Source organism: Macrotis lagotis, chromosome 1, assembly GCF_037893015.1.
Source record: "Macrotis lagotis isolate mMagLag1 chromosome 1, bilby.v1.9.chrom.fasta, whole genome shotgun sequence".
Lineage (NCBI taxonomy): Eukaryota > Metazoa > Chordata > Mammalia > Peramelemorphia > Peramelidae > Macrotis > Macrotis lagotis.
In genome coordinates this window covers 156271591-156387047 of record NC_133658.1, presented here as the reverse complement: position 1 = coordinate 156387047, position 115457 = coordinate 156271591, and the positions used below count along the sequence as shown (strand labels likewise).

General features: G+C 40.4%; 1 protein-coding gene and 1 pseudogene across 3 annotated transcripts; one reads left to right on the top strand and one right to left on the bottom strand.

Annotated features, from left to right (window-relative positions):
• Positions 1-15992: 15992 nt before the first annotated feature.
• On the bottom strand, positions 15993-45898 carry LOC141517570 (putative nucleoside diphosphate kinase; annotated as a pseudogene).
• A 5490-nt stretch (positions 45899-51388) lies between these two features.
• On the top strand, positions 51389-74145 carry ARID5A (AT-rich interaction domain 5A). 3 transcript variants are annotated; one of them, XM_074209218.1, is made up of 7 exons: positions 51389-51578; positions 62233-62342; positions 64117-64237; positions 64494-64546; positions 65492-65589; positions 67276-67435; positions 67739-74142. In XM_074209218.1, the coding sequence occupies exons 1-7, from the start codon at positions 51575-51577 to the stop codon at positions 69047-69049; spliced, it is 1857 nt and encodes a 618-aa protein (XP_074065319.1). In that variant the 5' UTR covers positions 51389-51574; the 3' UTR covers positions 69050-74142. The 3 variants fall into 3 exon arrangements, with proteins under 3 accessions (XP_074065319.1, XP_074065320.1, XP_074065318.1); XM_074209217.1 differs by lacking the exon at positions 51389-51578 and having other exon boundaries at positions 57377-62342; XM_074209219.1 differs by lacking the exons at positions 51389-51578; positions 64117-64237; positions 64494-64546 and having other exon boundaries at positions 57376-62342; positions 67739-74145.
• The last annotated feature ends 41312 nt before the right edge of the window (positions 74146-115457 follow it).

Below are 115457 nucleotides of genomic sequence, written 5' to 3'. Positions count from 1 at the left end.
TGCTACTGGTCCTCCCAGGGTTTTAGAAAAGTATATTTTCCAGGACTAAAAAGTTACACTTCCACTGTCATCTGTCCTGAGTAGTTGCCACCATTTAGGAAAGACATTAAAAAGCTGAAGAATGTATAGTCAGTTCAATCAGTCAATATTCATTAAACGAATGCTAAATTCTAAGCACTCTGTCAATGCTAGGGGTACCACAAAAGTTTATGCCAGATTAAGATTAGTTGAAACAATCAGGGATGTTGAGCCTGGAAAAGAATAGGATTATTGGAGACATGTTAGTTGTATTTGAAGGGCTGTCTCATGGAAGAAAAATTGTACTTGTTCTACTAGGCCCCAGATATCAAGAGGTAGAAATTTCAAATAGAGAAATTTAGTCTTGATGTAAAAGAAAACTTCCCTATAATTACAGCTACTCCAAAGTAAAATGGTCTTCAAGCAGAGATGGATTGAGAATTCATTGAATTCTCTGAAAATGGAATGAAAGCACCTTATATCCCCTGCAAACCTGAGACAGGTGAAGAGTAAAGCCTAGAGGTGAAAGTTGACCAGTTGCCTTGTTATTATTGTTATTGTGACAAAATAGACACTGATGTGGCCACTTCCTTCCACCAGTGGCTTCTAAGCAAATTAGATTTGTCTCTGCCTCCACTATCTGGCTAGTGCAGCCTTTGGGTTTCCTGGATTATACTGAAATCTCTCTGAATTAGTCACCCGGATTTTTTAGCAAATGACAATATCCTCCTCCTCTCATCTGCCTAGCCACAAACTCTGAAATGTTCACACCTGCAGGCTCTGTGTGCACTGGCCCACTCAAGTTCTCAGTGTAATGGCTAAAGTTGTAGATATTCAAGTCTCAGTATGCTGAGGAAGGAACCAACTAGTCAAACCCCCTTAATTAACAGATGAGACAACTAAGACCCAGAGAATATGACTAGTAGCAAGTAGCCCCCTCAGGATTCAAACACAGGTCTCCTGACTCGAAATCCAATGTTCATTTCACTATACTATGCCATTCCTATGATTTTAAAAGCCGGATAATGTCTAATAACTATTAATAAATCAAACTGGCCCACGTCAAGCTATCTCCCTGCTCAGTCAACTCGTCTTCATATTTAACTGAAAACCTACTATCCCTCAGTTAAATAATAATAAAGATAACTATTCATAATTGTAAATGTTGTAAAGTTTACAAAACTCTTTCTACACAAAACCCTTTAATATTGGTAGTTCAAGTAATATTAGACCCTTTTACAGATTAAAAAATGAGGTTCAGAGAAGTTACATGATTTGCCTAAGAATACATGATTAGGAGCAGAGATGTGTTTATCCTCCCTAGGGAGGCCATTTAAGCTATGAATTCCATTTCTTTTGAGACAAGAGGGTCAATTGACTCATTTGCTGATTGTTATATATTAGCCAGATGACCTACTTTAACTGGAACATGCAGGTTTCCCAATGTGTACCCTTGCAAACACAAAACTATGGAAATTTCCATAGTCAGACACATGCACACCAACACAAATCATTTGTGAACATCCATAGGAATTAATGTTACAGAAGTTACATAAGCAAATAATGAAAGAGGTTAAAAACAAAAAGAGTAGACCCAAGTCTTTCATTTGCTGGTTATTAAAAGATGTTCCAGAATCCCAGCTGTCCAATCCTTTGATGCTAGAAATGAGGAAATTGGACCACAGAAAGGGATATGACAATCATGCAGTTGGTAAATGAAAAATACATGTATGGAAACCAAGACTTTTTGACTTTAACTTCAATTCTCTTTCCACTATATCATGCTTATTCCATGTACTTTGCATAGTAATGTCTTCATGTGTTGATTCATGGCTCTATGTTATCCTGAAAGGAGTTTTCCAGTAAAGTGCCTTATAGGTTGACTCTTGATTCCCTGTCTTGTTCAATATGCTTATCAGTGCCTAGAAGGAATAGTTAACACAACTGAGAGCAAAAATTAAGATTCCCATGGAACCCCACAAGCTAGACCTCTGGACTGATATCAATAAGAAAAAATAATTTAAAGCAGAGATTTTAAAATCCTAAACTTTCATTTTAAAAATCTACTGAGTAAGTAAAAGGGAAAGGGAAATAAACAAAGGGGTAGTGAGTAGGCCATTGCTTGGAGTAGATGAGTTGATGATAACTGGCAGTGAAGAGAAGACTGAACTGGTCAGCTCTTAAACTGAATCTATTTTTTTCTGCCAATTAAAATGATCTTAGGATTGAAAAAGCTAACAATATTGCAAAAAGGTAGTTGACACCCAAAGTAAGTAGGGATATAGTAAGGATAATCCCTGATGAATTCAGATTATCTGACCCAGGTGAACTACATGCTCAACTACTGAAAAGACCATCAGATTTGATTGCTGAATTGCTGCTAAGATTATGAGAAAGATCAGAAAGAAAAGGAAAGATATCATAGCACTGGGGAAGGGGTAGTATTATTCTAATTTCCAAAAAAAGGAAGAGAACAGTTTGAAAACTATAGGCCAATGAATCCATCTTTGATTCTTGGGAAAATTCTAGGACATAGCACAATGAATAATGTGGGCCTGGAATCAGAAAACTTTGGGGTCTTACTAGCTAGGTAACCCTGGGGAAGTGACTCAAGTCCTATTTACTTCAATTTCCTTATCTATAAGATGAGGATAATAATAACATCTACCTCCTATGCTATAGAAATGGTCATGATGGGTTTAACAGAGTAGTTGCCTTATAAAAGCTATCTATAATTATTTTAATATTGTTATTGTTAAATTGTTAAAATGATATTCACTGAGCAGTTAGAAAAGGAAGTGGTATTCACCAAGAGCCTGCATGGCTTCATTCAGAGCATGTTGACTAACCGCATTTCCTTTTTTTGACAGGGGTTACTAACCGGAGAGACCAAGGGAAGTGCCATAGCTATAGCTTACCTATATTTAAGGAAATAACTTGACAAAACCTCTCATGCTCTTATTGTGAAATAGGTAAAGAAATGTGAGCTGTATGATAATACAGATGGTTGGATTTTGAACTGGTGGAATGACTGTACTTAGAGGTCATTAATGGTGCAAATGTCAACTAGGAAGGAGGTCCCTGGTGGGGATTTGTATTTTTCCTATGCTGTATAACATGTGGCTTTGGATAAAGGCATAGATGGCATGTTTATCAGAGGATACAAAATCAGGGAAAGAGAGCTAATATATTGATAATAGAATCAAGATTCCAAATGAATATTACATACTACCAAACCAAATAAGATAATATTTAATAGGAATAAATATAATGTCTTATACTTGGAGCCAAAAAACCAATTTACAAGTAAAATATGGAGGAGGCCCATGACTAAATAGTGGTTATTATGCAAAAAATCTTTGAGACTTAAGTCAGCTGTAATTAAAGAGTGATCTAACCATGTAAAATGGAAGCCAAATAAATTCATGTAATCTTAGGTTGCCTTGAGAGGTGCATAATATCCAGGATTAGGGAGATAATAGTCTTGTTTACACTTTTCCCTGGTTAGATTCCATCTAGAATTTTCTGTTGGGTTCTAGGCAACCCATTTTAGGAAGAATGGGGCAGTGCAGGGACCTGGAGTCATGAAGCTCTGAGTTCCTCAGACAAAAGCTGTGTAACCCTGGACAAGTTACTGGAACTTTATTTGCTTCAGTTTCTTCATCTGTAAAATAAGGATCAGACTGGCTCTTATTTCCTAGAGTTTTGGGGAAAACATGAGTTCATATTTGTGAAGTATTTTGGAAATCTTAAAGCACTATAGAAATGCTAGCTATTGTTGTTTGTTGTTATGATGATTATTATTTACTGTTAAGAATATTAATAAAATGGAGTTTTCAGAGCAGGGTTATAGAATAGCCAAAATCAATGAATGAGGTTGTGCTATAAGAAGAGCAGTTTGACGATCTGCAGAAGCAAAGCCTGGAGACAGGGAGACTAAGGGGTAAGACATGAAAATTGTCTTGCAGTATTTGAATGATTGCCCCATGGAAAGAGCATTAAACTTGCTCCAGTTGACTCTGGAAGGGAGAAATGGGGGCCTAGAGGTGTTAATCCTTCTGTGCCATGAAAGCTCACACCACATCTGGAATATTATGTTCAGTTCTGGGTGACACATTTTGTGATGGATGTTGACAAGCTGAAGAGTATCTAGAGGAGGATGTTAAAGATGGCCAGGAAAACATCTCACATGAGGAAAATTTTCATAAGCTCTAAGGTTCTGTGCATGTCCACTGATCCCATGAGCTTATGAATTGGGATATTTAGGTCGAAGAAAAGAAGGCTTGGCAGGGGAGGAGGTGTGGGGGGCAGACAGACATGAGAGCTATCTCTAAACATCTGAAGAACAGACATGTGGAAGAGGGATTGAATTTCAATGTGTGCTCTAGAGGGAAGAAATGGGACTAGTTAATCTCCGAAGTTTGTACTTTCTCACTTTGGCAATTTTCTTAAGTCTCTTCTTCCTTTTCCTTCTTTGTTTCCTTTATAAACTATCTTGTACACACACACACACACACACACACACACACACACACACACACACACACAAATATACATTAGCATCCTTTTAGGGATGAACAGAGGATTGGAGTAAATACTTGATACACCTGCCTGCTGGTCAGAACAGAAATCCCCAACATTCTCTAAAACAAGTGACTGAAGGAATTGAGATGTCTTTCCTCTCCTCCTCCTCCTCCTCCTCCTTCTTTCTTCTTTTTCTGTCAAAAATGCTCTGAGTTTCAACCCTTCATGTGACTCTTATTGGTTCTGTAACTAGAGCAAGTTTTATACAACCTCTCATTTTCTTCATTTAGTGAATATAAGGATACCCAAAAGGATCAAATGAAGTAATATATGTAATGTACTTTGCAAATGCCAACTAATAATTTTTTCAACATACATATGCATATATGAATATATAAACACACTCAAGTATATTTAGTAGATTGTGATATTTTCAAATGAAATATCTCATTGGATTCTTACAACTAGCTCATATGGCACTTATCATACAAATGTATAGTATTCTTATCCCCCTTATATTATAAGTTCCTTAGGAATGGGAATTGTGTCCTATTCATTATTGTTTCCCTAGACTTGAATTCAGAGAATCTGGATTCAAATTCTGACTCTTTATATGGGACTGTGAATAAATTCTTTATCCTTGGCATACTCTTCAGTAAAATGATGATTAAACTCTCCCCTACTACATGAACTCCAATGACTCCTCAGTTTGACTTGTTAAAAAAACAGATTTGTGATTTTATTAGTATAGGGGAATTTCAGAGAAGGATTTCCACTATATCTATGCAGATTGGCACATCAACTAAAATTTAGTCTTAGAGAGGACCTGGGCATTGAGAACTTAAGTGACTTGCCAACAGTCATAAAGATAGTAAGTGAAAGAGGTGGGAGGTGAATCCAGTTCTCTGAGGCCAACATTCTAACAACCAAGCCACCCTGTCTCTCATCTGGTTGGCGTTTAAAAGCCCTTTCCTAAAAGACCTGATTCTAATCTATCTTTCCAACCTTGATTTATGTAACTCCCCTTCCTGTACTCTATGGTCTAGTAAACATGGCCTCTGAGCTGTTCTTCTCAATTGTCATGTCATCTCCCACCTCTGGCACTAGGGCAGTAGTGTTGAATTCAAATAGATACTGGGACTATGAAAACCTATGAAACCTATATATTGACTTACAGAGTCACATATTATCTATACTCCATTATATTTTCATTTAATTTGTCAAACATTTCCCAATTACCTTTTAATCTGGTTGAGGAGTACTGCAGACCAATAGGCATTTGACACCTCTGCACCTGGAGAACACTTACTCCTCACTACTACTTTGTTGAATCCCTTATTCTTTTGCTGTGTATTTGACCTTCATTTTTTTTTAGTTTTTTTTTTGCAAGGCAAACAGAGTTAAGTGGCTTGCCCAAGGCCACACAGCTAGGTAATTATTAAGTGTCTCAGACCGAATTTGAACTCAGGTACTCCTGACTCCAAGGCTGGTGCTTTATCCACTATGCCACCTAGCCGCCCCTGACCTTCATTTTTAAAGTGGACCAATGACATCATGATGTGATGGGTGATGGATTTAAGTGAGACAGAACTGCAGAGTTGTCAGCCTCACTCTTTCCAGGGTTATCAAAATCCAGTGGCAAGACAAAAATCAGGGTGATTGATGATGCAGGGATGCAATGGATAATCTTGGGGTCTTTGATGTTGAAAAAAGTTCTAGACAATTCATAGCACCTGCTTTAGCCACTTCATGGACTTTGGAACACATTGTTTTCACCTGCCCATTCTGCTGGGGGAAGTCTCATGTGCTTGGGACCGACACCCCCTAACATTGAGACCCATCAGCTAATCTCAATTTGGTTTTAACCTGTCTGCTAAAACAGATATATTGCTGTTTATGCTATAGGTTCCTTGAGTCACAGGTGAGAATTGAGTTCATGGTGGACACTAAAAGTAACCCTGAGTGACCCTGAAAAGGGTCCAACAAACCTTCAAACTAGAGATGCTAGTCCTCCTTGAATACCCAAACATCCTTTATTTTCTTTAATATTCAACTCAAATACCACTTTCTACATAAAGATTTTCCTAGTTTTCCCAACTTCTGGAGTCCCCTTCCTCACTAAACCACCTTGAATATACATATATGCAAGGGTATATAACTCCTTGGGGTGGCCACAGAGTTGGAGTGAATACTTGAGGATGCCTGCTTCCCATACTCCCATTCTTGAGGAATTTTTTAAGGGAAGATAAAACACATCTACTAATGAGAATGATAAATAAATCAGGGCAAAAATCCCAGTACACTCTGAAACAAGTGACTAAAGGGATTGAAATATTCTGAAAACACAGTTTTCCTCTCTAAAGAAAGGAGAGACATTGCTAAAGGTGAGAAGAGGGTCAATGTACTGAAAGGAAGAAGGTAGCAGCTTTAGCAGCTAAAAATGTTTCAGTGTTGCTAAAAGATATGGTATGAGGACCAGAGGTTTAGACCACTGGTCTCCAGAGCTGAGCAGCTTCCAGTTAGGCTTGATATAGGAGGAAAAACCTGGGTGGTGAGGAAAAGAGGATGCTGTGACTCCAACATCAAGATTGTGTGACTAGGGCTGAGACAGGTCAAACCAATGGAGAGTACTAGAGACATTGGGTTGTAGAGATAGAACTCAGTGATCTTTTTACTCTTCCGTCCTCTACTTCTCTCCTTTTTATTCTCTAGTATGGGCAGCCAAGAGGCAAAGTGGATAGAGCACTAGGCCTAGACCTGAGTTCAAATTCTACCTCAGACATAACTGCATGACCCTCAGCAAGTCATTTAGCCTCTCTTTGAGAGTTTCTTCAACCATAAAATGAGGATAATACTAGGACCTACCTCTTAGGGTTATTCATGAGAATCAAATGATATAATAATAATAATAATGCACTTACACAGTGTTTGGCACATAATATACACTATATAAATGCTAGCTATTATCATTGTTATAAATAGGGCAGAAATGAGTCTGATTTATCAATATGTGTTTTTGTTTTCTTTATTTTTTGCTATTAAAAAAGAGTTTTGGGGGCTGCTAGGTGGTGCAGTGGATAGAGCACCAGCCCTGGAGTCGGGGTACCTGAGTTCAAAACTGGCCTCAGACACTTAATAATTATCTAGCTGTGTGGCCTTGGGCAAACCACTTAACCCCATTTGCCTTGCAAAAACAAACAAAAAAAAAAGATAGTTTCTCTAAGATATTATAATCATTCAGTGTGTGTGTGTGTGTGTGTGTGTGTGTGTGTGTGTGTGTGTGTGTGTGTGTGTGTGTGTTTCCTTGGGGGAAATTTAACACAAAAAGAAGATAACATATATTCAGAGAGAGAAAAAAGTAGAATTAAAAATTGCTGGGAGGCACTTCCTTACAAAATTAGGGACTTGGAGCAACCAGAAAGATTTTATGGATTCACTCTTATACTAGTTTTTCCCAAAGCAGAGAAAACCAAATGAATAGAAACCATTATCTAGATATAAAACAAGATTTTGGAGTCTGGGCTTGGGGGTGGGGAGTAATTGCAAATTTTTGTTTGTTTGTTAGTTTTTGAACTGGTGGCCCCAGACACTTCACATTTTCCTTTGTTACATGTCACCATATCCCCTCTCAGGTTTAAAATAAACATTATCCCCTGAGAAATGGAATGAGGATGGTTACAAAAGATAAAGCCATTCTTGAAGGAGTAAGAGAAGGCCATATCAAATGGAGGAGTCAGCAAGAAGTGGCGCTGCCCACACAGAAGTGGGGGCCAGTCAGAAGGGAATAACTCTTCTTCCTGTTCAACAACTTTTTACCTTCTGTAACATCTACTACTAGAGACACATAAACCCAATATTAGGAAGACTTAGACATATGTATATGTTGTCTCCTTCAATAAAATAGAAGTTTCTTGAAAGCAGGATCATTTCATCTTAGCAATGCCTGATACATAGAAGGAATTTAATAAATAGTTGTTGCTGATTAAATAGATCTATAAGTTCCCTATTCGCTCTAAATCATTATATGGACAAAGAATAAGATCTCATACCTCAAGAGGGAAAAGTCTGTGTGGGGGGGGGGCATTGTGTATCCTGATTTCCATAGCTAAATATTGTAGATAAGGGGCAACATTGGTTTGGTGGATAGATGGACATGAAGTTCAGAAGACCTTAGTTTCAGATTCTGACATTTCCTAGCTGTGTGTCTTGATAAATCATATAATCTCTGAAGTTGGCATTTGCAAATATATGTCAATTCCCTGAATTAATGAGTAAGTTAAGAGATTGCTTAGAATCTGTGTTGAGGGAGGAAGTTCCTTCACAAAGGAAAATCACAGAACATCAGTGGACTGAAGACCAATGTACAAAGCTGGTACTCAGAAAGATTGAATTGGAGCACCCCAATGAATAACTAAAGACAGAATTACCTTAGAGGAAAGCCAGGGTGTATGGGAATTTTGTTAATTTTGATGAGCTCAGTTTATAACTTCTTAGCATCATCCAAGTCCTGCTTGGTACTTTTGGATAATTTTTCCCCCAACACTTCCTGGACTAAGGCCTCATCAGAAGCTTTGTATCTTTCAAATAGAAGGGGCTACCTGGAGGGTAAGGGGAGGTAGCCCCTCCAAGATGCAGTAGTAGCCCAAATTTATTTGAATACTGAACATTTAAGGGCTTGAAATATGTTGAAGGAATTCAATTTTGACCTAACAACATTTATGAATCAACTACTATACCATACTATGTGCTGAACATATAAAAATGAAAAATTATATTTATCCTGCTTTCAAGGAATGTATATTCTGTTGGTATTGGGTAGGGGGATATATGTGCTCAAATAAAAATTTGAGCTACAAGGTGATGGAGTGCAGGGGGTAGCCAAAGGGTGGTGAAAAGTTTGAAGAGAAAAAATTGCTTTCAAGAGGGAAGCGTGAAGGAAGACTTTGTGGAGAAGGATCAACACTGAAGGGAAAAGAAGAATTCAACATACAGAAATATAGAGAAATATAGGGAAGTACAGAAGCATAAAAGAGCAGGATGAAAATAGGGAATGAGTAGTCTGGTTTATTTGAAATATCATGTGTATATTTCTTGAATAACCCCCTGAAAAAATGGGTCTGGAAACATTTCAGAGCAAAATATAGAGAATGTTAAGCCAGTTTCTAATAGAAAAATAACTTCTTCTCTAATAAATAGCGTTGCAAAATGGTTAATTTTATATGTAAGACTCTAGAGGGAGGAATATCAGTAACATTGAATTTGCTCAGGCTATTTTCACTTTTTTTTTGCAAAACTCAAATTCCCAGAAACTTTCTTCCAGGAGGGTGGAGGTGTATGGCCGCTGCGCCACCTTGTGGCCATGATTGGATAATGCACTATTCAAGGCTGATGCTTGTTCTTTCTGGAAGACCATGGCATCAGGGAGGTGATGTCATGACAAGCACATGAATGGGACTGGAGTGAGGGGATGCTGGGCCAAGTCACCTGCCTCACTTTCTCCTCCAGAGCCCTCTGGGTCCAGTGACCAGATATGGATCAGGACAACTGGAGATGGCCTTGGATGCAAGGCAGAGTTGAGACTTTCCCAAGGTCATTCAAGGCTAACTTCCACAAGGACGGTCAGCTACTCTGCACCCTTTCTCCCCTGATTCCTCAAACAGTCCCATCAGTTTTCCTAGGCCAGGGTTGACCATCCCCACCCTTGGAGCCAATAAATTAGGCAGGAAAGGGCACAGTAAAAATTTGTAACTCCCTCTCCCTCTTTTAAAAGGTATAGATCAATATCTTAGCTTATTAGTTCATTGGCTCTCTGGATCCTGATATATAATGTTGATCAGGTTGTGTCTCAGGAAAGAAAGCCCAGTTGGAGGCATCTAGGAGGAGTGAGGAACCAGAAATCCATGCTGATTTCCCATTTTGGCCTACATTCTGGCTGGGGCATAGGATATGTGATATCATGAACAAAGGTATCCCAGCTTCTATACAGAGAGCTGGTCAAAGACTCAGGTTACTCTGATCCTTCTACATATTGGCTATATGGCCTTGGGCAAGTCACTTAACTTCTCACTACTCCAGGAAACTTTCTAAGACTAGAAGTTGTAGAAAGAGTATTGATCAGCTTTGTTAAAAGTTCCTTCCTATGCCAGTGAAAACATCAATCAATCATGGCTCTAAATGCACACATAAACAGGTATACACACATTTAGACATGTACTTTCCTGTATGCATCATCTTTGATGGAGTCCTGTCCCATCTGACCCCCAACCCCAGCACATATACAATCCAGAACTCTTAGTCTGTCAAATTCCTATTGATTCTATTTCCCCTGTTGATTCTATTTCCCAACCCCCTTTCTAATCCCTAATCCTATTCCAAGTCTTTTTAAATTCTTTTCTGGATTATTCATATAGTTTCATAACCCATTTCCTGGCCTCCAGCCCTTACTCATTTGAATTTTTCCTATACAAAATTACAAAATCATTTTAATGCATTTATTTCATCATTCCCCTATTCAAAGAAGCCTTCAATGGTTCCCTTTTAATTATGATTAATGCTTCAAAATCTTAGCCTGGCATTTGAAACCCTCCCTAGTGTGGTCTCAACCTATCTTGTCATCATTTTTCACTACTCTAATTCATGCAACCAAGATAGAAATCAATTTGAATAATTTAACTTCCTAAAACACATACACTTTCCTGACTCTATGCCTTTTTTCAGATTATTACCAAGGCTCAAAAATCTCAAAGTTTAAAATTTTATTCATTATCAGGGTCTAACTCTAATATTACTCTTTCCATGATGTCTTCTCTTATCACTCCAAACAACTGAAATTTATCTTTTCTTTTGAGTGCCAGTCCTTTCTGTTCATCTTTCATGTAACTTGTAATATGCTTTCTTTTATTATCTTTTCATGTTACCTGAGTATATGGCATCTCTCTCTCTACTAGACTGTATATTTCTTGGGAGAAACCAAATCTTCTTCATCTTCATATTCTTATTCTGATGTCCCTCACCCCATTCCCAACTCAAACCTATCACAATTTCTTGTCCAAGAAATGCATATTCATTGGGCGTTTGAGATTATTTGTCTTTATAAAGCACCCACGAACATGTCTCAGTCAAAGTATGATCTGGGACAAACCCAGCTTTAAAAAGCCAACATCTCCTGCTATAACCAGAACCATCTCCAATTGTTGTGATCCATATCTAGCCATTAGATCTGGAAGACTCTGGAGGAGAAAGTGAAGCTGGTGACTTTGTACAACTCTCCCTCATTTAAATCCAACTCACTTACATATCATGGCACAACTTCCCAGATGTCAGGGTCTTATTCATCAATGAAGGATGGGGCAGTTTGTGCAGTGACTAGAGCACTGGTCCTGGGGTCAGGAGGACCTGAATTCAAATTCTGCCTGACATTTAATAATTACCTAGCTGTGTGACCTTAGCAAGTCACTTAACCCCAGTGCCCTGAAAATTTTTTTTAAAAAGAGAATAAACAACAACTACCCCCCAAAGAAGAATACTTCATGGTTAAGGTATTCTATATATTTTCATTCATTAAAACTATGATTCATGATCCTACATTGGTGTGTTCTTGGTTAGCCAGAAAATACAATTAGTTCCAAGCAAAGGCATTTAATGAACAGGCATAAAAAGAAAAGTAAAAATAAAACATTTTGCCCCATAAACCTGGGACACAAGTACAATATACTACCCAGAAGCCAGATATATATATGTAAAGATATATATATGGAGAGGCATATATATATAGGGAACATATATAGACATACTATGCAACTCATACCCCAAGAAAAATGATGATTTGTGAAGATGTATGTAGCATATGGGCTGTTCCCACTGGGCTTTCTCAACTGGATGCACTATCTCAACTGTCCACAACTCTGTTAACAAGTAGTCTTTGCCAGATGCATTGAGGTGTGGCCTCATTGGGGATGCAGGGGCAGAACTTCTCTCTGTTTGCAAGATCCTGACTTCCCCTGAAGTCTTTGGTTATAGTCCTACCTCTTCCTCATAAGAAGAGTTGGCTCTCTGGTTGTGCTTTAATTCCAGAGCCAGAGGCTTTTCTATAGTGCTTTTAGAAAAGGAGCCATGTAATCCATTCATGTGTTTTTGCCTTTCTTTATATTCCCAGAGCCTAGCATAATGTCTGGCACGAATTAAGGACTTAATAAATGCATCTTGTCTGACTGATTGACAGTAGCATAGATACTGTGTCAATAAAGCATCTGTCTTTGTCTCAGCCATAAAACCAGCAAAAAGTTCCAGGAGGGAAAAAAAAACCTCCTTGACTTTTTTTTTTCTTTTCTTCATAAAATGGCATCTCTGTTTCCTTCCTGATTCTTGGCTAGAAGACAGTTCATCTTCAGCGGGAGGTTCTTTGCCATGGGCAGTAAACTCATTAGGACACAGCAGTGTTCTTCCTCAGGCTTAGTCTTTTCTTTGGAGCAAACTTTTTGGTCCAGAAGTTTGAGTCTTTCACACTGAGACCACTCTAGGTGATGGCATTCCTTATGCTTGGGTCTTTCTCCTCTAAAGACCAGACTATACTTGGCTATTATCTATGTGATAGATCCTTGCCTAGTAACTACCTAATAGCTCTGAGGTTTGGTATTCTTCAGATTTTTCAACTTGAGACCCTTTCTGTTTTCTCATGTAGATATCAATAGGGAAAGATGCAGTTGGGGGGGGGCAAGGTTATTATCTCTCCTACAAAGGTAGCCATATTCTTAGAGTTTTATGTGCATATTCAGCCAACCAAGGTATAAAAGAGGATCACCTTTCCCTCTGTATCCCAAGCAACTAGTCTAATGCCATTCTCATAGTATTTATTCAGTGTTTCCTGATGTAGATTGTCTAATAGGTGTTTATTGTCCTGGTTTTGGTTATGTCCAACTCTTCCTTATCTTTATGTGTGGTTTCCTTAGTGAAAATTGGAATGATTTACCATTCCCTTCTCCAAGTCATTTTTACAGATGAGTAAACTGAGGTAAACAGTTTGCTGACTTGCCCAGAGTTATGCAGTTAGTAAGTATCTGAGGTCAAATTTGAACTCAGATTATCTTCTGTGCCACATGACTGCCCCTCTTTAGGTGCTTAATAAGAGCTAAATTGGAAAGGAAGAAAAGTGTTTATGGTTGGGTTAGGGAAGGCATCATGGATTAGATATGGCCTCTTATATATAGACCTATAATTTTTTTTCTAAACTTAGGGGGTGTCTCATGATTCGGGTTGGAATATTCTGATTTTTGAAATAATGAAAACTCTATGCAATTATTCCTTCTATCCTTTTCCTCAATTTATTTTTTAGGGTTTTTTTTGCAAGGCAAATGGGGTTAAGTGACTTGCCCAAGGCCACACAGCTAGTTAATTATTAAGTGCCTGAGCCCGGATTTGAACCCAGGTACTCCTGACTCCAGGGCCAGTGCCTTATCCACTATGTCACCTAGTCAACCCCCTTTCCCTCAATTTAGATAGAAGATGGGAAACAATGAAATCAATGACTGAATAGACAGATAAGGTAATTTATAAGTTCTTACCATGTGCCAGTTGTACCAAGCTATAGAGCTACACATACAAACAAAAAAAGTCCTTCCCCTCAGGGAGCCTATATTCTAATAGGGAAGGCAACATATTAAAGGGAAAAGGAAAGGGGGGAGAAGAACTTTGAAAACTATTTTTAAAAAAACCCAATAGGGCAGGAGCCTGAATTCTAAGAACAAAACTAAGATTTGGAGAGGGAAAGGTACTCCTGGGGTGGGGGGCAGGGAGCAGGGAAGACTGCTAAGGGAGAAGGTAGAAAAGTCAAGAATAGGAATGGAGCCTGTCTTGAAGTGAATTTGAACTGCACACCTAATGAAATCCAAATCCAATAAGCATTTATTAAGAGCCTACATCAAGCTAGGCATTGTACTTTGCACAGGGGAGACAATGAATTTTAAAAAATGTCCCTGCCCTCGGTGAGCTTACAATCTAAAGGGGAAAGTGATAAACAAGAGTAGGAAAGAAAGGATGGGGGAAGGACACCAAAGTGGCATGATCTAAGACTCCAATTTCTGCCCTCTATAAAGGAAGGCATTGAGAGTAGTTTGGTATTCTGTTCTCCAGCTCTCTAATCCGAGGGGAGAAAAGGCTGGGGGAGATGAGTGTAATGAATTGATGGTAAGGGACAGGAACTTGCCAGCCAGATGGGGTACGTATACCCAGTATAAGAAAGTCAATGGGGAGGTAATCAAGTCCAGATTGTGAGGAGTGGAAACTGTATGCGGTTATTCCCTCTATCCTTTCCCTCAGTTTGGATAGAAGATGGGAAATTTAATGAAATAAATGATCTACAGTGCATTATAGCGATACAGGTAAACACTTTGCAAGTCTAACAGGTCATCAGGTAACTTGAAATGGCTAAGAATGAGCCTTAGCTTCTAGATTAGAACACTGAATGAATGGAATGTATGTCAGTCAAATGGATGAATATCCAAATTGTCTTGTAATAATATTCTAGTAAAAAAAAAGACCATGATGATTTGAGGTCATGAGAGTGGCATAACAGAAACCACACATCTCAGATCAGGAAGGAACCTTTGAGGCCACCTATTCTAGGGTGGAATAGGAATAAGAATCCCCTTTAGAATAAATTCAGAAGTAGTCATCCAATCTTTGCTGAAGATCTCTGGGAAAGAGAAAACTACTCATTCCTAAGACAGACCCATTCTACTTTTTAGGTAGCTCTAGATATGAAGAACTTTATCACTCAATAATAAGACTCAGTTGGCTTTTTGCAATTTCTATCCACTGCTTTTATTTCTGCCCTTTGGAGCCAAATAAAATAAGTCTAATCCAAAATGGAATTTACATTCCCACTCACCCAGACCACCCCTCTTTATAAACTCCCTGTTACTCTGAAGGGCAGGAAAAGAGGAAGGACAGGTAATTCTTGCCTCCGTATGCAAATCTCTGACTCCAAGGAATCTAGCCAATTCAAGAACTTACAGAATTCTTGAAGGCTTCTGTAGTTCAAATAATATTCAGTAATCAAGAGTCCATGAAAGGTTTAGTGTTGGTTTAAAAATAGAAAAATTGATTAGTGGAATAAATTAGGTACACAAGACCCAGAAGCAACTATATGTTGTAATACACTGTTCAATAAATCCAAGGACTCTGACTACTGGAGTTAGCACTTACTGACAAAAACTGCTGAGGAAACTGAAAAATAGTTTGTCAGAAATTAGGTTTAGACTAATATCTGACACTATAAATATGTCAGAATAATTTTCAATTGTATGACCTAGATGTAAACGGTCATAACAAAAACAAATTAAAAGAAAGGGAATGAAGTGCCTATCACAACTAGGAATGGGGAAGAATTCTTTTTTCCCCCCCTTATTTCCAAGGCTTTATTGAACATGGTTACAGGGGTAGAAAATGATGGTTCCAATTCCTTTCAATTCCCTGGCATGAAATGTTGTATTCAGGGATGGAGACATACATATACACACTCACACTCAGTGACAACAATATTCACACGCATACCACATCTACTAAAAGGAGTAGGTCCAGTCTACATCCACTTTTAAAATCCTTATTCATAGATCCAGTCATGAGCACAAGACTTATAATCAACCAGCTCCTCAGGCTTAAACCACAAGCTGATCTCCTTCTCAGCACTTTTTACAGAATCACTGCCATGAATGATGCTCCTGACAACTTGAATGCAGAAGTCCCCACGAAGGGTACCTGGTTTGGAATCAGCTGGGTTGGTCTCCCCCAGCATCACTCTGCCTTGTCTTCACCACATTCAAGCCCTCCCAGACCATGGCTACAACAGGCCCTGAGTTCATGTATTTCACAAGCCCAGGGAAAAATGGTCTGTCTTTCAGGTCAATATAGTGCTGTTTCAGATGTTCCTCTGAAGCCCTCAGAAGCTTCATGCCCACGAGACGGAAGCCCTTCTGCTCAAAACGTTTGATGATGTCCCCGACCAGGCCGCGCTGGACACTGTCCAGCTTGATGGCGATCGTTGACCATGGCCCAGGGAAGCTCGGCCTAGAGCCCGAGAGAAGGCTTCAGCGGAGTCCGGAGTCTGCGCCTCGCAGCAGAGCGGGGAAGAGAGATGGGAGAATTCTTAATGAAACAAAGAATGGAAATGACCATAGGAGAACAAAGTATCATGGGCTTCTAGAGGCAGTTGGGTCCAACGTCTTCATTTTATAGATGAAGAGAATGATAAAATGAATAATTTTGATTACATAAAATTGAGATATTTTGCAGAAACAAAATTTAAAAAGTTAGAATTAGAAGAGAAGACAGTTAACTAAGAAAAAATTTCTCTGTTAAAGGTCTACTATTCAAGATATATGAGGAACTGATTTAACTATAATGAAACAAGTCTTCTTTAATAGATATATGATCAAAAAATATAACCTAGCAATTGTCAAAAAAGAGAGAAAATTATCAGCAACCAAATGAAAATACTTCAAATTATTAATAAGAATACTATAAAGAGTTTTGATGTTCTATCTCAAATCAACATGATAATAATTGTACAATTGGGATAACCCAACAAGATGAACATACAAATTCATTATTATCTTCTTTTCACAATGTGGCTTTTTTGATACAGTAGGCTGTTCCTGTAACCAGTAAAAAAATATTTCAGTTGTGTCACAAGTTGAGACAAAAGGATAATACGATTATTGAGGGGGCTATAGGAGAATAGGAACACTCTAAAACATTGTTGATGGATCTATAAATTGATCCAGACATTCTGGAAAGCAATTCAGAACTGTACCCCAGAAGATATTAAACTGTGATTTTGATTCAATGACATATTTACTGTTTTTATAACCTCGAAGAGAGGAGAGAGGAAATGGACTCATATACCCCAAACCATTTTAGGAATACTTTTTGGCGAACCCTAAACTGAAAACAAAATGGGTGACCCATCAACCAGAGAATAATTTAACGGATTGTAGCAATTGAACCATAAGAGACAATGAAAGAGATTCAGGGAAACTTAAGAGGATTTAATGAACTGATGCAAAGTGAGGTTAGAAGAACATATATAATGAATTATATAATGACTATAAATAGCTGTAAAGTAAAGCAACTGTGAAAGACTTGAGAACTGTTAGTACAATAACCAAGCCAAAGTCCAGATAACTGACTAGGAATCATACTTCCTAGCTCTTGGAAGAGAGTTGACAGATTGGATGTGCAGAAAGAGATATACTTTTTAAGACATATGTATGGGTCTTTTTGTCTGAATATATTCTTTTATTATGAGATAGCTTTTTTATTCCTTCAGGGGAGAGTTATAAAAGGGACTGTGTGTGTGTGTGTGTGTAGTGGGTACTTAATAACAATGAAATAAGAAAAATATGCAGAAGAGAGTAGAAGGAAGTTCAGAAGGGGACACAGACAAGTGGGATAACTGGAACTATTGGGTTCATTTAATATATAATTAAAAACAAAAGTTGAATATAATTGGGATACCCAGTGTCATGTGCACTCTTCATTTTATATTCTTCATTATACAAAAAATGTACAAAATTCTTGTTAGTTTTCAAGGTCATATAATATAAATAATTAAAAAAATAAAATGAAGTGGAAAGTAAAAACTATGAGTCTAAAAGAAAGATCCCATAGACCAATTCCAAGCTAAGGAATTTAGGAAACTGAGCCACTAGCAATTAGCATAAATCAAGGCTCAGAGCTGGCTCCTTCATAGTACATCTGTATGTATTATACAAGAGATTTACTATATGTGCATACATAATCACACAGTGATAAGAATTTGAAAAGGAATTGACTGGATGCTTGAATTAAAAGGGGTTCACAACTACTTGTTACTGAGGCCCTTAATTACCAAGCTAAAATAAGTGGCAAATTAATAAAATATTAAAATTATAAATTCATTAAATTATATATAGTTAATAAAGCAGCAACTGGTGGTATAATGGATAATATATGGAATTTAGTCAAAAATATTATTGATGATGTTCTTCAGTTGTTTGAATCATGTCCGACTCTGTGATCCCATTTGGGGCTTTCTTGGAGTGGTTTGTCAGTTCCTTTCTAGCTCATTTTACAGATGAGGAAACTGAGATTAAACAGGATAAAGTGACTTGCCCAAGTACAATTCCTAATCAATTATCTGGACTTTTGCTTGGTTATTGTACTAACTATTCTCAAGTCTTTCACAGTTGCTTTGCTTTTCAGCTACTTATAGTCATTATATAATCCATTATGTTTATTCCCCTAACCTCCCTTTGTATCAGTTCATTGTCCTCTGAATCTCTTTTGTTGTCTCTTATGGCACTTTAAGTATTCCATCACATTCAGATGCTGCAATCTGTTAAACTATTCCCTAGTTGAGAGGCCAGATTTGAATTCAAGAAGATGAGTCTTCCTGACTCCAGACTCAGTGCTCCATCATTGAGCCACCCATTGTCCCAGAGCCAGGAACATCAGAGGTCACAGCCTGCCCCAGACCCTTCCTATTGTATGACCCTAGATAAGTCACTTAACTCATTTGCAAAATGGGGCTATCAACTAATTCTCAGGGTTGTTATGAGAATCCAATGAGTTAATATATGTAAATTCTTTACAAATGATAGCTATTATTATTATTACTTCCTGGGCTGTAAATGACTGTGAGGTTGTTTTCCTGATGCTGGTAAAAAAAAGCAGTGTTGTTGTGGTTAGGAAGTTGGCCTTGAAGGGGTGGAGATCTAAGTGTGAATGGAGAACTCCTGTACTTGGACCTATTAAGTAGAGTAGTGTGAGGGAGAGAGAGGATCAGAGAGGATGTTGTGATTGAGTCATTGGGTGGGGGTGGAGGGTGTTTGATTGAGGATATCATTGAGTGTATTCTAGATGCTAGAATGATCTTTGATTTGGGGGAGCATTGGAAGTGTTAAAGTTAGTACAAAGACCACAGTTTCCCCACTCCTTTACCTACAGACTGAGGAGAGAGAGAGAGAGAGAGAGAGAGAGATGGATGGATAGATGGATAGATAGATAGATAGATAGATAGATAGATAGATAGATAGATAGATAGATGATAGATATAGACTGAGTCCTGGTGCTTAATTCTCTCTAAAGGAGCAATTAATTCCAAAACTCAGAGACAGGAATGGCAGAGATCTGAGAGATGTTGTTACTAAATGATGCAGCTTTAAATCCCTAAGAATCTTTGCATGGGAAGAGAGAGTCTTGGAGTTCAGGATGCAGAAAAGAATACAAGCAGGTCCAGAGCTTGAGTGTCAGTATTAGATTGATGGGGTCCATTTAAATATGTATACTTGTATGTTTGTGTGTGTGTGTGTGTGTGTGTGTGTGTGTGTGTGTGTGTGTGTATGAGGGTAGAACAGTGTTGTGGAGAACAAACTCTGTGGGTAGGGATGGGGCCAGGAAGAGAAATGGACCATGTTTCCAACTGACTTTTTAAAGATTCCCTCGAGGCCTTCTTGGCCTCTCACCAAAAACCAAAAATAGCAGCAGTCTAGTAAGTAAATATCTTCCTTCCGTTATTTTGAATTTAGATTTAGAGTCTCCACTCTAGCTGTGCTGCCCCCTGACTCTGAGCAAAACTACTGCACATGGAGGCAAAGGGAAGGTAAATGGGATGAGGAGGGGGACATGCATGTATATCTTCTGTGGGAGGCAATAGGAGGGTGCAAGAGATAGGAAAGGTGCTGTCTACCTTCAGAGAAACAGGGGATAAGTGGAAATAGGCATATAACAGTCATACATATATGTCTATAAATATCTATAGCTATATCTGCACATGATTATAGACATCTATGACTATGTGTGTGGATATATGTATATGTATGTGAATGTGTATGGGCATATGTCTATATGTGTATATACATGCATTTATATATATCCATGTTTAATTATAATCTTCAAGGAGGTGAGGGGGGAAGTAAACTGCACAAATGAAAACTGACAAAGAAACAAAGAAAAGATGGACGACTTTAAACACAATATGTAGTATTTATAATTTAGGATTTCTTGAAATGGAAATTTATTGTTTTACAGTGTGAATACCCTTTTATGCATTGCTGAGCATGACAATATTTTTTCTTTTCTTTTGTATTTAAGTTTAAAATTTAAAAAAAGAAGAAAAGGAAGGAGTTATTAAGTTCCAACTATATACAAAGCACTATTATTGCCCTAGAGATAGGCAAAAATCAAAATTATCCCAATCCTCAAGGAACTTACATTTTACTGCTTCCATTACATAAACATGATTATAATCATTGTTAACAAGGATTTATTAAAGTGCTTACTCTGTGCCAGACACTGTAATAAGCACTGGGGATGTAAAGGCAAAATATGGCACCTGTGCTCAGGGTACTCTCATTCAAATGTACATTTGAGATGTATACATAAAAATGGGAGTGATCTCAGAGGAAAAAATTAGTAATGGGAGCAAGAGGAAAGGCCTCTTGCAAAAGGTAATAGATGAATTGAATACTGGAAGAGACCAAGGAAACCTCTACTTCCAGGATAGGTGAGAAGACAGATTATTCCAATGAAAAAGGCACATAGGAGATTGAGTGTCACATGCAAGGAACAGAGAGGAGACCTGTATCATTGGATGATAAAATGCCTAATATGAAGAGGGATAAAGTATAAGAAAACTAGAAAAGTAGGGAGGGCTTCAAAAACTAGAGGATTTTAAATTTGATCCTGGAGGTAATGAGGAACTACTAGAGTTGATGGGGATAATGTATAAAACGATGATCACTTTGGCAGCCAAGTGAATGATAGACCTAAGAAGGGAGAGACTTGAGGGAAAGAGACCCATCAGAAGAATATTGAATAGTTCAGGCAACAGAGGATTAGGAATTAGATCAGAGTAGTAGCTATGTGAATGGCTAGAATATGAGAGATGCTGTGAAAGTAGAAAGGAAAACACTTGACAATAGATTGGGTTTCTTGAGTGAGTTCAGGTGATGAACTGAAGATGACATTAAGGGTGAGAGCCTGGGTGTGACTAAGGCCATGGCAGTGCCCTTTACAATAAGAGGGGAGATTTGGGTGGAAAATAATGAGTTTTCTTTTGATTATGCTGAGTTTGAGATGCAGCAAGGGGTATCTCTAGAGGAAGAAGAGGACAAAGCTTTGAGAGACTTCCATGATTTGTAGACTTAACATGGATGAAGAATCACTAAAAGAGACTGAAAAATGGTCAGACAGATAAAAGGAAAATTAGGAGAGAGCAGTTTCACAAAAACCTAGAGAGGAGAAAATATCAAGGATAAGATAGTGATCAACAGAGTAAAAAACTTCAGAGATCAAGAAGGATGAGGATTGAGAAAAGGCCACCAGCTTCAGTAATTAAAATTATCATTGGTAACTAGAGAGAGTAGTTTCAGTTGAATGATGAGATAAGAAGCCTGAGTGCAAAGGGCTTAGAAAGAGTGAGAGAAAAGGAAGTGGTGACATCAGTTGCAGAAAGATTTTTCAAAGAGTTTGACCAAGAGGAGGAGAAATATAGATTGATACCTAGCAGAGATTGTTAGATCGAATGAGTGTTTTTCTTCTTTTTCTTGTCCTTTTCTTTCCTTCCTTTCTTTTTGTTTTGTTTTGTTTTTAGAATGGGGAGACAGGAGCATATTTGAAAGTAGCATGAATAGTTTCAGTAGATAGAGTGAAACATGATGAAAGAGAGAGAGGAGAGAGAGAGAGAGAGAGAGAGAGAGAGAGAATGAGTAGGATAAAAGGGACAATATGCTAGAGAAGATAAGTTGGAATGTGATCAAGGGTATATCTTTTTTTTTTTTAGATTTTGGCAAGGCAAATGGGGTTAAGTGGCTTGCCCAAGGCCACACAACTAGGTAATTATTAAGTGTTTGAGACCAGATTTGAACCCAGGTACCCCTGACTCCAGGGCTGGTGCCTTATCCACTGTGCCACCTAGCCACCCTGATCAAGGGTATATCTAAAGGGACTTTCTTTGGCAAGGTGAAGGGCCACCTCTTCATGTGGGACAGGGGTGAAGGAGGAAAAAGTTGGGAAAAACATCAAGAATGTTGTGAAATGAGGAGGGAAGGAGAGGGAAGTCTTGGTAAACAGCTTCAATTTTTTGATTGTGTGAGGTAAGCTCCTCAGCTAGGAGAAGGGGGAGAAGTCATGGAAAGCTTTAGGAAAGATTAAATATCTAGAATAGCTATTATAGTGAATAGAAGAGAGAATCTAATAGATAAATGTAAAAAGCCTACCTTACTGCAATGAGGATCTAGTTGAGATTATACAAAATAACTTTGTAATTGACCCAAATCAGTAAAGTTTCTGGTTTTCTTCACCTCCATTTGATAACATGTGAATAGGTTCAAAGGCAATAGATAGTAGAGGAATTCAAAGTTGGGGTGTGTTAAGGAATGACTGGGGAAAGAACAAAGGAGCAAGGGACTCAAGTGAAAAGGATAGTGTCAAATTTAACTGGTTTACCAAGTGGTTGAAATAGGGAAGGGAGGAATAAAGCTAGTTCATAGGCTCATAGCCTGGGAAATTCCTGAAAGATGGAGAGGTTTAAGGATGAAGAAAAATATGAGGATAGCATCCTGGACCATATCTTTTTCCTGGAGATAAGGGATTAATGAGTAAATTCAAAGGGCTTTGCTCTCTTCTTTTCCTTAGTTTGTGACATGTATATTGTCACACACAGACACAATATGTATATATTTGTATATATGTATGTATATAGTATATGCATATTAAAAATATATATTCATGTTGTATTGAGAGAATAGATTTATGATGATATAATTATTCACTCTCAGTGAACATAGTTTGATATATATATATGTTTAATTATCCATGTGAATCTATATTGTTCTGTGATCAATACAGCTCTGTTATGTACTTTAATATATTTATAGAATCACAGCATTTCAGAGGTGGAAGGGACCTCACAGGTATTCCAGTTCAATTGGTAATGTTACAGATATAACCTCTATAACATACTTGGTGGGGGGCAGGTGGAGAGAGGAAGGGACCGAATGTTTATTAAGCATCTACAGAGTTCCAGGGCAACGAGATGGGGTGGTGGATAAAGTTCTAGGACTGTAGTCAGTCATCTTCCTTACTTCAAATCTAGTCTCAAACACTTTCTAGCTATATGACCCAAGCAGGTCACTTAACCCTATTTACCTCAGTTTTTTATGTGTAAAATGAGTTGGAAAAGGAAATGATAAATCACTCCAGTGTCTTTGCAAAAAAAAAAAAAAAAAAACAAACTCCAAATTGTGATCACAAAGAGTTGGATGGAACTGAAATGATAAATAATGATAGGTTCCAAGCATAGCACTATTATCTGTACTCCTCAGAAAAACCCTATTATTTTCCACATTTTACTTGAGAAAACTGAGGCAGACAGAAGTTAAATGGCTTGCCCAGAGTCACACAGCTAGTGTCTGAGAATTTGAACTCAAGTCTTCCTGACTCCAGGCCTAGTTCTTCTATCCATTTGGTCTTAACCACTTGATTAGCAGTCATTTAACCTCCTGTAGGAAATATCCAGTGAAGAGGAACTTGCTGTGTCAAGTACTCACTAACCTTAAAGCACTATATGAATAATCATTTTTATTATAATTATAATTACTCTAACTTAGAAAATAATATATAACCTGATTCCAACCTAGCTTTCCCTATTTCTCTATAACTCCATAATCCAGTCACACTGGCCTTCTATCTTCCTCACACATAACACTCCTTAATCTATGTTCATCCATGCCTTTGTACTGTCTATCTCTCATGCCTGGAATGCTCCCCAGTCCAGCCCCTATACTTCATAGGATCCCTCATTTCCTTCAAGTCCCCAAATTTCTAAATTTTATATAGTCTATTCCTGCTCTTAAGGATTTTCCAAACTATATCCATAAAAAGTTCATTATAGACTTATTAACTTTAATGCTAGAAATGACCTTGGGGATGAAAGAGTCAAATTGTAAAATAGGAACTGCATAGAGTGTGCACATATACACATACCTATATAATACACACAAATATATCCATATGTAGACATATCCCACATAGATGTACACAGTAAGAGCAGCTTGGGTAACAGGTGCTATGAGATCAGAAGAGACAAATGGTACAGTGGTTTAGAGTGGCCAGGGAAAGCTTCATGGAAAAGGAGGGAATTGTATATGAAGAAATATCCTTCTCTACTGTGAATAGTCATTCCCTAATTCTGGGCTCCCTCTTTTTGTAAGAAGGGTGATTTTTTTCCACTCTTCTTTCACTTTAGGAAGAAATGGGGTGAGGGAGAGAAGAGGTGAGGGGAAGTAGAAAGAAGACTGACAGCAAAGTCCCTGAGTTGATTGTAGAGGAGAGGGAGAGGAGGAGATGCAGAGTGTGATGGTGGCAACCAGCTTGATGATGTTATCTAATAACTGAGTTCAATCATGATCCACTGATTGCAGAATTCAGGTCTAAATCATGTTGGTTTTTAAAATTATATATATATATATATGTGTGTATGTTTGTATGTAGATTTTTCCTCCAAATTTTGTAAATTGGGTCTATCTGTGTTAGTTGTTCACTTTCTTTAACTGTACTATGTATACTACTGTTTTCCAAGCTCTGGTTGACAGTTTTTCTGTTCTTGTACAAACACACAAATATACACATATATAAAACCCAGGTGGCAAGCTCTCTCAGGTCTTGGTGCCAGGGTGGATCCCCTTAGCTGATTGTGAAACTTGCCTCACCCTCTCTAAGTGAGGAAGACCAAAAGTCTAACAAGAGCTAAGGGCTGCAGAAGGGCTTACAAACAACTTGAAAAACTTCTGACAATACTCATGTTAAACTACAAGAAGGAATAGGATTGAATGAGTTTTTCCTTAATATAATAAGGAGCATCTATTTAAAATCATCAACTTTAATTATCTGCATTGGCAAAATGCAAGAAGCTTTTCTAATAAAATCAGGGGCAAAACAAAGGTATCCATTGTTACCTCCTATTATTTGATAGTAGATCTAGAAATGCTAGCCAAACCAGTGAAATAACAAAAAGAAATTGAAAGATGAAACGTAGGTAAAGGAGAAACAAAATTATCACTATTTGAAGATATAATAATACTTTATTTAGAGAACTCTGTAGATTCAACCAAATATTTTGAAAAAAATCACTGCAAAAAAGTAGCAAAGCAAACCTGCAAAAGTTTTCAGCATTTCTTTATATCACAAGTGAAATCTAGTTGAAGATAGGAAAATTCATTCAAAATAACCACAAAATATATAAAATATCTGGAGGTTAACCTATCAAGACACATTTAGGATTTATAAATATACAATTATAAAATATTCTACAAAAATAAAAGAAGATATATAATTGGAGTCATTAATTCTTCATGCAAAGATAATTTAAAATAATGATACTACGTTAATTAATTTACAGATTTAATTTCATGACAATCAAAACATAAGTAGATTACAGTGAATGAACTAATACTGTTTGAATATTTTTAACTTCCTTGCATTTTTCCTTTTATTTGAGTTTTTTAAGGGGGCCTACTAGTATCAGATCTTCTTATACTTCAAACAAGTTATTATCAACATTATTTGGTACTAGTTAAAAATAGGCTAGTTGATCAATTGAATATAATAGATATACAAAACTTAGAAATAATCAAATGAAGTACTATGAAAAATCCAATCAAACAGACATTCGACAAAACTGGGAAAAATGGAAAGTCATCTGGCAGAAATTAGGTTCATACCACCATCTTATGTCATACACCACAATTCAAATAGAGAAATAATTTGGCCATAAAAGTCACGTAAATGAAAAATGAAAGTATTTATTAAACATCTATTATGTAGATACAAATGTTGGTAATACAAATATAAGCAAATGATAGGCTCTGATCTTAGGAGTTCACATTTTAAAGTGTAAAGATAGCAAATAAAACAATTAGAAATGTAAATGGTTATTGGTAGGAAAGGTATGCATTTAGAATGCTATAGCATAGTTTGAAAATGGTCAAGAAGAATCCATAAACTGTTGCTTTTGTTTATCATTCATATTTGAAGAAAACCAATGCTTACATAGGGTGATGAATTGACTGATGAGTGAACTGGATTTAAGTGAGGCAAAGTTGCACAAAGTCATCAGCTACACTCTCTTCCAGAGTCATCGAAGTCCATCACTAAGATAAAAATCAGGACAAATTGATGATTCCTTAGGAAAGTGGTTGACCTTAGTGTCTTAAGTGCCTGGCCAAGCTCTAAGTGCTCTACAGCAACTGCTTTGAGGGTCTTTGGAGCAAACTGTTCTCATCTGCCCATTCTACAAGAGAAGCCTTCACATGCTTGGGATGGAAACCTCTCTAACTCATGAACAGATTTGTAAACCTCAACCTGGTTTAGCCTATCTGCCCAAATAGTTTACCAGTGTGGCTCATGTTACAGCTTCTTGGAGCCACAGGTGAAAGTTGAGGTCAGGTTGGGTGGCTAGGTGGTGCAGTGGATAGAGCACTGGCCTTGGAGTCAGGAGTACCTGAGTTTAAATCCAACCTCAGACACTTAATAATTACCTAGCCGTGTGGCCTTGAGCAAGCCACTTAACCCCATTGCCTTGAAAAATCTAAAAAAAAAAAGTTGAAGTCAGGTGGACAAAAAAGGTGGATGAACATCCCTGAAAAGGGTTCCCAACAGGGGTTCTTGTTCTCCTAAAATACATATTTACCACATAATTTGTTAGTGAAGAAAGGAAGAAGACTGCCTTCACAACTATGGATTACCCAAAGCCTACAATGCCCCCCCCATTATCTTTAAATCTATGATCTTCTGATTGTTATTGTTAGTAAGAATCTATCACTTTATTCTGACCAGCTCTTTGACTCATCTGTGCTTGTTACTTTTTTAATCTGGGGATCTCCAAACATAGCATGAGTTCAAGGAAATGAGGTTGGTGGCCTTTGAACCTGTTTCTTATGGTCTTCTGGGCTTTGATGTACAGTCAAACTTCGATTAACCAGAATGCTCAGGAAATGGGTGGTGGTGGATTCTGGTGAATTGAGTTTTCTGAGTAATTAAGGATTTTATTGAAAACGTGCCTTGTTGAAATCTCTGTGGCCTAAATTGCATTTGACATGGAAAAAAAATTCTTCTGCAATTTGGTGCTCATTTATCATTAGAGCATTATATCATGTTCCTCTCCATATAATTTTTATTCCAGTCAATCTGTATTACTGTACATAGCCAGAGATTTCCCATCTCCATGTCTTTGCTGCCTATTCCCTTCTGCTTGGAGTGTCCTTCCCCTAGAGTTCTGCCTAACCAGCTCCTATATCTTCTTCAAAGATCAATTCAAATTCCATTTTCTTTATAAAATCTTCCTTGATTTGCACAAACCAGGAATAAGTCCTATCTCTCCTAATATCCTGGAGCATGTTGTTTCTATGGGATTGCTAAATGTTTGCATTCTATTTTGTATTATATTTCTTTTTATAACTTTGCTTATTTCTCTTACTAGAATAGAAGCTCCTTGAATAAAGGGTACAATCCATGTTCATCTTAGTATCTCCCAAAGCATCTAGCACATAGTAAGTATTTAATATATATGTTCTGAATGAATGAATGCATAATAGGAGAGAGAAGAACATCAAATAAAAATGATTTAAATGTAGGATTGAGTTCAACAAATAGAACCAAACTCTCAAATATTTAGTTTTCCCCCCTCTGCTTTATAGAATTATATAGATCATAAGGGTAAAGCATCAGATAGACGATTTTCTTAAATGTTAATTCAGTCAACAAACAATTATTGATTACTGTGTACCAAGCACTGGAAATAAAAATTTAAGCAAAAAAAAAAAAAAGACAAGCTTTGCCTTCAAGGAGTTTATGTACTACTAGGGAAGAGAACATATTAAAGGAAGCTGAAAAGGGGAGGAGAAGAAGGCACTGGGCACAGGGATGTGATGGATAAGTCCAGGGGAATGTACCTGGTGGAAAATGAAGAGCTGGTTGGCCTGAGTGCCCTCTTTAAATGATGGAATCAGAGGGAGGAACCCTAGGAGTAGAGGCTACCTTCAGATTCCAGGGCTCACCTACAGTGATTATAGCATCTATAGTGATAGTAACATAATGATATATTAAGATTCCTTATGATATCCCTATGAGGTATTATTATTCCCATTTTACAGATGAGAAGATAGAGGCTCAAGGAGTTAAGTGGTTTAACTAAAATCGCTAGATACAGAATCTGGTCTTCTGATTAAGCAGCTGGTTGGTGCAGTGGATGGAGAACTGGATTGGAATCAGACATCTGAGTTCAAATCCTGCTTCAGATACTTATTAGCTGTGTGACTGGGGATATGTAATATGTTCACTTAAGTTTTTTTTATCTGTAAACTAGGGATGGCAGCACTTGCCTCGATGGTTGTTTTGAGGATCAAATGAAATGATATTTGTAAAGCACTTATAAAATGCTGCTATTACAGCTACAACTACAACTACTACTCCCACCACCACCACTACTATTACTTTTAAGCCATAGTACTTTCTGCTTCAACCTACTGTTAGCTTTAACACTTCATAAACCCTGAAATGGGATTATTGTGAAAATCAAATGAGATAGTATAAAGCACTTAACTTAGAACAGTAGAGGTGCTTAATAAATAATAATCAATAATAAATTAATCAAGAAATCAGTAATAAATAAATAATAAATAAATCTGCCCTCCTGCCCTCCTCCTTCCCTTTTTCCCTTCCTTGCTTCCTTCCTTCCTTCCTTCCTTCCTTCCTTCCTTCCTTCCTTCCTTCCTTCCTTCCTCCCTCCCTCCCTCCCTTCCTTCTTTCCTTCTTTTCCACACCTACAGGATTGTACAATGAGTATTATCTGCAGACAGATCTGCTTCAGGCTCTGCAAGACCATCAATTATCAGCTCACTCAAGACACAATGATGCCCACTGATCTCTTCTGACTCCAGAGAATAAGAAGTTCAATGCTTCAGAAGGGTTTCTCATCATGATTGAAACAGAGTGAACCCTCAGTTACTCAGAAATTTTAATTCCCTAGACCCCTCTACCATCTCCCTTTCCTAAATATCTTGGCTAACTGAGGTTTGCCTATACATTGAATCATACCAGACCAGAGAAAATAAGTTCAAAACCCACTAACTTCACTTCCTGAATTAGCAATGTGTGGCGATCCCCCATAAAAGGGTCCCAAGATAGCAAACTCAGAAAAAACAAAGCAGCTGGCCAGGATAAGATGACAGACTCCCTTCAACAATAGTAACTATAGATAGCATCATAACTATAGAGCTAGAAGAGATCTTACTGGTCATTTAGGCCAACACTTCTCTTTTTAAGAACAAGGACCCTGGGGTGGCTAGGTGGTGTGGTGGATAACGACCCGGCCCTGGAGTCAGGAGTATCTGGGTTCAAATCCGGTCTCAGACACTTAATAATTACCTAGCTGTGTGGCCTTGGTCAAGCCACTTAACCCCATTTGCCTTGCAAAAACCTAAAAAAACAAAAAACAAAAACAAAACAAAAAAGAACAAGGACCCTGAGACCTGTCTTACAGCTTGTAGAAGAGTTTGCATTAACTTAGCATTATCTCATTTGGTCTTCACAAGGATCCAGTGAAAAGGGGTGGGAGGAGGGTTGGAAGAAGTATTTATTTATTTAAACACCTATTCAATAGTAGGTACTGGGCTAGTACTTTACAAAGATCATCCCATTTGATCCTCACAACCCTGAGAAGTAGGTGCTATTATTATTTCCATTTTGTAGTTGGGGAAATTAAAGCAGAAATAAATTGACTTGCCTAGAGTCACATAACTAGTAAGTGTTTAAGGTCAGATTTGAACTCAGGTCTTCCCAAATGCAAGCCTGGCATTCTAGCTACTATTAGGCAGTAAGATGTCAAATGTGCTTTGTTCTTGTTACTGCTGATGTTTAGTCATGACCTCCTCCTTCATGACCCTATTTGGGATTTTCTTGGCAAAGATACTGAGTGTTTTACTATTTCCATCATCAGCTCATTTTACAGATGAGGAAACTGAAGCATACAGAGTTAAGTGACTTGCCCAGGGTCACACAGCTAGTAAATAATCTGGTATCTGATATCTAAGATCAGATTTAAACTCAAGTCTTCCTAACTTTAGACTAGATGCTTTATCCACTGTGTCACAGAACAACTACCCTTAACCCCTATTTTATAGATGAAGAAATTGAGGGTCAGAGAGATAAAGTGAGTTGCTTGAAGAAAGGGGACCAGGACTCAAACCCTGGTCTCCTGGGAGACAGCAAAGACAAACCCTGACCTGGGAATCAAGCAACCCTGATTCTAATCTCAGTTATATCTCTAATTCACCTTGTGGCTTTGAGCAAGCTATTTGGAGGTATCACAAAGGGGAAAGAGCATTGATTCTTCAAAGAAACAGGGTTCAAATCCCACCTTTGACATTTAGTATCTCTGTGACCTTGGCTGAGCCACTTCAGTTCCTTGGGACTCAGTTTCCTCATTTGTAAAATGAGAGAAATGGACTAGATGGTCTCCAAGTCCATCTTTCCTGCTTCAGATCTATAAGCCTTTAATTCATTTCCCTTCTTGAAGCCTCAGTGTCATCAGCAAAATAATAAGATTACCTCTAAGTTCCCTTCTGGCTCCAACATTCTGTGCTTTCCAATCTCAGAGAAGTTTCATCTCACCACAATATTGAATGAAATCTAAGGCTCAGTCCCAACAAATATACTCCCTTCTTCTGTTTGATGCCAAATATACCAATGCGTATTCGTTCTCCCTGCTTATAAAAGATTGATCCACTCTGGCTGTTTCCATTTCTGGGATGGCTGTCCTTTAAAAAAACTTAGAAGGTGGATGTTTGGTCCCAAGAAAGAGACTCAGAGCCTTGGCCTGCCCCAAGAGGATAGTCCTTGGGAGAATTCCTTGGGGTTCATTGTCAGGGAGAAGCTATTCCTTGGCTATAATATCAGCTGGAGCCCAATACAGCATCTAGTCTTCTCTTTCTGATAAGGCCTATCATTGAGGCTGACACTTGGAAAGTTTCCGGGACTGTGGTCCAACCCTTACTGTAGCTGATGGGATGCACTTGCATTATCAGCCACACCTATTTTTTTTAACCACTTCCCCTTTCATGGGGTTAGAGTTAATCTGAAAGAATGATTTCTAAACAAAAAGGAAGGACACCCAAAAGATGCTCCCACACACTGAGGCAAGAATAGAATAGAGATGTAGCAGTGGTTCTGTGTGTACATACTTACACATAGAAAATGTGCATGTGTGTGCAGAGATGGCCTTGCATGGGTTTGTCCACAAGATTTGTGTTACTTGGTATCCATATATGGGCTGTCCCCAAAGCCCTAGCATCATTATGAGCTTTAATAGCTTTTGGCAAGCTAGTGAAGCTTATTAATAGCTATTAAAGTTTAAAACTGCAATAGGTCTTTTGGGACGCTGTGTGTTTGGATAAGAGTGTGTGAACTCACGCACATGCACATGCTTGTGTACAAAATCCAGCTTTGTATGTGTCAGATCCCAGTCCCCGAGGGCAAGCATCATGGAAAAGGGAAAGAACAATGAACTTGGAGTCAAGGGAGAACTGAGCTCAAATCCTTCCTCTAACACTTAATAACCAGGTGACCATGGGCAAGACTTATCTGTAAAATGAGAACAATAATTACCAGAGTATCTACTTTGAAAGGGGAGAGAGAGAGAGACAGAGAGAGAGACAAAGACAAAGACAGAGACACAGAGATAGAGAGAAATAGAGATAGAGACTGAGAGTCATAGAGAGAGACAGACAAATCAGTGACAGACAGACAGAGACATATAGAAAGACAGATAGAGCATGCCAGTGAGAGCTGATCAGGAAGTCAGGAAGACCTGAATTCAAATTCTGCCTCTACCACATGCAATGTTGTGTGATCCTGGACAAGTTCATTACCTTTAGTAGTTGTTGCATTGTTTGTTCATTCTCCATTTTCAAAGACCATAACATCAGGGAGGTGATTCATACACTTGAGTTGGATTTAAGTGAAGGAGAGTTGTGCTAAGTCACCAGTCTCACTTTCTCCTCCAGAGCCACCTGGGTCCAATGGCCAGACATGGATCAGGACAATAGGAGATGGCCCTCAATTCAAGGCAGTCAGGGTTAAGTGACTTGCCCAAGTTCATACAGCTAGGAAATGTCAAGTGTTTGAGGCCAGATTTGAACTTGGGTCCTTTTGACTCTAGGGTTGCTACTCTATCCACTGCACCACTTACCTTGTCAGAGCCACAATAACTCTCCAAGGTGTTAAATTACAGTTGAGGTAATGATCAGCATGAGTGAAGGGAGTTTCCCCACTGGGACTTCCCCCTTCAGAAAACCACAGATCTGGAACAACAACAGTACCTACCTCACAGGATTGTTATGAGGTTCAAATGAGATAATGTTCATAAAAGTATTTGTAAACAATGAAATGTCTCAAGAATATCGGTTATTATTTCCAGGATTTGATTCTGCTTAAGTGTGCTGAATGAATGAATGAATGTGTTCCTGTGTCATCTGTGGGATTAAGGGCAGTCTTGCTAATGGTGCAGATTTTGTGCTGAGCAGGAGGGCTGGGGTGGAGGCCATTGGACCTGTGGGGGCCAGGTGTGCAATGCCCAGTTGGGGTAGATGAGCCAGCAGCCACTACATTACACACCTGTCCCTGGGTCAGAAATAGCTACTCTCCTTCAAGGTCTCCTTTCCTGGGATAAAACAGAAGTGAGGTAGGTCGCCTCTCCCACAAATGTGATCCATTCATTACCTGTAAGCTGTCCTTCCACACTAAAAAATCCATCAAGGCCAAGGATCGAGGGAGTCTGGGAGGATGGCAGAACATGCCTCAGAACTGACAAATCACACTCCACCTGGACAACACTAAGAGGGGCTACCCTTTCTGACTCCCTCTCCTAGGGTTGGGGCTGTCTTCCCCCTGGATTATGACTTTCTGGCAGGAGCTAGTCATGTATACAATTACAGGTCTCTATTGGCTGATGATATAAAGTCCATGAAAAGTACATCCCAGGACCCCCCGTAAAAGGGTATTTGTGAACATCTAGACCTTGCTAAGCTAAGTGTGATTGAAGCATTTTATTTATTTGGATCAGACCTCTAATTTCATAGGTGTAGAAAGTTATAAAGAAGGAATTTAAATTACCAGAGAGGGCCTGCATCAATGCAGAGAAAGGGTTAAGTCAACCTATGCTAAAATATTGTGTAAATGACATTAGGCTACCTGAGATACCCAGAGATCAGAGGACTAGGGGATCAGGCTCTTTTCAAACTGGTTTCAAATTGGTTAGTGTAATAGGAAATTATGTCTCACTGTCTATTAGAAGTATTTGAAAGGTGTAAAGCAATAACAATAACAACAATAGAATAAAAGGAAACCAGGAGATGTAATCTACTTTTTGAAGACTTGCCAAAAGCCTGCCTACGTACATAAATACATATATATATATATATATATATATATATATATATATATATATATGGAGAGAGAGAGAGAGAGAGAGAGAGAGAGAGAGAGAGAGAGAGAAATACATTTTGATTCATCAGGGAATTGAGAATTGCTTTAAAATCAGGAAACAAAAGGGAGAGGAAAATATGGGCATTTTTCTGGACAAAGAAAGCTTAAGTATTAAGGGAGGAAAGTAGACAAAATACCCTGAGCATACTCATCTTTTAACTTAGGGAGTCACAATATGATCCCATCTCTCCACCCAAAGGTTCTTAGATATTCTGATTTGGAACAAATTAAGTTTCCATCTTTCTACAGTCCAAGGACACAGGGAAGAATAGTTAAACCTTGTCAAAGCATCAAGGCTTCAGAAAGGCACTGAAGAACAAGAAAAGCCTTTCCATCTTCTAATAGACACCTCAGGGAAATGGAGATGCCATACTTCAAGGAGCTTTCTCTAGAGAGAGGGGAAACAAATTCATATTAAAGTCTGGGAAATAGAGACCCCAAAAGAAAACAACTTCTCTAGGATCATCCATAGAAACATTGGTGGAGAAGAGCTGGGAAGAGATCTCTGAATAAAATTCAGAAATGATTGCTACACTGGGATTCTAGAAAACCTGGCTTCAAATTTACCTCTGAAGCTTACTACTTGTGTGACTTTGGACAAGACACTTAGTCCCCCTGGTCCTCAGTTTCCCCATCTGTAAAGTGATATTGAATTGGATGGCTACTGAGGTTCCTTCTAATTCTAGTTTATGACTCTTTGGCTAATCAAACTCAACTCCCAGAAAGACCTTACTGATGTCTGCCAAAGAAGGGAGGGACATGAGACTGAAGATAGGGGCCTTTGGAGAGCACTGGGTGTTTGGGGTAAAGCCCAAGGGGACTGGGTATACTTTAAATGAATATGCTCACTGACTAGTAATAATTTGGGCTCTGGAGAGATATTGGAGGCCCTTAACTAACCGAATTATTCTCTTGCTCTGAGCCAACTTCCCTATTTGAGTCTGCTAAAGCTGGGGGTGGAAAGCTCCTTCCTGTAATGAAAGGGTTAATCTAACCACTGAAACTCCCAGCCAGTCATTCAGAGTCTTTGACACTCAAATTTCAGTGGCTCCCAGGACATTTTAGGGGCCTTTTCCCCCAACTCCATTTACTTTGTTTGTTCCTTCCTCTATCACTCTATATCTTGTTGTCCATTTCCCAGTTCCATCTCTCCTCTCTGTTTCCTCTCTTGATCCTCTCAGTCTGTTTTATTCCTCTTTCTTATTCTCTTTTAAGATCATTTCTCTTTTTTCTTTTACACATCATCTTTTCTTTCTGTCCCATGTGCACCTACCCCTTCCTTGGTTTTCCCTCCATTATTTTCACTCCCCCTTCTTTTTATTTCCTCAGTTTTTGGGTGTTTCTGTCTTGTGAGGTAATGAGGGGCTTTGGAGAAGACTTGGGAGAAACTTTCCAAATTTTCATTCCCTCTTATTTCTGCAGACCCAGATGCTAAAGGATAAACCAACTTTCCCTTCCAGTTGCCCCAGTCTGAGCCTGACCATAGGCTCAAAAGAAGAACTGATGTTGGGCAAAGGTATGCAAGTGAGTTACAGTGGGGTCATCCTTTATGACCCTTTCAAAGCCCAGGTGATGCTAATCTCTACTGGTGTCTAGACAGCCTCACTAAATATAGTCACAGTCCAGAAGCCCCTTAGGGGCTTCCTTCTTTGGCTCGTCCTTCCCACTCCTCAAACAAGCACCATAACCCTCTACAGGTAAGGGCCCTGAGCTGCCCCATGTAATTCCTTCTTACACTATCTTGGGCAGCTTCTGATTTATATACTTCCAATGCAAGGAAGTGGTACAGTGGACAGAATGTCAGACTTAAAAAGTCTGAGAGACCCACATTCATATTCTGCTTCTGACACTTACTAGCTAGATGACCTTGAACAAATTACCTAAATGGTTAAAAAAATGTCAGATTGGTCATCTGTAATATAGGGAGAAAAATAATAGGTATAGCACCCACTTGGGAGGTCATATGAGAAAATGTCCATCAAGCACGTGGTGAACTTTAGAGCACTAAAGTACCAGTTATTATTTCTTTTTGCTAGACAACAAATTCTTGTTCCTGGATCCCTGAAACCAGGCCTTATGGGTCACTTTTTATCATTCTCCAGCCTTCTCTCCAGGGCCTCTCAGTCCTCAATTTCATTCTAAGGCAGGCTAATATTTTCAAACCTTAATTTCAAATCTCTAGGGCCCCTTGCCCAGCCTGTTATTTTGCAGAATTTCTCTTACAACCGCCCACTCTCCAGTTCTGCTTATTACTCTTGCCCCAGAGTGGGAGCTGACTCACAAGGGGGATGGGGGGGAATTTTAAACTATTTCAAAACCTTTACCAGAAAATTAGGGGTTTCATGTAGCCCTTGTTTATAAAAAGAACCTCCCCAAAAAGTCATTAAAATTCACGTGTATGGAAAGAGTTAATAAGTTGACTGGTAGGGACCTTCCAAGACTGGAGAGAAGACGTCTCCCTCCTCATACATCGTAAATCTTGTGTGAATGGAGCAGGTAGTTGCAGAAGCTTGACTAAGATTCATAAAATCCTAGACCTAAAAAAAGGATCTTAGAGGTTATTTAGTCTAACTTCTTCATTTTACAATTGAGAAAGCAGAGGGGCCCAGCAAGAAGAAGCAACTTATTTTAAGGTCCCAGAACTAGCTGGACAAATTAGAACACAGATCTCTTGGCATCCAGCTCAGGGTGCTTTCCCCAAGTACATGTTGCCTCTCTCTGGCTCATTCCTGGGATACCCATGAAGAGAGGACTTCAGGTTTGTTTCTTAAAGAGTTTGATTTTATAGGAGATTGGGAGATGGATTTTTCCCAAGAGAACTATCAGAACACCTCTCCATCTTGTCTACTCAGAACATAACCAGGTCTCTTCTCCCTGAACCCACATGAAGAATAACTGTTAGAATCAGAACCGTACCTTGAGAGAAGAACTGGAGTTTTCCTCCAGAGCTTTGAAATTTAAAGGAAATTGTTTCCCCACCTCCCCCCTATACCCATCAGACGATTTTGTCTTAATGACTTCTGCTATTTTGACAATGTGGATTACAAATTTGATGTGAGGATATCCATTCTTTTTGCTCCAAGGACCAAAATTTCAAGCTATGAGACTAATTAGAGTTAGGAAGAACAATACTACAGATCATTCAGCAGGTCTCAGGGTGAAATCAAAGCCAGGGTAATAAACTTCTGTGCGCTCTTTGAGGGTTGGGCCCATTGCTGTGATTTGTAAATATTCATCACCACAATAAGATGAAATCTGGGAGAGAACCCTGTACCAGAGAACTGAATCAGTAGGCTATAATCAGCTTACTATTATCTAGGATATAGAAAGGCTATTTAACAAAGGCACTGAGGTTTTGACCAGAATTCAAAACTAGAGCTGACAGATTTGGAGACTCAAGCTGGAAGTGTTATTTAAAAAAATCATATATTTCAACTTCCAACCTGATGCAAGAAATTCTTCCCCAACTGCCAGGCTAAATTTCAATATTTCCTTTAATGGGATGTTCACACCTTCCCCAAACATATCATTCCATGATAGGACAACTCTAATTGTTAGAATATCTTTCCTTTTATTGAGCTAGAATCAAACCTTCTCCTTGTACACAGGTTCTTATCCTTCCAATACTAAGCTGAACAAATCCAATCCTTCTATGCAATAGCCTTTCAACTATTTGTGTTGCCTAAGCCTTCTCTTCTCTAGCTAGGTAATCCCCATTGAGGGAGAAACCAGCTAAAAAGTGCAGGAAGGGTCTAATCTATTGGAAAATCAATCAAGTAAAGTCACTTACCCTCCTCTTTCCCTCTTCTCCCCACCCCCAGCCCCCACAATGATACTGTTTTTACCTTACCCAAATTCAGCTCCATCTGTAGTAACCCTGGCTGCATAATTCTGAATGAGGAACCACAAGTAGAGATCCCAAGCAATTTTTGCATAGCCAAGTTCAGTCAGTAAATTTTGATAATTTGCAGAGAGGAGAATGACAATCATCTCTTTACCACCTTCCTCTTTTCCACCCTACTGAATCCTAGCCCCACCTTCTAGTGCATTCAGGGTAAAGGTGGAAGAAGGCTATTGGTTTCACTGAGATTCAGAACATGGTGGGCTTGCAAGGTTCTCAAATAAGAAAGAATAACTTTAAAGTCAGCCTTGGCCAATATTCTACATCCAGAGATTGATAATAAACTCCCCAAAGTGAAAGAAAGACAAATCTGCAGGTTATCTTCCTTGCTAGAAAGGAACTCAGATTTCTAGGAAGTTTTGCTTGAAATATTGATCTGGCAAGTAGAAAACTTGAAGCCACAAGCTTTACCTGGCACCTAGCACCAGGCCCTGTAAATTAACAAGCCAAATAAATAATTGTTGGATCAGACTGAATTATTAGAGGACAAATGGGCTTGGAAGTCTCTGAATTTCCTGGAAGAATGTATCAGCAAAATAGTGGGGGTGGGGGTGGGGAAGAGGGTACAGAAGAGGGCAGCTAGGTAATATGGAGCACTGGACTTGAAAGTAGGATTGTAACTCATCTTCAATAGTTTAAATCCAGCCTCAGACATTTACTAATAGTATGATCCTGGGAAAGTCACTTAATTCAGTTATTCTCAGTTCCTCAATTATTACCAAAAAAAAAGTTGGAGACGGAAATGACAAATTACTCCACTATCTTTGCCAAGAAACCCCAAAAAATGACATTTCAGAAAAGTCTGAAACAACTCAGTGACAATCTCAGAAAAAGAAACTGAACAAATCATAAATGAACCCCTCCAGGCAAGATAGATTTACAAGAAAAATCCAATCTCACATTTGAAGAACAATTCATTTCAATAATACAAAAACTTTGCAAAGGTAAGAAATGAAGAGATAATACAAAATTCCATCTATCACCTTAATACCTAAGCTAAGAAGGATCAGAACAGAGAAAAAATATAGATAAATATCCCTAATGAACTTTGAGATCAAAATTTTAAATAAAATATTAACAAAAAAGGCTACATCAAACATTTAAAAATATTATATACATGAACAGTCTGAATTTATAGCAGTAGTGAGGGTTGGTTCAACACTTGGAAAATTATAAATATGACCTATTGGTCTATGATCTGCAACGAGATCATGTTGACATAATAAGGTCAATAAAAATCATATGATGGTAACATTGCAGAAAACTTTTAACAAAATACAACACCCATTTCTGTTAAAAAGGAAAAAAATGTACTTTTACTTAACAGGTAAGAAGAATCTACCTAAAATGAAAAGCAAGCATTATACCTAATAGGAATAAAGTAGAAACCTTTCTGAAATGATGGGGGCCTGATGGCTTCTGTCTTGTGTTATAGTGGTAGTTGACTGACTTGACCAATCAAATTAATCAACAAATGTTGACAAATACTGTGCTAGACACAGAGGACAAAAGGACAAAAATGAAACAATTCTTGCCTTCAAAGAGTTTAAATTTATTGGAAGGAGACAAATGTGCAAATATTTTTGTTGAGCTGTTTTGCAGTCGTATCTGACCCCATTTGGGTATTGTAAATGGAAGCAATTTGTAACAAATTTGGGAAAGTAGACTGCAGTCAAGAGGTAAAGGGCTTTAAATGTCAAAAAGAGGAATTTTAAAATGTTTTCCTGTAGGTAGGAGGGAACCAGTACAGCCTACTGAGCAGAGATGTGATATAGTTAGGTCAAAAATATTATTTTGACAGCTATGTTGAGGATAGAGAAGCAAGAGACTGAAAGCAGGAAGACCAACAAGGAGACAGCTGCAAAAATCCCAACAAGAGGTGATGAGGGTCTTCACTAGGGTGGTGGCTGTTTGAATAGGAAGAAGGGAATCTCTGAGAAGTTATAGGGCTGACAACTAAATGGAGATGTGGGGTGAAGGAGAACAAGGAGTCGAATATCAATCAATCCATCGTTTAACAAGTATCTCCTTTCTATTGTGTAGTAGTCACAAAGCCAGGTCCTGGAAACACACATACAAATCAGGAGGTCTCTGCTTGGGTGACTGGAGGTGCTGCTGAGCTTGTCAGAATCAGGGCAAATTAAGCAAATTTGGGGTTAAAGATAATCAGTTCTCTCTTGAACTTGAAATGCCTATGGGACAGAAAGGTAGAAATATCCATAGGCAGTTGAACTCCAGAGAGAGGTCAGGGTTGGATATATAGATCTGGAAATCCTTTGTGTAGAGATGACTGTTGAAGCATGGGAACTGATGAGTTGAGAGAAAGACAGAAACAGAAACAGAGAGAGAAAACAGGAGAGAGAGAGAGAGAGAGAGAGAGAGAGAGAGAGAGAGAGAGAGAGAGAGAGAGAGAGAGAGAGAGAGAGAGAACAGAGGAACGGGGCAAGAGGCAGATGATGATCTCAACCAAAAAACCCTGGGGAGTGGTCAAGAAAGGAGGATAAGAATCACGAGAAATTGATGTTACAAAAACTAAGAAAGGAGAAAATGTCCAGAAGGAGAGAGTGGTCATCATTGCCAAATGCTACAGAGAAGTCAAGAGGGATGACCCCAAACTTCCCTAGCCCTCTCCAGCCTCAGTTTCTCTTCTTCATACTCCCTAAGAAACCACAATAAATATGCCCATAGTATTAGAAGACATAGAGTTCAAAGGGACCTGGGAGATCCCAACTCTTTCTACAAAAAGGTGAACCACTGGGCCCAGGACATATAGGTTGAAAGTCTCAGATCCAAGATTCCAACCTAGTTCCTCTGACTTCAAAGCCAGTCTTGCTTCCAGTCACAGCTGGTTCTATGCCCATCTGAAGGTATAGGTTTTCACCTTGTCTCTGACCCTCACCTGCTTCAGGATTGACTCATCCAATCCTGAGAGTTCTTGCTGAGAGATTTGAAGAGGGATGTTTTGACACAATAGGAGTTAGCCCTGTACCATGGAGGGAAAAAAAGTCTTATGACCTGATCTTAGAAAGCTTCAATGGGATGAATGAATCTTCAGTCTTAAATCTATTTTTCTGCAGGGAATACTGAGGCATGCATGAGTAGCTTCTCCAGGGCCTCAGTTACTGGAAGTATAAGAGAGGTCGATTTTGACTCTATAGATTCTATTAACAATTTGTTCATTCAACAAATGTTTAAAGATTTGGTGATATTATGTCCCTACCTTCAGGTTGCTCAAAGTTTTATAATCTAGTTTAGTCCATGATAAACATGTATGTAGCTTAGTACTGCAGATATAAGACAACAATCATTTCCCATGATGGTTCAGAGCTTTGCTGTCTATAAAACAGAGGGGTGGGCTTAGACTCCATGATTTCTGAAGCTCCTTCCAGCTGATAACTCTACAAGCCTGTGAGTTTGTCCAGGTGTTCATATCTGTCTGTGTGTTGATGCATGTGTGAGAACAGAGTGGGGGGGAAGAGCCCAGAACAGCAAGCAGCACATACAAAAAGTAGCTTTATCCCAATCTCTTCCAGATTCTAAACATTTCATCTCTAAATCTATTTATCAGAAAGAGGTAGGAATTGCCAAATCTCTTGGAGTTTATGCTCTATCCCTTAGACTTCAAATATTGCCTCAGCTGGATAGAGTAGAGGTACTGGAAAATAGGGCTTCAAGGGGAATATGTGTTTTTAAACCAAAACATCCATCTCTGAGACTGAAAGCTTCAGTTCTGGTATTAGTAAGGCCTTTAGTGTTCATCTGGGGAGCAGGGTGTAGATCGGTAACAATAGCCCTTCACCACCACCCCAAAAGTCTAATGTTCCAGTAAAGAAAAGGTCAATTATAGGGTCCTGGGATGAGTCATAAACCTTCTCCTCACCCTCTCCCAACCCCAAATAATTCCCAGGGAAATTTTTAAAAAATATATTATTTTTGATATTAAAATCAATTCTTCATATAACCTTCCTGACTCTCAACCCTCCCTTTGAAAAAGAAAAGTAAGTAATATCAAGTGACAAGCAGTCCTAAGTTATGTATCTGTAGATCCCCACTTCTCTTTAGAGAGAGTAGATTTCATCTTCTGTTTCCCAGGACCAAGATGAATATGTATCAGAGACAGCTACATTTTTATGTCTTTATAATTGCTTTAATCATGAGGTACATTATTCTCTTGGTCCCACTTGATTTTTATCAGTTCACTTTATTACAGTTCTTCTCATGTTTCTCTGAATTGCTCATTTCTTACCTACCTTTTGCTCTTGCTGCAGCTCACCTCCTTACTTGGGGAAGCCAAGGTCCTCCCAGATACAGGCCTTTAGATAATCAAAGCATAGTACCAATTTGGGACAAAAGACTCATTAGCAAAATTCTCGTAAGGAAAGGATAGGAATTATCCCCATGGTGCTCCTTGGCTGCCCCAGGCTCAAGAATCCTTAGCCAACAGTGCTAGGTGATGCCATAGTTGATAGAGTGCCAAGTCTGGAGTCAACAAGACTTATTTTCCTGAGTTCAAATCTGGCCTTAGATACTTAGCTGTGTGACCTTGGCCATGTCACTGAACACTGTTTGCCTCAGTTTCCTCATCTGTAAAAATAAGTAGGAGAAGGGAAAGGTAAACCTCCCTAGTATCTTTGCCAAAATAATCCCAAATGGTGTCCCAAAGAGTCAGGTGTGACTGAAATGATACAACTACAACATTTAGGATCCCAACACTTCAACCAAAAGAAACTGGATGAGAGGAGGAAAGAAAGCTACTAGACACAAGAGTCAGTTGACTTGGATTTGAATTTCAGCTCCTCTATTTCTCACCTGTGTGAGAAGTAGAGCTAGTCAGTCTCTCTGGGCCTCAGTTTCTTCCTCTGTATAGGGGAGGATTTGGATTACAGGATCTCTAAAACCCCTTCCAGTTCCATGATCCTATGATAGAAGTCTTGGGGATTGATCATCTTCCCTTCTCCTGCCCTTACTCCTCCCACTTCTCCCCTCTAACCACATCACCATCAAACACCCTGTAGGCCCAAGGAGGTAGAGGATATAAAGGTCAGAATTGGGCAACGATACTGCCAGCCCGAAAGGTTTTAATCCTTCTGAAAAAGACTCTGGCAGTTTGGGGGAGTGGGGAATGTGAATTAAGTCATTTCTCCTGGGGAATGAATTTTCTTGTAAAACAAGGGGAAAAATCAATCTGTTTGGAGCAACCCCTTTGGACTTTTCTTTCCTCCTGAGGAGCTCCACTGAGGAATTCACTCCCGGCCTCCCTCCTCCCCTCCCTTTCCGCAAAGCGATGTTGCATTTCCAGACAAGATGTGCAGCTGCTGCCGAGCTGTGACAACTTACTCCCGATGAAGCCCACAGCTGTTTGGATTTCAACCCTGGAATCTGAGGGAGGTGCTTGGAACACTCAGAGAGCATTCTGTCTTCACCAGGGGGACAAGGCAAGGCTTGGCCAAGAGGGGCTGAGTCTGAGGGAGGCTCAGCCGACCTTTCTTCTCCATCCATTGATACAGTTCAGTTCCATTCAACAAACATGCATTAAGCCCTGGCTCAGAGGATTACATAACCTCTCAGTGTTTTTGGCAATTTTGTAAGTAGGTTTCAGAGAAGGTACACACCTGCACTGCTAGCTAGAGTTTCCTCACCTGGAAGTTCCCTCTACTAATGAAATCACTTATCCAGCCCCTAGTCCTACTCCTATTCCACTCCCATTTCTAAATGGTCCTGTCCTAAGTCGTGGGTCTCTAAATACAAAAATCCAAAGTCTCCAATCTCAGGGAGTTTATATTTTCCCCAGGAATAGAATACATACTCAAAGTGAGAATGCTCACAAGAGGGGTATCAGGAAAAGCCTAGATAGATTAATGGTTTGATTCCAATCTATTCCTATCAGCCTTGTCTGCCAGAGAGATCACCCCAATGGAAAATCAGCTACCATGCCCCCCCACCCCCACCCCTCATCCACCTTCCTGATAAGGTCCCTTTGTCCTTCAGTATGCCCCAATCTTCCCACCCCCATAACTTCACCCCCAAATAAGGGGACCCTAACTGTGACAGTATGGGGGCATGTGGAGATACTTCAAACTATGGTGACAAGAAAGGTTTATTGTTGTTCAGTTGTTTCGGTTGTGTCTGACTCTCTGTGACTCTGGGGTTTTCTTGGCAGAGATACTGGAGTGATCTGCCATTTCCTATTCAAGTTCATTTTACAGAAAAGGAAACTGAGGCAAACAGGGTCACCTAGCTAAGTGGACGTCTGAGGCCAGATTTGAACTCAGGAAGAAGAGTCTTCCTGACTCCACGCTCTCAGCACAGTTGGTTCCACCTCACTGCCAAGGAAGGAAGCTACTGAACTCAGGAGATGGTGAGGTCCAGAGGGTACAATCATTGTCTCTGGTCTCATTCTCTTCAATAAAATTAAAGAATTGGACCTGATGACCTCTTTGGACCCTTCCAGCTTTAAGATCCCATTAGGCAGCCTGCTATATAGGGGAAGAGTACTGGATTTGGAGTCATGGGATCTGTGTTCAAATTGTTACTAACTACTTGTAATTTAGCTAGATCATTTAGAAAATGAAGGAGTGGATTAGAAGACCTCTTTCTGATATGAGGTCCTAACTCTTAAGGGAAGGGGATGGGCACCTCCCTCCATCCCTTGTACCCCATTCTTACTTTTCAAACCTGAATCTGAATCTCTCTTCCCCAGGACAACTTGTCTACCCCCTTTGCCTCAGATCAAGGCTTTACGGACCGGCTGATTAGGGCTGGGGGGAGAAGAGAGGGTGTGTGGGGGGAGTTGGAGGGGGTGTTTATCTCCCTTCCCTTTTGCTCTCTGGAAAGTCTCCCAGCTCCCCCCCCCCAGCCCCTCACAACTGACCCTCTCCCTTTCTGATGTAAGCCGATATTTTAATTCTCTTACAAGGAATGGTGTTTAGAGAAATGACTTAACTGGATTACTCATCTTCTGTAATAACTTGGCCCTGCTCCGATGCTATTCCTAGATGTGACGCTGGCTGCTTTGATTCTTTCTCTCTTTTTTTTTTTAAACCGAGAAATTACAGCCATGTGTATGACTGGCTCAGCCCCACCTCCATTCTCTGCCACACACCCCCAACACCCTGGAGGCATTCTGGGAAACGTAGTCTGGTCTTTGGCTCCTGGCTCCGATGCCTGGAGCCCGGCTGGCCTGGCTTGAGTGTACCCATTGCCTGGAAGGTGGCAAGAAAAGGAAGAAAGAGGGGAAGGAGCAAAATGGGGGGAAACAATGTTGGATTTAGGTTATAAGTCTGTAATTCAAAGCCCAGCTATCTGTACCCATTGCTACCTGGGTGAATTTGGTCAGTTCTTATTCTCATTTTACAGGTAAGGAGACTGTATTGAATAATCTTTATGTTCCCTTCCACCTCTAAATCTATGATTCTATGAAGAGTGGTCAGGGTCAGATAAAAGGGAGAGGGAGGGGTAGAAGTCATTCATTATTTAAAGGTATCACATTGTCAATAAACAATTTATTAAGGACCTACTAAATACAAGGTACTGTTCTAAGCCCTGGAAAGAGAAAGAAAGGCAAAAATAAATAAAATTTCTCCAATCACTCTCTATGCCTTCACTAAAGGAGCTTTCAAAGGATTTAAAACTGAAAGAGACCTTAGAAATTGAGTTCAATCCCCTTATTTTGCAGATGGGGAAACTGAAGCCCAGAGAATTGACTGGAGGAGGATCACATGATAGTAAGTAGGAATGTCAGGATTAAAACTCTGAGTGGAGAATAGTTAGGAGTGAGGAGAGATTTGAGATAGAAAGACCCACTAGCAGGCTATTGTAATAGTATAGGTGATAAGTAAGGTGATATGGTGGTAAGTACAGTCTCCTTACCATCATCATGGTGGTGGCAGTGTCTGAAGAGAGAAGGGGACATATTCAAGAGATGGACATAGCTGGGAGTGTTAAAAGAGGAAGGAAAGAAAAGCAGAAAATAGTCCTTATAAAATCTTTACAATTTAGAAGTGAAAGAGATTACCTAGACATCATATAACCTGGTCCTCTCATTTTACAGATTAGGAAACTGAGGACCATTTCTGATGACCTGTAACATATGTACAGGATTTAAGTCTCAAAATTTGTGTTTATTCGACTGAAAGGTGTGTGAATGCCTCCAAAGCAGGATTGAGGCTATATAACAGAGATCGTAGGATGTTGGGAGGGTGTCTTAGAAGACATCTAGTAATCTTCATTTATAGGAGAGGAAGCTAAAGTTCATTGAAATGAAGTTTAGGACAAGCCACTGGTGAGTAGCTCCCCATAGCTTAGGAAAGGGGGAAGTCTATCTCTGGAGCAATGAATTCTAGAACCCAGGAAGAGGCAGTGGGTGACAGCCGCAGAAAGGAGGCAAGACCCTCTACAATGGGGCACCCTGCTTGTCCCTCTTCTCTTTACAGCTCTGCTCAGTCTTGACACCTTTCTACTAAGCTGGGGAGAAGGTGGGGGCTGCTCCTTAGTTCTCAACCAAGATACAAATAAAATCCCTGCTGTCCAAACATTCCCCAGAGCCTGATGGTTTTGCTGTGGGAAGCAAAACCAGGGGAAGCTCTATGAAAAAGGAGGTAGGCTGGGTGAGAGAAGTTAATTGTGCAAAGCACTATTGTAATTCTGAAAGAACCCAGGTCAAAGCATCGTTGGTCCCCCTTCACCCCCAAACTCATGGTACATTGAGAATATTAAGTTTAATCCTAGCTCTGCCATGTTTTAATTATGTGGACAAATCACTACCCTTTTCAGGGATACAATCTCCTTATCTGTGAAATGGAGGGGATAAAATGAATGATCTCAAAAGTCCCTCCCAGTTCTAAAGATTTGGAAGATCACAGCAATAGGGTATAGTGATGCCAGCTGGGAGAAAATTTTGAGGCAAGTCCTCCATGAAATCTTTGTGCTGATTGCACAGTGAGAAGATGCCACAGGGGCTAGTGTTGCAGACCTATTTTAAGAAGTTCACTCAAAAATATCCAGTTGATTTGCATGGAATTTACCAGTGAGCAGAATCTTTTAGGTCAGAATGAATTTGAAATTCCCAGCCATTAGCCTGCTCTCCAGTGTTGAACATTTTAAAGCTTGTAGGCACCTTAGAGGTCATCTAATACAATCCATTTTCTAATGTAATCCATTTTACAGATGAAGAAATTGAAGCATAGAGACATTAGGTGACTTTCACTAGAGCATAGTGAGAAAGGCACAGAATTTAATGCCAGAAAACTGAGGCTCAAGGTGCTGGATCAACTCCTTACATTTGCAAACTTGGCAAAGCTGTCTGACCCACTGTAAAGTGAAGGGTTTGTACTAGATGACCAATGTTGGATCAAATGGTTCCAAATTCAGGATCATAGGCTTGAGGAGTGGGAACTAGGGTCTCCTGAAACTAGTCTAGTTGCTTAATAGAAGTCAACAGGCATTTGCTAAGCATCTGGAAAAATAAATAAATGTAAGGAGAAGCAAAAATAATTTCTGCTCTGAAGGTACTTACATTCTAATGGGGGAAAGACAACATATTAAAGTAGGGTAAGAGAAAAGGGAATGGAGGAAAACATCTAGGAATTCCAGGAGTGGAACCCAGAGAGGAGTTAAGTGTTGGCCAGCCTAGATATGTTCCTTAGAATGAAGTAGAAAGCTCTCTGAGGGCAGATTGCTTTGTTTTCATCTTTGTGTGGTGTGTGTGTGTGTGTGTATCTAAGGATGTTAGTTAAGCAGCTGCTTAACAAATGTCTGCTGAATTGAATTGAATTCTGACTTTTGGATCAGTGAGTTGGGATTTGATCTCTTGGTTTCCAGACCAGTATTTTTCCCAGCATATTTATTTCTTCCTCTCAATGGCTGCTCTTACCCTTCCATATTCAATACTAATGCTCCCCTCCCTTCTTCTTCTTCATCCCTGCAAACAAGATGGAGGAAAAATCTCTTTGTAGCCAAAGATTAATACTCAGCAGGAGGGGGAGTGGGTAGAGAGAACTGGGGATCCTGAAGAACTGTCCTGGATAGAGGGGGTGATATTGGGGCAACAGATCAGGAAATAGAAAGGCATCCAGTGAAGCCTGCAGGCTTCTCTGATGATGAGGCTGGTTTCACAACTCTGGATTGTGAATTCTTTGTCGGGAAGTTGTGCAGCCCCAGTGATCCTGGCCTCACCCCTCCTCCCCTGCCCCTACCCCTTACCAAGTCCCCAAGGGCCACGAGATATTCTTGCAGCTTTAAAAACAACAACAAGCCCCAAAAAAGTCATTTGAACCCATGAGCCAATTTTTCCCATTCCTGAGAGCTGATGCCTTCTATTCAGGGACTTAATTGTTTTCCATGCGTTGCAAATACTCCTGAAGCTTGCCTTTCCTGGAGAGCGCAGGGACAGGCACACTGGGAGGGGCCGTTCAAAATATTTCCCTGGTTCCCTTTCTCCTTTGAAAAGAAAGTCCCGAGGGCCACTGGCAAACAAGCAGGGCCTGGGAACAAAGCTGCCTGGGGCTGGAAACTAGGCTTCCAAGTTCTATTTCCAGAGCACACTGGGTACTGAAATGCAAGAAAAACATAGCTTCCGATTCTCCTCCCTACAACCACCTCTTTCACATCTTTTTCAGTTGGGGAATTGGGATAGTTGGAGAGGCTTGAAATCCATGCCTTTGGCATGGAAAACCAGTATTTACAGGTCTGCAGGAGGATTTCAAGGTACCAAATGATAGGTATAATCTTCACAAAAGGGAAAAAGAGGCAGGGGTTATAGAGGAAAACATGATAGCCTTGGAGTGGGAGTTTAGTCTCCATTCTGCCAAACATTGATTGCCTGTGTGATGCAAGGCAAAAGAAGATTAGACTGGATGGTCTCAAGTCTCTTCTAACTCTTGAGCTTATGCTTGTGAGTCACTTCAGTACTTGGCCTCAGTTTTCTTCCATGGAAAGAGAGAGAGAGCTGTTGTAGTGGAGAGTGCTGGTTTCAAATTCTACTTTTGTCATTAACCTGTGTGACCTAACCTTTCTGAGCCTCAGTTTCCTCATCTGTAAAATAAGGAGGTTGATATCATCTCTAAGATCCCTTCCAGCTCTGTGATTCTGTGGTTAGATAATCTCATAGGTCCTTTCCTTTTCTTAAATAATGTCTTTCTCACCGCTATTCAGTGGTAGAAACCTAGGTAGGAGGTGACCGCAGGGACTTACCCGGATCATCAACCCTGTGGTGAGCAGAACCAAATCCTGAAAATGTAGAGTAGGAAGAACATTGTGCCTCCTTTCATCCACATTTATGAGCAGAACTTAAAACCAGTCTGGAAACTGGGGAGGTTGGGGAGATTTGGGAAACCCCGGTTTTATAGATGAAAAATATGGCATCTAGAGGATTGCTGTGATTTCCTTGTCACATGGGGGTAACCACACCCCCACTGTTGTGCTAACAACCTCACCAGTAATAGTAGTAGTGAAGAGAAGAAAGCACTTTGTGCAACATAAACTACTGTGCAAATATGTGAGCTATTGCTTTCTTTGTCTCCTCTAGGAACTTAGTTCTCTTAAACCCAGATCCCATTCCTGCCTTCTGGGAGGTGTTAGCAATCTTCCCTCCTGTGGTGCTTTGTTTGAGTGATGGCAGAGACAATGAATCCCAGAAATGCTAACCTGCAACCTGTCCAAGGGGATGTACAGTCAGTAATAAGTTCTTTCACAAAAGAGTTTACCCACAGTAAATCCTTAACACCTACTGTACTGTGCTCTAGAGAAGACATTCTTAGAAATCCCACTAAACCAGTGGCTTCACTCTTCTGTCTTTGGTTGCCCGGATATGACCAATATCTATAGTCTTTCTGACTCTTCAAAAATGTCAAACCGTTATTACTATTGGAATGATATGACAACAACACAACAAACATTTATTAAGCTGATGCTGCGTGCACAGCCATCACACTAAGCACTAAGCAAGACCCAGCTCCTACCCTCATGGAGTTTCCAGTATCCATAGTAGAGAGCCAATCCACAAATCTAGATAACAGTAAAATACAAGAATTCAAGAAAAAGAGGAATATGAAACAAAATGCTATGTGAAATCTACAGAGGAAATCCATATTTCACACTTGAGGGGATGTTTAAAAAATGATGGTGTCAGTGAGAATAATTCTTAATGTGATAGACTATATATTTATTCTTTTAGAGTAAATGATAGCGCGAATCAGAGTGTTCATAGGAGAATGAAACTTTCATATGCCAACACCCATCCAAGCACTTTGCTAATACATGGTGGGCATTCCAAGAAATACTTGTTGATGATAATAGGTTTCAAGATTTCTGTTTGGTCCCTTTGTTGCTCTGGAAAGGTTCATGGACTCAGAATGTTAGAGCTGAAAGAGGTCTACTCTAAAGTAAATCATTTTCCAGACATAATTAATTCAGTTTAGCCGATAAGCTAAACAAGTGATGGGCATGGGGGATTTTGATACTCTCTTGGGGGAAAACAATATGTTCACAAAGAAGTAAACATAAGACAGAATTTTTGGCACAGTCATTAACTAAAGGGATTAGGATAGTCCTCCTTTAGGAGCTGGTTTTAAGGGAATAAAGGAATTAGTTCACAGAGCTCAAGATGAGGAGGAAGTGAGTTCCGGGCAGAAGTGGCAGTGAAGGGAAATGAACCTTCTGGTCTGGGAACTAGCAGTGGTACCATGCTAGGCACATCACAAACTGCTATCGCAATCTTACCGATGAAACTGTTGCGCTCAGAGTTGACTCATTAAATATTCAACAAATTTCTGCTATATTCGGGACTTCCTTTGGGCTTGGGGGTGGGATACAGGTCAGAGCTAAGTACGGGATCATACGACTTAATTCAGATAGAACTATGATTTCAAATATGCACCCTTTGTAGCACTACAGACTGCTGCCCATCCGTGCCCCGTTGGGGGAGGGGGAGTGACCACCCAACTTGTTAGGGGGCCTTTCTTAATTTTTCTTTACATTGAAATGATGTCAATAGGCACTTGTTAAGTGTACATGGTATTTTTCTGCGTTTGCTTGGGCTGTAGCAGAGCCGAGAGAGGCAACTTTTCCAAGGGAAAAATGGAATGGCCATTCCTTCCTTCTTCCAGCTCTGGGGTCCACTTTTCTGAGGATCTCGGCGTATTTCAAGAATTGGGGTCCTAGCTCTGCAGATGGGGAAACCGAGGCACAAGGCGGCGGTGAGAATCGTCCTTGGACATCGCCTGGGTTCCCCAGTCTCGGCTCGGGCTTTTGGGGTACTCTTTTGCGGAGGTGAAGGGGCGGGCCGATGGGACCGGGGCAGCTGGAACTACAGCTCCCAGAGGGCTGTGGGCGCGGGAGGCGGGCCCGGGCCCCGAAGGTACGGCCGGACCGGCCAACCGGAGCCCGGAGGGCGGGGCCGCGGCCGGCCTCCGGCGCCGGGGGGCGGGGCCTGCCAGCGAGGCTGGCCGGGAGGGCGGCTCGTGGCCGGGTCAGTTGCGCTCCGGAGTCGGTGGGTCACATGGAGGCGCGGCGGAGCGGGCGCTGAGCCGAGCCGAGCGCGGCGAGCCGGGCCGGGCCATGGGTAAGCCGAGCGCCTCCTCCCGCGGGGCCCGGCCCGGCTTGGCCGAGGCCGCCGCCGGGCCTCCCCGGGCCGGGCCGGGCCGGGCCGGGCCGGGCCGGGGGAGAAAGTTTTCAGTCGGGAAAAGTTGGGCGGCACGGGGCTCTCGCGGTGCCGCTTCGGGGCCCGGCGGCCCAACGGCCGGGAGGGGCGCGCCCCGGCCCGCGCGCCCTGCGGGGGAGGGGCGGGGCGGGGCGCCCCGACTCCGGGCCGCCGCCCCCCGCGCCGCGCCGCCCCCCGCGCCGCGCTGCCCTACTTCTGGGCCGGCCGGTGAGCGCGGGGCAGGGCGCGGGGCGCGGGGCGCCCCTCCTCGGAAACAAAAGGGGACCGCGAGGAGCGGCGGCGCCGGGGCTTCCCGGACGCGGGGCTCGAAACTTTTCCCCGTCCGTGTGCGGGGGCCGCCCCGCGCCCCGCTTCCTGCCCCGGCCCGGCCCGGCCCCTCGCGGGCTGAGCTGACAGCTGTCAGCAGCGGCGCCTCCCCCCGCGCCCCGCGCCCCGCGCCCGGCACGCGCCCGGGGCCTGGCCTGGGGCCCGGGAGGAGCGCGCCCTGCCCGCGCCCCGCGCCCTGCCTGCGCCCGGCGCCCCGCGCCCCGCGCCCTGCCCGCGCCCTGCCCGCGCCCTGCCCGCGCCCCGCGCCCTGCCTGCGCCCGGCGCCCGGCGCCCCGCGCCCCGCACCCTGCCCCGCGCCCCGCACCCTGCCCCGCGCCCCGCGCCCCGCGCCCCGCGCCCCGCGCCCTGCCTGCGCCCGGCGCCCCGCGCCCCGCACCCTGCCCGCGCCCCGCGCCCTGCCCCGCGCCCCGCGCCCTGCCCGCGCCCCGCGCCCCGCGCCCCGAGGGAGGGAGGCAACAAAGCCGCGGAGCCCGGCCCGGGAGGGGCGCCCCACCCGCCCCGCTCCCCCTCCGCGTCCGGCCCGGCGCCGGCCTGGCACGGGCTGCGGCGCTTCTTTGTTTTCTTGTCCCGGCGCCAGAGTTTCCCCAGCGCGGGGCAGCGGGGGAGCGGGGGGCCGGGGGCCGGGGAGCGGGGGAGCGGGGGCCGGGGGAGCCGGGGAGCCGGGGGCCGGGGGAGCCGGGGGCCGGGGGAGCCGGGGGCCGGGGGTCGGGGGAGCCGGGGGCCGGGGGTCGGGGGAGCCGGGGGCCGGGGGAGCCGGGGGAGCCGGGGGCCGGGGGTCGGGGGAGCCGGGGGCCGGGGGAGCCGGGAGCCGGGAGCCGGGGGTTGGGGGAGCAGGGGAGCCGGGGGCCGGGGGTCGGGGAGCCGGGGGCCGGGGGCCGGGGGCCAGGGGCCGGGGGTCGCGGAGCCGGGAGCCGGGGGCTGCGGCCCGCGCGGGCGGCGGCGGAGCCGGGAACAGGTGCTTCCCCGCCCCGAGACGGCCCGAGCCGGGAAGGAGCGCCCGGGGCCAAAAGCCCGAGCCCCGGCCGCCCCGCCGCGGCCCGGGGGAGGGGAGGCCGGGAGGGCAGGGGGCCGGGAGCCCCGGGCCCTTAGCAAGCCATGTGGCCGCCCCTGCTCGCTCCCCACAGACACTCACACACACAGACACTTACAGACACACACACACACAAACACAGACAGACACAGAGACACACTTAGAGACACACACACAGACACAGACACTCAGACACACTTAGAGACACACACAGGCACACACATAGACAAACACAAAGACACAGACACTCAGACACACACAGACACAGACACTTAAGAGACACGCACACACATACATAGACAAACACCCAGACACAGAGACACACTTAGAGACACACACAGACACTTAGAGACACACATAGACAAACACAAAGACACAGACACTCAGACACACGCACACACAGACACACACGTGTACACACACACTCACAGACACACACGCACACACGGCCTGGCACTCTCCGACCCTCACTGCTGGCACCAGCCGGCTTTTCCCTTTTTAGGGAGTGTCGGGCATCGGGCTTTGCCCCCGGGGCACCCGCAGGCAGGCTGCCGCCCCGGAGCGAGCCCAGAGTCCGGAGCCGGAGAAGCCGCACCGACACCGCCAACCCCAAGCCCCTTCCCGCCCCACTGCGTGGCCTTGGCCGCAGTGGCCTCTCCCTCCTGGCCCTTGAGAGCCGGAGGAGGGGACTTCAAAGGCCTCTTACAGGTGGAGGATCCGGTCACCCTGGGGCCGCTGCAGAGGCCGGTGATGCGCTTTAAAGACGCCGGGCTCCGCTGTAGAGGGGGCGAGAGAGGTCAAGTTTGCCTGCGAAGGCTTGTGGAGGGCCTCCCCGGGCTGCCCGACGGCCCATCGTCCCGGGCAGTCCGGGAGGGGGACCCCTGCAGGCTTGTCAGGGAGCTACTAGCCTAAAGAATGGCTGTTGTAACTGAGGAGCAGGCCAAGAGGAACTAAAATCAACAGCCTCTGGGTGCCTGGGGGAGGAAGGGAAGTGGGGAGACGGCTGGTATTATTATTGTTATTTATTATCACCATTAATTTGTCATCACTGACTCAGGGTTCCTAGGGGCTGACTTTTCAAGAAAGGAAGCATCATTTCCTTCCTGTCTTCTAAAGGGGAAGAAAAACTGGGAGGGTCCATTAATTACAGATTAATTTATCTGCCATTTTAGAAAACCCCAAGTTTGCTCTCAAGTGAAAACCAAAAGTTTGTTTGATTCTAGGTAGAGCCTGGCTCTTATATTTCACAAGCTCATAGATTTAGAGCCAGGGAGGACCTCAGACATTGACTTATCCAGCCTTTTATTTTGGGGGGAAACTTGAGACTGACCAGAATGATGAAGAAACACTTGTCCGTGGTTGTCACATAAATGGTAAATTGAAAAACCCAAGATCATATTTGTATCTTCTAATTCCCAACCCATCACTCTTTCCAATATATCAGAGATAACTTTGTGCCTTGAACAGGTAACTTAACCTCTCTTGACCTCAGTTTCTTCTCCTGTAAAATAGACAATAATAATACTTTTACTTCCTTAAAATGGGCTTCTGTAAAAAGGACAATAATAATAATACTTATACTTCCTTAAAAGGTTGTTGTGAGTAAATCTCTATGTGAATCTTAAAAGTGATATAGAGATTCGAAAGTGTCTTTCAAAAAACAGTAGAAACATAAACTAGGGATCCAGACACCCGGGTCCAAGTTAAGGTTTTATCTCTTTGACCTTGGGAAGTTCAGTGGATGTGTCTTTATCAGTTTTCTTGGAGAACTTGTGAAAAATTAGGTAAATAGTGTATTTGAAAGTACAAAATGTTCTCACCTTCCTTCATTCCTGAATTACTTCCATCTTTACCTCTATCATGTCCTATTCTTTGTGACCCACTTTGAGGTTTGCTATTTCTTTCTCTAGCTCACTTTACAGATGAGGAAACTGAAGCAAACAGTGACTTGCCCAGGGTCACTCATCTAGTGTTAGGTCACATCTGAACAGGGAGGGGGCCTTCCTAACTCCAAGCTCTTCACTTTGTCCATTGGGTCACTTAACTTCCTTCAGAGGCTTAGCTCCTAAGCTACCTCCCACAGGATACCTTTCCTTATCCCCCAGGTTGTCAATGCTTTCCTCCCTGAAATGATCATGCTGTGTACTTATTTGTTTATATGTGTCCCTCTAACAGAATGCAAACTCCTAGAGATCAGAAACTGTTTTGTTTTTTCTTTGTATCCCTAGGGCCCAGTTAGCAATGAGCCATGCATGCACACAGTGGTACCTAGTAAGTGCTTATTTGATTCAACTGGATTATTAAAACTGGAAATGAGGTTTTTAAGACTCAGAAAAGAAGTTCCCCAGTGTTTATTTCTTACCTTCTCTTGTTTAGGTCATTGAAATCCTAGAATGTCAAAGTCTGAAGTCACCAGGGAAATCATGTAGTCCAACTCCTCATTTCACATCAAGAAACTGAGAGGCCAAGTGAATGGCTCAGAGTTAATAGTAAAAACCAGATTTTTCAAGGATCCATACTTCCTTTCCCATCCTAACCTGAGGATGCTTTTCAGCCTTCTCGGATTTCCTCATATTTCAACCTTAATTAAGTCTAAAGCCAAAAGGAGGCTGAGGTGCTAGATATTGGGACTAGTAGGCTCTTTCACCCTTTTCTGCTTGTCTGGACCAATAGCAGTCCTGGGCAAAATTATTAGTAGGTGAGTAGAGTCAATCCTATCCTCAGCTTTTGAAATCTAAGGCTTACCTGAGGAATAGTTCCTCAAATGCCCTCCCACAGCCTATCTTGAAGTTAGATTTGATCTCTTCTACCTCAGATTCCGCTTAACACTTTTTGGGTGGGATTTAGCCCTTGTACTTATTACATTCTAATATATATATATATATATACACATATATATATTATATTATGTATCCTATTTCCTTTATGACACAAAAACCTCTGAGGGCAAAATGTGTTTTATTTTATTTTTCTTTTCCAAGTATTTCTCACAGAACCTCATAAATAAGTTTTTTTATGAATGTATGATAATTTAATTGTATGACTCTCTCTTGATATGCTATGAGGCAATTCTCCCTCCTTCTCCTCCCTATGCCTTTCCACCCCCATTTCCTAATCAGCTGGGTGCATAGTGGATAGAGAGACTGTGCCAGGAATCAGGAGGACCTGAGTTCAAATGTGACCTCAGACCACTTACAAGCTGTATAACCCTGGGCAATTCATTTAATCTTTATCCACTTTAGTTTCCTTAAATGTAAAATGGGACTTAAAAACAGCATTAGGTTTAAATAATAATTAATATTATTATATTTCATTATTATAATTATCATGTATTATATAGGTTATAGAATAAGAATAATTAAAAATAAATAACACATTTAAATAATATTTGAAAAATATATAGTATGATGCCTGGCTAATTAATAAATGTTGATTTCCTTTCTTCTTTCTATCTAAGCTAGGATCTGTCCTTGGACAGTTTCATATTCTCCAAATCCCCTTTTCTATCCTTTCTCTTGCCATCCTTACACCCCATCTCCTTCAGCCTCTCCTCAAAAAAAAAAAGGTAACTCTGTTGTCTTTTCTAGGGTGATAACTGATGCAGGGAGGGAGGGGAAATAATCCACATAGCTATGTTAAGGTGATTTGCCTTTTATCAAGCGACTTCTGGAGAAAAGCCCTCTACTTCTTCCTAATGAACCTGTTACAAATAATGACAACTGTTCCAAAATAGAACAGTTTCTACTATAACTGCAGAGTTTCAAGTAGAAAGTGCATGAAAGCCATGAGTTGAACTTTGGGGACAAAGAAAAGAATTCCATTAGGAACTGTTATTCTTGGGGGTCCCTCCATTTTCTTTGACTACTATCTTTGAACCTCTGTGGTCTATATCTTAAACATTTCCTTCAGATCCAGTCATTGGCCCATCCCTAGGGGCCCTTTCCCTCCCCTTACCCCTATCATCTTCTTCCTGCTAGCCTAGAGAACTCAGAGGATTTAGGAAAAGTTCTTCTGCTTTCAAGACCAAGAACAACCTTGTTATGCCCCTCAAAATATACTGAATGGGTCGCCAGCTGGCCACTCCTTGGATATCTTGTGGATCCAGTTCTGGCTTGTTGTGCACACTAATGTTGCTCTTAGTTTAGACTCCCCTGGCTGACCTGAGGCTGGAGACTGCCCTTATTGAAACCTGGTTGGCTTGGGCTGCTGATGTGGCTGAGCTGATGTTTGTGGAGAAGTGAGAAGAATGATTAGAGGATATAGGCCCTATCAGTGACCACTCTGCACAAATGTGGGGGAGGAGGCCAGATTCTTGGAACCACTACATGGTGGGTGGGGGTGGCAGGGGGTTATTATTACTCTGGGAGGAATTCAGGCTCTGTCTGTTCTTACTGAAGGCTTTACATTCTTTGCATGAATGTGACTGTGTGGTAGTGTATGTGTGTGTGGTGGGGGATGGGAGGAAAGAGGAGAGGAGAGTTGGTGAGGGTGAAAGGAAATTAGATCCAGGGGAAGAGTAGGTATAGATGAGAAGTATTTTGATATCCCTTGTAACGCCTGACAGTTGAGGGTCTTGAGCTATTCCTACCTTTCCTCCGGTGTCTGCAAAGGTCATAGCTAGAAAGTCAAGGGAAAAGATTTCTGGCAGCTATAACCCTTTGTGGGCCAGACTAATTTTACCATGTCAGGGTAGTTTAGAGAGTATATATGGAACGAAGAGATTTCCCCCAGGTCCCCCCCTCCCGCCGTGCGCATGCGCACACACACACACACACACACACACACACAAACACAGACAAACATACCAGTCACATATATAGAGCATCTTTAGATGGAATATATTACTGAAACTAACTTCTTTAGGACTATGGTCTTAGAATCTTGGAATCAAATCCTTCAAATATTTGCATCAGAGAATCAGACACAAATCTGGTCTTGGAAAAGACCCCACATTCTCTTACCTATAAGATGGGGGGATCAAAATAAAATGTCCTCTAATGTCCCATTGAGCTGAAAATCTTTGGTCTCATGATCTCTGTGCTTTGAGTAAATTCAGCAAAGTGTCATTGATTATGCAGTAGAACCTTAGCCCTTGGTGGAGAGGGAGGAGAAGATGGAGGGGAAGGCTGATTACTAAGACTTGGTTTGGGCCCATTGAGGACTTTACTCAACTTTAAATTCCCATCTTATCTGACCTCTGACTTGCTCTGTATTCAACACAGTGCACTGCTCATAGTAGGTGCGTAAGAAATTGTATTATATTGTAATTTCTCTGTGCCTCAGTTTCCACACCTGGAAAATGAGGGAACTCTGGAGATTTTTGGAACCACATTTGTAAAAATCTTTTCTGTTCAGTTCAACATGTAGTTATCAAGTAAGACATTGTGGTAGGTGGTCAGGACAAAAAGATAAAACAAAAATGATTGTCCTCAAGGACCTCATGGGTTACATCATAAGTATCATTGTCTTTGTTCCCAGGATCTTGAAACACAATGATCTATAAAGTATGTAATTCTAGGCAGAGTAGAGCTTTTTCTCCCCCATCACGGTTGAGGAAATTGAGACACTAAGAGTAAGAATAAGAAGCTGGCGTCTAATATCACAAAGCATCAAATCAGTGGCCAGCAAGAGAACCAGTAACTGGACCCAGGGGAGAATTTTTTTCCTTCTATAACTCTGGGTGGTGCTGGGGGATTAGCTCTGCTCACAAACTTTAGGCAAGACTGACTACCTAGTCTAAGGCGGAAGCTAAGATGGGGGATCGGGAAGTGATGGGAAGAAAATGAGCAAAGAGTTCAGACAAACCCATAGGAACAGAATGCCAGAGGTGAAAAAGAAAACTTCCTATAAATTAAGAGTTGTCTTGAGCCCCAAGGCTGCTTTGGGGAGGTCATAAGCTTCTTATCACTTGCCATCTTCCAGCAGAAGGTGAATGAGGATCCTGTAGAGGGCATTTCTGTTCAGGTGATGAGCTAGATTAATTGACTTTTGAAGTCCTTTGGGGATTCTGAACTGAAACCCCTTCATTTTTACAGATGAAGAAACTGAGGCTCTGAGAGATCTAGTGATTGCATAAGATCACATGACTAGTGAACTACAACTTGTACCCAGAGCTACCCATTCCTCATCCACAGAACAACCTCTCATGACCAGTAAATCAGTAATGGAGAAATGGCAATGCATCCTTCGACCTGGGTAGGAGAGCTTGAATAGTGTTAGATGTTACTTGGCCCTATAGCCTGGAACTAAGGAAGATTTTTCTAAGTGAATTCATCTGCCATTCTGCAGCTGAAATCACATCACTATAAACTAGTGAACTCACTTCTGAGTGACAAGAATGTATCCCTGCATTGTTCTTCAATCAGATGGATTAGTAGATTCACAGAAGATAGGCCATTCGAATTGAAGGTTGCTTAAAGATCAATTCTAACCCCTTCATTTTACATATTAGATGGGGGCAGGGAGAGGCTGAGAGATAGGAAGTAATTTGTCTAATTAGTGATAGTACCTTTAAGAAGTAGCATGAGGCATGTCATACCCATGGGTAACAGATGGGAGAGGCTACAGACTGAGTCCCAGTTTAATTCAGCAGTGGCTGCTTGGGAGAAAAGAGGCAGAGGACATTATGGGTATGTGGGAAAGAGCAGAAGCAAAGGAGTGACCAACAAGAGATCCAGAAGCCACACATGGAAGTCCCCAGGAGTCCATCAATAGGTATGCAAGGGACCCAGAGCTTCAGAAGTTTTCTTGCTTCATTTCACAAGGAGACATTGAGGAATGGAGCAAAAATGTGATTTGGTTGAAAGTAACCTCCAAGTTCAGAATTCAGAAGCCAGGAGGGTTGACACTTGATTGGGAAGACAGAAGTCTTATATGGCTCAGGACCTCAGTTTTCCTTTCCCTCTTGAGCATCAGTACACACTTTCCCTCCAAGTTTATTTTGGCATTTCCTCTAGATTTTGCATATGTGATTTTTTTAAATGGTAATAACAATTATAGTTATAGCAATAATTTAAAAATTATGGGCTGAGGGAGAGAGGAAGCTCTTCTATAATTCCACCATTCCATGAATCTGAGCAGATACCCAATGTTCTCACCACATGATGATTTTCCCTAAAGGATTTACCTCTTCCCTAGTATAACATGAAGTTAGGGGAAATTTAGGAAATTTCACAGGGATCAGGAGATTCGGTGACAAGGAGTTCCCCAAATTGGGGTAATTTAGGGATATAAGTGACAGAAAGGACTAATGGAAAAAAGAAAGGAGATCTGGATGGTTCCGTAGAGTCAGGAAGACCAGAGTTCAAATTTGACCTCAGCAAATTAATCGCGTAATTCTGCACTCACTTTCCTTGTCTGTAAAAAAGGGAGTAATAGTTACACTTAATTCATAGAATTGTTTTAAGGATCAAATGAGATAATGTAGGCTGTAACACAGTTGTAATAGTTCTTTATTATTAGCTACTAGTCCCAGCTTTGCTATCAAGTTACTGTGTGACCTTGGGTAAGTCACCTATTTATGGCAGTAATTATATTTCTTCAGTGGTAGCATCCTTACATTTATACAATTCCTGGCCTAGATAAACTCTTCAAACCTGTTTATTCCTTTGTAAAATGAGGCTACTAAAACTATCCTACCTATCTCAGGCTTATCAATAAGGCCAAATGTGATAGAAGATGTGATAAAGCTTTGAAAAAGTTAATTGAGCTGTACAAATCTGTTTAAGCAGATCTTAGTGTTGCTGTTCAGTGGCACCATGAAGTGCTGGGCCTGGAGTCAGAAGGACCAGGCTCAAATATGGTATCAGGTACTTTCTAACATTTGACCCTGGGCAAGTCACTGGACTACTGTCTGCCTCAATTCCCTCAACTGTAAAATGGGGCTAAAAATAGCACCCATGACCCAGGCTTTTGAGAATCAAATGAAATGGTTTTTGTAAAACAAGAAATGCTTGTTAAAATGGTGAGGATTTGATATTTCCATAACACTTTGCACAATGCCTTACAAATAACTCATTTGCGCCTCATGAGAGATGTGTAGGGATAAATATTCCAAATATTAGCATTCCCATTTTCTGGATGAAGAAACTGAGGGTCAGAGAGCTTTAGAGCTTGTTTGTGGTCACATAACTTATGACTGTCAGAGGAAGCAATTGAACTCAGATCTTAGACTCTCAAGTCTAGCATGATAGTCACTGTACCATGCTTTCTGAACACAGGGATAGGACATTTCTGGGAGGCTCAATCAACTCTGTTTGACTGGCCCCATGGGACGGTCTCCTGTTCTGAGCTCTGCCCAAATTGTAACCCCCTCATGCCCTCCAGCCGGGAACCAGTCACTAAAGGAGCTGCTGGAATGGGGACTTCCCCTCATTCTGCTCCCTACCCCTAGTTACTGATGCTCTGCCTTTGGGGGTGGTTTGAGGTTTTGGTCCCTTCACTTGCTGCCCATTCAAACCAACTCAAGCAGCCTGTTAGTTTTTCCCAGGACTTAAGTAGTCTACTTTCCAACTCCTTGCCTTTGCATAATTGGTTTTTTTCATCTAGGATGCACTGCCTTCTCATCTCTGACTTAGATCACCCCACACTTTCTTTAAAGCAGAGCAAGGTGCTATTTCCTAGATGACAGTTCTCCTGACTCCCAAGTTATTAACCGTCTGTCCCCACTGATATTACCTTGTATTAATTTATAAAATCTTTGTATTCACTTATTGTCTACAAGTAAGCGGCTATGACAACCTCCAACCTTCCTTGTCTTTGCCTTTCCCTTTAACAGAACATAAGTTCCTTGAGGGCAGGGACTTTGATGGTTTTGTTTTTCCCTCTGTAGCTTTGGGCCTAGTAGCCACATAATAAATGTTTCTTGAATGTAATTAAATCATAGACATGGTCTTTGGGGAAAGGAAGGTTGAGATGGAAGATTTGAAGAAGAGAAGAGAAGGAGATTATGGCTTTCCATTTGGGGAGGGTTTAATTTAGAGGAACAGTTGGATTTCAAGTATAGAGAAAGAATGAGAGCTTATGCCTGGAAGGCATGGTATATTCTATAGATGTATGCTTTGGGAATTGCATAACATGATGACTCAGTGGGGAGCAGCCAGCTTCCTCCTCTGTTCCCATCTTTTCTCTGGGGTCCTCCAGAACACCATCCCCTTATCCCTGCCTCACCTCTGCTTCATTTCATGCTTCTCTTTGCAGCACCCCCTCTCAAAGGGAAGAGAAAACGGTCAGAGGGCAGTGACCCCCTGGACCAGCCAGCATCACCCAAGCCTGACAGTGAGGAAAGCCAGAGTTCCACAGAGCCTGTGGTAAGTTGGGGCCATGCTAGGATTGTTGGAAGGTTTCTCTCCAGGATCCCCCCTACCCCGCTTCTCTGACTCTTGCATTGGAATTTTCACAGCTCAGATTCTTGCAGTTGTCCTCAGATCTAGCCTTTGGTCCTTGAAGACTTTCTTTCATTCCCTAATTCCCATCCCCTACTTCCCAGATGGCCTAGTAAACTTGGAGAGTTCCACAAAGAAAAAAAAAAGGAAACTGGAGACTCATGGAGAAGGTCTTCCACTTCTGTGACTGCCCTGGGTGAGGGCAGAAGGATCAGTCCCATCTGGGGGTCCATTTTACTTGGTGCCTTTCAGAAGTAGGAACAGATCAGAGGACAAGCTAGTCTCTCTGCAGCTGACTTCAGCCCATAGTGCTACTGCCCAGGGACATCTCTGGAAGATCTCTTCCATCCAGCCAGCCCTATCCAGCTGCAGCTCCAATTTCTCTCTATGGGATCGCCTGGATTCTTTCTGCATCAAGACCAGAGTGGAGGAGGCACTTGCTCCCTAAGCAGGAGTGCACATATCCAGGGCCTCTCTGAAGCAGGACCATAGCTGAGCCTTGGGAGAAGAATGGCCAGCTCCCTGAGTTCCTGGATCTAGCCAGGGCGCTGGTTGCTCAAGAGCCAGGCAGAAGCAGGGCAGTGATAACCGACATCAGCAGTAATATCCCCTCAGGGAAAGGAAACTGAAAGTCCTTGCAAGTCTGATAGAAATGTGTCAGCAGAAACCCAGAAATGAAGTTTGCCTCCAGGAAGTCATCAGGGCTGGCCTAGCCAGTCAGGAGGGTTGGCCACAGCCAAGGCTTACATAGCCAGGGGAGGTGTCAGCTGGGTGTAAGGACTAGGGTGCAGTAAAGACGGTGAATGTGTTGTGGCCTTCCTGTCTGTGATAGACTGTATGGATCTCCACTGGCCCTGGCCCCATGTTGATGTAATCTGGGCCTGACCCTTCCCATCCTCTCTTTACAAAATGACCCTACAAGTGGAGAAGACTCACAGCAGCAAACTCAAGATGGAACCTCTGGCATTCCCTGGGGTCTGCTGAACAAAGCTTCTGTCTGGCACAGAGGCTCCAAAGTAGTCCACTGTTTTACTCCTCTCCAAGTGCAGAACTAGAGCGCCTCAGCCAAATTGTCTCAATGGTCCATGGGAATGATGGGTGCCACAGCAAGGCTGTGTGTGCATCCTCCTCAGTTCCCACTCTTAGCTAGATAGAGCAATGTGTTTGCCAACCACGTAATCCATCTTTCATAGGCAGCAAGGTTCCCCATGGGATTTCCCTCAGCCAGAATGTTTTCTTTCTTCCTTGCCTGGACCATGCCACAGGGTTAGCATCTCCAAAGAAGCTTTTGGATATGTCCCTCTAGTTTTCTTCCATACTATGGTGATATCAAAATATTTGGTTTTTAATGCCTGATCCCTGGCCTTCCTAGCCTAGAAATGGGAATCTCAGCAAAGCACATCTTTATCTCTCACTTATGTTCCTAAAATATAAGGAGAGTCTGTTGAGGATTTCCTCCATTGAACAGATCTCTGGAGGTCACAAAATCTTTTAGTTGTCCATTTATCTCCCTGCCTAGAGATAGAGGGAAAACTAGCAGCTTCTCACCCAAGACCACAAACAGAAAGGAAATATTAAAGTCAATCTCTTCTCCTTTGTGCCACCCTCCCCCATGATCTACTGAACTTGGGGCTCTGCCTGGCAGGCTTCCATTGGAGGACAAGTCACTCCATCCCGACACCTCCTGTTCTTTCTCCAGGAGTCCCCAGAAGCAGGCGGGGAGCGGGAGCAGGAGCAGGCCTTCCTGGTCAGCCTCTACAAGTTCATGAAGGAGCGACACACGCCTATCGAGAGGGTGCCCCACCTTGGCTTCAAGCAGAGTGCGTCCCTGGGCCAGAAGGGGAGGGAGGGGAGCTGTGGGAAATCCCTGGGGTGGGGGAACTCCTGGGCAACAGACAAGCTCAAAGACCTGGGCACACTCAAACCCCCTGAGCCAGGTAGGGACTGACTCTGAACTGGGTCCCTTCTCTGACTTCCAATACCTGTTTTTGGGGGTGATGGGAAAGGGCCGAAGAATACCCCTCCTTCCCCCATCAAGACTCTGACCCCTTGGGCATATCCCTCTGTTCTGTCCAGTTAACCTGTGGAAGATCTACAAGGCTGTGGAGAAACTTGGAGCCTATGAGTTGGTAAGGAAGGAGCCTTCCTGGGTGGGTCTCCTTGCAGATCTTTCCATTCCCCATTCCCAACAACAAAAATATATCTTAGAGCTCTGTTGGGTGGGGAGGGGAAGGAAGATATGGAACTTGTTGCTAGCTTTGCTTTCAACCCGGATTTTTCCAGAAAAATCACAATGGACTTTCCTGCTGGCACATGGGAATGGGGAGAAAGGGAAGTTGAGATGAAAGGAGCAACTGGGGAAGGAAATATTTCCCTATTTCCTGGGGAGTGGGAAGGATGACTCAAATGGCTCCATTTTTACCCAGGATTGGGGCAGGGGGAGAAACAGTCTTCAGCAGGCAGTTTTGTAGAACCTGAATCCTCATTCTGTTCAACCTGAGGGGGCCAGGGCATGCTGGGGAGGCAACAGCTTGACTTCTCCACTGATACTTTGCTGGCCAAAGCAGCTTTTTCCTCCATTCCCCCATCTGTTCCTTCTCTTCCCATACCCAAGAAAGTTGCTTGTGTCAGCACTGGGGTTAGCTCCTATGAGAGGGGAGCATGGACTGGCTAGGGCTCCAGTTAACGCTCTTCTGCTGGAGAGGGAAGCTGCAATTTCAGCAATTTTTCCATTAAAACTGAGTGAACAAAATCCATCTTGCCTTTGACCTGTGCTTGGACAGGCAGGCAAAAGCCTGTAAGGAGCTCTTGTAATGAGCCTTTGCCCATGGCTTGGGCCCTCACCACCCTCTGTTTCTCAGCCTCTCTAATCTTTTTCTGGCTCCTTGGCTAGAGGCAGATGGAAGAAGGGGTCTGATTTGTTGCAAATCCCAAAGAGATCAACCTCAAAGCTCATCCCAGCTCTTGTCCACCAATGGCTAAGGAGAGTTCCCATAACTCTGGTGGCTGCCTGCCTTCCCATTAAAGAGCATTGTCTTCTATGGGTCCCCTTCACTCCCTTCCCCTTGTTTCAGGTGACTGGGCGCCGTCTCTGGAAAAACGTCTATGATGAATTGGGCGGAAGCCCTGGCAGTACCAGTGCAGCTACCTGTACTCGCCGGCACTATGAGAGGTATGTATAGCCTCAATGGCCAAGAATTGGTGCTCTCGAAATAACTAAGCCCCAACCCCTGATATGCTGGTCTCTGGCTGGGGAAATTTATCATTCAAAAATAATAGAGATTCTGAGCTTAGGAATGCTCACAGAAGGGCCTTCTTCGAATCACCTTTAATGAAGAAAGGGGTTTTAAGAGACATTTAAGACACAGTATTTTTGTTTTTAGCAAAGCACTCTTGGTTGGAATGCCATTCTACCAAAGCCTCTTAGACAACCAATTCAGTTCTCCAAATATTTATGAAGTAACTCCTGTGGGTTTAACATCAAACATAAATCCCCAAGATTTCTTGAACTCACTATATTAAAGTCATTGTGCTATATGAGAGAGGTCACTTGCTCCTAAGATCTAAGATTTATATCTAGCACTTAACTGGTACCAAGCACTTGCTAATCCTTTTCACATATGATAATATTCTTAACAACCTTGTGAGATGAGCTGTGCAGATATCTCCATCCACTCTCTGTTTCTGTCCAACTGATCTGCTAGTCCTCACATCTGGATGTACTTCCTCCTCCTGTGTACCTCATGGAATCCCTAGCTCCTTTCAGAGTATAAGGTCAGGGCCAGCTTCTGCATATGGCTACCTCCTGATCCCCTCCAGGTCAGCATTTGACTCACTGAGTCATTGCGGTGTTTGCTTGCTTTTGGAGAGCCATCCCTGCTCTAACAAAAGTCACAGGGCCCTGGAATATTGAAGCATCTGCAGGGTAATGCGCTGCATTCTTAGCACCTACACAGAGCTACCCTTGAGGGGCAGTCAGGTGAGGGCGATGAGACCTAAAGATCCAGTTCCACATCTATGTAATAATTGCAAAGCTCCATGCTAGACATCAGGAATTCACATTCTCCTGCTTTCAAGGAGGTTTACAATCTAGTGAAAGAAAGAAGAGGTAGGAGGGGTCAGAGAAATTAGAGTACAATGGAAAATCTGAGGAAGAAGTAATCATTTTTATCTGGGAGGGTCAGGGAAGGCTTCATGATACTTGAACTTTGAAGGAAGTGAGGGATTATTGGATTAGATATTTTTAAGCTTCCTTCCAGCCCCCCACCCCCATCCTCCCCTCCCACAACTAATATTTTATATTCAAATGGATTAGGGGAGGAGAGAGGAGTAGTGAGAAATGGAAAGGTGCAAGAGAAAACATTACCTCATTACCTGTCAAATGAGCAGTTGAAGAATATCCTCCAGGAGTTCAAAGGGGAGAGAAATCATTCTGAATCAGCTAGGTGACCTTGGATTAAGAAAGACACGAGTTCATATCCTCACCTGAGTTCAGGCACTTTAGTCTTATGACTCTGGGGCCCTCTGCCTCAGTTTCCTCATCTATAAAATAGAAAAAGAGCATTTACTTCTCAAGGTGGTTATGAGTATCTAATAAAATATTTGTCACGTGCTGCATAAATGCTATTTTTGCTTGGAACTAAGGCAGAGGAGGCTTCATGGAAGAGGCAGGCCTGAAGCTTAAGCTCTCTGGAAGAATTTGGAAGAATTTCTAATTCTAATGGGAAATAAGATTTGCAGACAAGATAAAGGAGTCTGAGAATTTAGGAGAAGGAGATAGGAGGAGGGTGGTGCTTGACTACTCTTGCTTTTTGACAATACATATTTATCTGTTCCCCCCCCCCCTTTTCAACTCCAGGCTGGTCCTTCCCTATGTAAGACACTTGAAGGGAGAAGATGACAAGCCATTGCCCCCCACCAAACCTCGAAAACAATACAAAGTCTCCAAGGAGCCCAAAGGGGATGAAGCTGTAGTAGAGAAGCCAAAGAAAACCAAGGAGGAAAGGAGTGGGGGCCAGGTGAGAGCTGGTGCTGGGCTCAGGACCCATGAAAAGTCCCTTTGTCATTTTTTGCTTTGCCACTCATTCTTCCCTTCCTTACCACACTTCCTGACTGATCTAGACTAGGGGCACCTTTGACCTTCTTTACTGTAGAGTGAACTCCAGTGGTGAGAGGCCTAGGGCTCACATCCACTGCCATCTACTTGTAGGGCATGCCTTCTCTTGCCATTACCTCTGAGAGCATATCATTCTAGTGGGAAGGCTTTTGGAGGGCTGTGGGCTTCTTCTTCAACACTAACTACTGGTTTGTTTTGTTTCCAGATCATAACTGATAAAACAAAACCAGAAACAACCTCTTCAACTCGGCTTCCAGGTCAGGAGGAGCCAGAGAGTAGCACCAGGCCCCCTGGTCCTTCCCTAGGGATGACAACTCTGTCCTTCCCTGGAGGACCAGAGGCAGCTGGGGGTTGTGCTGAGGCTTACAAACGCCTCCTCTCTAGCTTCTACTGCAAAGGAACCCATGGCATCATGTCCCCATTGGCCAAGAAGAAGCTCCTGGCCCAGGTAAGCAAGGCTGGAGCCTTGCAATGCCATGATGAGGCCTGCGACCACAGGCTGAGTGGTTCAGAAGGGGGTCCAACACGACCCTCAGTCATCTATCCAACAGAAGGGCCAAAGAGTCCAGGCCTTCAAGAGGAAAGCTCCCGAGAACCTCCTTGCTTGCTCCATCGTCTGGCTAACCCTGAAGAACCCTTGAAAACAGATCACAGTCCCAAGGAAGACATTCAACCAGGGGGGGATGACAGGGGCCCAGCTCAGCCCCATCTTTCAACTCCAATCTTCACTGGCTGCTTCCATGCTTACCCTGCAGAGGTGCTGAAACCAGTGAGCCGGCATCCACATGACTTCTTTCCCAGTTCTAAGGATGAGGCTGAAGCTGGCTCCCCCTTTAGGCCCCTCGGGAAAGAAGGGGGGAAGCTTGAGAACCAGCCACAGCTCTTGTGGGGTGGAGATGCCAGCCACCCCTCTGCATTCCACAAAGGTGGGGCAGGGAAGAACAGCCCTTACCCCAGGCCCAAAGCCTGCTGGGTGCCCCCTATGGCTAAAGCCACCCCTAAGGGGCCTTCAACACCTCCCACTTTCCCCAGCAGCCCAAGCCCTGGCTCTGGCTCTCGCAGTAAGCGGAGCTTAGAGGAAGAAAGTTTTGCTCTTGGCAAAAAGCTGAGGGCTGTGTCTCCCTTCCTTAAGGAGGTAGAACCCAAAGACTCTGGAGTAAAGCCTCCTGGGCCCAACCTGGGCTATCCACACCTCTTGGGCCCAACCCTTGGGCCTCCACCCCAGGAGGCCTACAAGGGGACCATGGTGCGTTTCCCCCTAAACTTTGCCAATATGTCAGATCCTTTGAAAGGTCAAACCTCACTCCCCTTTAGTCCTTTGGTCATCCCTGCTTTCCCCGCTCACTTTCTCACCACTTCCCCCCCTTCCCCAATGGCCGCGGGTCTGGTGCACTACCCTCCCACATCCTTTGACGGGTCTCTCCGCCACAGACTATACTCAGTCTCCACGTGGCACATGCAGCCAACATACCAAGCCCCTCACCTCTCCTCCTTCCATCTCAACACCAAGCTGTAGGTAGGGCCTTGTGCATGAAACAGGCTTTTTCTTTTTCTTTCTTTTCATACTGTTGAGCATCTGAGCACTCCCAGATATAGGCTGGGCCTCCAGGCACTTACTAGGCTGCTGGCCAGGGGCAGCTGGGCTGCACTTCACTCCAAAAAGATATCTCCATCCCATGAGAAGTCTGTATAAGAGGTGGACTCTTAAAAACTATGGGTGTATTCTCTAAGAGGACTTGTGAGGCAATCAGCCCCAAGCCAGAACAAAGGAGCTGTGATAAGAGCCTGCACACAGCAATGCAGACCAGGTGGATCTTACCCATTTCTGCATCAAGTGGCTTCTTAGTGTGATGACAATCAGGGACAATAGAAACAATACTTTTTGAGTTTCTCTTTGTCATCATGTCCATCGTGACACTCTCTGAGGTGTTGAACAAGAAGGTTCTGAGGGATTCTGGAATTTCACTGGCAAGAGGGGCCATTGGCTTGAGTCATCTGGATTAAAGCAATATAAAACCTAATAAAAACACCTCTGCTTGCTCTCAGTTTCCATGGAGCCAGGGACCATGTGCTTTGGTGGTGATTTCTTGCTGGGTCAGCCAAGAGGGTTCCCTTCCAAGGGGGTTGAACACACTCAACACTTCCTGCCACTTTGGAAAAACTGTTTGTCTAACCTGCACAGTTATGGTCGGTTCAAACAAAAGCTTAGACTTATTGGGAAAAGGAGAGAATAACTCCTTTCAACAGTGTCAGTGGGTAACCAACTTTACTCCTGGGCTGGTACATTGGGCATTCCCAAGCCAGAGCCTTTGAGGCCTTTTGGTGAAGAGCAGAGAGTCAAAGTTGGTCTGTACTGGATATTAGAAGAGAGATTTATAGACTCCTCTTGAACAAGTTTATAGAAGCTGAGTGGTCAGGCACAGAAAATCCCCTTGAAGGAAGTAAAGTATCAGACAAATGTCAGCTGTTATCATCACTCCTTGTATCTCAGCCAGGCATCTGACAATCTCCCATGCAGCCCTAGTGGAAATGGTGGGGAGGTAGTTTTGGAACTGCTTGATTACAGATCCTGGAAATCAAGGATTTCAATAAAGGATTGTTGGGTTTGATTCCATGCATGTGACTTTGGGCAAACTCCCTTCTCTGAATCTGTTTATCTAAAATGAAAAGTTTAGACGATCCCTAACATAAAAATCTACAAGATTGGACTCATAGGTCAGTGTAAACATTAAAAAATCAGTGACTTGGATAAAGCTATAGATAGAATTATTATCAAATATGCAGGAGGTCTAATAATTGAAATGTTGGATAAGATCAAGATCCACATAAAGTAAATATGAAATTTAGGGACAAATGGAAAGTTCTGTACTTCAAGGGGCAGCTAGGTGGTGCAGTGGATAGAGTACTGGCCCTGGAGTCAGGAGTACCTGAGTTCAAATCCGGCCTCAGACACTTGATAATTACCTAGCTGTGTGGCCTTGGGCAAGCCACTTAACCCCATTTGCCTTGCAAAAAAACAAAAAAAATAGCACAAATGCTAGATGATGAAGGAGATGGTGCTAGATAACTTTGTGAAAAGAACTTGGAAGTTTAAATGAAATGACAAGCTCAGGAGGTGTCTGTTATGGGTTATGGCATCAAAATACCAATGTAATCAATGCAATACCAATCCATTAATACAATCATGACCCTGCAGCACTGAAAGGGACCTCATGTGAATGGAAATCCTATGTACTTTGTTCTTGGCAAGATCCTTCTAAACACCTTGAAGAAGTATTGTAAAGTCTCGTTTAGCTGTTTTCCAGTCATGTCTTTGTAGCTTATTTGGGATTTTCTTGCCAGAGATGCTGTAGTGGTCTGCATTTCCTATTCCATCTCATTTTACAGATGAGGAAACTGAGGCAAGCGGGATTAAGTGACTTGTCCAGGGTCTTATAGCTAATAAGTATCTAAGGCTTATATTTGAACTTGGGAAGATGCATCTTCCTGATTCTAGGCCCAGTGCTTTTATCTACTGCACCACCTAACTGCCCTAATAGCAAGAGCTACACTCAAATCCTGTGCTTAAAACTTCAACCCTGTGTGACCTTGGACAAGCTCCTTTACCTCTCTAGTTCAGTTTCCTCATTTGTGAGAACAGAGGTTGGAGTAGATAACTTCTAAAGTCCCTTTCAGCTCTCAGTCTTTGATCTACTGAATCTCCAATCAGCAAAAACTTACTACCTCCCAAAGGAACCCATTCCACTTTTAGACAGTTCTAATAGTTAAATTTGCTTTCCTCTTCTTGAGCCAAAAATCTACCTCCTTTTAACTTCTGCTCATTACTCCTGATTTTGCCCTGTCGGGCCAAGTTAAAAAAAAAGTCTCTTCTGTATGATCAGCCTTTCAAATTCTTGCAAACTGTCTTAAGCCATTACAATGTTCTTAGTTTAAGAAGACTCAGTTCCTTCAATGGATCCTCAGAAGCAAATGGTTTTGAATCCCTTTGCCATCCTATTGTCCTCCTCTGTACATTTTCTAATTTATCAGTGTTTTTCACCTGATAATCAGACTAAGATAGAGGTACAGAGGGATAAGAATCCCCACAAATCTGGAAACCATGTTAGTGAAACATTGAATTATCTGGGCTATCATGTCATATTCTTGGCCAATGACATGGTGAAACCAGCTTGTACTAGTTCAAGAGAGCTGATTTTTTCATTTTCAGTATTAAAGTTGCGATTAAATTTTCATCTTGAATTAATGTTTTTCTATTTTCTACACTAAAGAAAATGAGGGGAACATGTTAATAATGCAGATTAAACTATGTCATATGTATGGATTTTCCCCCCGAAAGCTGGTTGTTAAACATTTACCAGCATACCCTGTTTTAATTCATTGAACTTTCAGTCTACTGAAACCTCAAGGTCTTTTCTACATTCATGGTTGTCAAGCTGTCCTTCCCTCAACATTTTTATGTATGTGGTTGACTTTGCATTTCTCTCCTATATATTTCATCTTAGTGGACAGAGTCTATTGTTCTAATGTGATCTTAGGCTTTATGATTGAATGTCAAGAAACACATAGAGACTTGCTGTCTTTTGCCTAGTCAGAACATATCTAGGGTCCTACTTTCCTTTTGAGTCACCACATTTTAGGAAAGATGCTAACAACCTAGAAGAAGGTGAAGGGATCAATATCATGCCATGCATGAACCAGATGAAGGAATTGGGGGAGGTAGACTGTAACTTTTGACAACTTTTCAGATGATCATATGGGATATCAGGGATATAAGATGGAATAAGGATTAGACTTGTTCTGCTTGGTTCCAGAGAGTAGAATGATAGCATGGATAGAAATCAGAGAAGATCCTGACTAGAAATGATTTGAGTTTAAAAATGAAATGGGTTGCCTGGGAAGCCTGCTATAATTGGAAGTCTTCAAGCAGAGGCTTGGTTGGTTACTTTTTGAAGAGTGGGGAATTACAGAAGGAACTGCTGATTAAATATACTTAATACTTTCCATTGTTCACCTGGTTGTGAGGACAGTGCTTTGAAAACCACAAAGCTCTATAGAAGAATAAGTTGCTATTATTGTTTACATATAGTGCAGATTAAATCAATGTTTCTCAACTATTTGTCTACAAAGTAACCACTGATTTATGGCAAATAGTTGCTTCTGTAAGATAATACCATGGAACCTCCTTAAAAGCTTTACACCTTAAAAACTGACTCCCCAGTTCACTGTAGTTAGAGAAAGGCCAGACACATCATCTAGTCACCTTTTCTACTGGCTCCTTCCTGGCTTACACCCAATAAACTGATAAAAACTTTTGGAGTAACACAGCTTTTAGTAGAAAGTTCTGCTAATTTCCAGCCCAAAGTTTAGGTTGAGAAATGCTACTTAATATGACCTTGAAGTCTCTTACAGCTTTATGATCCCATCATTTGTTCAGCCACCTCTGGTCCTGCTGACCTTTCAGTTGTCCCTAGCCCAAATCACACTATACAAATATTCTTCTTGAAAGCTAAGTACCTGATTCTCCCAATCCACACCACTTACCCCAAAGCCCACTTTGTTATGTTGTGCCCTTGATGTTTCATATCTTCCTCCTTTGGAAGTTTCTTCAACTATAAAAGGGGTTCTTAACCTGGAGTTTATGAACTTAAAAATAGTATTTCAAGATAATTGTTTCCCCCATTCTATATATTATACATTTAAAAAAATTCTGAGAAAGAAGTCCATAGGTGTCACCAGATTGTACAAAAGGTCCTAAAACAAAAAATATTAAGGATACCTGAACTAAATGATCTCAAAGATCCCTTACAGTTTTAAGATTCTCTATGACCACACACGCACACACACACACACATACACACATATATACATGCACAGTCCACCACATTTACCATAGTAGCTTTTCTGAGAAGGGAAGGACACTGCCCCGTTGTTCTGCTCTTTCAGCATTTTCCTGGAAAGGCTGAACCACTGTCAGTTATCCCAAAGAGGCTGCCTCCGATGTGCGACAGAAGGCCGGGGGCTCCCTGGCTGAAGGCTGGGCCTGGTAACCCCCTTTTCCCAGCCTGGAGAGGATGTAGCCCTTGAGCTGTGGGGGAGGGCAGCACTTTCTCTCAGACTCTCCACTTGAGTGCTAACATGTCAAGAAGACATTCATTCTTCCTAGGTCTCCTGAAATCCCATGTTTTCAACAAAATACAATTTAAAAGGCTCAGACTTGCTCATGGTTTCCATACTTAAGGTCAGTCAGTTGATCAGGCACCAAGCTTGCCTCCTCTGTGTCAGGCCTGATGCTAAGAGCTTCAGACGCAAGGCAAAAATACCAATCCCTAGACTTGTCCATTCCAGTAGGACCCTGATATGGGGCCATATCAGACCATAACCCATGCCACCTCCTGGGGATGTAAGACCTGAGTTCAGAGAAGTTAGGAATAACCAGGCAACCAGAAAGGCTCAAATGTTAGCTCCAAAACTCTTTTTCCCTTGTGTTTATTTTTCCGGTAACCTCCACCTTTCAGGGCAGCTAGATGGAAGATTTACCTGTGTCTAAACATCACTTAGACCTTCAATCAAAAGCAGATCTGGCATTAGAATGAGAGAAACTGGGCAGGGAGGAAGGAAGACTTTTCCTCCTCTGCGCATAGCTAGTTTCAGACACTAGCAGTGTGACCCTGGGCAAATCACTTAACCCTGTTTGCCTCAATTTCCTCATCTATAAAATGAGCTGGAAAAGGAAATGGCAAACTGTGCCATTTGGGGTGACCCATTGGGATCACCAAGAGTGGGACATGACTGAACAACAATTTCCTCCATTTTTATATGTAGAGGTCCTGGTTTCTTGGGTTCCCCAAATTAAATTCGATTCCACAATTTATTAAATACCTACTGTTTGCCCATTGGTATTTGGAAGTACAGCAAAGACCTAATCAGTGCATGTTCTCACAGAGTTGTGATATTTCATAGATTTATCACAAATACAAAACATATGCAAAGTAATTTTGAGGAGAAGGAATTAACAAGAACAGGTCTAGGAAATGCCTTATGTAGAAGGGAGTACTTGACCTGAGGCTTGATGGGAACCGGGAATTTCAAGATGCAAAGGTGAAGAGGAAGAGCATTTTGGTCAGTGGTGGCCAGCAGTTGCAAAGGCAGAAACATGAGAGATGGTATGTCATGAATGGAACAGCCAAGAAGCTAGTTTGTCTAGAATGTAGAACACATGAAAGTGTGCAATGCAAAATAAGTCTGGAGGTGGGAGTGAGATTGTGAAGGGCTTTAAATGCCAAGTAGAAGAAGTGTTATTTTATCCCAGAGTCCATCGAAACTTCTCAAGAGAAGGAGTAACATGATCAAACCTGAGCTTTGTGAAAATCAAATTTGGTTGGACAGATTTAAAGGATAGATAGAAGCTAGATGTGGAGAAACCAATTATTGTAATAGGTGATAGGCAAAAGGTGATGGGGACTTGAACTAAGGCTATGTAAATGGAAAGAAGCAGATGGGGATGCTTTAGACATGTTCCTTATCATCTTTATTATGAATTCTTCCTATCATTAAAAGAAGTACAGTGTTTGGTACAATGGAGGTCACAGTTGCACCAAACTCAGATCTCATTAGAAGTATTGTTTGCAAACTCATTTCTGAGTGTCACATTTAGAAAACAGGAATATATCTAGAAGAGGGCCACTGGGCAGTGAAAAAAAAATTAGTTATTCTGCTATTTGAGGTTAAATTGAATGTACTGGGGATGTTTAGCCTGAAGAAGAAGAGATTTGATGGTGTGGGGGTAGAAAGAAGGGGGAAACTCTGGAAAAGAGAACAGGCATGCTTTTTATCTGGAGTTAATGCAAGGACAAGTGATTCAATTTGTTCCACCTGTACACAGAAGGCAAAGCTAGGGACAGTGGATGAAAGTGATAGGAAAATTTAGGTTCATCTAAGAAAATTTTATAACATTTAGAGTTACTGAAACATGGAATTGGCTAACTTGGAAGATACTGAGACTGAGTTCTCTCTCATCAGAGTATTCAAGGAAAAGGCTATATGAGTATGGTGGATGTTGTAGAAAGAAATGAACAAATCATTTCATATTTCTGCGGTTCAGTTTTCTGAACTGTAAAATGGGAGAATTTTACTACATTATCTCTAAACTTCCTTCATTTTCCAACTTTTTATGATTCTAAAGTCACCCCAGTCCAAATTCTATGAACTTATGAAAATGATATCCTCTGTCCTTTACATGCTGAGCTTACCTGAGTTCCATCTCTTTCTGACCCTTATATTTGCTTCTCTTGCATCCAGAAAAATAGCATTTCCAGTTCAGGGTTCCAGGTGGGAGATGAGGGTGGGGCAGGGCCAGGGGAGTCAGAGGCAGAATTGAAGCTGCCTGCTCTCAAAGAATTGCAGAATCTCAGTATCCAATGAGATAGCTAAGGTCCTTGCATCAAGTAATATTCCCTCTCTATTCCAACATAGAGGGAAAATTCTGAACTTCTCTGATTGATTGCTAGGAAGTGTTTCCCTTATGTACTTTTTGAAGGAAATGCAAAGCATTCATTTTTACATAGAAGTCTCAGTTTTTTCTAACCTTAGGGCATTTCCTAGAAGATCCAGTTCTGTTACTGCAAGAATTCCTTTGTTAATGCTCTGGATGAAGAGGAGAAGGATGTCCATATTCGCCTTGGAACTTTGCAATCATCTCTTCCATCCCTTGTTTCACCTATATTCAATAGTGTTTAAAGTTACCTAGTTTTTCAAATCCTACTCATCTGGGATTATATGGGTTTTGCTGGGCTATTTGGTTAGTTATCTGCCACCATACCAAGCTAATAGGAAAGGGTTCCCCACAGGTTGGTTACTATTTCTACTTCCCTCACTCACCTATTTACGCATATTATAAGCTTACACACTGAAATACTGTTTTTAAAAAAAGATCAAATAACATAGAGTAAGTATCTGAATGGCCACTGGGGTGCCACCCACTAAGTGGGAGATCCATTCCTGAAAAACACTGTGTGACATATAATTAGATACATTAAGTCTAAAGAAGAATAAGGTAATTTATGAATGTGATGACATACTATTAACCTGAAAGAAATCATGAGCAAGTGGATTTCAGAAAAGCCTGGAAAAACTTATATGAACTGATCCTGAATAAAGAGAGTAGAACCAGGAGAACATTGTGCATCCTTAACAGTAATACAGTGCGATGATCAACTATGACATACTTAGCTCTTCTCAGTAATACAGTGATAAAAGACAATCCTAAAAGACCTGTGATGGAAAATGCCATCCACATCCACAGAAAGAACTATAGAATCTGAATGCAGATCAAAGCATAGAGTTTTCACTTTTTTTAATTTAATTTTTTTCTTTCGCATGTTTTTTCCCTTTTATTCTGATTCTTCTTTCACAATTTGACTAATATGGAAATACATTTAACATAAATGTACATGTATAAATCTATCAGATTACTCACTGCCTTGGGGAGGGGGAAGAAAAGGGAGGGAAGGAGAAAAATGTGGAATTCAAAATTTTATCAAAAAATGAACGTTGAAGGCTATCTTTACAAGTGGATGGAAAAAATAAAATACACAAAAAAGAAAAATGAAGAATAAGGGATGGACTAAGACAAATATTTAAAATAGTGTTTCCTAAGAAGGAATATTTAAATACAAAACACAGTAATGGATTAACAGCCTAATCAGAATCTTTAGAATATTAGAAGGGTCAGGAAAGAGATTACAAAAGAGAAAGAGGATATCTCAAAGACTTTTGAAACATTATGAGATACAATAGAAAGACTTCTGAATTTACAATAAGAGGATCTAGTTCAAATCTTGCTTCTGCTCCTTGCTAACTCAATATATCTGGGCCATAGTTCACCTGTAAGATTGGACCAGATGACAATCTAAAGTCCCTTCCAGCTCACAATCTATAATGCTGGAACCTTCAGCTCTAATCTCAGCCTTATTACTACCTGTGTGGTAGGAAAGTCATTTAATTTCTCAGGTCTGTTTTCTCATTTGCTAAATGAAGAAGTTGTACTGGATGACAAGTAAGGTCTCTTCCAACTCTAAATGTATGTTCCTATTGCTTCTTTTGCAAAAATTTGTTTGGAGTTTTCTTGTCCTTTTTTTTCCAGAGACAATTTAGAGACAATTGGATCTATGTTGGAATATTACCTCTGCTGCTTAACTGCCTTTTGGGAGTTAAGGAACTCTTGGACAAGTCCCTTAAAAATCTCTGACTTTTAATTTTCTCAGCTTTAAAATGAGATGACTAGATTAGTACTATTTAAATCCAATGGCCCACTGATGGGTTGTAAGTAAATGGCACAATGGAAAGAGAACTAGCTTTGGAATCAGAAGATATAGGTTTAAATTCTGATTCTGATACTTCCTCTTTGTGTGACCTTAGACAAATCATTTAAACTCCTGAGATCTCAGTTATCTCAACTGGCTCTTCCAAATCTAGACCCATGACTTGGGGTGAACCTCCAACAGTGATCAGGGCAGGTCAGCACTACCTATACCAAAATGGTATATTTAGTACTTGGATTCTTATGTTTGCTACGTTAGTTTTTGGTTCAAGTTTAAAGAATAGATCAGAAGGCCAGGAATTTGTGTTCTGTAGTTTTCTAGTGTCAATGTGGTCAAGAAAGGATAATTAGTGCCATCTAGTGGTACTTTTGGAAAAATCATTCCACCTGTTGAAAAAGCCCTCTTGGAATCAGCTAGAAAAGGTGTAAGATGGCTAATTTCTGAAAACTCTAAGCAAAGGTTGGCAGGGAAGAGTTATTAACAAAAGTAGGAAGAATCCATTGTAAAAATAAAACCTTGTTTGGAATCGTGTTGTAAGTTTTCATCATTGATATTGGGGATAGGGAATTATTACCCTTACCAATTACTGTTCTTACCTAAAATATGAAGGCATCAGCTGCTCTTATCTCCTTCCAGTGAATTGTACCATTTGTGAGATGCAAACAGGGCTTCATTAAGTGATCAGTGGTCTGAGGTTAGTATATGACCTAGACTAAGAGGGGAGAAGTAGAAGGACTTGAGAGATCCCCAGGCAGAATTCCTTATCTTCCAGACAATAATAACCAAAGTAACAATAATGACAGCAAAATGACAATAATGACCAACAGCAATAACAATAATAATGATGCCTCTTCTCTCTGAGATGACTAGATGAACTCTAAAATTCTTTCCACTCTCAATCCTGAGATCCTACTTTTCTGGTCATAATATACTACACATGTCTCATTTAGTTCTTAAAATAGTCCTATGAAGAAGGTAGTGTCATTGTTATTAACCCCATTTTAAAGATGAAGAAACTTAAATGAAAAGAGTAAATGTCTTTCTCAAGATTTGTTGTGATGGTGCCAGAATTTGAATCCAGAGACACTGAATCATACTCTAATATTTTTTCAGGTTGAGGTATTGAATATAAGAAACAGGGATTTAGACTTCACCAGTTCCAATCCGAATTCCATTCTTTGTAGGGTTCAGATCCTAAGAGTTCCTGTGACCCTAGAAAAGGAGAAATATGTGATTTCTCCTGAATGGTGAAGGGGAAGCCTTTATGAACAGCAGAATTTGGGTATTTTGTGGGGGGGGTTTGCCATAGACAAGATCAAGAAATTGGGATGGGTAGAAAATACCTTCATACCCTGAGCTACCTGTAAGCATCAACATAATATCATAGCTAATTTTAGGATATGTTTAAAAAGCACTATAAAAACTCTACTTCAATTTTTTTTCTTTTGTATCCATTCATCCATCCATCCATCCATCCATCCAATCATCAATCCATTCATGAAAATAAAGCATTCTAGGGTACACAAAGTACTTTACACATATAAGCATTTCATTTAAGGTAGTTGTTATAGGTGTTAGTATCTCCATTTTACAAATAACATAACAGGACCACAGAAGTTAGGTCAGCAGCTTGTAATTGTCAGGTGAAAGATTCAAATCCAGATCTTTCAGATTCCAAGGCCAGCTCTCTCTCCACTATTCCAGGTTGTCTCAGATTCATAAAATTCCACTACCTTTGCTTATTCTAGGGTTCTCTTTTAAAAAATTAGTCCCTTCCTGGAGCAGCTAGGTGGCACAGTGGATAAAGCACTGGCCCTGGAGTCAGGAGTACCTGGGTTCAAATCCGTTCTCAAACACTTAATAATTACCTAGCTGTGTGGCTTTGGGCAAGCCACTTAACCCCATTTACCTTGCAAAAACCTAAAAAAAAAATTAGTCCCTTCCCTATTAGAAGCAAGACAGAAAATCTCACATCTATTTTCACATTAGTAAATAAATTTCTCAAAGACTTTTCCTGACAAGAGAAATGAATGCCAAATGGGCACTAGCATCCATGAGACAAAAGAGGATTAAAAGTGGGAGAAAGAAAGCACAGAAAGGCAATGTTAAGGACAATTTTCAAACTGCAACCACCATGTGGGGCTGCTAACCGCTTCCCTGATTCAGTTCAACAGTAAAACCAAGACACTGTCAGTCATACACTCACCCAGTAGTAGGGCAGCAAGGTGGAGTTAGGAGTTTGAAGCCAACCTCTGTCAGTTGACACTTATGAGCTGTATGATCTTGGGCAATTCTCTTAACCCTGATTGCCTCATATCCAGGGCCTTCTCCAGTCATCCTGATTCATATCTAATCACTTATTCCAGATGGCTCCAGAGGAGAAAGTGAGGCTGATGACTTAGCACAGCCCCTGCCCCAAATCCAATTCATGTATTTGTCATGGTATCACCTCCCTGATGTCATGGTCTTCTTTAAGAATGAAGGACAAACATCATCATCATCAGTCACCCCATTTACTTCATAAAAGACCAAAAGTGTTCAGGCAATAATGACAAGCTCTCTATGGAACTGTGAATTAGTCAACTTTCTCCTATGTTGTTCCAATTTTAAGGATAGGAAAGATTATTCTAAAAGTTTGGTGAGTGTGGATTTATCCAGTTAGAATATAGCTTATCTAGGAAACTCTTCCCTCTTCTCTCATCTGTTTTATTTCAATAATATTCAATCACAAGCTTAGCACAATTGAACACAGTTTTTAAATACTAAGCAAAGGATAAAAGGAATAAAATCTAATATATGAAAGCTTATGAACTGGTCTCCCATGACCAGGCAGTCCAAATATGTTTTGGGTCTGCTGACACACCAAAACATAGGAGTACAAATAAAAGCAATTAAATTACTTAAAGTCAAATCTTTTTGGGGTAACTCAAACTGCTCCAAAAGTGATCAGATGTTGATTCCTTTCCTTCCCCATACTGCTTTCTCTGCTCTGAACACACATCCAGACTTTCCCAGTTTTACAGATCTATGATTCACTTCTGAACCTATTCCTTCAGAGCAAAGAATCAAAGAATTACCAAGATAAACACCCACAAGACTTTCCACCAATGGAAGATTCTTTTGTCTTCCCTTCTTTTTCTCTTAAAACCCCACCAAATTGAATTCTGCTCCCCCCCCTCTCTATGTTAGGCAAACTCACTCATAGGATCATGAATTTAGTACTGAAAGCAAATTTGGAAGTTAACTCCCTCATTTTATAGAAGAGCAAACTGAGGTTGAGAGAGATTAAGTGACTTTCTTTGGGGCACATAGCTATTAAGTGTACTTTTCTTGTTCCCTGTCACCATGTTCCTCTTCCAGTTAATGGTGGTCAAAGGCGTAGTACCAGATGGGTTAGGTAAAACAACCTTCTATATTAATGTCCAAAAAATTCATATCTAATTCTTCATCTTGAGATCATCACCTCTGTAAGGAGATGAATAGCATGCTTCATCATTGATCCTCTGAATATGTGGTTGGGCCTCCACTGCTGAGAGAAACAAATGAGCCCATCAATATGAGCCCTTCTCATCTGTGTATCTCTTAAGAAGTTTGTTTGTTTTTTTTTGCAAGGCAATGGGTTAAGTGACCCACCCAAGGTCACACAGCTAAGTAATATATCTGAGGTAGGACTTGAACTCAGGTCCTCCTGAATCCAGGACTGGTGCTCTATCTGGCCTGAAGGTCAGCTTACCACACCGATGGCAAATTCTTTAACTTGAAAAGGCTTACCACACCGATGGCAAATTCTTTAACTTGAAAAGGCTATAAGCTAAGACCAAAGTGAAGGGAGTGTTGGAGTATGGTCTTCTGTTTTCAGATGATTATGTACTCAATGCAGGCTCTGAAGGTGAGATGCAACAAAGGATGGATCAGTTCTCTGCTGCTTGGTCTAACAATTAACATCAAGAAAACTCAAGCGCATCATCAGCCAGCACCACAGCATCCATATGTGGAACCATCGATTTTGGCAAATGGAGTTTTGAGTATTGTGAAGGTCACTTACCTGGCCAGCATCCTTTCCAGGGAGGCACATGGTGACAATGAGATTGACACTCACATTGCCAGGGCCAGTTCAGTATTTGAGAGGCTCCAAAAGAAAGTATGGGAGAGAACAGGTATTAGACTGACCACCAAACCAAAGCTCTACAGAGGTGTTGTGCTGATCTCATTGCTATACGCCTGTGAAACCTGGACAGTCTACCAGTCAGGAAACTGAATCGCTTTCATTTAAATTGTCTTAGGAAGATCCTGAAGATCACCTGGCAGGAGAAGATACAGACCCTGAGGTCTGTATGGAGTGCCCAGCACTCCAACATGACTACAGAGAGTGCAACTATGATGGACTGTACATGTTGTTTGAATATCAGACATATGTTTGCCCAAAAAACTATTTTATGAAGAACCCATGCAGGGCAAGTGCTCACAAGAGTCAGAAGAAGAGATACCGAAATATTCCAAAGGCCTCATTGAAGAATTTTAGAATTAAATGCACAGCTTGGGAGAGGCTGGCACAGGATCACCCAGCATTGGTGTGCCCTCTTCAGTGAGGGTGCTGTGCTCTATGAGGAAGGCAAAATTGGAGCAGCTCAAAAGAATGGTGACATCCTTAAGTTTAGAGTATCCACCCCAGGTATTCACATGGACTATTTATGCCTAACCTGAGGTAGAGGATTCTGAGCTCATATTAATCTGATCAGCCACAATAGGACACATTGTAATTTGTCTTAAACATGATGATGTCATTTTGGTCTTCTTTGATAACAAAGAACAAGAACCAACCAACCATGTGGTTGAACATTTCATTACAATGAGTTCTTGAGTCTTTCAAAGAGATTTGTCTTTGCAATATTGTCATTTCATGAATTGCTTTTGTTTCTGCTTATTTCACAGCATCAGATATTCATTTAAGTTTTCCCAGGTTTCTCTGAATTCATCTCTTCCATTCAATTCCATTTATCTACCATAATTTGTTCAGCAATTCCCCATTTCACTACTATTCCATTCAATTCCATTTATATTCCATAGTTTGTTCAGCAACTCCCCATTTCACTAACTACTTTCTTTAGTAGCTTGTATTCCATCTTTTTTATTGGTCTCCTGAGGACAAACTCACCTTTCTGTCTTCCCTGGACTGTGATAATATTCGAATCACAAAAACTTAGAGTGAGGTGGCACCATTAAGAGAGATTCCTGAAATGTTAGAGTTAGAAGAGACCTTGGAGATCATCTAGTACTGCCTCATTTTACATGAAGTGACTCCTCCAATGTCATAAAGTCAGTTAATAATAGATCTAGGATTTGACTATACCTTCTCAGACTACTAATCCAGGGATCCTTCCCACTCTGCACTTTCCACCACACATTGCTTCCTCTCTATCATATAGTTCAACTGCAGCTTCCATGATGTCTTAGGAAATTCCCAGAGGGACAATTCCTTATCCAAGCATTAGGATTTATGCTTGGGGATATTGCTTGATGGCAGAAAAGGAGAACAGAATGGTAATCCTGAAATTCATCTTTTCCTCAAGGAAAGCAAAGGTCAAAGGTCACCCAGGTAATGTGATTCAGTGGAAAGCATTATAGATATGGAGTCCTAACTCTGCCACTTATTAGTTATATGGCTTAACCTCTCTGCACTCAGTTTACTCATCTGTAGATTAGGGATAATAACGTCTGTACTATGCACTTCCCAGGGGTGCTGTAAAGAAAGTACTTTGTCAATTGTAAATAAAACTTGAGAGAAATATGAGCTCATGGTAACTTGATAAGGGATATCTAGCTCTCTCTCTCTATAATAGGGGACCTCATTCCTCCCTCCTTCTATGCCTTTTTACAGAAATGGTGAACAAATCCTAATCTCCAGCCTGTCTTCACCTCAGGCATCACAAGCAGTGAAACTAGCTAAGCATCGATAGGTGTCTAACCCTCATCTCTAACTTCATAAGCAGAAAAGCTTCAAATTGCTTTTTTTTACTTTTAAAAAGTACATTTTTACATTAAAACTTTTAAAATTCATTTTAAATTTAAAAAATGAGAAAAGAAAAAAGACATTTCCATGTACATGGAAAGCATAAGGAAAGGATTCAATATAAACTTCCTAATAGGTTAATACAACTGCTGATAGAGTTGATTTACAAAGATTTAGAAAGAGCCTAGCTCTGTCACAGTGGTACAGAGATCAGAAAAATTAACAAAGAAAAGGAATATATATAAATATACATGCATATTCATATATATGGTTGTATATATGTAAATATACTCATACATACATGCTGTCATGAAACAATCTGTATTCAGGAAATTTGAGCTGCTTCACCTGCATGAAAGTCCCAGCCATGTCACTCAATAAGTGGAATATTTGGCAAGTCATTTTATGTCTCTAGATCTCAGATAAGATTTGATTCCTTTTGGGTCTAAATTTATTATCTTTATGAGTTAGAAAATATGGATTCAAGTCTATAAATATGGCTCTGTCCCTGAGTGACCTTATTCAATTTATTTCTTTGGGTCTTTGTTTCTTTAAGCTCTAAAAGGTGGGATATTACTTAAGGGGCCCTTGGAGTTCTCTGTTTTCCCACGTATAGTATTACCATCTCAGTCTAACTGACATAACATTACTGTGCATTCCTGGTAGGAATGTGCAAATATGCACCCAAGGGGATATATTTATAGAGTCAGTCTGAGGAACAGCAGGGACTCTTATGGTGACTCCTGTTGGACTTTGTTAATTAAAGGAGAGATAAATGATCCTGCTAAAAATAAACATCCATCTTCCTCAAAGTGGTCAGCCAGCTTTCCTGACAACAGCAACCCACACATTTGGTCATTTGGCAGAAAGGCAAATGTGACTGTACCCTCCTCACTGTACCATTCTTTCCCCACCCTCCCACCCCAGCTAATTCATTCTGCAACTTCAGCCTTTGCAAGATCAGTCCCATGCCCACTGCAAAACCTGAAACTTCCCAGTTATGTCTGAGCCTTCAAAGTATATCTGACAAGTGATTATACAACTTGAATCTGAAAATCTCTAGTGAGGAGGAGGAAGCTATTACCTCCCAAAATAGCCCCTTCCACTTTAGAGTAGTATGAATGATTAGAAAGCTTCCCCTTATATTGGGTTTAAATATGTCCTTCTGCAGCTTCCACCCTTTGTTCTTACTTACTAATGCCAAAGGAACAAATCTATTCTTTCTTCCACATTCCATTTTGAAATTCTCCAACAGCTATAGCATATTCCACATAAGTAACCTTCTGGTTAAACATCCAGCTAATCAGTATCCTTTCCAAATTATGGTATCACAGAAATAAATACAATATCCCCCAAACTGATTAGAGCAGAAGACAGCTGGTCTATTACTACCTGTGCTCTGGACATTATTCATCTTCTAACTAACTTTAAGACTACATTAGCTTTTTTTTTTGGAGATTATTTTATTCTGTTGACTCATAGTGAGCTTTCAGTTCACTAAAAACCCAGATATTTTTCTTACAAAGCTTTTTTTTAACCACACTTCTCCAATAACTTTTCATTCTGACTTTTTCTAATCATAAAGTCTTTTTTATGTGTAACTGGGGAAAAATAAAATACTAGATTAAAATTAAAACAAAAACCAAATCTGCCCTTGCCTTCAATGGGAATCTGGGATGACAATTTACCTAGGGTCCTCAGTTCTTCAATTTCCTACCAGAGATTTTATATTCTTTAGCCATGCTTTCTAAATTCCTTCTAACTAATCTGGTCAATGGAAGAACAGGTAGTGGTTAACTCCCTGCTGAAGAAAACTGAGACAGATCTTTATATGCCTGTTAACAATCATGAAGAGATCTTTTTTGTCTTTCTAAAGTTATGTACCCAGGCTATTTCAAGCAGTATGATTACTACACAAATCTTGTGATTCATATTAGTTAGAATGATAGTTAGAAGATTGTCATCCCAGATTCCCATTGAAGGCAAGGGCAGATTTTTTTTTATTTTAATTTTTTTTTAGTATTTTAGTTTTCCCCAGTTACACGTAAAAACAGTTTTTAAAATTCATTTTTAAAACTTTAAGTTCCAAATTGTCTCCCTTCCTCCCTCATTGAAATTCTCTATTATTCCAGTTATAATACTATCATTGAATTGGCTACCATTGAGATAGCTAGCAATTCAATAAGGGTTATACAAGCAAAACATTTCCACGATAGGTATGTTGTAAAAAAAAAACATAGATTAGGAAAAAAAACTCAAGAAAAATAAAGTAAAAAAGTATGAAGTATGCTTCAATCTGTATTCAGATATCATCAGTTATCAGTTTTTTCCTTTGGGAATGGACAGCAGTTTTCATTATAAGTCCTTCAGAGTTGTTTTGGATCATTGAATTGCTGATAATAGTTACGTCATTCACAGCTGATTATCTTACATTATTGTTATTACTTTATACATCGTACATTTCACTCCGCATCAGCTCATGTAAAAGTCTTTTCAGGTTTTTCTGAGAGCATTCTGTTCATCATTTCCCTCAGCAGAATAGAATTTCTTCACAATCACATATATTTTGTTTAGTCATTCCCCCAGTAGATGAACATCCACTCAATTTCTAACTCCTTGCCTCAAAAAAAGAGCTGTTATAATTATTTTTGTATATATATATATATATATATATATGTATATATACACATATATGTATATATATATAGGTTCTTTTTATTTTTTAAAAATTTCTTTTGGGAAATAGACCTAGTAGAGTCTCATAATTATAAACACTTAAGTCCAGAGTGATTAAAATAGTTTTTTTTATTAATTATATAACTTTCTGCAGAAAAGGGCCATTTTCCCGTAGCAGAAAAAGGTTGCGAATTGCAACAATGTCTAGTCTTATAGGTAGTTTGAAAGACTTGCTCCTCCCCTTCGTGCCAGCCATTGGTCAGGGTAACAATCTAATCAATACATTCACCCCATACCACTCTCTAATAATATGTTTTCCCCATCCTGGTCATTATAATAATGAGCACAGGGGAGTGTATCTTAATATGTATGAACTTCATTCAGCAGGTGCACTTGCAAAGCACAGGGACCCTGGGTCAAGGCAGGACCAGAAGGAGAAAGCCTTATTTAATCTCAGGTCTGATCAGGTTGGGGTCAATTCTTTTCTCTTGCACTCACATAGCTGCAACATAGACAGCTACTACTAACAATCTCCTTTTATATTCTGTGGAAGTCAAACACCCTACATTCTTCACATAGTGGTATTGCTAGGTCAAAGAGTTTGTATAGTTCAATAGCCCCTTGGACATAGTTCCAAATTGTTCTACAGAATGGTTGAATCAGTTCCCAACTCTAACAGCAATGCATTAATGTCTTATTTTTCCCACATCCCTGACAATATTTCATTTTCCTTTTCTGTTCTATTAGCAAATCTAATAGATATGAGGTAGAACTTCAGAATTATTTTAATTTGCATTTCTCCAAACAGTAGTGAGTTAGGGCATTTTTAATATGGCTATAGCACAAGGACAGTTTTGAAAAGTGAAGAGTTTTTGAAAGAGCTAGTGCCTAAGAACTGGATTTAGATTTTTGGACTATGGTACAAGAAAGATAGTCCAATAGGTCAAGGACAAGTATTATCTGATAAAAAAAATGAGCTTTAGACAGAAAATGAAGGTGGAAGAGCAAAACTATCTGTGTATAGTGTTAAAGCTAGACACCACAAAGAATATAAAGTAACAAAAAAAAGAATAAGTGGTAGAGATGACAGAAAATCCAAGAAAAGATCCAACAAAAAAAATTCAGTCATATTCCTATTCACAAATGAAGGGAGAAAGACAAAATGGACTAGGTACCTACCAAGCTAGACATCATAAAGAATACACAATGTATGATTATCAAGCCAGAAGAACTAGGCAGTCCAGTATAAAGAGGCAAATTTGATCTCATATAGCTAAGACTTGATGGGTGGCAAAACTAATGAATGGAATATAGCTCTGTTTTGTTTTGTTTTGTTTTTTTGTTTTGTTTTTTTTTAAAGGTGGAAGAGAGTTCAAAGTAATATTGTTTGTTAAGAATGGCTATTCACAGTATGGAAATCTAGGAGCATAAATGGGAGGCATGGTGGAGAACTGTTGGGTGAAGATCAGTGAAAGCAGAAATAGAAACAGTATTTTTCTGTAACTACTCTACAAAAGAATTTTGAACAAATCACAATTCTAATACGAGTGATGGAAGACCTTGATCCAAGTAGGCAGAAAATAATTTCTTAATTTACCTGTATGATGATGTCATTCTTCAAAAGGTGAAGAAACTTATGAGAACAGTTACTCTGAATCTTATTCTTTTCAATAAAAAAGAACTTCAATGGAAATGATGGGAAACCAGAGGGGAAGTCATCACTTTTGTTTGAAATTTGTGATAGAGGAGAGGAACACTGAAGTCAGTCTGACATGTTCCATCTAGCTGGTCCCACTATTGAGATTTTAAAGAGATATGCAGAATGTGGTAGAAAAGAAAGATTATAGAAGATTTAAGAGAATGAGTGGCAGGGAATAACGAAAGAATTTAGGAAAAAGAGAAGGAACAAAGAAGAAATAAGACTTCATCTTGGGGTGGATGGGATTATAAGAGACAAAAAAAAAGAAGAAAGAATTGCTCAGCTTTTAATTTGTTCTCAGTTTTACCTGCCAAGGAAAAATAGCTTTGGAATACAAAGGATATAACAAAACTGATTAATAAAGTAGTTGAAACTTGGAAAAAATAGGCAGGTAGTAGTAATAACAATAGCTAGTATTTATATAGTTTATAAAACGCTTTATGTGTGTTTTCTCATCTATGTTTTACAACAACTCAGTGAGGTAGGTAGGTACTATTATTAACTGAATTTTACAGATGAGGAAACTGAGGCTGAGAGTGGTTAGATGATTTGACCTGGGCCAAACAACTAGTAAGTATCTTTTGATAGCATTTAATCTCAGCTTTTCGTGATTCCAAGTCCAGTGCTTTATTCACTCTGTCCACCATGCCACCGTGATAAACTGTTCTTTAGGTAGTTAAGTCACCAGAGAGTTACATCATAGTGTTGAAGGAGAAATATTAGAGAAATATTTGTCTAGCCTTTCCTGTAGTATTAAAGAACTATTACCTGTGTTTGTCTCAAATTTTCTGTAGGCTTCATCCCTTTTCATGGTTCAGTTCAACCTTGTTCTCAAATGTAAATTCACCAGGATAACAGAAAGTAACCTCAGTCCCTCCCCCTCCCCCACCTTCCTGGCTCTCAGCCTTCCAAGGTGGATGCTTGACTCCATCCAGGTGGGTCACTCCTTGACTTGCTCCCCCTTCTCCTGCCTGAACAGGAGGGGGACTCTCTAAAAAAATTTGGCTCAGCCCCTCCTTCATGCTGGAACCAAGTGGGTCTAAGCCCAGTCAAATCTTATGGCTGTTTCCTTTCCCTTTCCTCTTTTCCCTTTATTAAATGTCTTTGCTATTAGTTTTTCTGATCTTTGAGAAACTTGTGAACACCTTGTAGTAACCTGTGAACCTTTTATGCAACTTGAGGATTAAAATTTAAGCCTGTTTTACCTCCCTGAGTCTGAGAGATTGGTGTGTTTTTTTCACCTTCAAACGAACCTGATCTTAAACCCCTTTTCCCTGAGGGCATTTTCCATCATCATTTTGGTGAACAAGGAAGGGATCACCACTCTAACCCTGGACTCTCTCACAGACTTCTCCAAGTTTATCTCTTCCAAATCAGACCAGCATTAGACTTATAGTTGGTCTCCTCATATTACTCTTCTCCTAGCCCCCAAGGATGTGTGGGAGAAGAGACATACACTGGGCAGAACAGTGTTTTCTATTGGATTTGTATTTGGGGTTCAGCTCTCAGCCAGGGCTTAAAGGACTCTCCCGTAGGCTTTCAGCGAGAAGGCTTATTTTAGCTCCCAGCCAGAGCTCATAAGACCCTTGTTTAGGTTTATTAGTCTATTTATTTATCCATCCATTTATCTGTTTGTTTATCTATTGATCTAGAAAGAACACATTGTTAGAATTAGCACCACATGGGAAACTTAACTAGTGACCAGAGCTTAGAGATGGCATTATTTTTTCTACATGGTCTAGCCACTCCATCAAAATGCAGCAACCTAAAAGGTGGAGCAGCCCCTAGAGAGCCCTCCCCTCCTTTTTTTCCTTATGGCTGATGGAGAGTGACAAAAAGACTTCTTTGTGCTCTTAAAAATTTGGGTTTTCATTGAGGGTTTTTTTTTTTATTCTTTTCCCTAAGACAGTGGTATGTGCCATACTTGAGGTATGGTAGTTGTCTAACTATCATATTTTCTCTGTCCTGATTTGGCCAAATCTGTTCTGCTTTCGTTTTCCCTTCTCTGTCAGAGAACTGACTTCTATGACTGTTTTGTTCAGCTGTAAAATGAGGGGAAAATTGGGATTTCTCTCTTAGAATCCGAGGTAAATTTTATTAATCCAGTGATTATGATTTTGAGGAGAGAGTCTCTTCTTCACCACCCCCTGCTGTCAGAAAAAGCCATGTCTTCTCTCTCTCTCTCTCTCTCTCTCTCTCTCTCTCTCTCTCTCTCTCTCTCTCTCTCTCTCTCTCTCTCTCTCTCCCTCCAGTGGAAAAATGGAGTTTGTTCTTTCAAAACAGATCCTTTCTTTCCTCCTCCCCTACTTGGTGCATTGTCTAGCCCTGGGATGGTCACTGGGAGGTGGTTCATACCCTTTGTCCCAGCAATTCAAATTTTAGTCCTATACACAGAAGAAATCATAAAAAATGGGAAAAGTCCTATATGTTCCAAAATATTCATAGTAGCTCTTTTTTGTAATGGAAAAGAATTGGAAATTGAGGGAATGCCCATCAATTAGGGAATGACTGAACAAGTTATAGTATATGAATGTTATGAAATACTATTGTTGTATAAGAAACCATGAATGGTGGGACTTTAGAGAAGCATGGAATGAATTACAGAACCTGATGGTGAGTGAAGGGAGTACAACCAAGAGAACAATGTATACATTAACTACAGCATTGTGAGATGATCAACCCTGATGGATGCAGCTGCTCTCTGTAGTTTAGAGACCTAGGACAATCCTATTAGGCCAGCTATGGACAATGCTATCCCCATCCAGAAGAAGAAAAACAAAATAACCCCCCACCACCACCAAAAAACATACTTCAGAATCTGATGAACACTGCATTCACTTCTTTAAAAAAATATCTCTCATGTATTTCTTTCACTTTTAAAAAAATGTTTTATTTATTTAAGGCAATGGGGTTAGTTGACTAGCCCAAGGTCACACAGCTAGGCAACTATTAAGTGTCTGAGGTTGAATTTGAACTCAGGTCCTCCTGACTGCCCCACTTGACTGCCCCATATTTCTTTCCCTTAATCCTAATTCCTCATACCAAAAATGACTAATCTGTAAACATGTTTAACACAAATGTGTGTATACAATATTAACCTGATTTTTTGCTGCTGAGGGGAGGAAGATGGGAAGGAAGAGTAGAAGGAAATTTTTGAAATTTAAAAATATACATATGTATATGGATGAATGTTGGAAAAACTTTCATAACATATATTTGGAAAAGTAAAATATCAATTAAAAATTTTTTTAAAATTGGTGCTGGAAGATTTGTCCTGCCCTCATGATGCTTAAAGTCCAGGAAGAGATAACAATTGATCAGAGAATATTATATAAGGTTGATAAGCTTTGTGGAACAATTGGGCATATTAATATTGTGCAACCATCATAGTCAGGTCACTAAGGAGGTTAATAATCTCCCCTATCCTTTGAGATTTATAGTTTTAGGATTCACAAAGGAAACTAAAAGAAAAATCAATGAAAATTTTTTATCAGCTATGTTAACAATTCTTGTATCTGCCTTAATTTTCTTTCATCTTTATAAGTTCAGAGATATTACATCCATAACTATTTGGTTATTTTTTTATAAAAAAAATGTAAGTTATTTGAAATTACTGTAATAATGTTGAAACCTGAAATTGGTAATTGATTACCCTGTGAAGACAAGGAGGGGGAAGTACCAAAGGTCATGGCCCCTCTCTGGGTTCCCTGAAATTTCTAACCAAGCTTGCTGTAGATTTGCAGATTTAGGCCTTTATAGCAGATTAAATTTAAGCTTGAAAAGAAAAACAAAATGTATTTTTTGTCTGTGAAATCTCTATATACCATTTCAGGACATAAAATAAGACTCAATTCCTGAAGAATCTCTTACTTTTTCTTTTATTTGTGATCTAAGAAATAGAATTTGAGTATGAAAACATTGTGTTTAGTAAAATCTAATAATTCATGTGTTACTCTACTTGGAAATTTGATTGTTCTTATGACTGTTTAGCCACATTTTAAATTAATAGCATGTGTTGAAATTTTAAAATCATCTAAGATGTTCTAATTGTTTAAAAGAACTCTGAAAGCAATGATTTGTATTTGCAGCTATTTTTAAGCCTGGTTAACTGATTAACTGAGCATGTTACTATAAAGAGTTGTTTTTATAAAAAAAAAAAATCCGGTTCTAGATACAATTTGGGATGTACGTCCCAAGTTTTTTTTTTATTATATTTCATTTAAAGCACAGTCCTTATGTGCATATGCAACAATTGATAGAATTAGTTGTAATTTTTCTCTGGATCTCTTTGCTGGTATTGATAATAATCATCATATGGCACACTCTTTCTTTAGAGTTGAATCCACCTGAAACTCTAATTAGAGGAAATTGCTATATTATAATATATATTGCTACTAATTGATATGGTCTGGGTCTTGACATCAGGTATGTTAATCAGCAGAAGACCACGGTGCCAATGATGTCACCAGCCCCAAGGGGTTTGACATGCACAATTGCAGATGGAGTACTCATGAAAAAATCCCACTGAGGGACCGACCATCAGGACAGGTGAGATAGGTTTCTTTTAATAGGACACAATGTCTCATCTCTCAGACCTGAAGTCTGGATCATTGCAATGGACTGTCTGGAACACACATCTAAATATATAAGGGAACATATCCTTTTATGTGTCCCTGTATGCTCTTTATAGCAAAATATATAATCATAACATGTGATCATTAATTTTTTTAAAAAAAGGTATGAGTGTGAGCCATTTTGATCTACCATTCTCTAATTCTCTAAATTTTTAACAGCTAGCAAGTGTTTACTTTTAACTTCTATTACTAGCTACATATTCCTATATCAATTAAGCTCCTTTAACTTCTCACAATACTGTAGGGATATTTAGGCAAATGATAAATGTTTGTGTCATAAGGATATGATTCCTTAGAACATGTCTTTTTTAAGGAAAGAAATCAGCGCAATTAGTTATATGAGAAGGATAGCTTGTGGTCTATTTTAAAACTGTCTTAAAAAGAGATCCATTTTTCAACTGGGGTTTTGGTTCATTTTAAATATGGCTAAAGTTAAAAGGAAAAAAATTATTGTACTGTTCTAAACTGATTATCCAATGTGTTTATTTATAGCATTCTTAAGATTTTAGATACAATTCAAGTTGATCTGGCAACCTTTAATGAATTCAGTTTGGTATTTGAATTTATATTCTTATGAAAGTATTCTGATATTAATTTATTAGTGGAAACTCACCCTCCAAGCATACACAATGCTAAGTATAAGAACTGAGTTTTCTGTGTATAAAGAACTGAGTTTTGGCATATATTGGGCAACCAGGCCCCTGATCTGAGAAGTTCCAAAATTCCTTTTTCTAATAAGGGGCCTGTTTATTTCTTAAGAAGAATTTGTTTTAAGATATCTTTTTCCATGAACCAATATCTCTCTAACTAACCTGAACTTGAAGAAACCTGGATTGGATAGGTTACATATACTGGTTCAATTGCTAATGACCCAATCTTTATTGGGATCATGGAGTATGATTTTTTATTCCCTATATTCTCCTGCATTGCTATTTTTCAAGTTCCTCTTCCTGGGACTACTAGCTTTTCTCCTTACTGACACCTATTGGCCCCTGATAATGGACCCTCTTTGATATGGCTTGCTTAATCTTTTCCTGAGGTTTGTTCCCCCAGGCTAAAAGCAGTGCATTATGTGCTAATTCTCAAAGGAATTCAGGTCCAAATTGTCTGAGTGCAGAAAAAGTTGAAGGAGAAATATTAGAGAAATATTTGTCTAGCTTTTCCTATAATATTAAGGAACCATGCTTGTCTGATATTTCTGTGGGCCTCTGATGCCCTCAACCTTTTTCAAACATAAATTCACCAAGATAATAGAGAGCTGCCTCAGCCCCTTCCCCTTCCTCCTCCTCCTCCACCTTCCTGGCTCCAGTCACATCCAGGTGGGTATTCCTTGACTCCATCCGCAGCCTTCTCCCTGCACACAAGATAGGTTAGACTCTCTATAAAAGGTTGATTGAGCCCCTTCTCCTAGGTGGATCCATGTCTAAGATCTTGTGGCTGTTTCCTTTCCCTTTCCTCTTTCCCCTTTCTTAAATGTCTTTGCTATTAGCTTTTGTGAACTTTTAGTAACCTGTGAATGCCTTATAGTAACCTATGAATGCCTTGTAGTAACCTGTGAATTAAAATCTAAGCCTTTCTCACTTGATCTTTAAGCCCCCTTTCTCTGAGGGCATTCTCCCTGTCATCAGTAGAGAACTGAAGTTACTAGTCCCTCTGATTGCTGAGCCACTGTTAGTAAAGATGAAAAGGGAGTCAGGATGGCAGAACAGCAGGAAGAATTCTCAGCCCCAACACAATTCAACCCAAAGATCTTAAAAATGTTTTAAACTAGGGGCAGCTAGGTGGTGCAGTGGATAGAGCACGGGCCCTGGAGTCAGGAGGACCTGAGTTCAAATCCTAACTCAGACACTTAATACTTACCTAGCTGTGTGGCCTTGGGCAAGCCACTTAACCCCATTGCCTTGCAAAAAAAAAAAACCTAAAAGAAAAAGTCTTGGTTAGCAAAGGGAAGCATAGGGACTTCATTGTACACTGGAGATGATGGTCTGGCCAGGGCACAATCTGACATGCACCCTAGATTTTGGGAGAGCAAACTTCAGAGCATTCAGAGAAAGGATAGGTTAGATCCCATGGCCTATAGAACATTCAATGCAGGAATAGGCAATATAGCAGGATTTTTAAAAAGTTCCAAATCCAGCAGACAGATCTGCACATTTGCAAATGAAGGAATAGTTGTCCTTTGGCAGCTCCATCACTTTTGACCCCTTCGAGGTCATAGATCCAGGCATGGCTGAGGAAGGGATGGCATCTCTGCAGGGATCAAGGCAGAAGCAAGGGCAGTTGGGGTCTCTGACCCCAAGAGCAGAGCCAGGTCTCAATTCTGGCTTCCAGAGTCTGAAGCCCCCAAGAAACTAATTAGACCAAAGGGCAACTTATACTTCTTTCTGTCTCTGTTTCTGTTTCTGTCTGACTCTGAACCAAAAGAGTTTTTACAGTTGGTTGGGAGTAGCTGAGCCCAACAGGATTCCCTGGGAATACCAACCCACAGGTGTGATGCTCAGACCCAAACCAAGGTCAAGAACTTAGAGAGTTCAGGTCAGGAGTGCAGTGATCAAAGTGTGCCCTAGATCACCCCATTTGGGGAGCACTAAGGACATGTAGGCTTCTAACCTGAGTTGTCCTGGAGATCTTGGAATAACACAAAACTAAAGACTTTAAGAAAATAGCAACTTATAAAAGAGAAGGTCAGGTCAGACAAGCCTTCCAGAGATTTGCAGAGCCTGAATTGAATCTAAACTCAAAAGACTGAAAGAATCAGGAAGTGTAAAAGAATTCTGTCATAAAAAGTCATTATGGTAATAGATAATTAAGACACAAAGTAGAAAGAAGAAAATAATTCTAAAATAATAAGCAAAGTTGGGGCGGCTAGGTGGCGTAGTGGATAAAGCATCGGCCTTGGAGTCAGGAGTACCTGGGTTCAAATCCGGTCTCAGACACTTAATAATTACCTAGCTGTGTGGCCTTGGGCAAGCCACTTAACCCCATTTGCCTTGCAAAAACTAAAAAAATAATAATAAGCACAGTCTAAAACAAAAATAGCATGGGTATGAGTTTAGCTAGAATTCCTGGAAGAGGCGAAATAAATAAAAACGAGGTTTTTTAAAAAAAATTATTTAAAAATGAGAGTACTAGAGTGAAAAATTGGAAATAAGAATTATGGAAGAAAGAATTTGAAAGTGAATTAATACTTTCACCAAAGAGTATATTTGTTACCCAAGTAACAAATTCCCTTAAAAATAGGAATGGATCAAAGAGAAGATAATGTTTTCCATCAAACAAAAAGAAATATCAAAACATTTAAAAGACTGAAAAAATAGAAGAAAAAGAAAGGCATCTCAGGGCAAAAACAAATAAAGAACAGATAATTTAAGAATGACTGGACTACCTGAAAACATGACAAAAAAAAGATTTTTGACAAAATGCTTCAAGAAATCATAAAATTGCTCAGATCTTTCAGAACTAAAGGGCAAAGTACAAATCAAAAAAATATACCAGTCACCTCATGAAAGAAACCCCCAAATGAATACTGCAGGATTATGATTAAAATCTAGAGCTTTCATGTCAAATAGTTAAAATCTAGGGCTTTCATGTCAAGTAAAAAATGTTACAAGTAGCCAAAAAGAACAAAATAGAATTCAAGTTCCAAGAAGTCAGAGTCAGAGTCAAAAACAATTTAGCAGCCACTACTACAAAGGAGTGGCGATTTTGGAGTATGATATTTCAGAAGGTAAAAGGCTATAAGCTTATAACTAAGAACAACTTACTCAGCTAAACTGAATATAATCCAACAGGGGAAAAAATGAATCTTTAATGAAATGGAGGACTTCAAAGCATTTCCAATAAAAAGACTAGAGCTACATAGAAATTATGAAGTACAAACATGAAAATCAAGAAAAACATAAAAGGTAAACATGAAAGACAAATTGATTTAAAAACTAAATAAGTATAATATGTATATTCTACTATGGGAATAAAACTCCCTTAGAACTCTACTTTCATCAGGGAACACCTAATTAGACAGAGAAACTGGGTGTAGTTCTTTATATTTTGATGATCTTAAAAAATATGATGAGAAGAATGATGGAGGAAATTATTTCACATTATCAGGGTATGCAGGTAAGTCCATGAATAGTTTATAAATGAAAAGGAAAGGTAGGGGGAACAGGTAATATTTAATCCTTACTCTAATCCTAACTGGTCAAAGGAGGGGGAAAATACATTCACACTTTTTTTTTGTATAAAAAACACATTTTACTCAATAGGGAAACATAGGAGGGGAATAAGAAGGAGAACAGATTAAGGGAGAGATCAGTACTAAGCAATTTTAAGAATATACAAAAATATTGTTAACAGCCCTTTTTGAGGTGGAAAAGGATTGGAAATGGAGAGGATGTTCATCAACTCAGGAATGGTAGAACAAATTATAGTATTTAAACATGATGGAATGCAATTTCTCTATCAAATATGAAAGAAAGGGATCATTTCAGAAAACTACTTGCATGAGTATACTTGTTTGAACCTAAATGAGTGAAATGAATAAAACAGGAAAAATTTATGCGATAACAATATTATAAAGGCAAATAACTTCGAACAACTTAGGAACTGATCAACTTTGATCAGAATTCTGGAGGAATCATGATGAAACATGGCATCTTTCTTTTGATAGAGATGTGATAGACTCATGCAGTTGAGACATAATTTATGGATTTGGCCAATGTGGGAATTTTATTTTGTTTGAATATACATTATTGTAACAGAAGTTGTTTCTCATTCTATTCTTATGAAAAAGGAGAGGTGTGAATTAAAATGATAGTTTGGCAGTTAAATGGGTTTGGATCTGACTAAGTGACTAGACCCAAAAATGTTATTAATGGATCAAAATTAATATGAAAAGATACCTTCAATGGAGTGCTTCAGTGATCTATGCTTGACTCTATGCTACATAACATTTTTATTAATGACTCTCAACTCTAGATGGCCTGCTTATCACACCTTTGCAGATGACACCAAGTTGGAAGGGATATCTTGCATTTTGGATGGCAAGAGTTGGGAACCTATGAAGATCTTAAAAGACCAAAACATTGGGATGACTTAAATGAAGGCCAAATTTAGTCTTATACTTATGTTCCAAGAATCAACTTTCCAAATGCAAGATAAAGGTGGCAACTATCTAAATACTTGCTGTGTCAGTCAACAAGTCTTTATTAAGTGGGGCAATTAGGTGGTGAGGTGAATAGAGCACAGTTCTGGAGTCAGGAGGACTTGAGTTCAAATCTGACCTCAGATATTTGACATGTACTAACTGTGTGACCTTGGACAAGTCACTTAACCCTGGTTGCCTGGCATCCAGGACCATCTCCAGTCATCTTGATTCTTATCTAGCCACTGGACCCAGATGGCTCTGGAGGAGAAAATGAGGCTGGTGACTGCACACCATCCTCTCACTCAAATCCAATTCAGGTGCATGTCATGGCATCACCTCTCTGATGTCATGGTCTTTTTCTGGAATGAAGGACAAACATCATCATTAATTAAGCATTTATTAGATGCCAGGCACTGCAATTTTTGTTGCCATAGAGAGATCTTTAGGAAGAGGCTTTGACCCTAGCTATGGAAGGTGTTATCTCCCCTTTTGGGGGCAAGCCTTTGAAAGGTGAAAAGGGAAGACATGAATCTCAGATGGATTTCCTATTGGTAAGAGAATGTACTACAGTGATATCCTCTGATCCAGGGGATCTTAAGAATCCTTAAGATCCAGGAATTCTTAATCTTTTTATTGCCAGAGACCACTTTGGCAGTCTGGGGAAGCTTGTAGACCTCTTCTCACAGTGATGTATTTAAATCATTGAACATTTTCAATTAGAGGCTGGTGAAAATAAAGTGATTTTTTTTTCCCCATGCAAGTATACCCTTAGAACCTCTTGCAAGTCAGTTGATATTAGATTAGGTGCTTATGTCCAAGACTAATTAATTCTACCCATGTAGGGGAGAACAGGAGTCAAGCCTTTGTGGGCAAAAGGGTTTCATCCAGTTGACCCATTGCCACCCAATATTTGGGACTGAAATACTTGTGAAAGTTTAAACCCAACATCAGGATTCAGATTGTGCCTAAGACTGAAGCAGATCCTTTCCTGGAACACCAGATGGCAATGATGGTTTAGTTTCACTAAAGAGATTCCTGTTCAGGCCCCACAATTTCCCCTTAGATGTATCCAGGAGGTTTCTTAAACATTTTTGTGCAAGAAAACCAGACAGGTCATCCTTACCGGTATTCTCTCTCTTCTACTTCAAATCAATCAATCAGTCAACAAGCTCTTATTAAATACTTTCTATGAGCCAGACACTCTGCTAACCTATGTGAATACATAGAAAGACAAAATAGGTCTTATCTAGAAGGGGTAGGAGAGGGAGACACTATGAAAATAATTAGGCACATACAAAATACATATATACAAAGTAGATGGAAGGGAGCAAGGAGAGACACTGCCATGGGTTAAGATATTAGCTCATTAAAGATCACATAATAGCCAATGGAGGAATTTAATTTTCTGAACTAGATAAAGGTTACAAGGGTTTCATTTTTCTTTCTATTTCAGTGAGAGGAGGGGGAAAAGGTGAATTTTTGTTCATTGAAAACAATTTTTTAAAAAAGAACATGTTGGGGCGGCTAGGTGGAGCAGTGGATAAAGCACCAGCCCTGGAGTCAGGAGTGCCTGGGTTCAAATCCGGACTCAGACACTTAATAATTACCTAGCTGTGTGACCTTGGTCAAGCCACTTAAACCATTTGCCTTGCAAAAAGCCTAAAAAAAAAAACAGAACATGTTGACTAGAAAGAAGTAACTTCTTAGCACTTGTTAATTTAGACAAGTACATGCATAGAATATAATGGGCCCTGAGGAACTTGAACAGAAGATAGGAAAGTGTGGGTGGAAAGATCTGTCTTAAAGCTTGGGATTTAGGTGCATAAGAAAGGTAAGGGAGATAGCCTAAAGTGGGGGGAAATGACAGAACTTGAGATCAGGTCCAGGCTTTAATCTTCACACTTTCTGTGTGATCTCTGACTTGCTGCTTTTGGTCTCTAAGCATCATTTTCAAATTCTATAAAATGTAGGATGATATTCCCTTCATCATTCTCACATCTTATCTGTTTCTTCTTAAAGTAATATAGTCTGTTGAATGCCAATGTTTACTGCAAAGGTGCATTCCTAAAGTTTTTTAGGTGAATGAAAAACAGTGTTCATCATAAGAAGGTCATGAGGTGCACAAATCTTCAGTAGCGGGTGACTGATGCTGTTGCTGTTTCTGATGCTATTCTTCCCAAGGATTCCCTGTCATGTCTGATAGTTTGTACCTACTCTGGCATTAAAGTCACTCAGAATTACAAATTTGTCCTTTTTCAAGACATTGATGATAAGGGTCTCCAAGTCTTCATAAAAATCTTAACACTTTTGTGTGATCTTTGATCTTAGCTGTTTGAGAAGAAATCAGTCATTGATTTAAAAGTAGCAGCTGACAACTGAATTTTGTAAAGGACCATATAACATCCAAGAATCACAGAATCTCAGAGTTTGAAGGGATACTATCTAATCCAGGGGATTTTTCACCTGGGATCTGTGGCTAAATTTCAGTGGATTTGTGAATTTGAATGAACTTTATTTGCACAAAAACTTAGCATTTCTTTCAATTACCTAACAATACAATGGAAGGGGTCCATAGGCTTCATCAAATCATCAAGGCACTTCATAAAACACATCCTCTTCCCTAGTCCAACTTGTACCTGAAGCATGAATTTAGGCCATTTCAACAAAGAATCATTCTGCTTAAAGCCTGTTATTGAGAGGGGATCACTGCCTCCTGAGACAACTACATTCCATGTCTGGATAGCTATAACTGTTAGGAAATTTTCCATAGACTGAACTAAAGTCTGCTTCTTTGCTTTTATCCAGTCAATAAATTTAACATAAATGACATTTGAATGGATTATGCTGGGGCCAAGGGGAATTTTTCCCTTTCCTTGACTTGCCTTGGTCTCATGGTCAAAGTAGAGCCCAACATCTAGAAATAAACTCTCAGCTCTTTTAAAATAGTTATGACCAATTTGTAATTATGGTAGAAGAGGTTCTAACTATTTACACCCTTTCACTTAGGAATCCTACAGCTGGCATATATCCCAAGGAGATCAAAGAAAAAGGCAACGGTTTGATATGTATCAGGATGTATGAGGATCAAATAAAGAGATGTAAAGCACTTTGCAAGCTTTAAAATGCTACTTACATTCCAGTTATTAGCTTACATTCACCAGGCCTCCAATCTTGTGATGACTTCATTCTCTGAGCCTTCCAGCTCAATTCAAACAATGTTTATGGAGCAATAGAGAGGTGTATTGAAACATTTTAACACCCATGATTTCTGGGAGGAAATATATATGTATGCATGTATGCACATGGTATGCACATAATACACATATATGTTGATATCCATCATTACTTTCTGAAGTCAAGCCCTGATGTGTAGGAATTTCTGATTTTTGAGATGCCAAATGTCACTGAAAACTGAACAGAGCTGGGGCCAGCTAGTTAAGGGCAGCTTCTGCAAACCTCTCCATCAGGAGCAATAATCAGAACAGGACTTTTTGTGATGGCAAGCTGTTTTCCCCCAAAAATGAAACCAAAAAAAAGTCAGGCAAAGACTGAAGAAATTGTGTGGCATGAATGTAATAGGTAATTGTAAGCCCTCAGGAATCCAGAGAAACTTGGGGAGTTTTACAGAACTGATGCAGAAGAAACTAGAAAAGAAGAAAGACTACAATAATGAAGAAGAAAACAATGTTAAAAGGCAGCTCCTTCAGATTAAATGCTATGTTGAATCCTGGCCTCAAAGGGCCAGCTGAGAGATGTTTTGGTCATGGGGCCAGGAGGTCAGTGTCACTGCTGAGGAATAAGGTGCAGGAAGGTAAGGGGTTGCTGGGTACGCCTTGGTGCCCAGAGCGTTGGTCTTGGAATCAGAAGATTCCAGCTAGCGGTGTGACCCTGGGTTTTTTTGCCTCAGTTTCCTCACATATTATGTGAGTTGGAGGAGGAAATGGTAAACCATTCCAGGTTCTCTGCTGAAAAAACCTCCAGTGGGATCACGAGGAGTCAGACATGTGTGAGTCAAAGCAAATGTGTAAGAAGAATGGAAAGTTAGGAGGGGACTTGAGTGCCAGCAGAGCAGTTGGTATCTGACCCTAGCAGGAGGATTTGTGTCTTAGGAACATCCCTTCAGTGACTGAATGGAGGGCGAGTCCTTATAGCTGGCTCCAGGGTGGCTCTGCCCTTTCTAACTGGGCCATTGGATTTCACTGAGGTTCAGTTTTCTCATTTCTAAAATAAGCATACTTGTAATACCTAGCAGTAAGGGACATGATGAAAATCAAATGAAGAAATACGTAAATAATGAATTAAAAAGCTTTGTGCAATGTAAGGAGGGGGAGATAGCATGCATGTATAAGTTATTACAAGATGTATACAAAAAATATACAGTAGTTTTTTGTTTTTCTTTTTGGCAGAGAGTGGGGGGGGGTGAACAAGATGCCTTAAATTGAGCCTTGAAGGGAGCTAGAGATTGATTACAAGAAGTGGAAAGAGAAAATATTCCAAATATGGGAGACAGTCTGTTCAAAGACAGGGGAGGTAGAGCCGGAATGTTATGCATGAAGAATTGAGTGTAAGTCTGTTTGACTGGAGAGATATATTAGAGTCAGATTATGAAGCAATTTTAATGTTAAATGGAGGAATGTGGGTCTTAATCCCAGAAATAATAGGAAACATTGAATCTTCTTGAGCAAGGTGGTTTTATGGTTAGCCTGAACTTAGAAACAGCAATTTGAAACTGGTGTGCAGGATGAATAGGAAAGGGAACAAACTGGAACCCTGAAAACCAATTAAGAGGTTATTATATAGTTCGAGTGGTAGGTGATGAGGACCTTGTGAACTAGGATGGATATGGGAGTGGAGAAAAGGAAGCAAATTCAAGAGTTCTTATGGAGGTAGAATCAATAAGATCTGGCAACTAATTGGATATGGGTGTTGAAGGACAGCAGAGTTACAATGGACTTCAAGGTTTGAACCTTGAAAATACACATACACATATGTTTGTATGTATGTAGACATTTATACAGATGGACGATAGATACATGTAGTCAATCCTTAACATTTACATGTTTAACTTTATGAACTTCAGGCATTTTATTAGTAACCTCATTTTCACTTACCTTTTGGCAACTGTGCACATTCATAGCTAGGTACAGTAGAGAAAAAAATGAGAAGTACAAGTTTGTGGAGTGGTTGGTTTCATAAAAGGTGCTTCACCAAGCTTGTTCACCCTCCTGTTATAAAGGGCTCCCATGTATTCATCAAATAGTTTGTTTGCCTTTAAAAGTTTTGTGTTGCAATTATACCTCCAAAATCTAGTGCAAGTCCCTTTGACTCTAAACCCAAATATGCAAAGTCAATCACATGACTTAGGGAGAAAACAAAGGTGCAGGAATATTTGCAGTCAATGTCACCAAGAGCTTGGAGCTAATGAATCAATAATTTATTTATATCCACAAAAAGGAGGTTAGTATTACCAAAGTGTTCATGAATCTGCTTTAGAAAATGATAAAATAATCTCTCAAGTTCTTGATAAAGAAATTTTTAAAAATGGAAAAGTAGCTAAATTTATGGGTAAATGATCCCCCCTCACCCTCGCATCAATGCTTGCACATCCCATCTACTCCAATGGCAGTGCCACTCAGCTCCCCAAACATGGAGAACTGTTCAACCATGGGACCAAAAAGGAGATTAAAGGTAGCAAGTTGCCCCTTCCCCTGTCCCTCTGCCTTGCCTATACTGTCCCCTAAATTTTATGAGTTATTTCATTGTTAGTGTGTTAGGAAAAGTATATACTGTCAGAATTAATTTTTTTTTAAACTGTACACAGAAAAGTGTATTTTCAGTAAGTCTCCAGTGAGGGCCATTTACATAGAGATTATTTTAGAACCTTTGGGAATAGTTGCAATCACTAAGAGAAATGAGAAAGTGAAGAGGATTCAGGACAGTGCTCTGGAATACACCTAAACAGGAGAGGTGGGATATGGATGATGCATTTTCTATCTAGTAGAATCTAGCCTCTTTTGTTCAATCTCTGGAAAGTGTGAATAGTTTGTCATACATGTAGTAGTATATTGGTAAATATTTGACAACTGGGTTCTAGGGATGGGAGGGGAAAGGCAGGCACACATTTTAAAGTTCAGTCTGCATTAAAACACTTCCTTAAGGCTTGACAATCAACTAAACAATGAAGCAAGCCCTGGTGTACTGAGTCTTCCTGACTTCAAATCTGGCCCCAACTACTTACTAGTTGTATGACCCTGAACAAGTCACTTAACCTTATTTGGCTCAGTTTCCTCATCTGTAAAATGAGTTGGAGAAGGAAATGGAAAATGATTCCAGGATCTTTGCCAAGAAAATTGCAAATGGGGTCATGAAGAATTGGATGCAACTGAACAACAATAACCAAAATGGTGCACAAACAGTCACACTAAAAATTTAACAAATGGCTCTCAAAAACCCCAGGTATGTGGCATAAAATGTTGATATAAACTAATTTTTGCCAAAATGTTTTCCATTATTTTTCACTTCTTATAAGATAGCTCATTTTTTCTCATATAATTTATGTCTAGTACTTATGTTTATTGAATTCTGGGTAAGATTGTTTCTACTTCTTCCTTTTCCAGTTCCACTACTCTTCCTCTTCTACTTTTTTTTAGGTTTTTGCAAGGCAATGGGGTTAAGTGGCTTGCCCAAGGCCACACAGCTAGGTAATTATTAAGTGCCTGAGGCTGGATTTGAACTCTGGTACTCCTGACTCCAGGGCCAGTGCTCCATCCACTGCACCACCTAGCCACCCCCCCCTTCTATTTTTTTTAAACTGGTCACAAGTAATTTTGGTGTTTAGGAAGAGATCTTTTGTTTTTTTCATACTGTGCACATTGGGCACTAAATAAATGTATATTGAATTTAATTACAATGTTTATTACATTAAATTTTTTCTCTCATTGTTTTCTATCCCTCTAGTTCTCATTGATGCAACTAATTCCTTATTTCCCTCTATTACTTCTGTAAAGATTAAAACTTGAGGACTTGTTTTTAACACAGAAGAATGTAATTAAGAAGCAGCTGGCTAACCTAAGAGAATCAAAGTCTCATGATAGAATTGTGCCTTTGCCTCCTTTCTCTCACTCCTTGATCTAGAAATCAATCTCCCAAGTTCCTGCCTGTTTTTTTTCTTGGTCCTGCTAGAGCTGGGCTGGTACTACAACATCATCAGGAAGGGAAAGAGGCTATGATACCACTTTATATGCTGTAGCTGAGCTAAAGGCAAGACTCACAAACCATAGCTTCGGATATGTATTCAACTTTTGCCCATAAGAGCACTATCAGGGAGTGGCAGTGGTGGTGTATTAATCAGTCAAGCACACTATTTCTCTTAGTCAGCATCCTCACAACAGCTGGTTGGTCAATCACTTTTTAGCTCTAGCCCCCCCTGCACGGACCACTCTGGGTTCTGATCTTAGTATGAAACATCAACAGCATCTTGGCTTAGGAACTACCAACCTAGAAGCAAATTTCACCTTTTCAGCATCACTGTTAGTTTCTCTGAATCTTATCTTCCTTTCATGAGATCAGTAGATTCTATGGATCGATACCTTAGTCTTTTTCATATGGACTTACCCAATGGGAAATGGCACCTAATGGCTATCAAAAACAATTCAGGAGGATGATAATTAGGTTGGTTACTCTTACCACCATTATGCACTCTGTTCTCTTTTAAATCTAACTGGTTTTCACTCCAATTTCACTCCAATTCTATGCATTCAAATTACTGGGAAGTGACACACCTGCTACATCATCGTTTTTCAGTATCACTATGGGATTGGTCCTTCTTCCTTTCCTTTTGATTTCAATCTACTTCCTCCACCCCAATGATCTCAATGACCATTTGAAGTATTGGGCTTTGCTTTCTTATTTTCTTTTTACACTATAGGTAATTGAAAATACCTACTGCTGTCCAGTAATCATAGGATGAGACAAGACAGTTTCCAAGGAAAGAAATACAAAGTATTAACAATCATATGAAAAAAATCTCTAAATCACTAACAATTAGAGAAATCACATGAAAAGAAACCTTACTTTCTACCTGTTTAGATTGGAAAAGATGACAAAAAAAAATGACAATTGTTATAAGTGCGAAGGTAAACCAAGCTCAATAATGTACCACTTGGTCTAATCATCCTAATGCATACCTTTTGATTCAGTGATACCACTGTTAGGCCCTATGTGTCAAAAAGATCAAAGAAAGAGGGAAAGGAATCATATATACAAAAGTATTCGTAGCCACTCTTTTTGTTATAGCAAATTACTGGAAACTAAGGAGTGTACCCTTCAGTTGGGTTGAACAAATACTACCTATATGTGATGGAATATTGCAGTCCCATAAGAAATGACAAAAAGGAGAGTTTCAGAGAAATCCCAAAAAACTTGTATGAACTGAAACGGAGTGTAGTGAGTAGAACCAGAAGAACAATTTATACTATGGTATAATATCATAAAGAACAATAACTTTAAAAGTCTTATTTTTTTTTTGGCAAGGCAGTGGGGTTAAGTGACTGCCCGAAGTCACACAGGTAATTATCAAGTGTCTGAGGTTGGATTTGAATTCAGGTCCTCCTGACTCTAGGGCCTGTGCTCTATTTACTGCACCACCTAGTTAACTCCAAAGACTTAAAATTTTTGTTTGCTATATAACTAACCATAATTTCAAAGGTCTGATAATGAAGCAAGCTACCCACCTCCTGACTTAGATTTTGACTATGTACAGAATGAGGCATATGTTTTCAGACAAGGCCACTGTAGGAATTTGTTTTGCTTGATTATACATATTTGCTACAAGGGTTTCTTCCCTTTTCCAAATCAAATCAATGAGTATTTGTTAAGCATTTATTATATGCCAGTCACTATCAAAGGTCTGGGGAATATATTTGGAAGAAGAAAGAAAAACCGTCTCCACTTTCAAAGAACTGGCATTCTGATGAAGGAAGATAACCCTCAAAAGGGAGTGGTGAGATTAATATATCCACTTTGGGGAATCCAAGTGAAAGTCTGGTGAGGAGTCAGTAGTGCAGTCTGGCAAAGTGGTTGGCCTGGGCCTCCTCCAGAAAAAGGAGGTGTTGGGAGGATAACTGGAAGGAGAGATCTCTGGGACAGAAGGGATTTCTAATGTGGTGATCCAGGAGTAGGTAAGAAGAGAGGAATTAGCAATAGGATTGACTGCCTGAGGGCTGGGTAGGTTACATTCCTTTCCTCTTCCAAGATTCTCCAGGACTCTGGTCTCTAGCATAGGGCAGTTAGGTGATACAGTGGATAGAGCACAGTATCTGGAGTCTGGAAAAGCCTGAGTTCAAATCCAGCCTCAGACACTTCCTAGCTGTATGATACTGTCAAGACACTTCACCTTGTTTACCTTGGTTTCCTCATCTGTAAAATGATTTGAAGAAGGAAATGGCAAACCATTCCTGTATCTCTGCCAAGAAAATCCCAAATGGGATCATGAAGAATCGATACAACTAAACAACATCAACAACAGACTTCCTGGAAGAGCAAGGGACAAAAGGTTAGTTTGGTAGCACACTACTGGTTTCCTCTGAGGCAGCTAAGTCATGAATGCCAGGCTTGGAGTCAGGAGGAGCTGAGTTCAAAACTGCCTTGGAAATTTCCTAACACTGTGATCCTGGGCCTCAACTGTGAAATGGAGATAATTATAGCATTGGCCTTCCCAACCAGATGAGATCCTATTTGTAAAATGCTTGGGACAGTTTAGGACTATTGAAATAAAGTATTTCAGTTGAACGACTGAAATTATGGATTACTGTACTACTTCAATAGTTCGAGTAAGAGATGATGAAGACCTGGATTGTAAGGAATGGAGGGGTTGAGTGGGGGTAAAAAAGTGATGTGGAATATATTATCAATGTGGATTTTTTAGGATTTGGCAACTGAAGGGAGAAGAAAGAGTCAAGATGACTCCAAATTAATGAACTTGGGTGTATGGAAGGTTGCTTATGCCTCAGTAGAAATAGAGATGCTAGGAAGAAGGGTGAGTTGAGCCATATAAATTCTCCTTTCCTTCCTTCCTTTCTCTCTTCTGTCGTCTTGGTGTACAAAGTGCTGCTACCCTTCTCACAGGGTTGTTGTAAAGAAGATCTTTTGTAAACCTTAGAGGGTCAGAGGAATGTGAAGTATTGTCATGATTGTGACCACATTCACGTCGACCTCACAGAAAACCAATGGCAGTTCAAGGACTAGAAACAAAGCCTCAGGTTAACCTGGCCCAGATCAAAGCCTCTCCTTCAGAGAGAAAATGGAGGCCATCCAACAAAAGGACTCTTTGCTCTTCAAAGTTTCTCATCTCGAAGCCTCCTTACTCATTTTCTTTTCTTTCTTTTCTACCTCAGAGGAGGAAGTATATATAACTTTAGTCCTCGAATAGTCTGATCCTTCCAACAGCATACTTGATCCCACCCTCTTCTGAATCCTTCAGGACATAGTTCTAGTTATCATCCCCTCTCACTCAAACTGGCTTCTCCTCACATCCCCAATTCTAAAAAACAAACAAAACAACCTCTTGATCCTTCTCCCTCAGCCAGCTTACTGAACATCTTTGCCCCTTTTTTTGTCCAAACTTCTAGAAAAAAGTAATCTTTTCTTCCCACCCTCCTGAAACTAGGATTACCAAAGACTTCCTTTTTGTCAAAATCCAGTGGCTCTTTTCCAATTCTCATCTTCCTTTGCCCTTTGAAGCATTTGATACCACTAGTCACCCCCTCTGTCTAAATATTCTCTCTTTTCTTGGCTCTAAGATGTTCTTCACTCTATAATTCTTAACAGATTTTTCTCTTAATTCTCTAAATTTCTCTTAAGTCTCTTTTTCTGGTCCTCCTCCCAGACCCTTAAAATCTCTCTCTTTTATCATCAACCTCCAAGTACTGATTCCTTCTCTTCTGTACATGCCTAGATTTCCCCATCCTTAAAACCCAAAGCCAAACAAAAAAAAACCCTTTATATTAAATTCAATGTCTCCTGGAATTATCTTCCTATTCTTTTCCTTACCTCATAGCCAATTACAGAAAAAGTTTTCTACACACATTTGCCTTCACTATCTTCTCATTCATTTTCAACCCCTTGCTCTCAGGTTTTTGACCTCCATCCTCAGCCCTCAACTGTTATCTCCAGAATTAATAATCATTTCATTGCTAAGTCCAAAAGCCTTTACTTAAACCTCATTCTTTTTGACTTCTTAACAACTTTTGGTGCTTTTGACTACATTTTTCTCTGGGATATTCTCTTCTCTGTTTTGTCAGTCCTTCTCCCTGTTTACTTATCTTTTCCTGCCTGATCACTGATATTCTTACCTCTAACTGTGGGTGTACCTCCAATGCTCTGTCTTTGGTTTTCTTCCTTTCTGAACTCCAATCTGTCTTCCCCAATTGGACATTTAGAAGGGCATATCCTATGGGCATTTCAAACTCAACATACTTGAAACAAAACTCAATTTATTTTCCCCAAAACTCACCCTTCTTCCTAGCTTCTCTATTTCTATTGAGGCATAAGCAACCTTCCATTCACCCAAGTTCATTAGTTTGGAGTCATCTTGACTCTTTCTTCTCCCTTCAGTTGCCAAGTCCTAAAAAATCCACATTGATAATATATGCCACATCACCTTTTTTCCCCCACTCAACCCCTCCATTCCCTACAATCCAGGTCCTCATCATATCTTACCTGAACTATTTAAGTAGTACAGTAATCTGTAATTTCAGTAGTTCAATTGAAATACTTTATTTCAATAGTCTCTTGATTGATCTCCCTTCCTCTAGCCTCTCTAGTCTTCAATTTACCTTTTAGACTGCTGCTAAATATTTCTAAATCACACTATGGCTGTTAAGTTATTTTTGTACTCAAGAAGCTCCAATGATTTCTAATTATACCCTCCTCAGCACCATCTCTTAAGGATCCCTAATTTCTTCCAAGGCTCAGCTCAAGTGCTACCTTGTGAGTGAGCATCTCTCTCTTTCTCTCTCTCTCGCTCTCGCTCTCGCTCTCGCTCTCTGTATGTATAATATATATATATATACATACTTTTTATGCCCAATTGTTAACAGTCTCCCCCTTCAAATTATTTTCTATTTCCTTTGAAGATATTCATATTTCGTTATCTATGTCTAATTGTTTTTCCCAGAAGAATGTATGCTCCCTGAGAAAAGGAATGATTTCATTTTCATATTTCTGTGTACCAGAGGTACTTAATAAATAAAAACTTGATAAATACTTGGTGAATAAAAATAATGAATTTTGTCTTTTGATCTCTAAGGATCCAAGATTTTTGGACAAGATATCAAAATTATTATGCCTGTATTTAGAAAATACTATTATGGCAGCCAAGGCAGAGCATAGAATGAATCACAACCTGGTTTAAATCTATTCTTCTGAGCTAATCACATGTTGTCTCCCCTTCCTCATGCATACTTGACATTGCATGACCCTGGCTGGCTGCCTCTTATGCTTGGAATGCTCTCTCCTTCCTATCTCCCCTATTGGAATCACTAACTTCCTTCAAAGCACAGATTAGGTACCACTTCTTGAAGAAGTAGGCCTTTCCTGATTCCCTCAGGTCTTGGTGCTTTACTTTCCTTGATCAAAAGTAATAAAAATTACTTTGTATTTACTCTGTATGTGTGTAAGGGACCACATATTTTATAGAATTATGAATAATTCCATTGATGGGAAAGGATGTCCACATTTTTGTTTGTCCAAGGTGACACTGGCACCTATTTGTATACATACTTTGGAAGATTATAATAAGCTCCTTAAGGACAGGAAGCAATTACTTTTTAATTTAACAACCCTCAGGGCATTGGATAATAAGTTCCACATAGTTCATAACCTTCAGTCAGCCGTCAAAGTGCTCTTACCAAAGTGCAGGCCTAATCATATCCCCTTTCTCAGCTCCACCTTCCAATTCAATAAACTCCAGTGACCCCCTATAACCTCCAGGATCAAATATAAAATCCCTCATAACTTGGCCTTCTCTACCTTTCCATTCTCTTTCCACCTTACGATATCTCTTCTCCATCACTTCCAATACCCAATTTGTTTTGTTTGTGTTCTAGTTGTTAAGGCTTTCCTGGAAACACAATGCCCAAAGGCACAGAAATGAATTTACTCTCCTGGAATTTCAGTTCCTGGTAAGTTGGTAGAGTTCTTTTGGGAAGGAAGGGTTCCTTTCAGTATCCCTCAAATCATACTATATCACAACTGTCTATTTAGAAGATTGTCTTATAAAAGAAAACTCAGGAATGACAAAGGGAAAACAGAGGGTGAAGTAGTTAGGTGAAGATTGTGCAGTTAGATAGTATAGTGGATAGAACTCTGGTCAGCAAGACCTGAGTTCAAATCATCCCTGCTCAAGTCACTTAACTTCTTTGCCTCAGTTTTCTCAATTGTAAAAGGAGGATAAAGTAAGCTAGGTGGTGCAGTGGAGAGAGTGCCAAGCCTGGACTCAGGAAGACTCATCTTCCTGAGTTCAACTAGGATCTCAGATATTTATTAGTTGTGTGACCCTGGACAAGCCATGGGGGGAGCTCTGGAGCCTCTTCTGTTCATAGAAAATCCTGAGGGGCTCCTTGGGGCTGCTCTGCCCTATGACAGCAGCCTCAGGAAGGCAAGATGCTGCCAGAGCCAAAGGAAGCTGGGGGGGGGGGGGTCCTTCTTTGTCCTTTCTTCTGAACATGTCACTTAGGACTTACGCAGCCTCTCCTTTGGACTTCTCAAAAGGTAGCTATCAGCCCTGGCAGCTCTGAGCACATGGAATAGGTTGACCTTGGAATCTCAAAATGTGTGATACTGAGATTTCCTGAGTGGCTATGTTACACAGGCTGAGATCCTATGATCTGTGTCACTGGAGGCAATACACACTGAGCAGATCAGAGATGCATTGCAGCATTGGTGTACAGCTGTGGGGGGAGATAATCCATTTTTTTTTTATTTTTTAAGCTCCCCTCCTTTCCCCTGGCCCCTAACACAGCTCATTTTGGACAGACTTTGGCTCATCCAAATTTGGATTTGGCATGTTTCTCATCCTTTTGTACACATATACCTTTCCATTCTGTGTTCTAGTTAAATCTGAGCCTTATCCAAGATAACCCTGTGCAACCATGTGGGTTTCTTTAATGATTTATATATAATGAAAAAGATATCTGGAGAGCTAAAGTGACTTGTAGGCTGTAGAAGAGTCAGAGCTGAGATTTGAGTCCAGATTTTCTGACTCCAAACCCATTATTCTCTTCCCTGTGCCATGCTGCCTTATTGTCATATAAGTTTGCATAGGGGATCCACCCAGGAAGCATTGTTTTCGCTGTTTAACATCCTGACAAATGGCTGAATCTTGCCACATAACTGGCCTCTCTACTTTTTTTGATCATCCAATTCTTTAAGGATATCTTTTACCTCACTTCTCTTACACAACTCCTTTTTTTTAATGTGCTATATCCTGCACTTCCCTATAGCTCTTAGGTGACTATCAGCTTAAATACGTATGAGGCTACAGTGTCCCATGACTCTTGGCCAAACGGCATCACTAGAAGAATAATGGTAGGAAAAAGATCAATCAGTCCATAAGCAGAGCCCTTATTGAACACTTGGCGATATTTCAAACATAGTGCTGAACTCTAGGGATACAAAGGTAAAATTCTCCTGCCCTTCAAAAGAACATATTCAGATGGGGAGTAAATGCAAAATGAATATAATCCAGTGTTAGGAGAGAGGACATTAGCAGCTGATGACATCTGGAGTAGTTTCATGTAGAAGGTAATTCTTGAGCTATCTTTTTTTTTAAAAAAATATTTATTCAAAGCAATGGGGTTAAGTGGCTTGCCTAAAGTCATAATTATTAAATATATGAAGTCAGATTTGAATCCGGGTCCTCCTGACTCCAGGACTGGCACTCTATCCACTGCACCACCAAGCCACACCTTCTCTTGAGCTGTCTTAATGGAAATCAGTTATTCCAAGAGCTAGTGGCATCTCTCGGCATGGAGGACAGTCAATGCAAAGAGAGGAGGTAGGATATGGGACACTGTACGGGACAGTGAGTGGGCCAGTATGGCCAGGTCACAGTTTGTGGCAGGAGAGATGAGTAAAAAGGCAGGACTTGTAGGCATCAGTCTACATCACTTGGGGGGAGGCTCCAAGGTTAGCAATGCCCAAGGCTTCAGAGACTCTGTCCAGAATCCCTCCCCCCATCAACACACAGACACACACACACACACACACACACACACACACACACACACACACACAGACATACACACACATCCTAAAAAATTACCTAACACAGAAGAAGAAGGGTTCTAGTATAAGTAGCTATGTTGGATCCAAAGGTAAGAACATCTGAATCCAGCTGGGGCTAGTTCTTTTCTCTCAGAAGCTATTTCTATCAGGGATCTAGGCTAGTGAAAAGTAAATCCCCAAAGTGTGAAGAAACTGAGGCAGCTTTGCAGTTCAGGGTCTCGTGTTGTTGTAGTTCAGTCGTTCAGACATGATGACTTTATGGCCCCATATTGTCCATGGTTGTTTTCTTGATTGGAATGGTTTGTCATTTCCTCCTCTGGTTGATAAAGGCAAACAGGTAAGGGACCTGCCCAGGATCATACAGCTAAATAAGTGTCTGAGTTAAGATTTGAACTCAGGTCTTTCTGCTTCCCCCGAACTCTATCTATTGAGCCATCTAGATGTCCATCACAAAAGAGGAGGAGCCATAAAGCAAGTCACCGGGAAATATGGCATGGGAAGGGGAGGGATAGCAGGAGGTGGGGGAGAGAAGGCTGCAACACCAATGAAGGAGAAGAATATTCAATTAAAAACCTGTGGTATATGGACATATAAACCAAAAGTACTAAGTTCTCAAACAAAAGTTTTCTTAAGTATATTACAAGGCAAAGGACAATGAATCATGCTTGATGAAACACAGAGGCCACAAGAGAATGAAGAAAAACAAGATATTTCAGAATGGCTTAAAAAAGAAATAAAAAAATTAGAGAACTTAAAAGGAACAAAAATCATCTTTTATGTACAGCAGAATTAACACACTAGAAAAACTTGAATCCACAGTGATATCTTTATCCAGAGACATAAAAAGGAAATAATAGAGTTAAATGCTAAAATGAAAGACAATCTGGAAGAAGAGGAGCAAAATGCAATAACAAACTAACACATGAACTCTATTCAAGCAAAAAGCATTGACCTCCAAGACACTAGGCATAAAGGTAGTTTAAGCATCATAATTTCCCAGAGGTCATCTCTCTCTCTCTCTCTCTCTCTCTCTCTCTCTCTCTCTCTCTCTCTCTCTCTCACACACACACACACACACACACACACACACACACACACACACACACCCCTGAACAACACAATAACGCAGGAGTTAATATAAGAAAACTGCCCAGAATTTTGGAATGGAGAAAACAAAGCACACACAGATCATCTTCAGGAAAAACAAAAATAAACAATCCTATGTTTAAAACTCTAAGACATATAGTAGTTAAATTTAATAGTTCCAGTGACAAATAAAAGTTCTGAAAGCAACCATGAGAAAGAGCTCCAAAAGTGAAGGAAAGGAAATTTGAATAACACCAAGTTATTCTGCACCCATTAAAAAAACAGAAAAAAATGGTAGTATGTTTCAAAAAACAAAGGAGATCAAGTTAAAAACCAGAAAGCCTAAACTTAATCAACATTGAAAAAGCTATGAACAACATATTTAATTTGCAAACACTCCAAAACAATAGAAATTCAAATAAGTAAATATGTACCACAAAGAATAAGTAATAAAATAAATTATTCCATTTCTAAAGATTATTTTTAAAAAAGAGAAATAGAAAGATAGAACTATAGGGTAAAACAGATACTTAACAACAGAAAGATCAAGAGTTGAATTTTTTTTAAGTCCTCACGGGAATAATGACAAAAGCAGAGTTTAAAGTTAGGAGAAGAAATGAAGACAGAAGAGCAAAACAGTAACAGCATGAATTAAAAGTCCTACAACTCAGGTGAATCATTTATTTTGTGGGACAAAATTGTAGAATGATAAAGTACACAAAGGGGTCTAGGAGAGAAGGAAGACAGAAGGAATTACATGATCTATTCTTATCAAGTTCATGGGTGAATAGCAAATAAAATTGCTATAGTTTCTCTGCAAGAAGGGCTTCTAACAAAAAGAAGAGGTATCAAAAAGGAGAAATTAAAAGTGGAGGGGAAAAGAAGGAAAGGGGTCCTTCTGAAGAACACCTTCACGAAACAAGAGATATTTCTGTGCTAAGAAAAGGAGACTTTACAATGGTTTGGTCTAGAAGGAGTGGACATACAAGGTAGCCACTTCTTATGAGATGCTGTTTTGCTTTAATGGGCATGTTGCCATTAAGGAAGCAAAAGCAGAGTTCCTAGGAGGATG

Coding starts and splice junctions, on each gene's coding strand:
- ARID5A (XM_074209217.1), top strand. CDS start 62,217: ATGCTTCTCTTTGCAGCACCCCCTCTCAAAGGGAAGAGAAAACGGTCA. Junction 62,343..64,116: donor AGAGTTCCACAGAGCCTGTG/GTAAGTTGGGGC, acceptor TTCTTTCTCCAG/GAGTCCCCAGAAGCAGGCGG. Junction 65,590..67,275: donor ACTCGCCGGCACTATGAGAG/GTATGTATAGCC, acceptor TTTCAACTCCAG/GCTGGTCCTTCCCTATGTAA.